This window comes from Melanostigma gelatinosum (assembly GCF_949748355.1).
Source record: "Melanostigma gelatinosum genome assembly, chromosome: 17".
Lineage (NCBI taxonomy): Eukaryota > Metazoa > Chordata > Actinopteri > Perciformes > Zoarcidae > Melanostigma > Melanostigma gelatinosum.
This window is the reverse complement of record NC_136650.1, coordinates 19,838,624-19,982,802: the sequence shown is the minus strand read 5'-3', so window position 1 is coordinate 19,982,802 and position 144,179 is coordinate 19,838,624. Positions and strand designations below refer to the sequence as shown.

Genomic DNA, 144,179 nt, shown 5'->3' with positions numbered 1-144,179 from the left:
ATGTCCAGCTATTCTCACCTTAAAAAGGCGCTCTTTATATTTGACACATCAAAGTTTAAACGTCATAAGGAGTACTATACTCTAGCTGTGAGTAATCCATCTTCTGCACCATGTCGGGATGTCTGTGGCTCTCAAGGAAGCCTTTCAAAGTCTCCAAAATATCCCTGATGATGTCATCGGAGGTTACTTTGTGATGACATCATCCGGGGTTGTCTCTGTTTTGGCTTTTACACGACATATTAATAACGTAATAACATAGAAATGTATGGTCTGAAGATGCTGTCATGGTGCATTATGGGGGATATAGGATCCAGACGTTTTGGAGTTCTACTGCTTTGATTTTGACAATTCCTTTCATTGGCAGCAGAGCTCTAGTAATGACAATGGCAGTCTTATAGGTCAGTCGGTCCCTCTCCTTGGTCGGGACTAAAATACCTTCTGTTTATATCTTCATACACAGCAGGTCTTCTTCATGAAGTCCTGTATTTTGCACAGCCATGTTTCTACAAGGCCAAGAACAGACAAACCAAACACTGGCTCTAGATAGTAGCACTCCGGATTTCGTGTTGGCCACGGTAGCTCTCCTACAGGCTCGGCACAGCTGGTGGATGTCAGTTGGTTGCAACCTCAGAGCGAGATGCCGCCAAATCCTACACACCGGCCCTTTAAGGCTGTGCTCAAAAGGCTGGGGTGCAATGAAGAATAATTGTATGAGTAAAAAAAGAGTTCTGCTTTAAGCCTGAATGGCATGTGGAAAACTGTTGCAGCCAAGATAAGCCTCAAATCGCACCTGGAGACAGAACCCTTAAAGCTACTGCATCTAACTCTTCACTTTTAGGCAGAAGGTGATGTGTGAATGTAGCTGGACTCCTCTCGGTCTAATTCCTGGCTCAACACTTGTCAGTCATCTCAAAGAGCGACCGGTATCTACCTTGAAACATCAACTACACTGAGGCATAAGTACGCAGCATCCATGGGGCTACAACAAGAGATGAAGCAACAAAACAAAGACAATATGAAAGAAACAGGCTGAATAAATCATCTGCAGGTTACTCAGCTTCACTGGACTGTTCTGTGCTCAGGTTGCTTTCCTCCAATGTTATTGGCTACTACTTCTCTGCACTGTCTCACTGATTTCATCCGTCACGACAATGTCAGTGGCTCGTGGCCAGCATTTGTCGAGTGTCTCGTAATCTGCGTGAGGAGAGAAGCCTCCACCGTACACATAAATGCATTGAAATGCCCACGGGAGTGCAAGAGGCTTCCTCTCACCCTCTGAGTTTCTTAGAGGATTCAAGTGGCGGCGACTGGCTGTTCCACTCCAGCACAGGCGGAGCAGAGTAGAGGGACGAGCACAGTGGGCTCATCCAGCCTCAAGTGGGCCAGTGTGAGTCGAGAGTGTGATTGGGGAGCTGTTGGGGGGGAAATGGAGGTAGACTGTGGCTGGAGAGAAGAGGATAGAGGTGTGAAGTGTTTCCTGTGGTATATTTACACGCATACTGTCCCGTTACGTATCTGGCATGGTGACTCGAGCAGCTCTTTCATAAATCTCTCTCCTTGTTGTTAAAATTCTTTCTGGTTGCCAATTCAAAGCAGAACAGCACGGAATGTGTTGTTGTTCGATGCACCTGCTCCACCAGCTCCAACCTGCACGCTGAACTCTCAAACATCCCGGCACAATGCACTGGCACTGAATGAACGTGTGAATGTAATATTTGATAGACGCCATCATCCAGCCAGAGAAAAGTCTGTATGACATCACTTTATATCACTGACTCTAGCCTTGATGTGCTACGTACTGTATTGAGTATGACTCGCATGACTTTTCATGAAGATAAAACTAACATGGACACCCGCTGCAAATGGGGTCTGCTTATTAATTATACACAAATATGAATGCAGTTTTACCTTGAAATATTGATGTGATCTTAGTACATGCATGCTAAGTAATAGAAGTATCTGAGACAAGATGTCAAGATGGTATTGAAGTTTAGTTTTCTAACTTGGATACTTCACTGTATCAAATATTGAAATTCGAGTACATTGAAGGACATTTCAATTCATGTCTCAAATATATGAAGAAAGAAGAAGAATGGATCATTCATAAATTACTTTTTGCATTTTAGGGCTTCATTTTGAAGTTTTACAACATTAAGATGGGTTATAATAACTTTGTATTTACTAGGTTAATAGTCTTTCGTCACGGAAATACACAAGGCGTTATTCTCAGTCAATCCCACATCAATTGTCCCGATGCTGTAAAATACTCACGAGTGCAAGAAATGTGTATTAATCCACAACTGAAAATAGTCGGAAATGCTTCCCTCCTGTTTTATGACACTTTCTATAAACTACAGTTCCCTGCTGTTTTAGAAGATGACTGAATCTGCTCCTTTTATTTGAATTGCTGAGCCTGCCCCTCTGCACTGTTGCTCTCTGTCTTTTTATTTTTGCATTTCATCAGAGTAAGTAAATATAGAATAACAGCATCGTTTGAGTTTCAACTCCAGGAGATATTTCCCAGCAACGGGAATCAAGTGGACTCTGCAATACAACGAACATTTACGTCATCCTTTGGCTGCTAGTTGCATTCTGATCCACTCCGGTTGCCGCAGGCTGTGAGTCAGCACGACACGGTAACCAGCTGCTAAACTGCTGCGTGTTCCTCCTTGCAGCTCAGGCACGAGACAGATTTTGCATTTCATCTAATTATTATGCTCATACACATATTCATCTCATTTCCCTCTCTGACATGCTCCCTTAAAGAACCGGCACTTACAGTTAAACTCCGGGGTATTTTATGTAATTTGCCAGTGTAAGAGTGCCGATGACCAATGCTACTCCATCACTATAACCTGCTGTTAATTCTCTCCTGCTGGACCCTGACAATCATCTTCTCTCTGCAGCTCTGCACTGTAATGCACTCCCACACGGTCTTATCACAGCCACTTTATTCCATCTGTAGAAAGAGTGGGAATGTGTGGTCTCCTGTATGAGTTATTGCCATGGAACAGCAGCATGAAATCGGCGTCGGCGGCCTGTGCACAGTGTGTGGTCTGCTGGAGTTTCTGATACACGAGTAGTGCCTCTGATACTAAATGCGGTACCACCGGAGGGTGGAAAGCAAATAGAGTGTGAGAGCACTGTGACAGTAGAATTACATAGGTTGGAAAACAAACAAATAAAGCAGAGGGATTACGGCTATAATTGTCACAGCATTACAATCACTCTGCATGCCGTTGCTCTGAGTGCATGTTGACATAGGTCGCTCCTAATTATATGATCATTAATTCATGATAAATGAAAGGAATATAATGTGCAGCTGAGTTATTATCATGAAACACGATATGTGATCGCTTCAACATTACGCACTCAGGTCTTCATTTCGTGCAAAGTAATCACGATATCATGATTTATGTAAATACGAAGCTGAATTAGTTTTTGAGTCATTGCATGTGCATCATACGAAATGGCGATATGCTGCAGAATGACTCGGCATGGAAAGCGATGTGAAGTGCACTGAACAAAAGGTGGAAAACAGGAAAGCCGTGTCTGTCCAGTGTGTTCTGCTTGGCGGGCTTCAGTTCTGAGAGGCCAAACAAGCCGTAACGTGGAGCCAAGACGCAACTGCCTGACTGTCAGTGACGGCTGCCCGGCTGCTGTGGGTCAACACAACGACAGGCCTGCTTGGGGACAAACATCCCGTGTCTTTGCAAAAAAAAATACCAGAGACATCAGTTTTGACATGACCTTCTGACTACTGCAAAAACACATCCCTGTTACATGCCTGCTGGCGGCAGGGCACGCCAGGCCAGGTGGTGTCAGTTTCTCTGCGGAGGTGACGAACAGCACGAGTGCCTGTTGCTTAGCAGCACTCGATGGCCATATTTCCAAGCTGGGCAATGAGCTTCATTAGGTGAGGCCTAGCAGGGGATATGGAGTGACACCCGGGACAGCTCAGAGTCCTGCCAGGAGCAGGCTGCAGGATGTGGATGCGACTTGACTGGAAATGTCTGAAGACATCGTAATGATTGCACGTCGGGAGGATTGTGATGACCATACTGGGCTTCAGCTGCTGTGAAATGCGTTCAGGGTAATGATGTCGACAGAGGTTTATTTGACCTTTTAAAGGAAGTGCAGGGAGATTATGCTTTGAAATTTATGACAGTTATCAACACCGAGCAGAGCTGATGCTGCTACGAAAATATGGACATGAGACACAAAATGAACAGAGCAATGGCGACACTGTTCATAAATAATAATAAAAAATGACATGCAGGAGGATAAAGCAACACATCCTGAAACTAGAAAAGTGCACTCGGTGGAATGCAGCTCTCTGCCAGGTGTGTTTCCCTCCCCTTCCAAACAAAGAATGTCCCTCCAGGCTCCCTTACAGTCAAGATGGCGGCAAAGATAAATATTCATTCCCTTATCGGGCCTAATTTTAGTGGATCATAATATGTCTGGTATGGAATTAATCTGCAGATGCTCCGGTTGAAAATGAGACCAAGCTTTTTCATGGATGTCAGGTTTTGGAGCCAAAATGTGGCCTGCAACAGACTAAGGTCTGTTTTTAGCCTCGCAGATTGCCGGCAATGCATTCAGCGACTGAAACAGCTGTTGATCACTTCCGCCCCGTCCGTCCGGTTAAGAGGAGTGCCGAGTCAGCAGTTAGTGACGGTATGAAACAGTATATTTAATTAAAAATTATTTTTTTCAAAAATGATGAATCACCGGAACCTCAAGAGGCCCTTGAGCATACAGTCATGAATGAGCACAGAAATATCAGACACACACACACACACACACGCACACACACACACACACACACACACACACACACACACACACACGCACGCACGCACGCACGCACACACACACACACACACACACACACTCCCCAGGCTTACATCTGGCAAAGATATTAGCCGATAATCAACACTGCAATGATGATTTCTTGTTTAAATGTTGCAATGATTACAAGCTCTTGGTATTCCATATCTGTGCACGAGATCTCAAGGAATGTCTAGTTCAACTCAATTTAGTTTCAAAGCAGCTGCAGTTGATATTTCTATGTGTAAGGGGTCAATATCACGTGACTCTGCAGATTCCCTCTGCTCTACAGAGCATCTTTCAGCTCATTAAAGAAAGCTCTCAAAGCCCACTGTATACGGTTCGTCATCTGCCCAGCACGAAACAGCAGACAGACACATTTGGCAACTGGACAGTGAACAGAGTGGAGCGTTTAGCAGCTAATGAGACACATATTTCCCTCGGGAGTTGGTGGAGAACAGAGTGAATATTGGACTTCATTAGGTGGCCTGACAAATCTCCAAATGACTGCTGATGTTGCTCCGTATGTGCTGGATACAACTCTGCTAACAACTTCAGCACACACTGAACATCATTTTTCAAATGATAATATTGACGAGTAAATGTAAATTCATTTCTGTATAATTAACACGAATGAAGAAAACATATTCATTTCTACTTTGAAAACGTTCTGTGAAGAGGAGTCACTCTTGTAATTACGGAATTTCAAATTGTGATCCCTCTCACTACTTGTTTCTAAAAACGGCAACTGCAGTATTTCAACGTTTTACGAAGTAATTATTTGTTACCCAACTGTGGTTGCTATAACCTAAAGAGTTGACGGCCAAAATGATAAAACACAAGTTGTGATGAACTGAAATGATCCTTTAAAGCTGCATTTTACAACTTTGCAAGTTGCAAAGGCAGCACAAAGTAACCCTTTGAAAGTTTGAACGCTCAGTAATCCTGTAAGCTCCAATACAGCACATTGCATTTTACCAACCAGGCTGGTCTGTGATCAGTGTGTTTATACCAAAGTATACATCTTTATAGCTTGATTAGACAGCTTTTTTCCCAAGAATATCACCTAATGTAGCCACTATTATCATGAGACAAACCCATTTGTCAAAAATCGAATAATTAATTCACACATCATACATTTTTGATCCCCCAAAGCAGGCTTTGGTTGCCTGCTTTGATGCTCGCGCGATGGCTTCAGCTGACGGCTCAACATCTCGTAGTAAAGTCCTCCAGTCGTGTTGATCACTTTAGTCACTCGCTCTGAGATCACTGGGTCGGACAGAGGACATCAAAAAACAGTCTTCAGAGGAGAGACTTCAAAGACAGCTCACAGCGCGCATTTAAAGAGGAGACAATTTGTGAGACATCCTTTCAAATGGAATATGGAATTATGATTTGCTGTGAAGGTTGCAGAAGTGCGAGTCACCTTTGTAAATACTCATCTCCCCCGCGGTGTTTTATCACTGGAATTGCTCCCAGACAGCGTTGTGCTGGGAAGTAAAAAAACCAGAAGACTGAAGAGCGGCGCTACAATGATAAGATGGTGGGTGAGTCGTTGATTCCTAGTTTTCAGGTGAGCGGTAGGCCTCTAAGTCCCCTTTGTGAAAGTGTTTGAAATATCAGATAAATAGAGAATTATAATGAAGTAGGCAGCAACAGTATGATTTACTTATTATATCTTATCACCATTGCCATCAAGACCAGAACTTTTTAAAAACCTGCTTCCCAAACGAGATGTATCGTGTCATTCATTCACAACAGGACAATAATCTGCCTGATGGAGGATGAAAGATTAAATTAGAACCCCTTCTGTCCGGTGATCCTGAACTAACCTCTCCTGATCCTGTGGAAAGTCAAATTTGCCAGTGCAGTAAGTAACATTACGCCACATACATTTGTCAAGTTTACCAAGCAGGGAACGATACATAATTCATCAAAACTTGAAGCTGAACACATGATCTCCGAAATTTGTTCCGAGGGAAAATCTCGGATGTCATTTTTGTTGTTGGGACTCTATGGATGTATTTTTCTTCCTTCAATTTAACTGCAATCCAAAAATCATGAATTATTCGCAGAAGTTCAGGCTGCAGTGAGAATGTCTGCATTGTTCTGCTCGTAATAATTCCGAGCATTCATAATGTCATGGTCATATTGGTTAGATCAAGTTCAGGCTGACCTGGATCAGACTCTATTCGCTAAAAACAATCTTTTATTGAATGTCATCAACTCTCACAACACAAATATTTTACATTATACTTGAGCAATGAAATCAAACAAGCAAAGTGCATGCCGACAAGCTCGATCAACATTTAATCATAGAGTATGTATTTCAAGTCGTGGCAAATCTACTGTTTCAATTGTCTCTGTTCATTAAACATGTAGATCTAACATTATTAAATATTGTTCAGGTTTAAAACCCTAACATTCTGACATTGAGCAGGTATGATGTTTACCATCTTCACCATCTTCCTTTTGCAAATTAGCATGTTAGCATAGCACTAAACAAGAACTACAGCTGGTGGGAATGCCATAGGTTTGCAGGCATTTGTTCAGAAACCAAACTCATTCTGCGGGGGGATGTGCATGTTCTCACAAAGGGTCATGGCAATCCGTCTCAACACTACAAAATATGGATCTCTAAATGAGGAGACTGACAGACCAACATTGCCAACCCTAAATACCACTCGTGTGACTAAAAAGAGCAGATATTCATTCTTAAATAGACGTAAAAAAATAACTGATGACATCACCAGTTCATCGGGTTTACCCAGGATGCAACTGATGCCCGTTAGGTCTCCCGTCTTGTTACTTTTGCGTACTACACACTGCTCTCTGTGGCTGTTTTTGGCTGATTCTCTCTCTGTCTGCCATCCCAGCTCCTTCTTATGTCTTTTCTCATTACCATACTTTGCCACGGCATCTCTTGCCTTGCGCGTACTGTGCGTCCCATATCTCACTGATGTGTGTCTGTTGGCTTCTGTTCTTTATAGCCGTGGGGAGTTGTTTGTTGCGCTTCCCCGCTGAATCTTGCACTGCTGCTCGGATTCATCACAATCACGAGAAGAGCCTGTTTCACAATATAAGAATACAACCATTCTTGGAATAAATGGATCTGCATCCTCAGATTCAAGTGTCATTGACAGAATTGCAGTCAGGATAGACATTACAGGACTGAGTCATGCGATGGATTACATACCCAGCATGCATTGGCCGTACCTCAAGATTTAAGGAATCTCAAATTCTCTGAAAAGCTACAGCCCCCATCTTCCTCAAGCAACACTGAGGATTACCAGCTTCTCTCTTCCGGCTGCTCAGCCTCTAGCTCAGACTCCCTTTTGTGTCTCCCTTTACCTTCTCTCTCCAAGAAAAAACATTAAGCTCTCCAGAGCAAACAGACAACTGAGGGACGACATATTTGAGGCTGCGCTGTTTTTATTCTAAGTGGACTCTGCAAGGGTACACACACATTCCTTAATCCAGCTGGTTTCACATTTTCCGCTTGGGACGCGCTACAACAAGATGACGCCACACGTACAGAATACCTTCCGGTTTTACCCGTTTAATTGCTGTTGCAGGCCGACACACACTTTCTAATGCAGTGACCTTGGAACTTCTCTAACGTCACTCCCCTACAGGAAACGTGTACATAAGAATGCAGGCAATGTGAGCTTTTTGATGTCGCCGTTTGGCAGTAGCTTCTAAAACCCTCTCATTGCATTCTGTCTTAATATGCATACGGGGAGTTTGTCTTGCATACCTAAACCGAATCATTTGTCCGTGCAAGCACAGGCATAAGAATGTGTTTTGAAATCTGGAAGGGGGTGTACAGCATATCGGTATGTTTATTAGTAACTAGTGCCAGAAAATCCCAAATTGAATGAATAAAGGGAAAAGCCCAGGTGGCGTTTTAGGAGAAATGGAGACATTTACCTGACATATGGTCTCTTACAGTTGTTGTGGTCTTCTGTAGCCTCAATAGCAAATGAGCATTGCAGAACGTACGAACTGCTCAGCACCAAGTTAGCAACTCGTGAACATTTTGGAGCATATAGAAAATTAGAGTAAATATTGGACTTACATTCAACAGGTGGACAGAATTACGACTCCAAGTTAATGCTAATGTTGCTACATGGCTGCTGGATGTGTAAAGAGGCAAATGTGTGCTAAAATGTTCGCCACAAAAACTTAATACGGTGATCATTTGTGTGACATTATGCCATGAAAAGTGTACTTTAACTGTTGTCAAACCATGACAACAATCATTCTATGACCAAGTACTTTCAGCAGATGAGTCAAAGCTTAGAGAACGCTACTATTCAACCATTTCTTGTTGTTTAGATATGAGGAGGTGTTGAAAATGTGCAGCCCATGTCATAGTGCGGCTGAAACATTTGAATATGAGTTAACGCGTCCTTGTCCCTGTATGACCGCAATGATGAGACTGTATTAACCAACACCAAGACACCCATGCAACCTTGAGACCCAAACTACTTGTGGAAAAATAGTTTTGACTTTGAAGTTCAGTGTTTAAAGCACAGTCAGTGTGTCTTCCTGCTTCCAGCAGCTAGCTGCCATTCGCAGCGCGGCATCTTCTGCTGCGCAGCACTTGTGCGGTCGGCATGCTGTCCAAAACCACACTCGGATTCTGAGAACATGAAAGTGTTTTTGAAAACCCCTTTATTCCTTTTTTCTTCTTCTATTGATTAAGTTAATTTGTCGAAAATCATCCCTGAGCCAGAGGATTGTTTCTCAATGAAGAGAAACTAGAGTTCGAGTCATGTTTGTGTTAAATAACTTGGTCATTGAGAGCAAAAAAAACCCAGACACTCATTTATGAATCATTGTTGGACGATGACTTTAAGGTGAATCTGCTCCTTGCATGTATTTCCTGTTCCTCCATGTGATCCTATCTGGATAAGAGCATCAGCCAAAACACTTAAAATGTAAATGTGATCTTTCTAAGCTGCTGGCAGGCATCTCCGATATCGGTGGAATTTAATGTTGGACTGTTTTTTTTTTTATCCCTTAACAATAGAATTAAGTCGTCCAGCAGCTTAAAGTCCATAACCATTATGGTACTATAACAAAATGGAATTGTGGGAAGACTCAGTGTTTCAAAAAGCACTGATAGCTGAAGGTTCCCTGGCTGCAGGTAACCATGGTGCTCCCACGACACATTAAGCTCTTGCCGGTGACGTAGTGGAGACACAGGCAGAGAGCTGAACAAGGTGTTCGCACCTCTGTGCACCCTGCTCTTTCTGACCTTCATTAAAATGCCATGGCCTAGGAGCAATTAATGGCAACAGGGCACCTGAAGTAATACGAGGCCGATTAACCTGCGGATCAAACAAGCGGAAAGCGTTGGTTTAAGCAACTGCTCGACACTTGTGGAGTTACTACCCGGGCTGTGTGCGGGTACTAATGAGTGACTACCTTGACGTGTGATGAATAATGGATGATATAGATTATACAACCAGCAACGGGTGAAAATAATTGAAAACCAAAGGGAGGTAGCCTGTCCTCCGCTGTATTCTCTGACAAAGTGATATTTTTAGAAGATCAAATGTTAAACAACGATGTTTCTAAACTCAAACATATGAAAAACAGACTTATTTCTGGTCTGGTCATCGACATTGTTTCCAGCCACGGAAGCTGTTTTCAGCTCCTGCCCAGCACTGAATGGCTGAAAGATGAACGTTACAGCTATAGCTGGAAGCATTCAGCTGCTATGGAGCCAGATGTCTTTGTCAGGGGGTATGTGAGCATCGACCAGGTGAACAGAAACAGGACTCAATATGAATGTTGCTTTGTTTCTGCTGTCACAGATTGCTGTTCGCCAATCAGGATACAGCAACATCAATGCAAATCATTTTTTTCCTTGTTAATAACACACAAGGATGCTTTTACTTTGATTGAGAAATACATCGTGGATTTCAGTTGCTTGAGGAATTAATGTGAAGTCACGAGGCAGCAGATGAGCAGCAGCTGGAATGTAGCTTCTGAACTCAGTGTAGGCTGTTGGTTAATTCATTAAGCCACTACATGACTGAGATGTTCTGTTTTTATTTTTACCCACAGGATAAATTAAGGATTTGTGATATAATAATATAACAATTGGAATTCGGCTGCCAGCTGTGTCAATTTAGAGGTTGAGCAACACTCACATTGTGGGTGTGGGCAGACATTCAAAATAAGTCATAGTAAAGTGTATCGGAGCCAAACAAAGGTTGAGTCATGCAGTTTATGATGAGAGCTGCCTTGGTATATTCATAAATATGTCAAACATCAGAGGCACTTTGGATATGACTGTGTAGAGTCACAGGGCGTGTGGTACAGTTATAGATTAAAGACTGCATTTAGAAAGAGGTTATGAATAGCTGTTTGATGTAGTTATATACATAACTGTTTATACATAGTTGTGTCTAATATTCTGCTCTGTGATCGGCAACAACAACTATCTTGATCCAAGTCACAATCCAAGTCACAGCAGCTCACAGGAAAGCCTTAAAGAATAAGTGCCTCAACACTCAATTCCTTGGTGGAACTGAGCCGAGCAAATTACTCTTTTGTGGGAGAGAAATAGCTGGATAAAGAGGGAGGGAGGGTTAGAGAGAGAGAGAGAGAGAGAGAGAGAGAGAGAGAGAGAGAGAGAGAGAGAGAGAGAGAGAGAGAGAGAGAGAGAGAGAGAGAGAGAGAGAGAGAGAGAGAGAGAGAGAGAGAGAGAGAGAGAGAGAGAGAGAGAGAGAGAGAGAGAGAGAGAGAGAGAGAGAGAGAGAGGATTGGTGAACTTTTCATCCAGCATGTCAAAGCACTTATCCTGTGAAATGTCTCTACAGCTTTTGGCTGGACTGGCACCACATTTTGATGGTTCCCTGATAATGTATACGAATGACTTGATTGCCATGGCATTTATTAGTTCATTCTTGTTCTCATCCTGGGCCGTCATGGAGTTAAAACCTCCAGTACTTTGGTTTACGACCTGCAACACCAATGACATTTCCATCAACCTCAGCTGAACTTGTTTAGTCAGCGAATGTTACTACGTCAACTAAACTAAGATGGAGAACATGGCAAACATACCTGCCACATTAGCACTGTCAGTATGAGCAAAGTAGCACGCTGAGCTCTGAGAACAGCCTCACAGAGCTGACCGTAGACTGTTGAGCTGCAGATTTGACGTCTTCCTACTCCCAAAATATTTTCATGAGGCACCTTTGTGTAGCTGTGTTATGACACGTCCCACTCTGGTTTGGTCAAACATGTAAAGAGTGAGTCAACAGATGTGCAGTGAAACAGAAAATATTTAAATTGAAACGTTCTGAGAGAGACACTGCTGTACTGAACTTACCTAAAATGCTGTTATTTTATTAAGTCTCCCTCTGGAAAAAGCCCAGTGTTTTATGATGAATCAGCGTTTACGATCTTCGGCATTTGCGTTCACGGGCTTCACAGCATCACGGCAGCCAGGGACTCCCTGTGTTTGTCTACTACGCTGAGTTGATGACTCAACTATACAGGTGTCTGTATAGTGGAGTCATCACATCCTTGCAGACGTTCTTTAGACTTGTTTAAAGTCACAGTTTCTGAGAATACAGGCGATGTGCATTTCTCCGCAGACTGAGCGTATTGATACTTTCACAGCATTTATACAGCACCTAGACCTGCTGTGTAATCAAAAAGACATGGACGTCTCAAAATGGGACTTTTAAACTCACTGAGGTGTACAGAAAATCTGACTTTCATTATTTATTTTGCTGTTTTATTATTATCCCACTTTTCAATGACGGGCTTATGGAGCAATGCTATTAATGATTTTTAGTTGCAATTGTTTTTTACAAAATGTGTTTGTTTATTAAAGCAATCAATTGTCACATTGTTTATTAAAACCCAACCTACTTAAATATTAAGATGCACTATAGGAGGCCAAGAAAGATTTATGCTGAACCGAAAATCTGTTGAGGAGACACTTTTAACAAATATTTATTGTGAGCTTTCCCAAATCCGATTTACAGCTTGGCAAATTCACATTTGAGGATTGTGGAGTGCTTCTCTGTTTCAAACATACTTTGTGCTTCTGGCTGATAAGACCGGTGTGTACGTTTTCAAAGATATCTTGTCTGCTGCAGCTGGCAGGAGAAGATTGAAAACATGTAAAATGTTCTCCTCCTTCAGGACGCCGGCATTGGAACACAACCCTCCAGTTTCTCGATATTATATAATATTTAAGTGGCCGGGCCTTCCTCCTGCTTTCATCATTCATTAAGGAGCGTGATTCTTTTCCCGCTGCACTACACACTGGGCTGAACACATGCGTTCACCTGTGCACACATGAGCACAAAAGCACACCTGTGCATGACACGGCTCTGAGCAAATATGTCTGTTCCCAAGACAACAGGAGATAATAGAGTCATTATAACAGGACAAAGAGATTACACAGTGCAGCGCTGCCGCAGAAAACCAAACCAAAGGAAATGCGAGTTATAGTCCGAGAGAGAAAACCAAATTGAACAACTTTCATGAACTCATCTCCCTCATTGTCTTCCATCAATCCATGATGGACATTATTTGATATGAAAATGTCACAGATGATTACTTGTACAAGTTAATATCTGCCTCTGCAGGTCATCTCACTGAGCCTTGTAAATCTGTGTTAATCATCCCGTATATATACATATTGCCTCGGGAATATAAGGACGCTAATGAATGTTGAAGCTGAAGCTGAAACTGACTTGACATCTCTGTGGGCGTGATTTTATTGCTTGTTTCTATCCTTTTAATATACCCCTTTCATGACTTCCCGTGTTAGCGTTGTCACTTGAAGATCCAGACTTTGGGCATCGCAATGCCATCAACTATCACTTAAATCTACACGCAGGCGCTCATCTGTCCAGTTCTAAACTTAAAAGAAGACGGCCAATCGAATAGAAAATGCATAGAAGCGTGGCGACCCTTCAGTTGGCAGCTGTTGAATTGGTATCCAATACCCTCCAGTGTGACTGCAGCAGTGAGAGGCTGCTGAGTGCGATAGTCGCACACAAACCTACGCAAACACAAATCGTCTTTAGTTGCTGCAATGTCTTTGAGTGTAAAACATGATGTTGAACGATTATCCACGGACAAGATGTGTGGTTATCTGTCTGCACAGACGAGTCGTAGCGCAGATCAAATGGAAGTTGTCATTTCTTCACAGCTGTGAGTCGTTACGTCCTAATTACTGCACAACAACACATTTAAGCAATCAGAATCAATATCAATTAATTTGCTAATTTTTAGAAAGGAGGGAAGGAGACAGACGGCTGGATAGAATACAAATCTGTCCTGAGATGTAATTAGAATTGACTAACATTTTTGGGATGGCACAATTATGTTTAGCTGCATTTCGCACATGTTTACTTTGACCGAAATAGATTTTTCCCAAAGACCAAAGTATATGCGGAGGTTCTGAAATATTTCTTCCTCCCGCATGAAATAGAACGAAGTCTGGAACACCAAAGAGGCAATTTCTATGATTTGCTATCATGATAATGCCACTATTACAGATTTGCGTCATATTTGGCTTATCTTTCTCAGTTCCACAGTGAGCATTACCATTCATACTGTCTGTGCTGTGAGCAGAGAGCAGCGAAGATTGTGAGTTTTAGATATTTTTAACAAGGCTGTTGAAGACTGTGTGTGTATGTGGAAATAATGTAGACGATGCTGCTGATTGTCAAAGGAATTGTATCAGCTCATCAGCGCACCAGTGACAGCGAGCTGCTGCTGACCTACAGCTGCTCGTTCAGCTCCCTGCAGACCTCAAGCTTCAAGGTCCCGACCAGTTATTCTACATGTTTTACTGCATTTGAATATACTTTGCTTATTTTTTAGTTTTCATTCTGGCAGCTCACTGGGTGAGACTGAAACTTACTTGACATATTGTACCTATAGTCCACCACACTGGTTTGTCATTTGGCTTTTTCTGGAGATTTCAACCAAGTCCTGAGGGAAGTATCTGTCTCGTTAGCTGCTGAATGCTCCACTATGTCCACCAGCTAGTCACTAACTTGTCAGCCATGCGGAACAGGAAGCATACAGAAGGTTTACTGGAGCGTGTTTGCTGAAAACAGCTGACTTGGAAAAGAGGTTGATGAGAGAGGAGTTTGCAGGTGAGAAAACCGAAGCAAAGAGCGAGAAAGGTTTTTTAGATCAGTGGGGAACTGAAGGCCAAAGACATCACAGTCATTTGACCCTAAGAAAAATACTAACAGTGAAGCTTTAACTTTGTGTTGAACTCTGACACTTTGTTCAATTTAAAGAAAATGAACTGATACATTTAGGATCAAACAAATACATATCAAGTGTTTAAATCTAGCTTTGTAACCGTGATAAAGAATTGCTTCTGACAGCACTGGTATGGAACATTTCTTTAAATTGTTCTGATAAAACCTCAGGCTGATAACACCCAAGAGTATAAGTACCCTTGTTGCTCGTACAAATAAGAGTCCTTTTTTTAAAGTGCATAACTAAACACATGCTCGAGTGGGTAGAGAGCCATATGGGAAAATGCAGAATCAATATTTGAGAGTGCAAAACTCAGAACTTGCTCAGGACATATCTAGAATAAATAAATACATAAACAATGACATACACCAAAAATATTATGCTACATTTGGAAAGGCAGTTGTTGAAGTGATACACATGCCAACTGATGGTGGGTGTTTCTTGGCCATGATTTTGATGTTTAATACTCACAGTTATGGGCTGTGGTAGAGGAGCGATAATCAATACGACACACTTTTTTTTCAGCACTGCATATTCAAGAGCAGTTGTCTCCATTCATACTGTAATCTCCTGCAAAGCAGATCAAATCGTTTATATTGCATTTCAAAATGAAATCTGATGTATCAACCCTATTGTTAGCCCCACAGCTTGGTTTTCAAAACTCTGTGTGTCTGTGAGTCAGCAGTTTGTGGTCAAAAGATAAAGTTTAATTCAGCTAAAAGCTTCATTGGCTCCCCCATGACTCCTGTCCAATCCCTCCTCCAAACTCTTCTACCTTCTGACTAATTGAACGCCCAACCCCCCATAATCTTTGAGCCCAAATTAGATGAATGAGCGGACACATTTCTGTGGCGTGCACCCATTCAATACCACTTTTGGCAGCGCTCGTAGACTCTTAGGGAGATTTCTTGCTTGGTCATGTTTGTAAACAAAAGCTGATCTGGGGCTTTTGGAGTCGCGGGTATAGTGCTTGTGATGCCACTGCTGATTCACAAGCACTTTTGCGAATCATCGTCCCGCATCACTAACGTCTGCTGTTTGTCTGCTCTCTTCTCAGGCTATGGGCATGCAGCGCCGGGGACCGACGCAGGGAAGGCCTTTTGCATGTTTTATGCCGTCCTGGGAATCCCTTTGACTCTTGTCATGTTCCAAAGTCTGGGCGAGAGGATGAACACTTTTGTCAAGTACCTCCTGAAGCGAATCAAGAAGTGCTGCGGCATGAGCATCACCGACGTATCCATGGAGAACATGGTGACTGTAGGATTCTTCTCCTGCATCGGCACGCTGTGCATCGGAGCCGCTGCCTTTTCCCATTACGAGGATTGGAGCTTCTTCCAGTCTTATTATTACTGCTTCATCACATTAACAACTATAGGCTTTGGGGACTTTGTGGCCCTTCAAAAGAACCGGGCCCTCCAGAAGAAGCCCCTGTATGTGGCCTTTAGCTTCATGTATATCCTGGTGGGCCTGACGGTCATCGGGGCCTTCCTCAACCTGGTGGTGCTCCGTTTCCTGACTATGAACAGTGAGGACGAGCGGCGGGATGCTGAGGAACGGGCCTCACTAGCAGGCAACCGGAATAGCATGATCATCCACATCCAGGACGAATCGCTGCAGCGGGGCCGCCGGCGGCGCGACCCGTACCGACCCGAAGTGACGGATTTGCAGTCAGTCTGCTCCTGTATGCACTACCACTCGCATGACTTCGGCAGCTCTGGGGGAGGGATGGGAGGCCTCGGCTGTGCCTTCTCCCATCAGAACTCATTCAGCTCACAGCTGAATCCCAATCAGTACTTTCATTCGGTTTCCTACAGGATCGAGGAGATCTCGCCCAGCACCTTGAAAAACAGCTTCTTCCCCTCGCCCATCAGCTCGGTGTCTCCGGGCCTCCACAGCTTCACAGACAATCACCAGCTCATGAAGAGAAGGAAATCCATCTGAAACCTAACACGCACAGGACAAATGAGGTTCCACGTTTTATACACAAGCTCAAACATTTCCAATGCTGCTCCTCACCAAATCTTATTTCAGCACTTTTTGTTTTTCTTCCTTCTTTTGGTTGTGTGTAACATAAAAAGTATTCTTCGGGAACGGATGAAGAACACTGTGCAGACCAGCGTGGACACAATGGGATGCAAAGCATGAAGCATGGATTTCTATTTTTTCAAGAGATTGCTCCATTTACAAACACAAAGAAGAAGACCTTCCTTATTTCAGATTTACAGTACAAAATTGGTATGTTAACTTTGGTTACATGCCAAATGATGCACACTTGGGGAAATGCTATTTTTCAAAAGGGAGTTAGCTTGTTTCACCTTAACTTGAAGTTATACTATCCCATTGCCTCACTGCAGACAGAGATTTTAAAATGACTTAAAGCATCAGGTATTGTTTTTTATAAGCAATCATATATTTCAATGGTTTCACCATGCATCAAGCCAAAATATTGTTGCCAATATTAGCATGTGCATTCGATGTCATTTACTGAGTGTGCCATGGTTTTTGTGAAATTCATTCGTCTGTTTATAGAACTGCTAAATGAAAGTGTCTGTTTGTCTTGAATTCCAAGGATCATGCTGCTGTTATTAATATGTGTCCGCATCAGGAATCAGATCTGGCCACAGAAGCTTTAATTTCACCTGCGGCCTTTTTCGTAATTAGATGTCAAACTGACCTGAAGGAAAAATCCAACATTCCCACTACACTTTTAAACAGATCTGTATTTCAGCACATGACATTCATATTGAATATCAACTATATTAAGTGCACTCATCAGTGCATTGATAATTTAGCAACAAATGTTTCTTCATTTACCGTCAGTCTCTTAAATGTCCAGATTCGAATGCAGCAAAGGTTGTATAACAAAATACAATCATTCAGCGATTTAGTATTCCACAAAGTTGGGGACACAAGAAACAGAATAAAGCAGTGGAGGCTGAGATATTCTGACTTTTAGTCGCCTGTAACGATTAAGCCCTAAAACCACTGGATCCCACATCGAAACCCCCACATTTCATTTCAATATTTTAATATTTTAGGCTTTCATTTCAATATTTTAATATTTTAGGCTTTCATTTAAATATTTTAAGTCTCAAGCTCAGGATGAGATAAACATGATGACCCCACTATGACATCATCATGGTTGTTGATTCAAACCATGACCCTCCCTCCAGAGGCACACACGCGTGTGCATAAATCAATGAGTATAGGCCTAAGGTAAGGCCTAGGTAAGCTGAACGCCATGTGTACAATTGGTGGAGGGCCCCTTTAAGGTGGCGTTGTGGCTCAGATCCTATGATCGGGAATGCTCTTCACAAACTAGGTGGCCCGGTAGCTCCACACATTCACTTTTGATTGGCTGCAAAAAGTTCTCAGGATCTTTTGAGAAGCATTCTTGGGCAAGTAGCTGGAGCCGATGAGTCCTGGTTGAGGAAAGTGAGTTTGCAGGTTCTTGGAAAATGATCAGATGAAGGGATGATATAAGACAGTGTAAGAGGATCAGAAGGCTTCAACCTGCAGTTACCAAAGTGCAATTAAGTGACTCCAGCTGAATTTATAAGCGGTGTCAATTTTAATCAAAGGACATGATTATGCTCCAAAGTCCTGTATAGTACGCAATGCATGCCTGTGGCAGCTGACCCTGGGTCTGTTGATGAAGCCTGCTCAGATCTAGCCCCGCAGCACGAAGAAGCAGAACGGTTCACAGTGATGGAAAAGCATGCAGATCTAACTGACGGCTCTTGAGGTTTTGATGCACTTTGGAGCCATCAGGGAAACACAAGCTGATAAACACATCAGCACGGACACAAGCAGAAATAGTGAGTGTGAGTTAATGTGAGGGGAAGATCACAGATATGAAAAAGACTTAATAACATCAGTATGATCCGTTCACTTTCTGTAAAATGTCAGAAGAAGGAAAGGGGATAGGGAAGATTTTTTTTATGTTTGAAAGATCTGATAAGTGCATGAACTTTGTATGATGAATTTGGAAATAATTTCAAAATAACTTCTAAAGTATTTTAATGGCAAATAGTCTTAAGAATGATTTACAATACAAGCTGTTTCTTTTGCCAAAGTCCTGCAGTTCTTAAAGGGATACACTTTATTGACTGAATTCATTTTTCATTCAAACAAACTGTACAATAATGTTTGTTCTCAGGTTTGAATGAATCACCTTTTTTTAATTTGCTCCTATAACAAACACAATCCCAGAAGTGCAAGTGCAACGGCCAACTACAATGTACATATCAAATCCTCATTTCTGAAAAGTATGTTCTCAGAAATGCAACTGAGATGCATCATCTCACTGAGGCCTGTTCTGCGTCTGATGCAGGTGTGTACACCAGGAGTCAGTTTGCATAAAAGATATAATTTGTGACAGGGCTGGACAATATTTGGGCAATTCCTGATATTTCTTTTGATGATAAGTCTTTTTATGAAGCCTAATGCTCATTTCCTGTCACAAATTATGCAAACTGTCAAAGACAAAATCACTATAACTGAGCTCTTAAATTAGGCAGGATTAAAGAGCTACACATGATTTCTAAAGGCTTTTTAAGCTGTAAATGTATATTTAAATATAAATTATTTGTAAAGACTGGAGTAAAGAGGAGCTTTATAAGGTTACACAGGGCTGGGAGCTATTCCCTCGGCAAGTTATACCCTTCAAAATCAATATTTCTGGAAATATACCAACCAACACCAAACGCCAAATTTCTGGACCTTGACTCTCAAGAAACGTAGCCATCAGTATTCTTTGCTGCCTAGTGTTTAACAGGCGTATATTAATGTTCTGGGTAGCTGAGCATGCCTCACAAGGTGAATGCCACTCTGTTTGGGTAAATGGTGACACGCCATGGATCCTATTCAGTCGTGACAAACATAACCAGGCGTGAAGTCCGAGATAAGCCCTAAAAGCATCGTTTCATGATTGGAACTATACCGGCTTATCTGAATATCCTGTACAATATGTTTATAACAACCTTTGGAATAAAAATGCCTTTTCATGGCTGAGATGCATATGTATTTTTACACATTAGCATACGTGCCTTGAAGAAACAGTAGTCAGTGTTTCTGTTGAAGTGGGGCACATTTAAATGTGGTGGATCTGTTTGTGCTTTAGCAAACCTGATGGAAGGTTATGGAGGTCTGAAGCGCGGATGTGGTTAATGTATAGACAGTTCTAAGTTCTGACAAACAAGTTCATATATAATAGATAATTCCAGTGTATCGCAAATTGTTGTTGTTGTTTCCATAGTTTTTGCCGACACTCCTATCAGTAATAGTAATATTATATTAGACAGTAATTGCTGAGATTTGGGAATGCCACAACATTGCTAAAAAGAAGCCACATGGTGCAAGAGACACAAGCGGGCAGATGATTAGACAGGTTTAAAGTTAATGCTGGCAATATTTCCTAGATCCTACAAACAAATATTGTCTGTTTAACCGAAACAATTTAAAACACATCCACACACATGATCTCACAGCCACAATTTTGCCGCTGTAAAAACTTGCTTGTCTCCTGTTTGAGTAACATTTGCTAAACACTTTTAGGAAAGCAATTTTAGGAAGTATCTTTGCCTATCTACCTGCTTTTTAAGCTGCATTGATTATTTTTGGCCATTTGGGTGGAGCAAAACTAGCTTCACACAAATAGTTGACATATTATCACCTTATAGAGTTTATATTTACATTGTATTAGCATGTATTAGCATGAGTCATGTATCTGGAGACCTGATGCGTGTTAGCCCAATATTCATTTTCTTTTAAGCTTTGTTTTGGTCTCTTCCAGTCCCCCCCCCCCCCCCCCCCAAAAAAAACATGGCTCGTTAGCTTAATAGTTGCGTTGCGATGTTCACTAGCTAGTCGCTAACTTTATCTGCCTGCTATCTAGCAGTGAGGGGTGGCATACAGTGAGATCTCAGCTATTACTTTGTTGAATATAATGTTGTCACAACCGTTACGAATAATGTCAAACGTGCAACAATAACTCCCAAATTGTGATAAACTGGAATTAACCTTTAAACGTATCCAATGTTGGTCGTGGTTGAGCAAACATCGACCTATAAGAAGTGTCACTGACGGTTTTCAGTGTCGTCTACCTTCCATTCAGTTCACAGCCAAACTTTTCCATGCAGCATTTTTGGGGAATGTATCAGCCATAATGGATCTTATTTTTTCTGAAAGGAAGCAGCAAACAAATGAACTCATTTAGCTTTTCATGAGCTGCAAGTCAGATCGTTTTTTCATACCCCCTCCCAAACGCGCTCATATTACTCAGAATTGTCTGCCGTCATGCTACATGTCATATTGATGGTCCTCGACTGAATGCTACTCTATAACACAGATGGCACGGGGACACAGCATCACGCAACATCTCTCTCAAGTGCAATGTTTTGCTTTCTCGAGCGTTTCCCTGCCACGTGGCATCAAACAACGCAAAGGTGTTAGTTTGAATCAGTTATTTGGTTGTTGTTTTTTTCCTTTCGGCATTTGGTACGTAGCTTTGCTTGGCTTCCTGGCGTCATTTACTGCATGTGGCAGTATGTGCAGGCCATTGCTCTGTCAACAGTGCCATGTTTTCCGACGGGGACAAAAGAGACACAAATTGCACTACTAACTGTGTAATACAATATAATAGAAAGGCTGTGTTCCATCACTTCTATTTGTGAAATATCCTTTGCAATAGGTTCTTCTGTAGGTCTGATGAACAAATAATACCATGTACCATATTCCTTACAGGAGATTATATCCCATCCATGTGGTTTTTGCGGTCATGTTGAACCGACCGACATCTTCTGTCACAATTTTGAAACTGATGTCTGTACAGTACACTCCAGTATGGGTCCCCTCTCTTCTCCACACTGAGAAGAGATTGTTGAGAATTGTGAAGAGTGAAATGAACATTTTACATAACATTTTACATTTGTATGTTTTCCTTTTTCTTTTCTTTTTTTGGTGCGCGTGTGCATGATTTGGTGTGGGTGACTTACTCGGTTACACAGCCTGAGTGAAGCCATAACACACTTGAATAAAAATGATGAGCCTCCTTCTGAAACCCTCTGTCTTGTTCTAACTGCCTAACATCTCCAACTGCTCGACTGAGAAGTTTAATTCGCACATGGCGTTTTACATTCTTCATTATGGCAATTATGGCAATATTTATTAACTAATATTATTAGACTAATATTATTCTCAAGATCACACCTTTTTGAAGTCATGGACTAGAGAAGTGTGGCCTTCGAGCATTTCAAGTGAGAGGAGCCTGGCCTCCAAGAGTATCTGCTGATAAATACAAAGAAACATTGTGAACTAAACTGAATAGTCTGAGTCTAAAATATTCAGACTTTCAGTCAATGATCTGATGAGAGAACAAAAATATGAGCTGCAGGAGAATAAAGAGATAATCCTCGATTAATCCTATCAACCCAATCACAATGCCTCTGTTTTTCTTTTTTTCACTTTTACTTTCTTTTCATAATTCTCAAAGTAAAAGGAATCATTTGACATTTTGGGAAATATGCTTATTTACTTGAGACCACACAGGTCTGTACGGGAAACAACTCCCAGTCGTCGGTTAGCCTAGCTTAGCATAAAGACTGGAACCAGGGGGAAACAGCGAGCATGGCTATGTCCAAAGTTAACATCGGCTTACAAAAACCTTTAAGGTTCACTTAATAACACATTTGTTAAACCTGTACAAAAATCGAAGTACAAAACACTGAAGGTAATAAAAACTTGTTATTTAGTTTTAGATGTGACCTTGCGTCAGACAGTGCCAGGCTAGCTGTTTCCCCTCGTATGCTAAGCTAACTTGCTGCTTCATACTGAACAGACCAACACATTCTCACTCCCAACCTGGTCCGTGGCCCGTTCTCATTACGTGAAACAAACAAACAACACTTTTAACCAGCAGGCTGGTGTTTGAACCCGGCATCTGATCCCAAAGAGTTGTGAAGTATTGTGTCTTCAGTACTTATGCTACGTTGTTTACGCTTGACTTCGTTCATGTACTTGTTTATTACCCAGTTTTTAGGTTTTCCTTGGCAGCAAAAGTATTTGGTAAGATTCAGGAAAAGATGTTGGTTTGGGTTGAATTGGGTATGTGTGTTACATTAAATAACTATGCGGTTACGTAACTGCTGTTAGTTTAGTACGGACATTATGCAACACAACTCATAAAATAAGTCAACATTGACTTGGTTTAACACAGGACATACAGAGCAGCCTCCTCGCTGAAAGTCTTGTTGTTTCTCACTCTTTAGTTGCTCTGACTGTCTAATAACGACGCAGACAGGTTTGAATTAGAGTCAGTTGAAAGCCTGGACAAAACCCCACGTCAGAGCAACATTATGGCGTAAAAATACTTTGTATCATGAATTCTGGACAAATTTGACTGATGAAGGATTTCTTCTGTCCAGTCGCCGCCTTCTTCCCACCAAGTGGCTCATGCAGTGCAGCTGGATGTTCAGTAGGTGGGAGAATGAGCAGGCAGCATCCCTTTTTATCTCTTCCCAAACCGCAGTAATTATATGTCAGCCGTGGACGTGAAGCAACAGGGCGACACAATAAGAACATGGCAGAGGGGCGGAAGGGCCATCTCTTGGCGTTAAGCCTGTAATTTTGCATCTTAAATGATCATGTAAGCGTAGCCAAGTTGTTCTGCAGCGGGACCATCTCCACCATACCAATGGTATGATGTAGCTTTGCAATAAGCAGGTGCTGAAATGCTGCTTTTCTGTTTTTTTCGGGCCCGAGGCGAGAGAATGAGACAACGGAGAGCAGGAGATTTTCAACGATGATTGAGTCTGTCTGCCTGATGACAAATGGATCTATTGTAGGAGGCACAACTGCCTGCTAATACGAGTCTCATCCATCGCAGGAAAGCTCTGCGACAGTCTGCCTCGGAATATAAAAATGAGGGTGACGTAGAAGCGATGAAGCCAAATTTAAAAATAAGCTGCTGTCTTGAAGTGATTAAGATCTGCAGATATTCCTGCAGGCAAGACACACCACCTCATTGTCTCTTCTAGCCTGTCTGAAGATGTTTATGCTGAAAACTATCACCAGAGCCGGGGCTTGGAAGAGAATTCGATCAAAGTTTAACTCCAGTGAATGCTGACAACATTACGGACATCTCTCTGATATTGAGTTTCAGCCCCTTTAGCCACTATATTCAGTCTCTCCAAAGGTTACAAATACATCTGTAGCACTTGTACTTCTCTTTATATCTCATTCATGTGCCTGGTTTTGATTTAATAGGGGAGGGCAGTAAGATATAAACGCTTTTATAACATATAAAATCATTATGTGATGACCACAAAAAAGTTTTTTCTCAGGTTGAAAAACCCCAGTATAATGGGATAATGTAGTACATATATATTCTATTTGATGAGAAGGATGTGTTCTGCTGATGTCCACCAGGTCCATGACAGCTGGCTTTGTTCTACACATGATGATGATGATGAGGCCACCAACCTCCCACGTTGATGCTGACATGTAAAGGAGGTCTGTGGCACCATCTAGTGGTGCGTGAACTGCAAAAATATCTGCTACAATTTACTTCTTCATAATCAACTGAGCAGCAACTTGTCATTATTTCACGTCGTTATAAAGTTGCTCTGTGGACGATGAAAACAAACCGGCCTTGCCATGAGTGTGCACGCAGGCTGTCACTAAGCTGTGGATAATTAGAGATCACTGTGCTGCACTGTGACCCTAATCTGCTTAATTACATTAAGGCATGCTAAGACCTTTACCAACTGCAGTGTCACTGTCTTTTGCTCATTTGGCACAAACAAACACACGGACAACAAGATCGTTCACCTTTGCTGAAAGATTCAACTCCTAAAAGGATTCAAGCGGGAGATGTCTGCCAAACCTGTGAGTATACAGTCGCACCTCACCAACACATGGTGATCTGGTTTGAAATGGTTTGTCACTGCCTGTTAGTTTGAGTGGCATCAGTGAAAGTGAGGGAACGTGCTTGTTATACAGTGTGCATACAGCAACCTCATCAGCTGTATCATTAGACAATACAAACACAATATGCCTTGTGCTTGGATCTGGTATTTCAGTTCTGTATTTATCTCAGTTCATCTAAAACAGATTTGCCCCTCTCTAAATTCTTTGGTTTGAATCCCTTGTAGGCCTGAAGGGGTAAAACCCCCGTAGTAGAAAAAGAAAGATGAGAGACAAGTTGGTAGGCTGGAGCTGGGCAAACGTCTCTTGACCGACCAGATTCATCTCATGACCATTTGTGGGTTCCGCAGCCCCAGGTTGGGAACCACTGTTCAAGAAAACAGCTGTAAAGCATCCAAAATAAATTTGTTAGCAATTTATTAACAGTTACATCGAAATAGCAGCTCTAGGGATGTTTCAGTAGCTGAAACTGTTACAATTCATAGAGTATGTCCTGTCAGGAGGTGGTACGGAAATGATTTATCTTTCCAACCATGTGGTGAACAAAGACTTCTAGGTACAAACGGAGGCCACATTATGGTTTCAGTGATATTGATATGATGTCTCTTTTGTTCAGGGGGCTCCCCAGCAGGAAGAAATGTTGACCATCCAAGTTAAAAATACCATGTTGCATCTGAATGGTCAAAATCTCAGACTGGCAGCTAAAAATGGCCTCAATTCGAAAGCACCTGGCCTCCATATGTCAGCAACACATGGGAAGGAGACAGTGGGTCAGCTTACGGCCTGCTCGCCGACCCAGGAGGGCACGGCACAGTTGGACTTGTTGCTGCTCAAGACCCCCAGGCCTGAGTCAGGGAGGGAGGCCGAGAGCCAGCCACTCAGACGCCCTCCGAAGCTCGCCCCGCTGGAGCTACCAGAGGAGGTGAGGGAGGCTCAGAGGCAAAAACTTAAGTCTATCCAGCAAGAGGCCAAGCCTACTTCCTGTAAGCTGGAAGTGATGGTGAATGAGATCCATACAAGGAAGGTAAAATCCTACGTGAGACAGAGACTGGTAAAAGCTGCAGGTTGCCCTCTTGCTTCCACTGAGCCACTCAAAGTCCAACAGCAACACACATCTTCAAGGCCCCAGCTGGCACGCTTCGTGCCCATAGAGCACAATGGAGACAAGCATCTGGGGGATGTGGTGTGTCGAGGTACCCCAGCTCCTCTGCGCTGCAAGCCTGCCCCTCCTTTGCTTTCCCAGCGAGTTAAAGCTCAAGCCGCACGTGGCCACGCAGAGGTGGCACGCGAAAACCCCCGCACCCCCCAGCAGGAAGAGGGGAGGCGGCGGCTGAGGCTGAGGGGAGCACAATGCCTAGAAGAGGATCAGTGCAATTCAAACACATCAACAGGGGGATTGTCTGCAGATAAAGGCAAGCTGGCCCAAGGTGTCCAAGGCAAAGGGCAGAGAGCAGAGAGGGCTCCGAGAGTCCAGCTGCATGCTGGAAAAGGCATCTAAGAGCCTCCTGCAGTCCTCCTGGGAGCATGGAAGTGTCTGGAAAGGCCATCAAGAGGATTGCAATCTGCAAGATGCACTCTGAATCGACAGACAGCCGAAGGTGGAAGCGGTGAACACCCGCTTGACGGTGTGAAGCCAAAAGCCCTTGATAACAAAGCATAACAGTGCAGTCCCTCTGGAACGTCTCCAACTGTAATCAAATTGGATCTTTCACTTTTGCAGCTCAGGACTTTATGAAATGATGTCATGCTTAGAGATGACCCACCAGAAACAGGCTTATATCCCAGTTTGGAAGCTGATTTATAGTCTACTAATTTACTCGGCAGATGAAAAAAACATGTAGGAATCAGAGAGTGCTGTATTACGCTGTGCCATTATAAAACTGCTGTACACACAACATCAGCAAATAACGCAGATTTTTGAACAGTTTAGTCTGTAATCTAGAGATGAATTATTTGCACTACCGTATATTGTACTTTCGAAAATTGTCCATACAGAGTATTGTCATGTAATCTGTGGGAACAGCAAAGTAGCAGAGCTGTGTTTTGCTGACATATCACTGGCACAAAGTCGATTTTGAAGTTCGTTAATGGTCCGGCTGACTTTCCCTTGTGTTCCCAAACATGTCTTAACATTTTATGAAAGTCTATGCAAGGCTGCTCTAAGTTATTCCCTAGATCAGAGTTAAATCATGATCTAGAAAACAGGTCATGATGAGTTCAATAACAGTAGTCAATGACCATCTTCACTTTTATCAGTTGTACATATGTATATATGTACATTTGAGCGCATAACCCTTCAATAATACAATTGTTTATGCTACCATTCACTTCTCTTGAGGAATCTATATGTAGTGTTCCTGATTGTCATGTTCAAAATATGAAATGCATCAGCAGTGGTTGCTGAATATCTTGCTTTAAAAAGAGCAGGAGCAGCCATGTGTTGTTGTTGTTTGATGCTCCTTCTCTCCCACAATGCTCTGCACTTAGGAAGATTTGACGAGTCAGCAAAGTCTCCCTTGACTGACGCTTGTTCTGACATTTGGTCAATAAGCAGGTAATGTCAACAACATAACTCAGCCTTAAGTAGGTGACACTGTTTTTGTCATTAAGCACTGCCTGCTTCATTCATCACTTATCTTTCTCTAATGTTTGCTCCAAACAAGTTTGAGAACTTTTATGGACCACTTTTATTTTAGTCTTGTTGCTCAGAGTAAATCTTCTTCTTTGGTTTCCCTCTACACTACCAACCTTCCCTGAGGAAGATGAGCATGTTGAAAGTGAGTTTCTCCTTTGTCTTTCACTCCGAGGCTTTACACCAGAACACCGGCGTTCCACATGTGCGGTGCTCAAGACAAAGCTGGCAAGATGTGTGCAGCCTTAATTCCACCAGGCTTTGCTTCACAGCTTACTGTTTGCAGGGTTTCCTTCATTGATTATTCTTCTTCAATTACACAGGCTGCTAAAACGCGCTCTGTCTGATCAGGGCCTTAGCGTTCATTTGGAGTCATGTTTCTGTTAATGTGGTCCCTACCAAATCCTGAGGGAACTCTACGTATCTTTAGATGCTAATTGTTCTACAATGTTCACCAGGTAGTTTCTAGCTCTTCTGTCTGCTGTGTAATGCTAAGCAGGTAGCTTACAGCGAGTTTATCACTTTAATATTTTAAAAAATGAAGACAGCTACCCGCTACAGCTGGAAACAAGGTTGAGGAGAGCATCAGGCTGATCCACAACAAGTAGCTGAACGATGCTACAATGCTCCGTAAAGCTGAGGGGAACTGCAAAGTTGGTGTGAATTCTCTCACAGTTTGTTGCGATTAGTGACACCTTTCATATTAAAATAATTCCACACCAATGTAGCATTGTGCTCCCATAATATTATCGGGTTCATGATGGACAGGAAGGATCAAAATCGATGAAGCAGAAGCAGGGATGTCTTATTTTCTATGCCACACTTTTATTCATTACCCATAATGACTTGGCCCTCACGTCCTCCAGGCCATGTACTGTCTCACCTGACATCCAATAACCATCCATTAGATGCCCTCAGGATCTCTTGCCAGTCTTGGTCACCTGACATGCACACCTGTTCCAACTTTCCCTCATTAGCGCTGCAGTTTACAACCAGCCCTTTTGCACACACTCGGTGAACCATCTGTCAATCAAACTCTTCAATAAGCCAATCTGGAGAATAATGAAAACATTGTTTCCATTGAGAAACGCCTTTCGTGTTGTTCCTTGCTCTTCTTTCAATAAAGAAATACTCTTCAGTGTGGATATAACTTATGTTATTGCAGCAACTACGCTAACCTGTAGCTGCCAGTAGCTCCTCAGAGGATGCAGAATGGTCTGTGCACTGACTTGCCGGACACATTTCCTGAAGCCTGACGATGAATTCTTTCTGTGATATGTGATGCCCCAATTCTCGCCTGATCTTGTGCCCCTGTGAATGTCCAGTGCAGTGTAAGGTAAGTTGACCCTTGCAGTTCAATTTCCCCATCAGGCAACATTTGGTCCATTGTTAAAACATAACTGACAGGGAGAAAATACCAGCAAGTTGAAGGTTGCCAATCGAAAGGCAACCTGACACATTTTTTAATCTGTCATTAAAACTCTGGTACTGGAAGAACAGCGCCCTCTTGCTGTCTGTATTGTAAAGCAGTGCCGCAGATTCCCCACCAAGTCGAGTGGGAGGCATCCAAAGCTAAACGCGGCATCTCCGGCATAGTTCAACTTTTAATTATTGTGGTTATTACTGTTGCATGGTGAAAGTGCTAATTTAAAATGCTGATGTAATTCACACATGAATGTTTTCACATATTTTTTCTGACGTGGGAGGTAGAAAGATGTCTTTCTCTACGACTACATGGTGCTCGCAGCTTCTCGTTCACCCTACAAGCCGGTCACTTCTTTAGCCCTCTCGCATAAGGCGACGGTTGCTTAGACTCACACCATCGCGCATGACGTGCATCTGCCCCAAATCGTCAGCCCACTTCACCCTGAGCCTATACATAGCCTGCCCTGCGCTCACTTTCCTTGGCTACAAAGGCGCTGTAAATAGGCCTGGATGTGATGGCTAACTTGTTTGTTGTCCATGAAATTCAAATATTGACACTGTTTTAGAGACTTTTGGTGCCTCACCAGCTCCACTGCAATTTGGATGCGTTTTCTAACAGCAAAAGCATGCAGTGACAGCTGTTTAAAGGGGATAGTTCAACAAAAAACTGCCAACACGAGACTTGTGATGCAGAGGACTTTAGAGAAGCACAGAATGTCTGCCAGACAGGCAGAGCTGCTGTGTTTCACTGCAGCTTCCTCTCCCGCCAGGGAGCATGACCGCACATGATAAGGACATCAGTGCATACTGAAATGTGAATTACAGGCATTCTCTAAATGTGCATGTCAAATCAAAGCGTAGAATTGCAGGTTGGCAAACAGTACTGACTTTTCTATCAAGGGGAATAAATAAGATATGTGACGATTCATCCACGAGTGTGTTTTCTTGCTGTAAATAAATGATCAGTTCTACAAAGTGGATGTTGTAGAATAAAAATGTCATCTTCTTTGAGGAAATTGGGATATTGCGGAAAAAGAATTGACACAAGAAAACAAATTTCAAAGTAAAATAAGTGCAACAAAACTACTGAAGCAAGTAAAGAAAGTAAATTAGACTATATATATATTTCATGTTTTACGCATGAAAATATATGAGAAAACAAGAAGGATCTGTTGTCTGGTGTGAACTGATCAAAACAGCACGACGTGAGTGATATAGATCACAGAGCTTTGAGTCAGAGCAAGGACAGACATTTAACACAAAGCTGTAAGCACAAGTGTTCTATAATCATTTCCTCAACTTAAATACAGCCCTGCTCCACAAGTGTGTGGCTGGTTGAAGCTGTTATGGGAAAATATGTCATGGTCTTATGCTTTAGGATTGAAGAATGTAAGTCTTTAAAAATGCAGGCACAAAACCTATTTGAGTAGATGATTCTATCAGTTTTGCATCCAGGTGTCTTGTTTTTGTTATCTGTTATCTTGTTATCTGTTTTCCTGTGCATTGTTTCTGTCTTCAAAGACGGCGACACACAGGTCTAGATTACGGTACTTCCTGCTGAGCATCAGCTGAAGAGCATGACCCTCTGTATGTATATGTGATGTGTGATGGTAAAACAGGCTTATTCAGAATCTGTATTTCTTGTATCTGAACTCTTTGATTGGGTCACAGTGACCCAATCAAAGGAAGCAGTATAAATGTCCATGTATCTGACTATGTTGTGAGAGCACCTCTAACAGATGACGGCGATGTGTCTGTGAGACTGTGCTCTCTTTGCTTGCAAGACATGCATCTGACTGTGTTATTCAGAGCACCTCCTGCAGATGACGTGATGTGTCTGTGGGACAGTGTTCTCTTTGCTTGCAAGCAAATAAATTGACTATTACAACCTTGATCGTTCATCCAGACTCTGTTTCATTTGACATTGATTTGATAACACTTTGACACTCTTCTCCCGACTTTTCATAGAAATATTCCACAACAATTTGGCGTTGTCGGCAGGATTCGCTGTCTGTCTGTCAGAGCTCCAGAGGGACTGACCGGAGGAGAGGCCTCTCCCAGGAATCCACAACTGTAGTTTCCTGTCTTATACCTCATTGGCCGAGAGAGAGAGAGCCGGCAGACCTGAGGGAGTTTCTGATTGACGGCACGCGAATCCAACGAAAAAGAATTAATTTCTACAATATCGGGTAAGAAAGTTAAAATTCCAATTGTAAAAGTAATGGTAAAATTATACTAAGGTCATATGATTTAACAGACACAGATGAATGGTCAAGTAGTCATTTTTTTATTTTTTATTATTTGGGTAACAATTGTTTTTGACGTTCGTGGTTTCGTTTTACGAATGTGGTTCATGTAAACTCCCTTTTTCATTTTCTGGCATATCACTATTTGCACGCTTTTACGTAGAAGACAGGATTGTGTTATACGGTGATCGTAGACACAGATCGCTTGACTACAGATATAGGTTTGTTGTAAGACCGTTGTTATGCGCTAAATACGTGAATTCTACTAAAGCAATTGATAGAATAAGATTCGTGCGCCAATACGTGAATTCTATACTGATAGAATAAGATCGTGATAAATAACTAACGTGAACTTCAAATAACATTTGAAATAAGAATCGTGGTTTTCCACAACATAACGTGAGTTTCAAATAGGTTTGAAATAAGAATCGTGATTTTCCACAACATAACGTGAGTTTCAAACAAGTTTGACATAAGAATCGTGATTTTCCACAACATAACGTGAGTTTCAAACGAGGTTTTTTGCAAAAAGTTTTCCTTCGAGAGAATAAACATACGCTGTATGGTGACGACTGTACTGTAAAGGTAACGTTAACGTATCCACGCCTGAAAGATGGGTGGTAAAGATAGTAAAAGCACAGCGCCCTCGGGCCCAATAATTGATATGATGCGACAGAAATATGGAAACTGGTGTTTAGAATGCCTCACGTACTGGTCAAAGGAGTTTGGTTTTCCTGAAAACGGCTGATTGAGCGCCGCGAAGCTCAAAATGTTAAGAGGGGATTTAGAAGGTAAATTGAAACAGATTAAATGTACGAAGAAAGACCGAGTCAAAGACTTAGAAATAAAAAGGTGAAGCAGATACAAATAAGTTGATGTCCAAGAGGAATGCAGGGGAGACACACACACACACACACACACACGCACACACACAGAGGCACGCACACACAGAAACACAGAGATCTAAGAATTGTATCTCTACATGAGACAACGTTGTCTAACATGTACTGCTGAACTTTCGGCAGCTGTTTTGTTTTGTTTGTTTTGTTGATTTTTAGTCCTTGGTCCTGGTCTGGGGATTCCGCTTCCTGCTGTATGCTCCCCAGCCACAAACAACTTGAACGACACCCACCACTCAACACGTCGAGGATGAAGAAGACGAACGAGACTCGTCAAAATCTACAGAAGGCTTTCCGCCATCCATAAGCCTGGAGAACATCACACAAGAGAGTTGTGTGACATGCAGCATGCTGAACATGAGGATCAGTTCAACAACGGACAACAGAGAAGTTTCGTCAGCACAGATGCAAGCATGCCCAGCTGATAATGTATCAGGGCATGAGAGGAAGCTGAAAGAGACTTTGAGACTTTGACACACACCAACTGAAGACTTTGTGTGCCATACATGTGGCAGCTTGAACATTGAGGAACAGATGCTCACGCTCCATGAACAAGGAGTGGTGGGAGGGCTCGACAATCAGCCATCAGGGGGGTGCAGCAGGGACCGGAGTGAGACCAGAGCTGGACCAACGACGCGCACACAAATACAACACAGAGGGTGAGTTAACTTTAGATTCTTTAGATGACAAACTTGTACATTTAATACACACATTAGATACTAGACAAACACCACTCACACCCACATATGTATTCGAATGAGATTGAAGAATTTAGATGATTTAGAGAAGTGGAAATGATATAATGGTATAATAAGAGTCTGTTGGACAAAAAAGTACTGCTGCTGTCTGTTTCTCTGTGTCCCACACAATCTGAGTTTGTAAAGGGGGAGGATTCCGGAGGATTCCACATGTTTCCACATGTTTCCACATGGTACAAGCCCAGGACTGGTGTGAAGGACATGTCTGACTGGCAGCAAGTCAGACTCAATTCACTGACTTCAGCAATATAGAGGATCCTGGTAATGTACAGTAACAAAGATGAAGAGCCCCTCTCGACACGTGTTTATGCCAACAAACACAAGAAAAGGAGAACGCACAACAAAGATGAAGAGCAACCACGACCAGCGCAACAACACGACTTTTGACTCAGACAATGACAACTCAACGACGCATAACTGTACCAGACGCACCGCAGTAAAAAAAAAAAACTTGAAACATGATCTCTCAGCTCTTCGCCAAACAGCTGACTATGTATTGTCGTGTGGCAACTAACGACCAACAACTTGACCTGTTTCCTATTACTGACTATGCGGACGACTTTGACAGCGACACTGATTCCTTTGATGATTTTGATGCGCAGGTCTAAAAAACAGTTTTTGATTTCTGTCTTTTTATTCTTTTGTGTTAATTGAATTATATTGCCTGCTACATTTATGGGATCTTTTATCTCACAAGAACTGTTTTTCTTCAGATATTTCAAGTGATGTATTTTCAAATCATACTTTTGGGTAATACTTCTGTTGTTATTGAAATTTCCTTATAACATATTTTACTATATTGTGTGATTACTATGTAATCAAAGAGTGGAATGTTATGGGAAAATATGTCATGGTCTTATGCTTTAGGATTGAAGAATGTAAGTCTTTAAAAATGCAGGCACAAAACCTATTTGAGTAGATGATTCTATCAGTTTTGCATCCAGGTGTCTTGTTTTTGTTATCTGTTATCTTGTTATCTGTTTTCCTGTGCATTGTTTCTGTCTTCAAAGACGGCGACACACAGGTCTAGATTACGGTACTTCCTGCTGAGCATCAGCTGAAGAGCATGACCCTCTGTATGTATATGTGATGTGTGATGGTAAAACAGGCTTATTCAGAATCTGTATTTCTTGTATCTGAACTCTTTGATTGGGTCACAGTGACCCAATCAAAGGAAGCAGTATAAATGTCCATGTATCTGACTATGTTGTGAGAGCACCTCTAACAGATGACGGCGATGTGTCTGTGAGACTGTGCTCTCTTTGCTTGCAAGACATGCATCTGACTGTGTTATTCAGAGCACCTCCTGCAGATGACGTGATGTGTCTGTGGGATAGTGTTCTCTTTGCTTGCAAGCAAATAAATTGACTATTACAACCTTGATCGTTCATCCAGACTCTGTTTCATTTGACATTGATTTGATAACACTTTGACACTCTTCTCCCGACTTTTCATAGAAATATTCCACAACAAAGCCAACGCGGCCCGGCCCACCACCACCAGCCCCAGGGCGGCTCCGCTGTGGCTATCACAGTGGCAAAGGCCGGAGGGTTGAGGCGGTTGCCAGAGGCAGTGCCTTTTCTTTGAGGGCAACACTTCAGATGGGCGCAGCCATAAAGGAGAGAAAATAAAAGGATAAAAATATCCAGAAAGTTGCGTCTATAATTGGCTGCGCCTCTCAGCCTTTTTTTTTTTTATGTGAGCACAGCCCAGTCAAGAACAGTGGAAGCCACTTCATCCCCCAGTGAAACCTTACACTTTCTCCCCTGTCACAGTTCCCTCCCACTCTGTCCACCCATCCACAAGGTTTCTGAAGCTCACCTCACTTTTTAACAACACTGTACCCTGGACTGTCACCCTGGATTAAATGGTAATCTCATTTTGATTTGTGGCGGAGTGGAGGTATCTCGGATTATTGTCACTTGATAATGATGCTGCCTCGGTGCTGATTCAGGGTGTGACTGCTGGAGGCAGAGTGAGAGACACACCTCAGAATTGCTGACGAACAAGTGACAGGCCAGGTAAGAAAACGGCATCATAAAATGACCCATCTGTCACCGCTATCTTCTTATAAAAACTTACTGTAAAACACTTGTGTTTATTCTTTATCAGTTTTGAATCCACATGCTGTTCAGGTGCACTGTCAGTGAACAGACTTTTTTTCCATTCTGCTTGGGTTGCACATGGAAAAAAACCACTGTTTCTGTTTTTGACATTGTGGGAATGACAAACGTGGTGCTTCTGTTATAGACATCTACATTGCAGTCCCAGGTCTACCATTGAGAGAGGAAGTGGAAACAGGCCTCGATGATACAGATACAGCTTGTAAGAAATCTGGCCTCAGGTTCAGATGTTGACAGAGGCGATCCAGCTTGTCTTTAGCTTTACCTCGGATACTCTATCTGCCTGTATTACTGCAGATTGATCCAGCACAGCACTGAGAGAGACATGCAGTGTATTTAAATGTGATCAGAGATGAAAGGGAGACAAATTCGAAAATGTTAGACTTGTGCAAAGTTGGGTAAAGAGGATTAGGGGGATGAATCTAAATGATGTTCAGCAGCTTTCGTTGGGCTGCTGAGATTCTTTTTTTTTTTTCACTGAAGTCTCGCTGGGCTGAATTTCTTAAATTTTAAAAGCTCACTAATTGGGGCAATTGGAGTGTTTCAGCTACAGCTTTCCTATTCTATTCATTAATAGCATCAGTAAAGTAGCAGAAATAGCCCAATTGAGAATCAGATAAGGAAACTTAAATCTGGAGGCCAAAGCACTTTGCTTTGCCGACAGTGAATAAAGCAGACTCCATTGGGTATATAGGCCACAGTCAACAGGTTGCTGTTTGAAAATTGACCATTTCCTGAATAATTATCTGCTCTAACTACTCCAACACACTACTTCATTGTAGGCCACTGTCCACTGACCTAAAAAGTCTAAAATATGCAACATATATATCTTTAAACCAGGAGAAATGCATCAGTTAATAACAATACAGTATAGTTGGAGCTTAAAACGTTTTAGCTGTAATTTATATGATATAATACAACCCCCCCCCCCCCCGATTAAAGGATCAGCTCAACATTTTGGAAAACTGAGTTATTAGCTGAGAAAAATTCAATGAAAAGATTGATACCTGTTATTGGTTAAATATAAAACTTCAGAATGAAGACGGTTAGCTTCGTGTAGACTTGAGGCAAGGGGAAACATCTAGCCTTGCTCTCGCATTTTCCTTACTTAAACACACCCAAGCTCAATTATTGACCCCTTGTTATTAATTGAATTATAATTGTTGTCATTATTATCTCTGCCAGGAAGATCATGCGATAGGTCGCGTGGTGTGTGTGCTTGTGTGCGTCCATGAATAAGTGTGCACCTCTGTGTCTGTCCAGCTCACATTCTGCTGCCGCAAAAAGCACAACATTTTGGGTGGCCAGTTATTGCTTAAAATAGACAATGTGTAAAAATGAGAACATGTAATTTCATGGGAGATGTTGTGGTGAACTTCTTTTCATGGTCGCAAGTAGAGTCACTTAGGAGTGTATTGAGAAAAAAATGGATACCTGATTCAAAGATGGTGCCTCATTCATTCCTTGGGAAGTTGCTCACTCGGCGCAAACAATCGATCTAACAATTGATCAAATCGAATCATGCGGCTCCTCTAGACTTCCCAAATGAGTAGTCACCTCTTTACAGCCGCTCCTTTTCCAATGATTGTTTTTTGGCCAGTGTGCGTCACGTGATGAGTGCAGGAGTTTGAATACCAGGTAGGGCCGCGATGCCAAAATCGCTTCACAGTCCAACTCCGCTCCTGGGGCCTTCACAGCTCTTGGCCAAGAAATAGTCTGGCACGCAATTCCCCATAAAACTGCAATTAGCTGTTTTTTCCCCTTCAGTTTTTTTTGCATATTAAGCAGACAATATAAAACATGTTCAGAGCCAGGCAAGCTGTTTGTCCCTGTTTCCAGTCTTTATGATAAGCTATGCTAACAGTCGTCTGGGTCCAGCTTCATATTAATGAACAGATACAAGAGTAGTATCGTTAAAGGACGGTAAAGCACTTCTCTCGTATTATTGCTTTACAAGTTGTGCATATCTCAGACTTTCCTCAACCTCCCCCAGTGACCCCCCCGCAATGAAACACTCTCCCAGTCAGGATGACTCCATGTTATGGCTACGGTCAGTCACACATCGGCCACAAAAGCAGGCGTCGCAACCACTGGTGTACAATAAGAATAGTTTTGTGTTTATATGACAGGTTTCTGTCAGTGCCACCCAGGCACAACAGCCTCATAAATGAATCCAACAGAGACTAATCGGCCCTTCGCAACATGCTGGTTGGTCAAAGCTGCACAGATTTCACTTTAGCAGCTCCAAATGACAACTAGAGATACCTGCGCGAATCTCACATTTTAAAACATCTGTGTGGTGAAATCATCCAGTGCAACATCAGCACACTCCTAACTTTGTTCTTTTACTGTTTTGTGAGTGGCGATTGTAAAAATAAATAAATAAATAAGTTCGAACAATCTTTGACAATTTGTCTCTGGATGGAGTGTTCTGTTGCTGCTGTAGAGGGATGTGTGTTTCAGTCGAAGGTTTCAATCATCACGTCTTGAGAGTGGGTTCTCTCTTGCAAGCTTCTATGCCAGAAAGAAATTGAAACAAGGGACAATATAAATACTGGACAATAGGCGGGATGAGATGAGATTTCTTCTTGTTGGAGCCCCAGATTTATACACATAAAGTGACAAATGCAATCTCAGATCAGCTTTCCACAAGTCCCTACTCAAAAGAGATGTGGCAGCAGCCATTGTAGGAGGCAATCTCTCTGCACTACAGGAAGTACATCACCCACTTTGGTTTCACTGTTGGAGAGAAATGATCACAAATCCTGTTTGTCAAGCAGGATTTCGATTTTAAAATATCTGAAAAGTCTCTTGTATATTTTCAAAATAACTGACTGCAGTACCTTTTAGAAGAATAGTGAATTGTTGATGTTTCCACTGATCTTTCCACAGACTGAACAGCTTGATGGTGGTAATAAGCTAAACGAAACAGAACCAAACCAAGGCAGAGATGGAATTACGACTGGGATTTAGGATCACCTTGAACTTGGTCATCCTGGCTTTGACTCTTTGCGGCGAGAGAGTAGAAGCTCAGAGGGCAGGTAAAACAATTAGATTGAATATTCCATTATAAAGCGCTCATGTTGACTGCATGTGACTAAATCCTCCTGTATGTTTTCATGGCAGGATGTAAAAATGTCCACTATGACTTGGCGTTTATCCTGGATACATCTTCCAGCGTTGGAAAGGAGAACTTTGAGAAAATCAGGCAATGGGTGGCCAACATTGTCGAGTCTTTCGATGTGGCACCAGACAAGACAAGAGTAGCTGTGGTTCGCTACAGTGACAGACCCACCACCGAGTTCACCTTGGGTAAACACAGAACCCTGGAGGATGTGAAACAAGCTGCCCGCAGCATACGCTACCTGGGGGGAAATACAATGACCGGGGATGCTATCGGCTACACCACCACCAACATCTTCACGGAGCGAAACGGAGCCAGGCCGACAGCCAGAGGCATTCAGAGGGTGGCCATCCTTCTCACAGATGGCCGAAGCCAGGATTATGTTCTGGAGCCCTCTAAGGCGGCTGCCAAAGCTGGCATCAGGATGTTTGCTGTGGGCATCGGGGAGGCGCTGAAGGTGGAGCTGGAAGAGATTGCGGCCGAGCCAAAGAATGCCCACGTCTTCCATGTGACAGACTTCAATGCCATTGACAAGATCAGAGGCAGGCTGAGGAGGAGGCTCTGCGAGAGTAAGTCAGCCAACACTTCACTCACACTGCATGCCACATGGCTTCTGTTTGAAGCTTCACTTTGAAGAGCCTGCTTCACCCTGAACGTGCACTTAATCAAATTGGACTCCTATTTTAACCTATAAGCGCTACATGGAGGAAAGACCCTAACCACAGAACCCCACCCCTAACCACAAAGAGCTCATGCATACAGTGTCATCATAGCTTCTCTCTAACTGAATATGAAGCGTGTGAGGGGGCTGTAGATGACAGTTTTCGAACCAAGACATTTCTGTGGGTTAGCTGCCTATTTGACTGCTGCTTTTGTGCAGAGGTGTTTAGCACTGGAAAGCCTGTCTTAAGCTAACCTCATTGTTTTTTCCTCTTAGTTTGCCGAGACAATCTTTCAACACATGCACACAGGCTTAGAAAGTATCTTACACAGCCAAATGAATGAGCTGAAATAAGCTCAAACATAGAGCTTCATGTTGTCCGGTAGCTGTGAGGAGAAGTGGAGAAATGTCTGTGCATGAATGTTTTCACGGAGAAGATGGATGCTTTGCACTCCAACACTTAAATTCCTGCCTAAAATTAGCCAGACAAGAAAGAAAAGGATTCCATAAGTCTTACCCACAAACTAAATACAAAAACGGAAAGACATGATTACATGGTTTAGTGCACAGATGAGCAAAGACAAACTCACAAATCTCACTTTTAATCTGGCTGTAAATTGTCATGTTTGGCAAGTCAGAACTAGAGATTATTCGAAAGGAAGTTTTGATGCAGACTCTGAAACTCCTTTATTCTTTTTTAAGGACATACCATCCTGCAGAGACACTCATTTTAAAGCCAATGGCCTCTGACTTTGCTCCTTGACTCCATAAATATTGAATCTGTCAAATAATAATGCAGGTTATATGATGAGGTTATATATTATAAAACATGCTGTGCTTGCACCTTCAGAGCTCTGTAGCACTAACCAAGGTCTACATTTACACAGACAGAAAGTTCCAATGTTTTCTTTCTCTAATCTCTAAAATCACCACAAGTGAGTCTCTAAGTATATCAGTGGTCAGCGCAACTGGCTCAGCGAGCAATCCGAGTTATTTTCACCCAGAAAATTATAGCTCCAATGTTTCATGTGGGTGCAGTGCAGCCGCTCCAAAGTCCATGTTGAATGTTTTCACCTTTTAATCCGTAGGTTTAAAAACGGACTCTACTTATTATGTTCTGCACTGGTTCATTAGAGCATGTGTGGCCTCGCTTTACCAACGCATTCGCTCACACACTTGAACTTACATGATCCCAGTGACAGAGAACTCTATTATCAAAGCTCCTGTCTAACACCTGCAGTGTGTTTAAAAGATACAGCAGCCATTATGATGACAGGTACCATGGGTAATAGTAAGAATAACAAATGTATCAGAGCCTAGCTGCAAAATAAAGTGGTGGTTGTTTGGTGTGAAATGCTCCAGCTTTTTGCTTGTGAATCTGTCTGAGACATCCGTTTCCAAAGGCAGGTTTTACATCGCTTCCATTCTCGCAGACGGATTCCTAAATTATAGCTCCAGGGCCACGAGTGCAGGGAGTAGCTCAGCTTCAGCATGCTGCGTCGCACGGCCGTGCAACAACACCGTCTTAAAAAAAGAGTGACGCACTTCCATTCATTCACAGAACGGTCATTTTTGGTAGACTTGCTGGCTTTATGAACAATAAAGACCAAGCATCTTTTCTGAGATCTTCAACTATCACTTTAAAAAGACTTAAAGACAGAAGAAAGAAAAAAAAGGCTCCTTTAATGTCACTGCTGGCAAACTGAAGACACAAACAACACACGCTATACATCTGGAATTAGAGATACATGTGAAATGGAGATAATTGTAGAATTACTAACGAGTATGCAAGTGCTGACAGTACATTAGCAGCTTGGATTTTCCTCTTAGGCATGGTCCGGGATTTGCATGGAACAGAAAAACAAGCCATGTCAACAGAGCTGTGCTCATGAAGAACACCGCAAAGGTTAAAAGCCACTCCGACAGGATGATTTTTATCGCTGTGATTTGAGAAAATTGCAGGGTTCGATAGTAGACGTTTGACAGATACTCGATCTTTTCGGGAAGTCGGAGCGTCTCACTGTGATATTTTCGGCCTCAGATAATATTTCGGGCTGACAGTCATGACACAGACAAATTGTTGGGCTGACATTATCGAATTAGAAGTTTCTCTGAACAGATTGATTACAAACTGATGACAGGATCCTGCTGTCATGCCTAATCAACAATGTGAAAGTGTATCTTCCTGTGTGGGATGGATGAGGAGGTTCTATTCAAATTCACCTTGTCAGTTGTAAAATGAATGCAGGGGACCAGATCAAAGTTATTTTAGAACAGACTGATGAGATTTGTCTTTCATTTGTGCAAATTCACCAATTAATTAGTGGGGATAGGACATTTTCCTCTGTTTCAGCCCTTCATTTAGATTGATAAATGGGATGTATTCTCAGATAAAAGCCTTACGTGATAAAAAGGGTAAAGCTGCAGATAGTTTCGTTGTTTTTTTTACCCGGATCTCTCACGACACTCAAATGAAATCGAAATGTTGTTCATTGTTCTCACGTTGTGCTCAAAATGGAAAATTGCATTCAAACGTGACTTGGGGTCAATGATCGTGCGAGAAGCTCTTTCGGTTAATGCTAAAAACATGCACGCTAACTTGCTCTCGATGACGATGCTAAAATGCTGATGTGGCAGGTGTAATGTTTACCATGTTCACCTTCTAAAATGTAGCATAATAGCATGCTAGCAGTTGGTTAGTGACACTAAACATAAGGTACAGCTGAGGCAGATGGAATGCCATTTGTTTTGCAGGTGTTTGGTCATAAAACAAAGAATTGGACAGTTAAATGTGAAACTGATTATCGTCCTAGATGAAAACAAATAGTTGTTGAAATGTATCCCGGGGGAGATATGGTTGTCTGTACCAAATTTCATGTCGATCCCTGCAATAGTTTCTATCTGGACCATAGTGGTGAAGCCACCAAATGACACTGCCATCCAGCCATGCTGCTAACGCGTCCAAGACGGCAGCAACCTCGACTCACCACCTCCGAGTGACAAAATATGTTTGTTGTTTTTGTGTCATTTAGTTGAACTGACCCGAATAAAGTGTCAATCTCTCCAATGTTTACATCTAATAAACTGAACAGGATCCACATATGCGCTCTTGAGCAGGGAAGCTGGCATCTTGACACAGATAGAAAATACCCCTCCTGCCAATAAAGACGTAAACTGAGTTGTTTTGCCTTTCTCAATGTCATCACCATGACTGAAATATGTGTGTGTGGAAATATAAAACTGTTGCTGCTCCCTGAGGCTATGGAGGTGCCTCATGCTCATGTAGAACCACACACTCCGCTCCCCAGACTTCAAACAGGAGAGATTAATGACAGTCTGTCTGCACTGGTGCTCTTCAGATCACATATCAGTCCAGAGACTGTGTTCCAATGAGATCACCATTTCCAAAAACAATCCAACAATTCACAGCTTTTTTTCCATCTGACCCCTCATAAGGTTTCAGAATGACAGAGTCACATGCCTAACCTGTGCTCCCAGAAGATCATTGCATCCTGATTTACAGCATGTCTCACTGAACTATTGCCCTCTCTCCTCAGATGTCTTGTGTCCGAACATGAAGATTCAACCTGATCGGTTTAAGCCCAACAGCACCAGTTATGGTCTTGAAGAGGTTCCAGGTATGTGCAAACTGCTGCTTTTATAACGCCGACATGCAGCGCTGGCAATACTTGTCCACCACAAAGTCAGCTCTGTGTTTTTCAAAGCATTTCCTACATTCTGCTTTGTTACATGAGGAGAAACGCAAAGATTTAGACAGTTTTCACTCACAATGTCCTCTATTTCGATCTGGTTGGAAATTGGTTTTATTCATGACTTGAAAAGTATTACTTTTCTGCAACATTCATTTTCTGTCTTGTTTTAAGCAGCCATTCTAAAAGCTCAACATACTGAAACGCTGGCAGACTTGAATTTACACACATTTTTCCCACTAGTCACAGCTTATTTTGCAAACTAATGCTGCTGTGTTGTAGATGTATTTTGTCTAAAGTAAACAGCAGCCATTTCCATGATATGAAAATCTATTTGTTGGCCTTTCAAAGTTGCTTGAACTGTTTAATCAATCACACCAAAAAGTTGGTCCCTAAGTCCCATTTTGGGAAATAGGCTTTTCCGCTTTCTTGCTGAGAAAAGCTCACTCATTAACAGAGAAATATCTTTTAATTTAAAGTTTGAAAAGTTTCGAAACATCCAGCTACTTGTCTCCCTCTGCTTCACATTTATTATGCAGACATGATCCTCTCAGCAAGAAAGCTAATAAGCGTATTTCCCAAAATGTCAAACTATTCCTTTTAGGAGGGAAAACTTGCAAACACACCTTGTTCCTTTAAATGCTGCTTTGATTTTCATGTTCAGCTGTAGAACTAGTCGTCTATCAAGTAAAGCGCATTACTAGTCCTCCACCATTTGATGTTTTGATTTCATAAATTCCAAACTGCTGTGGTAAAGGTTTCTGAGAACTCTTGCATATAGTGTTTTACCAGAAAGGTCGGATGTTGTTATAAGAGTGTCTTTTGGGGGATCTGAGTTCCTGTCTGCGTCTCCCACCCACATCCATCACGCGAAGAGAAAAAACAGATGCACTGGCGTGACTGTTAGGACTCCTGCTACGTTGAACATCATGGAAAGAGAGATGTCAGAGTAGTGTAAGCTGTGTTTTAAGGTTTGACTCTCAATTTGCAATTCGTCTGGCATTTACCTGATAATCTGTGAGAACTGATACGCCGTCTTTCATAGCAAATTGCTGACATTTAGTTGATGGACTCTCTTGTGCCAGTATTCAGTTATTTTCCCCAAAAAATATTAGTTTGTGTTTCTTAAGAAACGTAGTGTTGTCCGGCTATAAAGGTCCATACAACATTTAAACCTTCCCCTGTCAATACAACTTAGTGAAACCCGGACCGATGACATTTTTTGAAGCATCATTATATTGTGATGGAAGTGGGCATTCCTGTAACAAATACAATATAATAAGGAATAATGAACATTGATCCACAAATCGAACAATCCATCCATTTGGTTTACAGTGTTGTTGGGGTTGGATCCTATCCCAGCATGCACTGGGTGAGAGGCAGGGTCATAGGGCTGAAAACCAAAACAAGCACATTCATTCCTACAGCCTATTTGGTGTTTCTAATTATATCTAACATGAATATATTCATTTTGAGGGAGGAAACAAGAGCACTTGGAGGAAATCCATTGAGACATAATATGCAAACTCCACACAGACGTCAGTATTATTATGGCTTTTCCTCTAAACTGCACAGGAATTGGAACAAACTTTAGATAAATCACTGAAAACCACTGATGTTTCCTGACACAGATGTACCACTGTGTTGGATGTGCTGTAAGCACTCTAATTGGAATAAATCATTCGGGCTGTTTTGTTTGTCTTTCCGATCCAAGTCTTGTTCCACTGGGAAATTAGATGAGAAAACATTTTCTCACAACCAAACGCTAACATAAATATACTCCGCACTACACTGATTTATATTTATTTTACATTTAGCTACCAACACGACAAATGCAATGGTGCTGCCTAAGAGCCAATATCATCATTTTAAATCCTTAGCTGCTGTCATGGTGTAACTTAAGTGGATTTCTATATTATAATGGTTCTCACAGAGAACCACCACGAGAACATGAAGAGGCCACAGCAGGTCCCCAGCTAAAATATATTTCTTCAATTGACCATTGACAGTTGTGTCGTACTCGCATCTCAGAGCCTGAACCTGCGTTCGGCCTTCACCGCTGCTATCAAACGGCGGTCTGAGGTCTGAAGCTCCCTGACATCACAAAGATGTCCGGGGTTTTCCCAAAGTGCTGTAAGTCTGTAACTGTGGCCTCACTTAAAGACACAGCTACATTGTCAAACTTATTTGAGTAAAGTGCTTTTCTTTCAAATTGTGGGGAAGCACATAGAGAACCTGTCTACAGAGAAGAACAAGACAAACAGTGTTTTTCTTTACAACAAGCTGTAAGCTCCCACTTATAATTACCCAACAAATGTCCTCTACTCTGGTGCAGAGAGTACAACTCTCCGTGAGAAATGTCAAGACTATTTTGCCGCTGATTACGATTTGACAGCCAAGAGACCTGCGGTTTGAGTCAGCCCTGTGTTTATCATGGCCCCCTCAGGGTACCGAGCACACGCAGGAGGCTGCACAGCGTCTTTGCGGCTCATGTGCTCACTATCTACTGCACAACCGCTGCCATCTGCTCTGATCAAAAGAATGCCGTGTGTATGCGTTTGCCTTTTCCCAGTCAGTGAACTCATCTGGCTTTTCCCGCAGAACACCCCATTGGTCGTTTCTTTGGGCCGTCCAAAATAACTTTTGGGGTTGATTATATGCTATCCGCTGCCAGTCCAAATTACAGCTCTGTGCTGCGATGGCCCCGCGACAGCCGCAGAAACGGCGCGGTGAGCGAATGTGCACGACGCAAGCATGGTGACAAAGAGAGTCGAGGCTCACAGCTGCACGGCTTCCTCGAGCAAACCCGTCAGCGAGCGCTGATGAGCAGCAAAACATCCCTCAGTGTAGCGTCACTCAGGGAAGTGAAAAGGTCAAGTTGCTTGACCTTTTCACTTCCCAAATTATTACCACCGGTCACTGTAGAAATGCTAGACTCCTGCTCTGTTTCAACAAAATAAGCCAATCCCTTTCAAACCAGGTTTCTATCAGCAGATTTCAACAGACTTTCGTTTTAGCTGCGTGTGTTTAGCCTGAGATGTTTTTACAAGTGTAAGTGTGTCGATCGGTTTTAAACTTTGAAAAGCCCAAAGATCACACATACCATAAGAGAACATAGCTACAATAGGTCTGACACTTTCCGATTATGCTAGTTCTCCTTCGTGAGTTTATAGATTTACTCTTCAAACAGGTGATAGAAGAAGAAGAAACCATTTTTATTGTCATATACATTTTACACATACACGAAATTTGACTACTGCATTTGCATTTATTTTTTAATCTTGTTCCTGGTTAGACAAATAAAATGGGTAAACAGGTTGTCGTGCATTTGAGACAAAGCAGAGACAGCACCATCTACTCACCAGATGTGGAAGCTGTTAAAGATGCAAGTGTATTAAATGGCATCTAAAATGAATGGAGGTGTATGAAAAATGTCCCCCAAAAGAGGTTTTGTTCATGTAGGAAGCAGCAGAAAGTCTCCCTCCTGTGGTGAGTGCGTAATAATCTGCTATCTCTAACAGTTCATCCAAGACAGACAGAGTAGCTGTGACAGATGACCCAGTCAGTTACTCGGTCTGTTATGATGGCTGTTGTTTTTAAGGTTATTTTTTACTCTGTTGCTAATGACACATGGGCAGCCTGTGTTTCTTACCACCTGTTTGAAGGCTATTTCTAATGACCTCCACTAAGCTTTTGCCCGACTCTCACATTACCACCTTCATGTTCCCGTTTCCTCTTCTGAAGATTAGTGCGCTGGTGCTAATATTCCCAACGGAAACCTGACTTCTCATGGATTTTTTTTCGTGACTGAGGCCATGCGGGAATATGTTGAGGCCGTCCTCATCCTGTCTGCTCACTGGTGGCACAGTCTGCTCGTCGCACGACAACGTAACCACCAGCTTTCAGTGAGCTCTGCCGGACAAACTGGCAGCATTAGTGCTGTACAAGCTATCGTCCTGCTGGCATTGCCATAGCTACAGCGCTTGTTTGTTGTACAAGGGAGTGTCCTTTCCAAACCACCTAAATATGACCTGTGGTTACACCACTTCAAATCACACGCTGCAGGGCAACACACACTCTCGAGACTCGTACGCAGACCTTAACAGAGACGGCATCTAGTTTTTCCCTCTGGCAACAAATCAAACAAATGTTGAATTGCCAAGAAATGGCCCTATTGTCCAGTTATTCAGTGATACACAGTGGCTGCAGGGTGTGGTGGGACTGACCCAATTAAACCCCAGCACCCAAGAACTCTGACAAAGTCCTACCTCAAGACTTAAGAGCCCTGTGTGCTTATTTATTTGTGTGTGAGAGGCTGTCTTGAGTCCAACTGGGCTATTTTACTGTGTTGCTGCAGGGTTCAACCTCATGGAGCACTTCAACGTGAGAGATATTCTGGGAACCAGAGAGGACGTAGGCCAAAGTTCTTACGTTCGCCTTGGCACCATGCCCATTGTACAGCAAACAGAGTGAGTGACCACTCTGTTATGTTGCAAACAATAAGCTGTACATTGTCTTCTAAATATTTTTAAAGATGTGATTTAAAGTGATGGACTGAGAAACCTGTCGGGGAACACGAGGGTAGAAATGAGCCGTTAGGCCCCAACTGAAAATAAACGAAATATAAAAATACAAAATAATGTTTCGTGAGCTTTTGTCAGATGTATCAGCATGTGTTACAGTTAAAACTGTATAGAAATATTTCGTTCTTCATAAGAATAATGCCACGTCACTCTGCTTAGGAGAGAAGGAACAGTAATACAGACGAACAGGTTACTAGGTGAAACATAGACACTGTGTTTCATTATGAGTTTGTACATTAAAGTCTAAACTGTAACTCTGTGTCTCAGTAAAATAAAGCACCGTTTATACACGCAATAACAATGTGCTTTTGTTCTGCAGGGATGTGTTTCCTCAAGGGTTGCCAGATGAATATGCCTTTGTGACGACGTTCAAATTCAGGAAAACCTCAAGACGTGAAGATTGGTACCTCTGGCAGGTTTTTGACAAATATGGAATCCCACAGGTGGGTCAGCCGAATGTAAATAGTCGTAAATGTGACTGCAACTGCCTGTGTGGCTGGATTCAAGCAATTACAATGTCAACTCAGAATAGGCTCAGCTCACTGACTAATCCGATGCTTCTTAAAACATTGACATTAAAACATGAACACGTCGTATTAACTTCTGTCAAGACGGATTTACTCCGGCTTGATTTTTAACTTTCATATTTGACTCCACAGACAACAAGTTTTCTTTCTGTCCTACATTCAAAATGATAAATAGCAAAGTACTCACTATGCGGATATATTATAGTTGTGGGTTGTAATTATTGATGAATGAATGGATACAGTTTAATATTGCATCTGTTAACGGTGGGGCTAATTTTAATCACTTTATATGCTGCTGGGTAGCTTGTGAATTTCCCCATGGGAATCACTAAATACTTATCTTAAGCTATAATAATACACATAATCATCATAATGTATCGGTTTGGATTAAAAGCACAAAGCCGCAGAAAATGGAACTATTTAAACAAAGTACAAGTACCTCAAAATTGTAATCAGAACACTACTTGAGTACATGTCCTTCGTGGGTACATTCCATCCCTGAAGCGGTCGGCCTGTATCTTTCAGCTCCCGTCGTTAACATTGTCCTGCCTCTGTCCTGTCAGGTGTCCATCCGCCTGGACGGTGAGAACAAGGCGGTGGAGTACAATGCTGTCGGCCTGACCAAAGACGCCGTCAGAACTGTGTTCAAGAACCCTGAAGTTGACAACCTGTTTGACCGCAACTGGCACAAGATTGCCCTCAGCGTGGAGGCCAAGTCTGTGTCTCTGTACCTGGACTGCAAACACATCCAGACTCTGCCCATTGAAGACAGGGAGGACATTGATATCCAGGGGAAGACGGTGATCGGGAAGAGGCTGTATGACAGTGTGCCAATTGATGTGAGTCTTTGCCCCACATCTGTGCTTGTTTACTACGCTCCTATAGTGGAATAAAGCATTGTGAGAGGTTGTAATAGATTTTAAATTTCCCAATACCCTCCACGTTGATAATTTCATCAGTTGTCTGTCTGTTTCTGCGCAGTTTGACCTCCAGAGGATGATGATTTACTGCGATTCCAAGCATGCAGAGCTGGAAACCTGCTGTGATATACCCAATGGACCTGTGAGTATTTTCGGCAGTGTCTAAAAGTAGATGTAACTACAGGTTTAACAGAGTAAGCTGCCTTGTCTTTAGCTCAAGCTAGTTTCTAATTTAAAGCAGTTCGATTTTTAGCTGGAAAACAATTAGATAGGTTAACATGAACTTTCTGTTTCTGGCTTTGTTACTTTCTATAGCCGACATACAACCAGGCTCATTTTGCACAGCAACAAAATACTACTGTTGTATTTCACTGCTTTAAGTCTTTTTTTTGGTTTGACCATTACTTTTGCCATACGTTTAATCTTTTCAGTGCGCCAAGAAAGTTGTGACGGAGGCGCCCCCAATTGAAATCCCCGCTCCAACACCTACTACTGGGGAGCAACAAAGAGGCCCTCAAGTGAACTGTTCGTGCCCTGCAGGAGATACGGTAAAGCCAGCTGATTCTACCAGACTTCATCCCCGTCTATTCTTTTCACAGATGAGTGGGAATCCTTTCTTGAATGGCTTTCGAAAGACTTCTGTATTTTCCTTTCTCACAGGGAGAGATCGGTGCGCCCGGTGTGGCAGGTCCTAAGGGTGGAAAGGTCATCTACAGTTGCTTTTAAGTACTCGTTTGTGTGCAACAAAAGCTTACAGTTTTCATTACAGAGTGGTTTGTTTACTTTGTGAACTTACATTTTTAGGGTGACACTGGCCTTAAGGGCGCCATCGGAGCTCAAGGAATCAGAGGAGAAAAAGGAGAAACTGTATGAAAAATTAAAGTGTGCACATTTACAAGCGTGATTTTCCATTTAACGGAGAGATAATAGCGAATTGATTGATTTTCAGCACATCATGTTCAGTGTTGTAATGCCTTTCTGTAGATGCACTATGATACACATTTCATTTATTTCAGATTGCATGCCTTCCAGCTATTATCTCTGCTTTTCTTGCCGCCTCGAGAATAATTGATCCTTATCGATGAATTATTTGCAGGGCAAAGTAGTCTCTGTCGAAAGTGACAGAGCTGAGAAGGTAAGTACACCTGCTCTTCCTGATGCTGCATGTTTGTCTCCGTGCATATTTCATATGCATGTACATCTTGGACACAATTTTGTAATTTCTCCCTCTATTTTCTATTCTTTCTTTTTTCCTCTCTTTCATTTTATGTTTTTTTTTTCCATTTTGGTAGTTTATGTATATTTATATTACTTTGACTCTTTTTTTGTCAGGGAGTGTGTAGGAAAATGCTGAAACAGCTGTGATTGTCAGAATTAGAGGACAGGTTACCACAGAGGATATGTAGACGAGAGGGCAGGCCTACGCAGATGCCCACCAAGTCTGTTCAAATCACAGCCTCTGTGCTGCCTGCCACTGCCAGCTGGAAGTCTCACAGTATAATCTATTCCTTGAGACAAAATCCTGAGTCTGCATCATTCAAGCTGTCCAGAGAGGGACACTTAAAAATGGCCCCAAGAGGTCTGGAAGCTGAGACGTCTTCTCACTTGTGTTATCTACTTTGGTTGTGATAGTTGTAAAAATGCATCTGTAATCATTTTTAAATAATACAGGTTTATTTGTTGCTGCAATTTGTTGTCGCAAACTTTTCTAAAGCTGATGCGGAAACATGACGTAAGGCGACTCCAAGCGGCTGCGTCGGTCATCGAGTCGCATCGGGCGAAAGTGAATTCATGCGGCTTTGATTGCTTCTAATTGCATCTTTAGCCCACAATGGCGGGCAATTCCCCACGTAGCAGTGTTGTTGTTGATAATGTCTTCTTCGTCATATGGGCCTTTCTCCTAATCTCTGTGATGCATGAAATGACGTGTGTTAAAACGATAAAAGCTCCAAAAATAATTAAAGGGCGACCTTCTGCGACTTGTAAAGTGGTTTATGAAGCAGAGGGAAGTCTTGCGGTGGGCAAAACCTCGTGGTGCTGTGTAATTTAACTGCTATTACTTTTCACTCAGTCCAGCCTTCGAATTCCAAGGGAGTCCTTGGTGTAGCTTATGACATCAGTGTTCAAACCAAAAGTGCAACACTGTGAAGCCAATGGAAAGCCATCGCTCCTTGAGTCTTTGGTTGGCCGTGTGACCAGACCATAGTGGGTCTTGGTGAAGGTGACGACAGCTGTTAGCACATTCCGGCTCCCAAACATTGACTCAAAAGTTTCTCTGTGTATCGTGTCGTGTGTAACTCTTTGTGTTCTGTGTGATATTAACGCCTGTCTTTTGTCCAAATGTATGTATCACTGTTCAAAGAATGAAATCCATGAATTCCTCTCGAACTTTTGTTCTACATTAACCCTCCGACCATCATGCACTAAATCTCGTTCTGCGATGCCAGCAGGTTGATATTCTGACAGCACGCCATCGTCTCCTGTGTTACCGGCCATCCTGCATGCTCATGTTTGACAGAGCAAAGTAAACACTTGCCTTCTGTTCACAGGGTGATACAGGCAGGATAGGGTTGACAGGTGCTCCTGGACAAAAAGGAGAGAAGGTGTGGCACTTGTGAACCCGGACATGTGGCGGATTTCTTTAACATGTCGAATCGAAAAACGTTCACATGCTCTTCTGGTATTCATTTTGTGTTTCCCATCATCTGACAGGGACTTGGTGGTGTGCCAGGCATCGATGGCTTATCTGGAGACAACGGAGACAAAGTAAGGCATAAATGTTTTGATATTTCAGTCAAGGTTTGCAACACTTGTGCTAATATGTGTGTTTTCATCCATGTTTAGGGTGGAGCAGGACTGGCTGGTGGTCCAGGGCTGCCAGGTCAAGCTGGACAAAAGGTCTGTGAATGTGGTCTTCCCAGACACACTTGTTCTGTTTAATGGCCGTACATTCATTTTTCTGGACAATTACCTCTCAGCCCGTTATCGATTTCCTGTGAAAAAGGGGGCAGTTTGGTTGCCTTTCCCTTGCACGAAGCAGCAGCTGGGGAAAGAGCCAGGAGGGGGAGGAAGCAGGGTGTTGGCTCAGGTTCGGTCAGTGGACTGTGACAGGCTGCTAGAACCAGGACAGGAGGGACTGATTGCCCCCTTTGATACAATACAGAGAATACTCAATTAGTTAAATGCTGCCGTCCAAAAATATCCAAATGTGTATTAGAAGGTGAACACTCTAAAAGAAGCATTTTAGCATTTCTAATTTTCAAATATGGTGTCTAATCTGCAGCAGGCTTTATGTGACATGTTTATCCAAGGGGATAAGGGAATGTCACTGTTAGAAAGAGGGCCAAGTCTAAAAAACTCCCGCTAACAGAATGTTACTCAATTTATTTTAGGGAATTCAGGGGGATGAAGGAATTTCTGGCACCCCAGGTCCAAAAGGTGTCACTGTGAGTATGATCTGAATGCACTTCACCGAGTGAAGATCTGATGTTGATAAATTATCAAATGAATTATATTATAATGTTGCTGCATTTTGCTGTAGGGTGAATCAGGTGGAAAAGGAGAAAAAGGAACTTCGGGAGCCTGGGTAAGTAATTCTGCACTACGTTCTTTGATATAAATAAATCAAAAGTGATAGATCCACATATACTGCAGCAGATAGGGGTTCAGCGTCAAAAGCACTTGAAAAAAATAGTAGTTGCTGGGTTACACATTTATTTTTACTGTCCATGTTTCACCAGCATGTCCCAGGAGTTGAACCATGTATGTTAGCTTGAACCTGTGCAGAATAGAGTTCAAACTGCAAAGAGCCCTGACCACAGAGTTAACTTCTGACAGAGGCAAGTCTTCTCAGAGGAACAGAGAGCTGAGGGGAGTAATCGTGCAAACAGATGTGGCTTCCTTGATTCACTCTCCACACTTCCTGTCTGGGATCCTGTGGGGGCGTTTGGCTATCGTCCAGCTCATTCAGGCCGACTGAAGCTTTGTTGATGTCTGAAGTTTCCTCCGAGCTGCTAACACCTCCCCTCTTTAGCCATCGCGATGGCGTTAGAATGCAAGTCAGACTTCTAACAAATCCGTGAAAGGTTCTTTCCCAGCATCACAATGATCTCCAACGGAAGTCAAGTTTTCAAGATGTTTTTGCGATCAATATTTCAGTGGCACTAGGCTACAAGTAACATATTGAGTAAAAGGATATGAGAAACAGTTGATTTGCTTTTGTGTCGTGCTGAGATGTCAACTTTAACAAGGGGCCTGTATAAAGCAGTACACATGGAATAATGACTTTGCCATATGACATGAGGATGTGCAGCAAGTTCATACTGAAGCTCCATTCGAACATGCTGATGATGTTTAGAGCCGTCTGTCAGCCAGTCAGTCAGTCAGTCAGTCAGTCAGTCAGTCAGCCAGTCAGTCAGTCAGTCAGTCAGTCAGTCAGTCAGTCAGTCAGTCAGTCAGTCAGTCAGCCAGTCAGTCAGTCAGTCAGTCAGTCAGTCAGTCAGTCAGTAAGCAATTTCCTGAAGTTGAAGACTGGAAAAGTACTTGTCTCAGTAAAGCGATTGAGGGAATAGGTGGTTTCGAGGAGGCACCTGGGGTTGAAGTCATGGTAATGTTTGATGACTGAAACCACAGCGCTTCTTCTGGACGGTTCTGTATGCTGGCCCGTCGGTCCACCGCTGTGGACCAGATGGAAATATCTTAACTGAATGGATTACCGTGGAACTCGGTACGGATGTAATGGTGCCCCTTTGTGGTGGTGACTTTGGTGATCTGCTAACTTGCAACACCAGGAGGTCAAGGTTTTCACATATCCACTGGAACTGATACTCAGGCAGCAACCCCAAAGTCTGAAAAGTGAAGCCAATGCGAAAGTAAATTCAACTTGCATTGTCTCTTCCGGCCAATAAGGGGCGGCTCCTCTGGTTGCAAAAAGAAGCCAGATTGCGTAGAAGTCTATGAGAAAATGACTCTACTTCTGTCTTGATTTATTACCTCAGTAAACATTGTAAACATGAGTTTATGGTCTCAATCTCCAGTTTCAAGTCTTCTTCAATACAGCATGATGTTCATTTAAATTGTGGTAAATGCTAACGCTAATTACCATAGTAAATTATGGTCCCATTCAGACAATGAAGCAGGGTATGCTTTGTATGCTTTAGGGTGCGGCTACCTTTTGATTGACAGGTTGGTGCCACGGCGATGTCTGAGTGGGTTTTAGTCTGCGTGTTTGAATTCCAGCGTTTCAGAGTGCGTTTTCAGTTCATAGAAGTTCATTGTAGCCGTTTTGGGGGCCTAAATATTCCTTGTTCAGCATTAGTTTGTAGCTTTGATTGAAATATGTCAACATCTACCCGATCATCAAATTTTGGTATAGCCATTCATGTCTACCTTAGGATGAATTCTAAAAACTGCCCCCTCACTGCACATACTAATTATGCTTTTTTTTTTGGAAACAAAATATAACATAAATCACTTCCTGAGTTGACTGTTTTTCACAACAGTTAGCAGTACTTTATCAATGCTTTCCTCTACTCTTTCATTTAAGGGTGAGGCAGGTCTCGATGGATTTCCTGGCAAACCTGGTGCTCCTGGGAAAGATGTAAGTCCTCTATTTAAGATCCTGCAGTTACGAACAGACCACAGATATTAATCTGCGACATATTTGGGGAGTCATTAATGAAGCTTTTGTCTGAAATTGATCAGGGTTTGAGAGGACTGGTTGGTACACCCGGGCCCAGCGGAAATAATGGCATCAAGGTATGTTCCCCCTCCTGTGCTATATGCAAAAAAATGTTCCCTTGATTAGAAACAATTCAAGGTGGATATTGTCGTAAGCGTGTTATTAAGCTGCGCTGATGTAAATCATTTCAAGGAGGTATCATCAGTTTGTCAAGCGACTGTCTGTTCTCTCCAGACATTCTGCCGTCTCCTCTGTGAGTTCATTTGTCTCTAATTACTGACTTTGATGAATCTTCCAGTGGAGCACACATGCTTATACCACACCCATATGCGCGCACACGGACGCATACACACGCATACACACATATGCGCAGCAAATTCCCATGGCTCTTTAACCACAAGTTTCACTTTCCTTTAGGCCTACAATAAGTACACACGTGTCATCTCATAAATTATGGTCGCTGCCGTATCATTACCATATTGCCCAAGGTGCCTTATCCTGAAAGTCTCTTGATTCTAATAACGGGGATTTCATCTTTCTTGTGTGAACTACGTCACAGGGGGAGAGAGGCCTTCGCGGATTACCTGGGGATGTGGTAAGTACCAAAAATAGGCCAAAAGGATAAAGAATTACAGGCTTGTTCAGCGATGAAGAACATAATGGAGGGATGGAGTTCGAAAGACAAAGGGCACATGATTATTACTTAAGTGTAACCAGGTAATCATGGGCGAGATGGACCTGCTGACCTTGTTCTGTAACTGTAAACACATCTAGAGGGAGCAGCACTGACAGACCTGATAAGTTGATTGACAGGCAGCGACTGTATTTTGATATTGGATCAGTCATTTATGTCATTATCAAGCAAATATGGCAGAAATATGCTGGTCCCAGCTTCTTAAGGATGCTTTTCTTGGATGAATGATATTAAACATAATCACTCGGATAAAACAAACAATTTGAATACTTCTTCTGAAAAGAGATGGGCCGTTTCCTCCTTTTTTATTTACTATTTTCTGATATTGCACAGATTAAAAGCGATCCATCAAAAGATATTGAGCAGATTATTTGATGATGAAAAACAATCATAAATTGCAGCCCTATGAAACACAGAGAAAATTACCTTATCTCCATGAAGCCACAGAGGATTTATTTTAAATACCGTTTGTGTGAGACAAGGGTTGCCAGTTTACTGTCTATGGCCTCAATGTTTCACAACGATTGTTCCGTGGTAGCACAGTCGATCTGTCGATGATTTGATTAAAAAACTATTGTTTGTTTATCTTATCTTTTAATTTCAGTTTCAAAAAGAAGGTCTACGGGGTGACAAGGTGAGTAATCGTTCAATGATCTAATTATTTATCATGTTCTTCAACAGGAATGTAAAGCTTCAAAGACAACTAAATACACCACCATGAACACAAATGAACACACTGCCATTGTGTACCATGTTGTGAAGGATTTGTTCTCTGAAAATCAACCATACGGTGTAAACTGTAACTTTAATCTCAAATAGCAATAGAAGTTATATCATGTAATATGTCTGTTGTGTTTGACCTGTTTCAGGGAGACGGTGGATCTTCTGGGCCTCCAGGGCCCGAGGGCCCCCAGGGGCCTCAAGTAAGGATCATGATTTATTACTTCCTCTTTCCTGCACTTTAGTTTTTGGTATTTAGTTGCGGTGGAAAAGTCACCTGTTCAGTTGTACTGCTGAGCAGTTCACGAAAATGCCAGTTGTGCTGTATGAATGGTATCTGATCATTATCTGATCATTTTGTTCTTCAGGGTCCTCCGGGTCGACAGGGACTTCCTGGGGAACCTGGAGAGTTCGGCCAGAGGGTAAGAATCTCATTTTTATGGAAGACTATCATTTGTTCTCCACATTTCTTCATTACTTCAGTACTTGGTACGTGAAGATGCTCAACAAAGTACATGATGTTTAAGCACCTGCACATGTGTTGCTTCTGGCTTCAGAGGACTGAGTTCATCTCTTTATTTCTCAGAAGCAAAACTGCTCTGGAGGAAGACTGAATCGTATTGGTTGAGTTATATCACAGGGCAAAAGGAGTGCGAGTGGCAATCCATCCTTCTTCCTTTTTATTTTTGCACCGTGCATTTAGAATTCAAGCTAATTACGGCAAATCTGAACTTTGACGAAACCATTAACTTGAACCATGAACTTTGCCAGACTCCTTTAGGGACTTTCCTCCGTGATGTGACTCCGTGATGTGACTCAGTCTGCATACAAATCACGCCCAGTCTCTAGGATGGCAGACAGAAGCAGACAGAATCTGTCAGAAAAACTGACAAGAGGCTCAATTCCTTGCAAGAAAGTTCCCTACCCTACATTTAAAGTAGCTTCCTCCTCTTTTATCTCCTGCCTTTTTCTATGGCCAAATATTTCTCTGGCAAATACATTTTCCCTTGATTATGATGTAAAATGACACACAAATGATTTGTTTCATTGTTTTATGATCACTTAAACGCTCATGCAACCTTTTATCCTAAAATTAAATGTATGTAAGACTGAATTATTACATTCCAAGACAACATACGTTTTTAAAGAAGCATGTTTACCAACATAATAAATAAACGTTATGAATAAATGTCTTTAACATACAGACATTCAGTTGGATAAAGATATTTGTGTGGTTTAAAACTTAAAAAGAGACGTATCCCCGATCTTTCAGTAACCTTAAAGGTGTCTAATAGGTGCCTAAACTGAACCACAACCAGGACTCACTGTCTCTGAGAGCAATAATGTTTCCCATCAAACTATGATTAAACAAGCACAGTATATACACACCATTTAATGGAGATGGGTTTACATCAAAAGTGAATTTATTTGTAATCTTGAGAAAATTTAAACCATTTTCTTGCAATACAATGACTGCTGTTGTGATCACAAGAAACCAAACCTCATGAAGTTTAACAAAACAACAATCCTGTGATAAGGAGATAAACCAAAATGATTGAAATGTTGTCATGCATTGCGTCTTAAGATCATGTCCCTTTTCCTGCTTTAGTCCACCGAGTTTCGACTAAAATTAGATTATTTTGCCTCCAGAGAAGCTCTTGTTACTCTAATCTACAGTAATTGGATGTTTACACTGCTCCCATAACTGTATTTATCATATTCCAATGGGATTATTTAGAATATAGAAAACTGATGTTTATTCCTCAGCTTATACTGTAGCTGCAGTGTTTGTATACCTACAAAAAGTGTCTCTCTCATATTGCTCTACACTGTCTCAGTGCACGTTGTTCCATTCACACGGCAGTGTGTAATTCAAACAGACACACTGGTTCTACATGATTTGTTCTTCCAACACAGTAACAGAGATAGTGACCTCCACTCCCCGTCTCCTCTGGAGCAATTCACTCGTCATTAGCAATATGTTGAAATCAACATTTGCAGCTGCTCAGCTGGGCAGCGGAGACGTTGTTGTACCTCGTCTGAAGATGCACCTGTAGAGAGTGTGAGTGGGGGTGAAGGTAGGCTGAGAGCTGTGACACTAGGGTGGTCTCCACTCCTGCCAGCACTGATAGACTTTGCTGTGTGGTTGAGTTGCTACAGATTGAGCCACTTTCACCTCCACTCTAGCAAAGCTCTCATCAGTCGTGTGTCACCGCTGCTGAGGCCTTTTATATTCAAATCTATCCTGATACGACAGCTGAGGGCAGCCTGAGTTGGAATGTGAATGTGAATGTGAAACAGTATCAAGAAAAGAATATTAAAGTACTGTGGACATTCGTGTGGAAATGTGACAGGAATGCAAGTGAAAAACTTCCACAGACAGAATTCGTTCAAATAACTTTGTTGTCCATTTCAACTACATTGTTAAAAGAAAATTACCATCAACTATATATTTCTGATTATTTAGAGTCAGTAGTGCGCAGCGATTACATGCTCAGTTTTGTCTGCTAATAATTTCTATGTTTAAATTAACATACACATCTTCACCAATTTGACAACATCTGCAGCATTTGGACAAAACGCTGCAAATAGAGAGACAAACTCGGAAAAGGGAAACTGTTTCCAGGGGACACTAAAAAGCGGTGCACACGTCTGAAATTAAGACAAGGCTATTTACAGCGATTTGAATTTCCAGCTAAAAAACGAACAGCAGATGTCTACACAAATCTAAGAATCATGACATCACGATGTTAAAACAAAGCAAAACAAAGTAATCACATTACATGCCAGACACGTGTGTCGCTTTTTAGTGTCCCCTGGAAACAAGCGAGTCTGTATTTGTTGGTGTAACGCGCTCTGTATTCGCAGCGGTTTTCTCTAAACGCTGAGCATGTGTTGTCATGTTGGTGAAGATGTTTTGTAGATGTGCTCGTGTTTTGTCCGTTTGTTTGCGTTTTCTGAATTTGCAGTGCATTGAGTGCTACCGTGTTAGCCGTTAGCTTCATCAGGCGACTCTGTTTCTCCATTATGACTGAATTAAACTGCTACCCCACTTTAGTATGAGTAATAACTTCATCTATATGAATATATATTCTTTTATTTTTGTCAACAGCTCGGGGAAAAAAATCTGTTTTGTATGGCATCATTAAAATGAATCCAGATATGTCAATCTAGTGTTCATTAATATTGTCTAGTTATTGTGTTTTGACTTAGCTTATAAACTCAACACAGTGTTAACTACACTTCAAACACAATAACCGTCTTATCGTTTGTCTCTAACGCTCCCATGCATTTTCTGTGTACCAGCTTTGAGGTCTGAATGCTGTTTCAAAGCGCTCGCTTTCCTGCCAAACGCTGTTGGTGAAAGCCTGAGTCTCAGTAGAGTAATGTTGGGTTTTACAAATACAGCAATTGGCCAAACACAATGAAACTATGGGAGGGTTTTTTAAGACCCTTTTATTGCTAAACCTCCCAACATGGAACACAAAAAATACTTTGATCATGACCCCAGCGTGCACAGTCTTATTGGCCCTGGAAACCGCTCATGTTTTGCATTGAATGTCTTTTCATTTCGTTTTTAATATAATTGAAATGTCTTTCAGGGAAAGAGAGGTGAAAGTGGATTGCCTGGAGTGGATGGCCTTCCTGGATCCCCTGTAAGGACAATTTCATTTTCATGACAAGCAAAATGTACATATGTGTCAGACCTTAAGGACAATTGAGGAGATTTAATTTGGCATTTTAATTGTGTAGGCTGCTCAATATTTGATGCGATCCAGAATTGTCTCTCTCCAAGGTGTCGTCACTGTTTGTTTTGACAGCTGGAGGAAAAACAAGATCGATCTAAACCAACATTTTACGTCAATTACTTTGCCAAACTTCTCCCTGGAGCGAAATAAAAATCCAGCACACCTGTCTTCAAGTGCTATTCAAGGTTGAAAGAGCTGTAAACAGTGCTGCAATATCCCCCTCTAGTGGCTGCTCACTGGCACTGATGCACACTGTCTCTTGAAAGTACATATGAGTAGACTTCATGGGGGAAATATTACTATTTACTTTCAACATACATCCAAATATATTGCTTGAAAAAAATATAGATACCTTTAAAAGCCCACATTATGTTGGTATTCATGAGATGATCATCAAGTGATCAACATTTTCTCTGATGTTATCTTTCATTGTGCAGGGTCCTCAGGGTCTATCTGGACCACCAGGAAACCAAGGACACACTGGACCTCCTGTAAGTCACCAGACACACAAATCCGGACAGAATAATTCTTAAAAATGATCATTTGTTTTGGCAAGAAATGAATGAACAGCCTGTTATTTCTTTATGAAGGGTCTACCTGGTGAAATTGGATTTTCAGGCAAACATGGAGAGTCTGGAAAGCCTGTGAGTCGGCCTTTTAATCTCAAATAAAACCACATGTTGTTGATGGTGTTTTCAGTCATAGGTGTTCAAACTCTGTTGTCCTTTCTCTGTTCACGTCACTAAATGTCGACCTCTCGTCACTTGATCTTCAAAGGGTCTTCCTGGGAAAGACGGTCTGGACGGTCTTCCTGGAAATGACGGTGCTTTGGTCAGTGTATTTAGAATCATCTTTCTTTTCTTTTCCTTTGATTTTTGCAGTGACAAAACCTACCGTGACACTTTAAAGCTGTGCCAAACAAAACTCTTACGTGAACAATGGCTCACATGCTATTTGTGATATGAAAGGAGTCTCTTTTAGGGTCAAAACCACAGAGAATTATCACCCAAATCTGCAGCTCTGTATGCTCTATGGTGCGTATTCGTGTCTTTTAGCTCATTGTTTTGGTTTACTCATTGAAATGTTGTTTCCAGCTTCAGCAGGCAAGCCAATATTGCTCCGTGTGTCTCTTAGATTTATAAATAGGAAACTGTTTGCTAACATGTTAGCCACGTCAACTTTGCAAGGCCAGGATATGTCAGATGTGTGTCGTTCAGCTTGTTGTGAAGTTCTGCTCACAAGGAAACAAAACAAAGATGAACACTGCTTTCTGTTCAGCCGCTGTGAGCACTGCACGGCTGTTGACTTTGAGGCTTGTGACTTCCAAGTCTCTAAGCTACAAGTCATAAGATGCAAATATGGCAAATAGCTGCATTACTTATACAATTTGCTGGGTATTTGAGTCGCACATATACTCAGACATAGACTGCAGAAGGTTGAAGAAACACAATTTGTAAGCAAAGACAATTTTCCTGGGAAATTCCATGAAAAAGAAGGAACTAAGTGTGTTTCCAGGCCTCTGAATCACTGCCAACATCTGCTTTTTCAGAGATTCACGTATGAATCAAGAAAGACAAAACGGCATTTCAGTCTGATTATCAGGCTACAACAACTAACAGTAATGAGCAAACAATGAAAACAGCTTGTGGGATATTCAATTGACACAATGACATTAACACAATGGCTAAACTGGGTTCTGGTGGGTTTACCTTTACTACACACAGTACGCTTGTAGCAAACGCAGGTTTTTTTAAACGGCAACATTTTGACATCTAAATGTAAATCTTGTGTCTCTGAAGGGGCCCAGGGGAGAGCGCGGAACAGATGGTTTTGTGGGCAAGCCCGGACCTAAGGTACTACTGTGACTTCATTATAAACCCAGAAACACAGCGGACATATGCAGCTCATGATACAGCGTGTGTGTTTTCCAGATGCAAATCTGACATTTTAACGGCCGCGTGTCTTCTCCCCAGGGGGACGATGGGCCTCCCGGACCAAGAGGACCTCCAGGGGATAGAGTGAGCTCACAGCTGTTGACTTTTTTGCTTTGATATTTTGTAATGATACATAGTTCATCATGTCACATGTCTTTGTTTTTTTTGTACAGGGAGCAGCTGGTGCCCCTGGTCAAACAGGTGGTGATGGAGTTCGAGGAGATAGGGGTGTTCCGGTAGGTGTGGCTTTGCTTTTTATCAAGCAACACGATGTTCATTCACGCAGTGTTTCACAAGATCTTCCCATGTTGTTGGTTTAGGGTTGACTTGTGTAATATCTACAAATTGCTTTGGGATTTTATCGTGCAACAGAAATCATTTCAGAAATGCCACTTTCAGACTCACTGCTCTTGAGTTCCTACTTCCAATGAGTCAAGTTCCCGTATTCCTGCATTAATGTGCAAATCGGTTCTGTGATCTGGAGAAATGTATCATCAATAATCTTGATCTTCGGCTTGTCTTCCGTAGGGAGAAAGAGGACAGGATGGAACACTTGGACCAAAAGGTGAAAAGGGAGACAAGGTAAATAAGGAACCAGTGTCACATGATGTAGAAGGTCAAAACAGACTCCTTGCTGTGTATCGCACCGTTTTACAGCAGTTACCCTGTAGTACTAGTGCTGATGAGGTCATTAAGCACACAATGTGACCGTATTGTCTCTTGCTTCAGGGTGAAGCGGGAGGCAGGGGAATACCTGGCATTCCAGGAAATGTAAGTAATATTTTAGCTTTTGCTACCTTGCACTTTAACACACTGTAAAATCACAATCCTGATATAAATAGGATTCAAGACAGGAAGTAACGGACACTGCTTCAGCAAGTTTTTATCGACTGTCTGGTTTTTCTTCACAGGTGGCAAATGTCATCCCTGAGCCTGGTGAGCCTGTGAGTCGACTTATTTTATTACACACACCAAACCCTCTTGTAAGATTATTGCAGTTTTAGTCGACAGTTCAAAAGTAGATATGTTTGAGGCACCTAAAGGTTTACGAGTCAAAATATCTCTTCTTCCTCGTCTCGTCCTCTAGGGGGAACCTGGAGCGAAGGGAGAGAAGGGGGATCAAGGGAAACCAGGAGAGATTGTGAGTTGTTTCCTCTTTTGCTGTCTTGTCTTCTTTCTCTTTAAATGAACAAAACGACTTTTTGCAATGTGCAAACGTGTCCACTAGATGTCAGTAGAGATTAGGTATGGCGAGCTATAATATGGAGCCTTAACTGTGCCAATTAAATAAAACTATAAGAGACGGTAATGCACTGGCCTGACTATCCGCTGCAGTTTGTAGATGTACAGAATATTCGGTGGAGCAGAAGAGCATGCATAATATGTTGCTGTGTTCACGTTGAAGCATCACAGAATGCAACATTTAACACACACACTTGCAAATGCCCGTATCTACTTCCATTACCTCTGACTATTCAGGTGATGAAGTTTTGTCTGTAATCTTCACTACACAACCCCTCATTCATTTCATATCGAGAAACGTGACGTGATCATTTTGACAAGAATACGTGGAGGTGAAATCTCATTGGCACCTATTCTTACACCACTACTGTGTAAATCATGTGCCTTCTCCTGAAGGGTCAAAGAGGGTTACCTGGTGAACAAGGCTTTAAGGGACCACCTGGACTAGCGGTAAGATGCTCGGAAACTTGTGCCTCCTATAGTCAGTGTATTGATTCGTATTGTCTTTTTTAAGCAGTTTGCCATTTTTATTCCAGGGTCCAAAAGGTGACATCGGCCTAACGGGAGAGACGGGACGTGTTGGAGACCCTGTACGTTGTCTGTTTCAATGCCTGACACCTTTTCTCACCAAATGGGAAGATGTACTGTAGTGTAATGGCTGATGTGTTTCTCCCAGGGCCCACCTGGCATTGGTGGTCCTCAAGGTGCTCGCGGACTACCAGGGAGTGTGGTAAGTCTATTCTAAAGTTCTGGAGAGGAATTTAAAGTGGAAGTCATTGATGCCTGCTTGTGTTTTCTGTGACTAGACGATGAGATATGATCAGTAGCCACAAATCACTTCAGCATGGAACGATACCAGTTGTGTTTCTTCCAGGGCATACCAGGGATCATTGGGCCTCCCGGGCCAGGCGGACAGAGAGGAGACAAGGTCAGTCTTCTGTTTTTAAAAGCTGTCGGTACATTTGGTAAGAGGTTCTTTGAAACTATGTTCAGAGTGAGTTTGCGGAGCGAAAATAAGTCTGCAGAGAGGAGAGTGTGACCCTGTGTGTCCTCCGTTGTTGTTTCAGCAGCTTTTGAGTTCATTTTAATCTTGAAGCAGCAGCGGCTTCACGTAGCTGCACTCCCGACTGTCCCTCGTGGCCTGTTCATTGTCTTTGTTCGCGCTCTTTGTTTCATTTCTTTGACTTATTCCACAAGTTACTGATTTGAAAAAAAAGAACAAAAGTGTGATTTGATTCTGTTCCCATCACGCCATTGCTGTTCAGTTCACTGTACGGGGGGGGGGGGGGGGGGGGGAGGACCAGGGGCTGGTGTTTCACCGATTCCTATACCAGTGATACATATCTGTTTTTCTGTACAGTGCTGTGATTATCAATAACACGACTTCAATCACAATACAAGTATTACACAGAGAATAACATTTGCCATTAAAAGTAGAAACTAGCAGAACACAGTAAAGGTTTCACCTGCAGCTGTAGCTGCTGAAGCCTTGAGAGACAATTAAGTTCATTCTTCGTTCTTCGTTGTAACATTTATTTTAGGGTGAAGCAGGTAAAGCAGGACAATTGGGTCCCACAGGCCCACCCGGAGATGGCGGTTTGACTGGACCCCCCGGACCTCCAGGAAAGGGGAAAAATGGACAAAATGTAAGAAAAAATTGTATTTATGACTTCAGTTTATACTTCTAACATTCCAGAATAATGTTTGGACTACTTTTTTAATGGATATAAAAGGCATGTGTTCAGACACTTAAAGGGAAAGAGCCAACAAATATCAGTGAAATAGATTCAACCAAGACCTGGATACATAACTTCAGATGTTGTTTCCACTCTGGTTCCTCAAAATCTTTCCGTCCAGTAAAACTCCGTTAACATCTCACTGCTCCCTTTTATTTCCCTGTAAGCAGCTTTAAGGCTGGAAAACAGTCCTTAACACATTCTAGAAGTCTTGTGTGTTGTTTTGTCCACATTTCCTGATATATTTAGTGTCTTTGGAAACATTTGCATCTCCACTAGTACTTCAAATACATCTTTATGGAATACAAAGTGTGTAAGGACCAGCAAGTCAGCGGTAGAGTGTGATTATGAATCACAGGGAATTGTTCTGATAGAAATGCATGTTTGTCAGTTCACTTTCAACAGAAACCTCATGAATGTGCCTGTGAGCAGTCTGTTGTGTTCCACGTGTGTTCTGCCTGTAATGCACGTTGAACCACAGCGCAATACGAGCGGCTGTAAGGCAGGAAAACGTGCGCCTGAGTCGGCACATTCTGCGCTGCAGCTCAACACGTTCCTTCATCATTTTTCACCCCAGACATGTGGCCGTCCTGCTGACGAGGCAGGAGCACACAGAGGAAAACATTGTTAAGACATATAAAGCATGAAAGCAGCACAGGAGCACAGCAGCTCTGTTTCTTTTTACAGCTGCCAGGTGTGGCCCCGAGGCCCCGAGGCCTCGCTACACTTATGTGCATGAAGAACAGCAACTTTCACCTCTCAATTACTTATTCAAAAGATAACCGCTGTCTTTGAGTGGCGAGCAATTTGATTGATGTCATTTGTGATATTACAGGGGGATCTGGGACCACAAGGAATTCAAGGAGCCCTGGGGCCAAAGGTAACTCTGAAGTTTGCAAGAAATGTTTTTGTGAGGATTTTTTTTTTTTTTTAAATCAAATGTTGAAAGCAGCAAAAGCAATTTCTATGTCCACTGCACTGTGACCACTGCTGTGATAATGACCGGCTGTCTGCCTTGAAGAGCGAGATGTCAGGGCCACAGACCGGGAGAGGCCGGACGGGGGCGTTTGCTGGATTTATGGTGTCAAGTCGCTCACCCTCATCACCGACGCTGCTTTGTCTTCTGAGCACCAGAATGTCAACTGCTGATTGTATTTTTCTCATATTTCTTCCATCACAGATTAAAAACAGGGCGGCATGTCTGGGATCAGAAGGCATCGCTGAATGTGACACTTTCTTGCCAAGCGAGGCTCTTAGCCAAACTGCTGAGCTGACATTATCTAAAGGGGTGAAGTCAACTTATTTCATTTTTGTTCTCAGGGCCAAACCGGGTCGCGAGGAGAACCAGGGTCACCCGGGGACAGGGGTCCTGCAGGAGAAGGCAAAGTGGGACAACCGGTACGAGCAGCGATGCAAACCAGTGCCATGTCATTTCCTCCAGGGCATTTATTTTAGATTTGGAAATGTGACATGTTTCTTTTCTTTTTTCTTTTGTAGGGGTCTCCAGGAAATAATGGGGACCTTGGAGCTACGGTAAATATTTTCTAAAGATTCATATTGAACAATGTTTGTATAAAAGCTGTTTCTCTAATATCTGTTTATCTGGGTTCCAGGGCATTAAGGGTCTGCCAGGAGTCACCGGTCCTGAGGGCCCAGCAGGACATAATGTGAGTCCATCAATAAATAAATGAACGAATGAATAAATGGATACATCATTTTATACAGTTGCATTACTATGAGATCCATGCTTCCATAGCTATGGACACCCAAAGCGGCCACATATATCTCATAGCTGGCTCTGATCTGTCTGCCTTGATAGTCGGACAGAAAACTTTGTCATGAAAAGTGACATTATGAAAGATCATGAGCAGAGTTTTAACTTGATTGGAATGTTTTTTAGGGTTCTAAAATCATCAGAGAATGTCATTTTTTTTGCCTTCGCACCAAATACAGGGTTTACCAGGAAGGCCGGGAGACAAGGGATCGCCCGGAGATCCTGTAAGTACAGAAATTGGCGGCGAACAATCAGTATTATCTGAGGTACTGGTTGTAATGAATGTTCTTCAGGCTGCTGAAAATGACCCATCTACATTTCCCGGTTTTAACATCTGGCCCAATTGAATCAGGAATTGAACCGCTCCGGACTAACTCTTTTATTCTCTCAGGGAAAGGCAGCAGACCTCTCCGACCTAAATCTGAAGGTAAGCAGCATTTCCGTCCCTCTTCAGTGAGAAAAGTCTTTATGTTTGGACCCTGAGAGGGATCGCTTCATCACAAACATGTCTCTGCCATCTTATAGGATGTTTGCTCAGACTGCCCCGCAGGTCCACCTGGACTACCCGGTCTCCCAGGAGTCCCAGGGGACAAAGGACACCTTGGACCTCCGGGGAAAAACGGTCAAGATGGTTACCAAGTAGGACACAGTCATTCATATTCAATATGACCTCACCTCTCCTGTAATGTAAAGACGAGGCTCATCTTTAAAGGAGTATTATAAAGTGTGTGTCTCCACCACATTAGTCCTAAGTGAGGCATGAGGTCCGTGCTGCACGTTTGTCATCATCAGCCACAGATGGAGAGCCTCCGTCTGCATCATTAGCTGGCCGTCCTCTGGGGGCAGCAGTGGACGATTGGAACCCGGTGCCGGTGCTCGGTCCTGTCTGCCCGGACAGAGACTGATGCTCTGCTGTGTGTATTACAGGGCTCCCCGGGAACAGCCGGAGCTCAAGGGCCCTCTGGAGCCGACGGAGGAAAGGCAAGTGTGCGCACTAACTGCACCCGTATCGCTCCCAAAGGGCCAAATGCTAATTGGTTGCCTTTGTCAACATTTTTGTTGAATTAACCTCACAAGGTTTTAGGTTAGCGCCCCAAAAAAAAAGGAATTGAATTGTGTTTCTGAAACAACATAGCTGTTACGACATTCTCCTCATTTGTAATAACTTAAATATCTTAGTTTTGCAGATGCATGCTTACCTCTTGAAATGTGACATTTCTTCTGGTCTTTCTTTCTTTCTCACCACAGGGTATTAAAGGTGATCGAGGACCCCCAGGAGGCCCTGGAGAGAAAGGAGAAAGGGTATATTTGTCGTTACTCAGTCTCACTCATATCCTCCACTCTCTCCTTGTTTATTCATAAAATGTTCAGAGAAATATTGTCTGGTATGAATCGCATAATTATATTTGCATTTTTTTTCTGCATTGACAGGGTCACCCAGGACCCCCTGGTCATCCAGGTACCGCTGGCTTGATGGGCACACCTGTAAGTTATTGTTTGGGGCTCATTTCTTTCCACTGTATGCACTCGAAATGCTCTAATTCAGCTTTTTGTAAACAGGCCCATTTGTACTGTATTTTGTCCCTCACTTTCTATTTCGGTTGACCTCCACTGACCCCGACTCTTTCCTCTTCAGGGCAACGATGGACAGCCTGGCCCCGTCGGCCCCCCGGGGTCCCATGGAGAAAAGGTCAGGCTGCACTCCATGTACCTTTCCCCTCAGAAACGTATGACCCATGTGCCATTACTGTACAAACCTCTTCCCTCTACCATATAGGTCAGCCAGCCCGTGTGGCCATTTGTCATGTATTTTTCCTTCGTGACCCTGACCTGCTTGTGTTTGTTTGTTTTCTAGGGCAAAGAGGGTCTCAAAGGAATCCAGGGACCACCGGGTCTTCCCGGCTTGATCGTAAGAAAAATGGATGTGCAGCCTCATGAATATGCACACAGTTCCTGCAGTGTGGCGTAAATAGTCTGAGTTGTAAACGCAATCGTAGGTGTTAACAGTTGCAGAAGGTAAATGAAAGATTTCATTGATCTGCAGGGTCAGCCTGGGAAACTGGGAAAAGACGGCAGACCAGGTGAACCAGGAGAGCCTGTAAGTAGACGAGGATGTCCGTCAGTGATCCGAAGAGTAGATGAAGCTTGAGCTACAACACATCTTCTGTTTTTAGAAAAATGTGAGAGTAAAACATGGCCAGACAATGATGCTGTAACCATTTTTGTTTTCATCTCAGGGCAAGCAAGGTGAGCTTGGACCACAAGGGAACTCGGGGCTGAGGGGACTCCCGGTAAGTAACCACCAGTAAACGGATCTGATGAAGCAGGCTGGCACAGCAAATGGCTGTGACTGATTCGCTGCCGTCTCTTTTCCTATGCAGGGCTTTAAGGGCCACCGAGGAGAACCTGGAGCTCCAGGACCTACGGTTCGTACTTTACGTGCATTTGAACGGGTCCATTTGCAAAAACCACAATGTTTATCTTCTGAAACGGAGACTTTACCTTTATTCATCTTTGGCACTATTTTCCTGCCTAATGAGCATCACCACACGTAGATATACATTAAATAGTGCAAGCTTTTTTTCGGTGTGGTGTTTGACTCATGTTCATAAGACTTGAAGCTACTTGCTCTCTTTACCTCGTCAAAGTAAATCTCACATATTGGTGCATAGAAAATCCAATTTTTGCAATGCCAATGATTAATAAAAAAACAATACTTTTTCAAGGGCAAAACGCAGCAAAACTGTTTTCTATTTACTTTTTCTTTGACGAGGCCAAGCACTGAAAGCTTCTACTTTTTGCGACAGCAGTGTTGAATTTAAACATTTCCACCCTGACAATGTGAGCTAAAAAGGTTGAGAGAATGTGAGTCTGTATGGAGAAGCAGAACACCTTCCCCTGCTGCAGTTTAGTGTACGTTAGGCGACAGTGTCTTTGCTCTATTTTGATGAGACCTGCAGTCTCCCAGACAACAAGTCCATGGTGCTGCATGCTGGGACAGTTATTGGGATCGTGCTCGACTCTCTACAGGTCCAATGCAGTCAGACGTCCTCTATGGAGGTTTGGCAAATAAACGTTGTCACAAAATGTATCACACAATTGGAATTATCTCAATTATTTTCATCAAATGACAGTATTAAAGTAAAAAGAAGAAGAAAAGGAGACTTGGATTCGAAAACTGGCACCTTCACGAAAGAACATAAGAACATAAAAGTATGGGAAGTATAGTATAAATGATGCATTTAGAAAGATAACTGCCTTTGCTCAAGAGCCATAACTGGAACTATTACCTGCCGTTGGAATAGCTCACAGTCAGCGTTTGGCATGCCGCACTGCGATTTCAAGATACGTCTGACACTTATTTTTTATTTTTTGTGAAACAACCTTCTCCGAAAGAACCACCGCACCGGCTGCTTTGTCTCCCACTCGGCAACACACCCACAGGAGAGGTTCTGCCACAGCACCGTGACCAATAGCATGGCTCATTACGGACAACTGTGACTGAGCCACAGCGTGGCGGGCAGCCTCTCAGCGCTGCAGCCACACGGACATCAGACAACTTATCAGAGGAGCCGTAAAGTGTTTACATAGACGCACTGACAATTGCCCTTCGCTGCTCATAATTACTGTCACTAAATGTCAGTCGTAGGGAAAGGATGGTCACTACTATCCAGGAAATTGAAAGTTGACATACTGTTTAGAGATTTAGCGCTGCACCGCAGTACAATGTAGAGGTGTCATGGATTCTTATGACTAACTCTGTAGGTCTCAAGTCTGCCCTGTCTGTTATGTATTGTTGTATATGAAGCAATTACTACAATTACAGAAACACTTGTTGGCAAATAAAATCTTAAATCTGCAGGCTCCCTCCAACCATCCTTGTAAAATCCTGTCTCCATAACATCATCTTCCATTAGCTTCAGTGATTGTGGTGCGAATACAATTACAGAACAGTTTCCATGAAACTCTACGTTGCATACTGTTTGTAGTGTATCATGTCTAAGTTAAGTGAGTCACCTCTTGGCTGAATTCAACTTTTTCAGAACATGACAATACAATGACGATATAAAAACAAACCTGTCAAACTTGGTTTCTGATCCAAGAGAATTTTCTGAACTGAACTGAACTGTACCTTAACTTTGCCTCGAGGTTTCTCTTATTTCGTCCATTTTCTTTTCTTCTGTGCCAAACAGGGAGAAGATGGAAAGCCTGGCTCATCGGGGCGTGATGGCAAACCTGGAAAAGAGGTATGTTCAACATTACACATTTGTGAATTATTGGTGAGTGTTCGTGCGTACGTTTGGTTTCAGAGGTAGGAAGACACCATGAAGTATCTAATGAACAAGTGAAATTAATTCATCTGCACTCCATAATAATGGGATAATTAAATATATATTATTATTAACATCCCTATTGTAGCTCTGCTCACAATGTCTTTTGTTTCCTTCATACATACCTGATACTTTCTGAGAGCACTGGGCTGCATACACGTCACAATTGTGAATTTCTGATTTTCAATCTGCAGTTCCCTCAATCTTTATCTCAAACACAAACACACGCACACACACACGCATGCACGCACGCACACACACACAAGGAAAAAAATAGGTGCAATACAGTGACTGCATTCAGTATACTACAATACAGAAAACTAACTTTAAAATATAGCTTTCACTTATGCATTTTCATTATAAAAGTAATACACATGCCCCCACAGAAGATGTTTGTCTTCCCTATTAAAATCATATCTGCCATTCCTTTCTGTGCAGCATCCCTTACTGGCTGCGTCACAATGACAATAATTGTTGTTGCTGCCTGGAACCAATCGATTGATTCAGGGAATGCAAACAAAACTCCTGAGATTAAAAAACGGTTTTGGACAGAATGCAAAGTTTCCAGCAGAACACAGAATATTTAATCAGGTCTCTATAATACCAGAGCTTCAATAGCAGCAGAGTACGTTTATGAACCATAGCAGCTTTATCTCCTTTGACACAGTTTCATGCAGTTCATCTTCACCAAATGACAAACTGAAATCCATTTCATGCACACAGTCAAAGGCTGCAGCACTTTTATTCCCCCATTTGTCTAGAAGCAGGATGTAACACTTCACACACACACACACACACACACACACACACACACACACACACACACACACACACACACACACACACACACTCACAGAAATAACTTTTTAACTCATCCTCTGGCTGTGAGGCTGTGAGGCTTGGAGATGGATTATTCTCACAGTATGTCTTCTAAAGTAGAATCTTTTCCTCACACTCCTTCCACAAAAAAAGGAAGGACTTCAGATTGACCTCACTGCTACAGTCGAGGCTGTTTTCCAATAAGATTAAAGTGATCAAGCCTGCAGTTTTTTCTCCGCATGCCCTACAGATGATACATGGGTCTGTTCCCTCTTTTTCAGCATGTGAAAGCCAGAATATAACGGGTCTATTATTTTGTCATGGCAGGGCTCTACGGGACCTCCAGGCAGAGAAGGGCTTAGTGGACCAAGAGGAGTGTCGGTGAGTCGTTTTCAATCACTTGCAGCGCCGTCTGACGCAAACAGAAGGACGAAGCAGCCGGTGCCAAGCAGACAGATAGATATGGACATGAAGTGACACTCAAGTCCTTCCTCTCGCTGTCCTCCAACATCAATTTTCTCACCCTGTGCCCCCCCCCCCTTGCATCCCAGGGCAAGCCAGGTGAACCAGGGCCATCGGGAAAAGCAGGTCTCCCTGGAACTCCAGTGAGTTATCTATTTTTTATCTTTAAAACAACAATTGGATGACTAACTGTGCAAACAAACAATAGTGACACCGAAACGCTTCACCACAACACTCAGTACAAACAACATTCTTTGTTACACAGAGTGAACGCATGAAAGGAGAAGGGCAGGTAGTAGTATAGATAAGAGGAATTAGGAAGAAAGGAGCATTTCCATTGCTACGTGTGCAAGCAGGGGTGTAAATGAAGGCGAGAGGAGGATGTGAAGTATTTCTGGAAGAGACGATCTGTCAGATTATGATGGAAGATTTGAGTAAATTTTGCCCCGACCAGGGTGGGAACATCTATTTCCCCTAGATGAGTTTAAGGTAGTTGACATATCAGAGCACAGATTGCAATTAAATTTATAGAAAAATCAACCAAATCCAAGGGTAAATATTTCCAAATATCAATATATAAAAACAGAGAGTGGCCATTGCACAGCAGATTTAGCAAATTCTCTCCCAGTGTTGGTATAATATGAGAGCAAGGCAATCTGTATTTTGCTTGAGAAAATAGTTCAATATTCATACCAGAGTTTCATTTTATTGATAAATGTAACGTTGAGCTTAATTATCATCCCAACTCTGTATATGTGACATCAGTTGCTAAAGCGGAACTCTACTACTGAACATGTAAAACATATTATTCAAAGCCTTTTGTGGTTTGGTTTTGACGAGGAAGAATAATGGAAGGAATTAATTGATTTCTGCTGCATTGAGTTTGATCCAATTTCAACGGTCTGCAATGCTGAATCCTTATAGTAGTTTTAGACAGAGGAGGAGACATGTATTAAAGCCAAAAACAAACTCTGTAACAACTAACAAGTGAGGCCCATCACTTGCAATGGTTACAGCTACAGTCTAAGGTAGAGATGGACCGATCGAAACCAGCCAGAGCCTTTAACAGGGCGACGAATGGAAGAAACCTCAGGAGGAGCAATTCAAGAAGGGATCCTCTCCCAGGACGGACAGACGTGTTGTGTACAGAATACACGGACAAAGTAAAATCACAGTATAGACAATCCATATGACAAAATGAAATGTTCAATGTGAACATATACAACAACAAAAAACTACAGTTTTTATTTCTGAATCTAAAAAAAGTTATTCTGGAGGTCTCAGGAAAAAGAAAATATTTGTCACAGATATGAAATGTAGACAGAGATAGTGAGACCTGTGAGTGAGGAGAATTCTTAATTTGATGTGTTGCTGTCATTCGCAACAAAATGTGTTCTGGACAGAAATAGATGGAGCTGCACACTGGTCCGTGGGCTGGAGGACGGTTTCTTGGGAGAAGGAGTAACCGTTGTTAACGCGAGGGCAGACGATATGCAGCCAGCTATCAGAGAGGAGTGGATGATAGCAGTCAGCAGGGGGAGCAGATCACCAGAAATAGCCTGGAGGAGGGAGGAGGGAGGAGGGAGGAGCCAGATGCAGGAAGGGTTGGGAGAGGAGGTAGAGAGTGATTTCAGTGCATGGTGAAGCTATTCAGAGTCAGGATCTGACATTTCCAAAAAATGTTATCAGATGGACAAATTTACCACACAGAGAGAGAGGATGATGCAGTGAGTGGAAAAAGGCAGAGGAGATAGTGTATATATTCAACAATAATAAGAAAAGGGGAGATGAAAAAGAGAAAGTGAAACATTCTCCCAATTCAGCAAGCATTAATAAACTCCTTCCAACCAATTAAAGTCAATTTTATATGTAAAGCAGCCCAATATCACAAATTTGCCTTCGGGGGCTTTACAATCTGTACAGCTGTATGTCACCATCTGTCCTTTATGACCCCCCCCCCCCCTTCGGATAAGGAAACACTCTCTAAACAAACCCGTTAACAGAGGGACAAATGGAAGAAACCTCAGGATTAGCAACTGAAGAGGGATCTGATGGGAGTATAAGGTTAAAGGAGATCAGACAGATAGGGAGTGGCGTGTTCATTTACAATATTGTAGGACATCACAATCACCTTAAAGTCTAATCTGACGTGGACCGGTGACATGAAGGGAAGCTAAAACTGTTGTAATATTGCCAAACGTTCTAGTTGTATTAGGCTAACTCTGTTTTAGTTCAAATCGCTCTGTGGCTGCCATAACCTGCTGTTCTTCAAGCCTACATGTGCCCTGTAAATATGGATATTAAACTCTCCAAGCTGGCATGTCTCACCACAAGATTGGTTGATGAGACTTTTATCCAGGCCACTGCTGCATGTTGATAAGAAGCTAAATATTAATCCTCGCTGAATCCACAGCAATGAGGGAGGCTTTTAGAGTACAAGTACAGTGTGCCATGTGTGTGCCATGTGATGAGCGGCCATGTCTCTGCTGTCGCACAGGGTCTTAGAGGAGACAAGGGAGAGGCCGGCAACCCAGGATTACCAGGCTTCAGTGGGCCTAAAGGCCCCGCGGTGAGTGGTAGATTTGTAACATTTTCATTCCAAGATTATTTGCAGCTCACAAATATGAGCAGCTGTGGGTAATGTTGACTTTTATCTTGATTTCCAGGGTCCACCTGGTCCAATCGGTCCAGAAGGTAAACAGGTAAGGACCTCATCGAACCAATGTCGATAAACTATGATATAATACATACTGATTTTTTGCTGACATCCACTGTTTTTGGTGTTTTTTGTAGGGGATGCCAGGCAGGGTTGGTGATCGAGGCCTCAAAGGAGAGAAGGCGAGTACTAGATCCAAAATCTGACCAATAATGTGTTCATAATAGATACAGATCTGTCGCCTGAGAGATGCAAATTGGAGGTTCTTCAAGTCTGAAAATGTACAATTGCTGTCATCTGATCCAGGGAGATTCAGGTGTGAAGGGAGATAAAGGACAATCAGGAGATCCAGGTATGCCTGGAAACCCTGGACCCTCTGGTAGAAAGGGCCACACAGGGATGATGGGCATGTCTGGACCACCGGGAGAATTAGGAGGTCCGGGGCCACAAGGAACTTCAGGAAATCCCGGTATTCCAGGCCAAAGAGTGAGTCCTGAAAGCTTTATTGTTGATGCCACAAAAATATTCACAGATTAATTAAATGTAGGCATGAATAATTGAGTTCATGATTATCATATTTCATGTCTCAGGGAGAGTCGGTATCACTGGAGCAGATGAGACGACTCATCCAGGAGGAGCTGGCGAAACAATTAGATGGTGAGGAGGCGATTTCTTTTTGTCTGTCTCCTCTCCATGTCGACAGGCCTGCAAAGTACAGGCCTGATCTAAAACAGTATGGCGTGTTGAGCCATTTTTAAACCCATGAAATACAGATTTTAATACACTTGTAAAGAAATGTCAACATTAAGACCGGTTTAAGTGTGCAGTTCCTCTTTAACAATAAAATCATGAAAGTTAAAATGGATCTAAATTCATGAAATAACTTTGCTTTTGTGTCCAGCCAAAATGGCTTACCTGATGGCTCAGATCCAGCCAGCCCACGTGAAGAGTACCGCTGGCCGTCCAGGAGCTCCAGGCCCTTCAGGTAAGGACGGCAGTTCTGGACGACCCGGCCCCCCTGGAGAGTCTGGTATGCCCGGACAAAATGGCGGAGAAGGATCCAGGGGACCCATGGGCCCTAAAGGTATACAGAGACTTTTGGCAGTGTTATTATGTCCTCTGCGTGTCCTTTTTTAATGTTGTTTTGTTCCTTTACTATTTCCACAGTGTTTACTACTTTCCAATTCTCAGATTGGTCCAACTTGATGTCTCCAAGACAATTTTGTCAATGAAATCACTTTCTGTATTGGCAGTGAAACATACCATTTACTTCATATAAGGCCGACTAAGAAAGATCTACATCAGATCAAAAGAACATTCAGATCAGAACAGATCAGACGGAAAGAACATTCGTATCTGACGGATGTTTGAGATCAATTCTGAAGGAACAGTTCTACGTTTTGTCAAAAACTCTAATTTGTCCAGAGAGTTAGACGTCTGTACACTAAATGTGCCAGACTTTCCTCGGCCTGCCACAGTGATTTATTTGAATCCTGTTGTCACTGTGAGGTTGCCAGACACCCAGCAGAGACTCCAGGAAGAGGCTGTGCCCGGCAAAGAAATGGTCCGAGACATAATCCCCGTAACATACAACATATTTCTGTTACACTGCAGTTTTTGTATTAAGCCAACAAGCCCTGTTTGTATTGCATCAATTCCATGTAAAATGCATGGAGTCAAGCTGATTGAACTCAACTGGTATCATTCAAGTCATTTTCACAGACTTGACAACACTTCACCAGAGCAACAGAAGATAATTTACAACAGAGTTCAGAGATGCTATCCTACACTGGTAGATTTTGGCTCTGATAAAATCAGTGGAGTGCCTCTTCAAGATCACTTTTCACTCTAAGATAGCTGAGAAAAGCTGAGCAGAGGCAGCTACAAGGGCTTGGTACACACACACACACACACACACACACACACACACACGCTAAGAACATGCCTGATATTCCAGTCCATCCATGTGTCATGAATGTCAACACACAGTAATGCTCAAGGTTGTTAAAATTGGTTGACCGATGAATATAACGACTAATGTGTCTCCTGTTTTCTTAATTTCCAGGTGACAAAGGAACAAGAGGAGAAAAGGGAGAACCTGGTGTTGGCGACAGAGGAGAGCAAGGACCCTCTGGCCCGATAGGTAACAACCAGTCTCTTACTTACTGTATTCCTTCTTCTTAGGTTGCTTTCACCAGATTTGGAGCCTCAAATTGTCCTTCTTCCTACTATAGGTCCAGCTGGTCTGCCTGGTTATGGTAAAGACGGAGGCCCAGGGCAAGCTGGAGCCCAGGGAGAGCCAGGAAACCCCGGCCCCCACGGTCAATCTGGACCTCCGGGTCCTACTGGCCAGTGTGACCCCACCCAGTGTGCCTACTACGCCAGCCTGGCACAAAGACCCCACACCAACAATGTCAAGGGGACTTAAGAGAGAAGGGACACAAAGAGCTTGAAGTCCAGCTGTATTCATGAACTTGGTCTGAATCAAGAACTTTTCTTTTTTTAAGATAACCTCAGTATGGAGCGCTGAAGCAACACGTGCTGCCGGTCAGATTCTTTGTTTTGTTTATTTTTGGTAAGAAGCTTGGGAAGGATGGGGGTTAAGCATCGAGGGACCTTTTTCAGATTAAATATGGGGTAGAGAGGGCAGCTAAACAGTTTGTTTTTTTCCTCACTTGCATGCTTCCTGTAAAATATATAGGGAGATAAGGACGATGCAATTCCCTCCTCTTAAACCTCCATCGGTAGGGAAGTCTGATATTGTACCTTTACATCAGTAATTATCTCATAAATTCAGCTTGGCGTTTTGGAATATGTCTGCACCACAGGCTTTTTGTTGTTGTTGCCAAACACCATTTTGCACCATTCACAGCCCACACTGTTCTATGTCAAGCAATAGATGTCAGTCACTGCTCACTAACTTCTTCTCTTGCTTAGGATCCTCTGCGAGATAATGTCTCAGTCAGGGGAATTATCTGTTTGATGGGAATTGGGGAGGACAGACAGTGTGAGGGACAATCTCAATTCTGCGTAGGAGGAGTGTTAATGAGTGAGTGTGGAGAGCGACGAATGACCACTTTCCTGCACTTATTGCCTCTAAGCTGGTTGTTTCAGATGTTATTGGCATCCCAAAACAGGCGTGAAAAATAAAATCCCCCCTTAAAAAAATTGGAATTTTGTTCAATTTCTAAACCCGCCTGATTTATTTCGACATAAACAAAACACGATTTTATTCTGGGAATGAACCAGAGGCAGAAGATATTACCTCTCTGTCACAACTCATAAATTAGAGCCAGCCTTGGCAATGCTGTTTCAAGCTTTTGGAGAGATTCCGAGACTTTCATTCCAAAATTCAGTTTATTTGCCTGAGAAAATGCAACACAGACATGACGTTGTATAATTTACAGGTGGCTATCTTATTTTACATTGAAAGTCATTTGAATGTGCTTGAAAATCTGTCCGAAACAGTAATAACATGACGTGTACGCTTAATTCATATATGCCATGATTTGTGCCAAGCTAACCCTCAGGATGATCATCGAACCTGAGTTGTAAAGATAGAAGTCGAGACAGGAAGAAATGTGATTGTTAGATTTGTGCTTTTGTGTTTCATGAAGTGGCTCTGGTCATTATCTTTGTGGGGTATGCAAAGACTTGAGCAGTAAACAGCTTTGAGGAGGTGGTTTAATTGCAGCCTTTTGTTTTCCTTTCGCTTTCTCTTAATGTGTCACTTCCTTTCTGCTCGGTGAGGCCGAGTGCCTACGCTGTGGCAGCGTCCGGGCAGCTCAGCCCTGCTCTGAAAAGACATCGCTTTTCTTATTTGTCCCCGAGAAACTAAAATTGGAGAGTTGCTTCCTTGCATCCTGATGACCAGACAATCGTGGTAACCATTTGAAAGATGTGTTGCCTTTATGTGGCCCCTCATGGACCAATTACACCTCTCCCAAAACCTCAGAGGTGCTGGTCATCTTGAACTTATTTAACAACCTCCACTAAAGGTATCACATTTGTCTTCCTTTCACAAACGTGAAGAAACGCATCAATACACACTACAGCAAAAGGGATGTGGGAAGCAATTTTCAAGAAGAGAAGATAGAAATGTTATGAGAGCTTGCCGGGACAAACAAATTCATCACGATATGGATCAGTCATACTCGTCATCTTTTGCTCAGGTTACCTAATGGAAGTGCATTCATGAATAAAGTCAAGTGGCTCTGACACAACTTAGTTTTGAAGATGTTGGCGAAGCTGAATGGAGTTTTTTGTTTGACCGGTATTTCTTGGCTGCTCTGGAGGCAGGAGCCATTTAATTTGCAGAGTTAAAGCAACAATATGTAATATTTTAAAAGAAGAAATAGGACATTTTTCAAATGAAAAGTTTAATTCATAAGCACCCTTGCTGAATTCAGTACAATCAGAGGTTTTGTTGCTGCAGCCTCACTTTGTCTGGTATGACCATTAGTTTATGGTGGCTGGTGTTGAGGAATGTTTGCAAAAGGTTGACTTTAAAGGTGCAATATACGGAATTCAGAACATTGATATAGCGGCAAACATCTATTTTCTATGTAAAGATATAGTGGAGTAATGTTTACCGGAGCAGAGTATGAAGTTGTATTCCCTCCGTGTGTTGTAAGCTGAGTTTTTCCGAATAAATGGAAATGACTGAGGTTAAGCATTCAGCATGTTGGATGTACTAGCTTGCACTTTACCTAAAAATGCTTTCAGTGCATAGGTCCCACTGGCTAGCTCAAGGCCACCGCTGCACTGCACTCATACAGCAGTGACAGCTGGCAGTGTCGTAGCAGAGGCGTAGCACCCGCCCCCAGGTTGCCCCTCAGGGAAACACTGTTCACAGCACTTGCTGTTGTTTTCACTGATGCCACCGTTAGCTGCGAGCTACCGGCTCAGCCTCCCCCATATCGATGGCCATTGAGAGGCAATAGACATGCTCCCAATCTCGTATATGGCACATTTAACAATAAACATTATCCTGTGGGCTGTGGGCTGTACTCAAACTATAGTTATTGAATGCTATTTTTTTAAGAAAGTTGGCTATGTAGTGGTATATGCGAAAGGCAATCTGTTGTCTCAAAGTAAAAACCAAACAAATGGAAATGGCTGAGGTTAAGTATTCAGCATGTTGGATATACTAGCTTGCACTTTACCTAAAAATGGTTTAAAATGACTTGTCAAGCTCGGCTAACAAGCTGTTGTTCCAAAACCAAACGACACAGTTACAGTCGCTCTGAGATTTAACTCAACCAATTAAATTGTTCTTGCCTTCAAATCAGCTCTGCCTTTGAGAAATCATCATATTTGAGCAAATATTTGTAGCTGCATCACATTATGTCTCCTTTCATCAAATTAGTAAAGAGGAGCTTGAAATGCAATGAAGTTCAAATTTACAGTCAGTTCAGAATACAATTTGGCCCTAAATGTGTGGAATAAATGACCTGTTCTTTCAATGGTATCATACAATTTAAGATGTCTGTTTGCTGCTCCATTGTCAATGGTTTATTGTTGAACAATTGAACCATATCAGTAATGCCCTTAGTGTTAATGGTTGTAACAGCCACCAACATACTTTGTGTTATCGTGTGTGGTAAGTTGCTGCGCACAGATCAAAAATGTTGTAATGCACACAAGCAAACACCTTTCATTATTCAAATAGCTGTTTTTGCTAACTTGTTTTAAGTCATACTACTAAATTATTCATGATTTGAACCATTACATATGCGATTTAAGTAACCCATTAACTAAAATGTATTGTTCTGTTTTCCCCCATTTTTCTTCATCATGAATTGATGCTAAGAGATTTTAAAATAGTAACATATTGTAAGTATTGCAAAGACACATGTACTGTACTGTATAATAAAGACTGGAAAGGATTCATTTTATAATACACATTTTGATTTGTTTTTTTAATAGGTAATGTCCGTCTCACATTACTTTAAAAATACTGCTCAGTTCCGTGCCCATACATCAAAATCCATCATGTTTAACATCTGTAAGCTCAATATGTAAACCAATCACCCGGCTTTTGCTGAATCAAATCGTATGACCCTTGCGTACCCTTTCACTTGTGCACACAACTTAAAATCCACTGGCTCTAAACCGCGACACAATCTGTTAAATCAAAGGGATGTCCTCGGGACGGCCGCTACGCTAACTCTCCCCAGCAGCTTGGTAAAGGTCATGTTTGATCTGTGACTGTATTTGTGCTGTGCAGACAGAGGTAGGGCGGATGTTCTTTGTAACCAGACAACAGTGATTTGCCCTCCTGAGTACAGATTATATCCATAACAACCCAGGGACCTTGTTTTCAATATAAAACCATTTTACTGGAGAGGGGCTGTCATCTGTCAACCTACCAATCGAGGTAATTGTATCGTTCTGAAATGAGAGTTTTTGTCACTTATATATCTTTGAATCGTTATAGCTCCAGCGGCTCCAAGATAGATATTACGCTCCATTAAATGTGAAACTTAATACAGTAATGTGCAACACTTCCAAAACACATCACTTTATTCCATTTTTTTAATCAAATATGACAAAATCAGACAAGACAAATGTGCGATCCAAGATGATAAAGGCTCACACTGTTGGAGATGTAACCTCATGTCTGCACTTGTAGTGAATTGTAGACGTTAACATTTTTTAAGTTTTGTCTTGGCAGCAAAGCCTCAAAACATAATTCATCTTTACCAAGTTCGGTTTCTAACTGGCTCATGACTGCGGAGGAGAATCAGTGGTTCAGAATGGCACATCATATGCTGTGGGCTTTACTTGTGGCTAAAAGAGAAGAAGCAATGTTTTCAGGGAGCTTATTCAAAGAATGAAAAAGTACATGCATCAGAGAAACCAGAGAGATGTACTTTTAAATTACTTCACAACTGCTGAACCCTTATCGTCAGAAAAACTAAAATGAGCAGGTTGTAACCGCTCAGATTTGTATGGCACAAGTCATAGGCATGCGCGCCTGTCGTCGGCTGGAAGAAGTGGCTTTGGCATCAGTAGCAGCTATCTTTGAACATCAGATAAGCTCTCACTAAAATCACATACAAGTTAAAATGTCTATACAGTATTCTACAATCGTGCCTTGTCTCTGTTTCCCTTTGCGTCTCTTAGATCCGTGGTTCAGATGGAGACATTTGAGGACTCCCAAAGATCATGTGGTCCAGAGTTCTGAGAAGCTCTGGAACCTGGTCACTGCGCGATGCAATCTGGAGTGTATTAGTGAGCTCTGGTGTGTCATTGGTTTTTGTAGCTGGCAGACTTCTTTCCACTGAGCATATAGAGAGGCGGAAGTCTGCCGATACAGGTCGATGGATCACAAAGGCCGGTCTGCCCTAAAGGTCCCCGTGGACCAGCTGCTCCAGGGACACCAGGGCTTCCTGCCTCACCACGTTGTCCATTTTTGCCATCCTTGCCAATGCCAGCAGCACCTGCCGCACCTGAGATGGAGGTTCAAAACATGCGTTTTACTTTTTGTTAACATAATATACTTTGCTTTCTTCGAACACTGTACGATGACTTTTTGTTAAACTTTTTTTGACATGCTTTACTCTGACTTTTCTTTTTCTTTTTTCAACATACTATACTATGACTTTTTTATACTTTTTATTGGAGATGCTACACTGAATTTCTTTCACTTTTTTGACACTATCAAATGTTACTTTTTGTGTTTGTGTATGTTAATATACTATAACGCTTTTTTGAAATACCATACTATCACGTTTTTTTACACTTTTTTCGACATAATATAATATTACTTTTTTCACATTTGTCAACATATTTTACAATGACTGTTTTCGACATACTATATTATGTTATTTACTCACATTATTGACTTTTTTTAATGCCTTTTTATTACGACATACTATACTGTGACTTTTTGCCACTTTTTCAACATACTATACTATTAGATTTTTGAGATACTATGTTCTGACGTTTTTTTCACATTTGTGACATACTATACCATTTTTTCAATCTTTTTTTCGACATGTTATACCATTACATACTATACTATGACTTTCTTAAAACTTTTTTCAACATAGGATGCTATGACCAGTTACAATTGTTCATAAAGAGGAACATTCTAAGCAGTGCAGCAAAATTGTTGGCTTACCTGGTGCACCTGGTGCGCCTGGGCTTCCTTTGATTCCTAAACCGTCCTCTCCCTTGTCTCCCTTATCTCCCTTTACCCCAGCATCACCTGCAGAACAGAAGAGCGCGTTAAGGACACACAAGTTAACGCTGAGATCAAATGGAGAGGCATACTGTTGTCACAGTTATGGGAATGTAATCAGGACACTTAATGACCCCACTCTAATTCAGCCTTGTTTAGGGAATCGGTGAATGTATAATGTTATGCATGGGCCAATCCCTTCTCTCCACAGAGTGCGATGCATAACTTCCTTCAGTGTGCTGTGGCAGTGTGACGACAAAGTCTTACTGTCTTCTTTTGTTTCATCTGAAGGCTTTACTTAATTTGCTGTCACTACATCCACCATATGAGTTCTGGATGCCCACCAGGAAAATAAAGGAATCGCATAAAGCAGCTATACCACCACTGATCTAAGGCAGTGCTGGTGACCGATTAAGGCTTGACTGAAGATCTCTGAAGGCAGCAGCTTTGGTTATCTTCGGACTTTCTTTTTTTTGGAGTTCAGCATTAGTAATTAGTTCAGAGAATGGATTTAAAAAGCTCACTAACCTTTTTTGCCTGATGCGCCTGGAAGTCCATAAAACCCTGGATGGCCTTTGACACCGTTCAGGCCTGGAGCCCCTGCTGCTCCTGCAACTCCTGCTGGTCCAGCGGGACCAGTAAGTCCTGCCGGTCCAGGAGTACCGGGGGAACCAATGGCTGCCGGCTTCTTCATAAACTCTTTCATAAACTCTGCTATTTGTTCTACAAGGACAAAGAACAGATCAGCTTAAAACAGGAAGTAGCCATGATTAGTTGTATCCTGGGTTAATTATAAGTGCAGATATGGATGTGATGATGTCAAATTAAAGTCAACAAACTGCACCTTGAACGACGGCTGAGCACATGTCCCGAAGCTTCTCGTCATTCACTTTTGGGCCCTGTGAATGAATGAATTACCATGAACACTGCAAAGTGACTGCTGGTTGCTGCATTAGCAGAATACACAAACTGAATCACGATTGCTTAAAAGCAAGATGTGAACGAAATCTTCAATTGAAGAAGTCACACAGGGGCCCAAGTTTGGAACTTGTATTTTTCATTTGACCGTCTTTAATGTTTACCATGTTCACCATCTTAGTTTCGCTTTTCATGGTGAATGGACTTGCATTTATGTAGCGACTTTCTAGCCTTCGGACCACTAACTCAAAAGTACATGTCATCATTCACCTATTCACACACATGGCAGGAGCTACCATGCAAGGTGCCACCTGCCAAACAGGACTAAACCAATTCACACCAATTCATAGACCGACGCCTCGGGAGCCATGTGTCTTGCCCAAGAAAACATTGACACGGACTGGAGGAGCCTGGGATTGAACCCCTCCCTTCCTCTGAGCCCCAGCATTTTAGCATGCTAACATTTGCTAATTAGCACAAATTACATCTGAAGCTGAAGGAATTATCATTAGTTTTGATGGTATTTGGTCTTAAACCAACAACATACAGTACATTGGCAATGGTAACACTTACAGGTAGACCTCTGGGGCCTGTTGCTCCAGGAAGGCCTGGTTCACCGTCCAGCCCTCGAGTTCCCATTGGACCAGCCGAACCCCCGTGGCCTGTTTGGCCTGGTCTGCCCTCATCTCCTGTAGCTCCTCGTATGCCCTTCTCACCACGCTTGGAAAAAAAAAAAAAAGTCATTACCATCCCCTTCTGACAAGACTACAAACCGGTATGTCCATTCATTTTTGAACTGCTACTTTTGAATTCCTTGTGTATTTTACATGTGTGGCAGTTAGAGTAATATGTAATGGCAGGTGTTACAGCAGAGTGGGGGGATTATCAATTCCTATGTGATCTTAAGGCAGTAGCTACTTAAGTTTGTTGAAGTTTGGGAACAGAAGTGTTGTTTGAGAGCTGCAGTGCAGACTTTAATACCTCTCCTTTGACTCCAGTAACACCAGGCGGGCCCTGAAAACACACAAGGATTAGTTGACGTCTTTCAAATCTACTCAGACAGGTTATGGCATTTTCAACAGCCATGAGTTATCAAGAAGCATTTAGCTTTACATACCTGGTCTCCCTTGACCCCTGAATGTCCTGCTATACCTGTGTCCCCCTGTACGCAAAAGTAACAGGGCAAGTATGTTACTGTCTCACCAGTGAACTGGCTGTAAAAGTGTCAATACCATAAACATTTGAAACAAATACTGAGATTAGAATAGTTCTTACCAGACTCCCTTTTGGTCCCATTGGTCCCATAGGCCCCTAAACAACACATGGGAAATTTTATTTGAGGTTCGTCAAAGGATGTAAAGATTGTTATCATTATGGATGTTGAACGTAACGGTGGTGAAATGAGATTTGTCTAACCTGATCCCCTTTGTACCCAGGATGACCCTTCAGTCCTTTGGCACCAGCATAACCTTTATCTCCTTTGTCACCCTGGAAATAAAGCATTTTATACACATGTATTCCATACATTCTTACGTTTCATATTTTGTAATTCTTTTTTTTATAAATTCTCGTCATCATTCGCATGAACTGCTTTGTAAAGCATGTTGGCTATTACATGTGCTCTTTTAATGTGGTTTCTTATGGTTTAATCATCAAAGTATGAGTTTACGGAACTTTATATCAATAATCGGTAAGTCTCACATGGATGCCTGGAGGACCAGCAGCCCCCAATGGCCCCTGTTTTCCCGTTGCACCCTGGAAATTAATTAAAGATAGAGTTAACACAACATATGACACATGGCATTACATATCAATTTAGTCATATTAATGTACCTGAAACCTTTAAGTAAAAGTAAAATCCATTAAACACCCACAAATCTATAGATGTGTAACCTTGAAATGGCCCAAACACAACTAAAAAGTAAATATATACTCACGGTTCCTCCTTTATCTCCTTGTTCCCCATCTTCTCCATCTTTTCCAGGCACACCCTATATGAACACAGATATTGGGTTTGATAATCTGAGGCACATGCATCAAACGAACAGATATACTGAGTTATAGAGGAGGCTTTATGGGAGAATCTCACGGTCTTTCCGGGAAGTCCAACTGGCCCGATGGGTCCCTCACCACCGGTATCGCCCTAAATCCAAAACAGGGATTGTGTCAGTCTTCAAATTTAGATTTCTATTCGTTCAGCCTGGTTAAGTAAGTTCTGTTGAAGTATAATAGTGCATCCACATGTTATTGCGGCACCATTTGGACATGTTTATGCGGCACCATTTGGACATGCCTCATTAAATAGGAAATGATTCCAATTACCTTTGGACCAGTGGCGCCAACAAGTCCCTGCTTTCCTGGCAGCCCCTGGGAACAACAACACATCATATGAAAACAGAAAATAATTTGTTATTAAAGAACTTAGAATGTATTCACAAAAAGGGTCAATGAAGTAGCATTAAATATATATAACATGTTTTAAATGACCTTTAAACAAGACAACATGTCTACAGCCATGTTAGTGGCTCTGAGTCTTTACTTATGTTGAGTTAATGATTGATGATTTACTACAAAAAAAGAGCCCAGTGTGAAGTTTGGCAGTTTCACCATTCAAGATAACCTGTTTGCTTTCACCTCTCACACTCACAGGTAAAGGTAGATGATCTCTTGGCATTGAATCTTCCTTCCTGCTGGTTGTTTGACTTTAATGTTTGATTGATCTTGACTTAAACAAATATATTCAACTTAAAAATGACCAATATTAGAAATAACTGACTATAAAAACCCAATGAATGAAAATGTGTCATTATATGTCAGAAAAGTCAAAGTATCGTAAATTGATCAAAATGCTGCAAAAAGTTGTAGTAGGCCTATAGTATGTTGAAAAAAATCTGAAAACGTCATACTATAGTTTGTTAAAAAATCCATAAAAAGTTATAGTACTATATGTCCAAAGAAGTCATAGTATAGTATATAAAAAAGCCATAAAATGTCATACCCATAGTATGTATAAAAAATGTCATTGTATAGTATGTTGAAAAAAACATTGAAAGTCACAGTACTATATGTTGAAAACAGTTGTAGTATAAAATATTCAATAAAAAGCCGTAAAAAGGTCATAGCATAGCAGGTCGGAAATATTTCGCACTATAGTAAGTTGAAAAGAAGTAATGAAATGAATGAAAATAAAGATGGACTTACTGGAATACCCACAATCCCCCTGAGACCAACACCTCCAGCAGTACCAGACTCTCCCTGTTGAATAGAAGATTATGCAAACACATATTATAATGAATCAAATTGTATCAAAAGCTTCACATCTAAAAAAAAAAAGAATGGAACTTGGGGGAAAAACTCAATATGTGGATATTTTTGATAAAAAAGATAAGTAGAGTCATTGAAAAATATTTGCTTTTAAAAAAGAGAAGTCACCTTAGCTCCATCAGATCCAGAGAGTCCATCTAAGCCATCTTTACCAGGCTTTCCCTGTAATGTCACAAACACAGTTATAACCCAGTCACATTGTGTGCTAAGGAATACAAATGTCCTCTAATCCCTTCTGCGTACTCACAGCGTCTCCTTTTCCCCCTGAAGCACCGTGCTCTCCTTGAGGTCCCATAGCTCCCTGATTTAAATAAAACAGTCTTAGATAATGCTTTTGCAAAATAATCCAGAAGTTGAATTGTAGAACTCACCTCGTCACCCTTGGGCCCCTCCAAACCTTGACGTCCACGGGTTCCCTCCACACCCTGAGAGAAGATATGCGACGTGCATCTGAGAGTTAGTTTTCAACTCCATGCCGTCCTAGTGCTCATAGAGCAAACGTTAAAGACCAGAGGACATGACGCTGATCAAACTAAGAGTGCTTACAGGAGCTCCAGGTGGGCCGGTCGGTCCAGGGACACCATTGAAACCAGGAGGACCCTGGGAACAGAGGAGGAAACAAATGTTTGTATCACATGCCAGTAAACGTTACCTTTATTTGTTGTAAGCATGCCTTGGAAGCAAAAAATGTGATGAAACTTTGCTGCAACTTACTCGGTCTCCCTTTTCTCCCAGGGTTCCAGGGAATCCAATGGGCCCTCTTTGCCCCTGAAATGACAAAACAGCACTTTCAATTATATATATATATATATATATATATATATATATATATATATATATATATATATATATATATATATATATATATATATTTATATATTAGTGGTGGGCAACGATTAAAGTATTTAATCGGGATTAATCGCAAAAAGTCCATCCGATTAATCGCGATTAAATCGCATTGTTATGGCAAAGTTCAACAATGAATTCAAAAGTAGTGTATTGCGCACTTTTATTTTAAAAGTACTGCTATATGAACAAAAGGGCAATAACATTTGGTTAACGAGATGCAGGCAGCATGTTTCATACTTAATGTGAATATAATTCACACTTTGTTTGCATCTTATTCTGAAAACAGGATGTTCGTCTGAAGAAACCGGATGTTGTCTCACGTTAATCTTTCCGCTAACTTTCAGAGTCCTTCCTTCGCTCCCGATCTGTGACCTTTAAATGCGTTTACCATGAATTTCAGCATATAGGTGCACTAAAATGACTGACTATAGGATGGTTTCTGGCTTTTATCCCACTGTTGTTGTCATCCTCTTGTTGTTATGTAGATGTATTGTCTTTCAATTAAAAAAGAAAAAAAAAATGTTGGTTTTTTTTACATGTTTTATATGTTTATGTTTAAAAAATGCGAAATTAACGCGTTAACCTGCCCAGCACTAATATATATATATATGTATATCACTTCCTCTCATTGAATCACATACAGTTCTATCATAACAAACTATGTCTGATGAATAAGTTCCCTCACATCATCTCCCATGCGTCCTGGTGACCCCTGAGGACCTTGCTTTCCAATGTCTCCCTGTGGTAAACAAGAACATATGAATCAATTAGCGAGAACATAGATAATCACATTAAGCTGTCGACAAGCTGCAATCAAATCATGTGCGTGCAATTTGTTCTCCATTTCTTTCCACACATATAACCTTTCACTGGAAATGGGAATTCACTCAGTAGTTTGTTAGTCTAGACTCTAGAGGAACCTTGTCAAGTGCCATGAATAAGGGAGGGATATCGAGACAAAAAACTTCATTGTTGAACAGATATTTTTCGGTTCCCATTCTCTCACATACCTTATCTCCTGCCACTCCATCTTTTCCAGGTTCCCCAGCCAAACCTGCATGTCCCTGAAGGCAACAAAACAATTTTAAACTTAAAATTTCAACTTTATAAACAAATTTCTTAGATTTAATCTCCTCACTATAGGTTAAGCGTATTCATTTTTTTCATGTAAAGGTCTAATTATGTCACAGAGTTTCCTCTCCTCGTGAAGTGAATGTATAGCCTAAATTATGAAAACACATTTTCCAAAACAATTTTTGGATTTCCTACCTAATTTCCTCGAACTAGACTAATACAGCCTCACTTTTGTGGGGCTGTACAGCTGTGTTTTTAAATACATGCTAAAGTCAGCATGCTAAAATGTCAAACCGACAATGTTAACATGGCTGAAGGAAATTACTTCAATTTTGCAGGTATTTGGTCATGAACTAAAGTATTGGACAAAGTGAGATGTTTGACCTGATAATGTGTTCAATGAAAAGTTAAGGGTTCAAGAAATGTACTACAATTTATCTGCAGGGAACCATGAATGGCTCTCATTCATGGTCTCATGACAATCCATTTATTGAAATATTTCAGTGCGAAAAATATTGTAAATTTTGAATTTCGAATATATATATAAAATTTTGAACGTGTTAACACATTTTGCATCATGCAGTGAAATACAGAATCAGAACTTTGTTGTTAAATTCACATATTCTTTTTTCGCATGATGTCCATGTTTGCTTCGTAATTTTTGTCCACATGTTTTCCTGTTACTTTGAATTCAAATGCTGTAAATCATCTGATCTGACTCTTGTGAATCCCACAGAGGGAACAGTTCCTGTTTTTATTGGCATTTGTTACCTTCATCCCTGGTAGCCCATTCATTCCCTGTCGGCCAGCAGGGCAGGCAGCAGGACACTACGAACGAGAGATGGGACAGACAAAACAGACTCAACCATCATAGCTGCTGCAGAGCCTCTTAACTTTAATGACTCCATTTGATTAGAAATATACTGCCACCAATCCAAATGCCATGCATCCAGGAAAGTAACTTCGGAGTGTGAAAGACAGAAAAGCACTCACAGGTTCCCCACTTCCCTCATTGCTGGCACCAGACGGTCCCTAAAACACAGCAGAGTGAGATCTAAAACAGCGGCGGAGGGTTTAGATGTCCTCACAAATCCACCAGCAGAAAATCCCAAGAGAGGAAATGTCAAAAGAGAGCGTGCGATGACACGATGCACTCATGATTTCACATCGAATCTGAGCGCAAGAAGAAATGTACCAGTGTCCAAATAGAGATGACAAATTAGCATGGGGTTACACCTGTTCAGCAGTTGGTCAACATGCAGCATGTAGCTGAGATTGAGCTCAAATGAATAGGCTTGCAGATACTGATGGTTTATTTTTCTTAACTTTTGCATGGCTGTCAATCAGCTGTCTTGTTTTAGATTTGACCAGATATCGTCTACGAGGAGCCTCCAATGACACTGGACTCAATTAGCATTTTGGCATGAAAAGTGTCCAATTCAAACACAGTGGCATCAGGTAATATTAACAATCAGCAGCTACATATCATGCAAATATGCTCTCAGATATTAACTGTCTAAAATTAAATGAATTACAAATGATTTAGACCAACACATTGTAATATGTGTATTGAATGAAATGCATGAAAAATACACTTGTTGGTGTAAATAAAAATGGGTCAGTTCTGGTCCTTACCACAGGCCCTGGTGGACCAGGAGGACCAGGAAGTCCTGAGGTGCCGCCTACCCCTCTAGGTCCAGGATGACCCTGCAACAGAAAATATGTTCATAACATTTAATATCAAACATTCAAAAGCAATCTTTGATATATAACCATAACTTCAACATATTAAACTGTTTTATAGCGCTATAAAACTCGTCTACAGCTATTTTATGTGAAACAACACAATACTATAATGTAAAAATACTCGATTATAAGTAAGTGGTATCACTGAATGCACTGAAGTATTATCAGCCAAATTTACCTAAAGTATCCACAGAAAAAGTATTCTCATGTGACAGACTAATATAACATAATGACATCAGATTGTTAATACTGATGCAGGAGAGTGGAAGCAGCATTTTACTGATGTTAGTGGCTGCAGTTAGTTTTAATTGCTTAACTTCGGTATTTTAGTGGTTCCCAACCAAATAGAGTGGGAACTACCAATTGAATCTTTAATGATGTATCATATTTTATTAGCATATCTTATTTTGTAGATGGAAAATCTTAACGGAAGTAGAAACTTTAAATTATATATATTGGAGGAAAGAAAAACATTTCCCTGTGAAATGTAGTGAAGTATATAAAGTATAGCATCAAATGGAAATACTTCAGTAAAGTACAATAACTTTACACAAGTACCTGAGTAAATCCACCACTGACTATTTTAACATTGCTTTCATATCAAAATGTTTTCAAACGTATGTGTTTTTCTGACCTCAGGCCCGATGTTTCCTTCGTCCCCTGGGACTCCTGATTTCCCTGGTGGTCCCTGTGAGAGACAGTTAATTAATACAGCAGCATATAAGCTGGTAAATTATGTCTGCGCATTTCAACAAAGTTTCACAATAAAACAGAAGATGTTGCAAACACATACAGGGGGTCCTTCACTTTCTGGGCCCTGTGAAACAATAGACATAAGCTGTGTATTAGTATGAGTATTCGTGTCTTACAGTGCCGTTTCCATGCATGTTGCTTTAATGAGAGATGTTTCCACTTACAGGAGGACCTGAGGGTCCAGGAAAGCCAGGAAGTCCCTGCAGTCAGGAGGTAAACACAACGATATTATTTTACTGTATGACATACTATGACATTTTTAAAACATACTATAATAGGACTTATGCCTTTTTACGTGGTACTATACTCTGAGTTTTTATGACAAAGTATTCTATGACCTTGTAATGACGTACTTTATGTATATTTTATTGAATACATACCATACTGTGAATTTTTATGACATATCATTACTTTTGTAATGCTATTAATATGACATACTTTACTATACTACTTTAGTTTTTAATGCCATTTGTATAACATTAAATACATTTATACATGTAATCGTCCCTTTTTATGCCATTTCATGTCATTTTAGTGACAGATGATACACATTATATTTATACAATTACTTTATTATTACTTTTTATGACATACTACATGATGCATTTTTATGACATGCTAATATGACTTTTAATGATATATGTTATGACACAGTATATTGTGACTTTTTATGACATTTTACTACATACTATACTATGGCATTTTTGATTTTATCATTTATCATTTATGATTTCTACAGGTTTTTTTTATAGCTATGTCTGTGTAGAATTACAATTAGTTTAATTGAATGATTTTGGAATTACATAAATGGTTACTCACTCTCTCCCCTACAGACCCTCTGGGACCCATTGGACCAGAAGAACCCTGCCGACAGTAAACAAACCATTACACACAGACAGCACTGGCATATATTAGAAAGATTGTGTGTCAGTGGATGAGGTGATTTTTCCTACACCAGATCCTTGAAGGCCAGGCAGGCCTCTCTGTCCTGGAAGACCGATCTCACCCTGCTCTGCTTTGGTGCCCTGGGAAACAGACACAACTAGAATAAAACAGCTTTATCGTCTTGCTGCATCTCTCTAAGACAACTAGAGGCAGTGACAATTCAACATTTAATCAATAACAGGTAGACCGCTCTTGCTGTTCAACGACAACTCAAGCTTCTGTAAGGCTATGCAGATAAGTGGGTTGGAACAGAAAAGGGCAGAGACAAATGGCAGAGACACCAGTAAACACTTAGGTCCTTGGTGCCATCTCGGCCATCTCTACAATTCATGATCGTATGTAATGCCAAGTCATTGGACAGATCAGTTTTAAGAGTCTTTCAATGCTTGATAACAGAAGTAAAGTGAAGCACATCCCTGAGGTATCACACAGAAAGAGGGAGACTGGATCCACAGTCAGAACATTATTTAACATTTCATACTCACAGGAGAGCCTGGACTGCCAGTAGAACCTGGAAGACCCTGGAGAGATGAATAAAACAACATCGTGAAAGAAAGCAGGGTCATACAAGGAAAGCACTTGCTTTGTGTTCGTAGAAGTGATTCAGACAATCAAGGGACTCCAGGAGAAAACACTTACATCCCTTCCATCCCTGCCGTTTTCTCCTGGGGACCCTCTGGGGCCCTCTGGGCCAGGGACTCCTGGGGGGCCTTGGATTGATTTGTCAGGCTGAGAGTAAAGACAACCAGTCAGCAAATGACAGTGAAATGATTGAATAAAAACTATAAATATAGCTTTTAATGATACACGTACACCTTCAGGGACTGGACTCATCAAATCATTCATCCGCAATAGTAAGTTAAATTACATTACACCAAATGCTTATTATATATTCTGCTTTTAAATGAATACAACAGAAACATTTAACAAATGCTTGCTCTAAGCAGGTCCATTTAATTTGGTATCTTTATGTTAATGTAACTTTGTTAAAGTGCATGTGTCTTTTTACAGCCTTTCTAATTTGGTACATTTCAGATACAATTTATATATATATATATATAAATATATATATATATATATATATATATATATATATATATATATATATATATATATATATATATATATATATATATATATATATATATATATATATAAATATATATATATATATATCTGTGCTCTAAAACAGAAACCAAGCAAAACAACCACCATCAATTAGGCTCAGAACAAAGGAATGAGGCAATTAGGCAACCGAAGCACTGAAGTAGATTATTGGCTTAAAATGACAAAGCAAACAGGAAGTAGAGTAGGTAGAATAAATACCTCAGCATTGGCATACATCTGAAGAAGCAAGAGAAATCAGATAAAGGGAGAGTTAGTGAAAGTAGTCACACCACCATCACCAAACGTGTCAGCAGAAGCCTGTTCATGTTCTTAGTAGTGAGTATATCATGCTGTCATTTGAATACACAGCCCATAGTACCAACACTCCCCACGTACAGAACCACCTCACAGCTTGATGCAGGAATGTTAGCCTGAAACTTAAAAGAGTGCACCAGGCCAGGAAATATTTCTGTCTACAGTGGAAAGGTATATTTGCATTTTGACATACCGTATAAAAACGCTTTCACTTTCATTTTCACTATAGGCTACAAGTATTTCTCTCAGGCCTAAATCTCATTCAATGTGCTGAAGCCACATGGACACATGGCGCATTGGAATATAGAACTATATCAAGTCAATTTGGGTGTCATAACTTATTACGGGATTTTATCTGACATTGAACATCCATATTTGTTTGCCTTTCGGGTACTACCATACCACTAAGTGTCAAGTTGACCGTCATAAAAACTTTATAGATTATATAGAACTTTTTTGTTGACATGAAAGATATCAACATCTTTAATGCTGAAGCTGGAGAACCACATTTGTTCTGGCTAAATAACAGAAACCCCGAGAAAAAATGTTAAAACAAAAGATAAAACTAACTTATGAAGCCTGTTTGTCATCTTACTACATTAAAAAGTGCATGCTAAGGTACGCTATCTTTGTTAGCTACTTAAGCTGACTGACTCTAAGCTGAGGGTAGACCTACTGACCCTCCATCATAGCAAAATGGTAAAAAAAAGAAAAAAGCAGAAAATTCAGCAGAAGTTTTTTCTTAGAGTTCACTCTGTTTGGTGTTGCTAGGTTGCTCCACCCTCGTTCCTTGGCAACTTGGGTGGAGAACATCACTTTTAACGGTCTTAAACAGCAGGCGGCAGGTGTTATATTGCATTCCTGTCAGCTGATAATCAAGCAGCAGCAGGTAGTGTGCCTGTATTTGGAAAGTTATTTCAGGCAGGGCAACATATGTAACCTGTTAAAGCATTTTCTTTGACAGATGGGTACCACATTTTACATACCCATCACAACACTTTTCTTTCATCTTGTCCCACTTTTCCGTGAAAGCAAAGTCAGTCGTATCGGTAATTGGAAACTTTTTCAGCCAACTATCGTTAACGCAAGTGGCGCATGCTGTATTCTTTGCTGACTTCATATGAAATGGTAACCACAAAGATCTTACACTATGCACACAATGCATTTTGGGTTTCTGATCTCACATTTTTTTATTTGATCGAACTTCCTCTTTGTTGTTAAAGTTAGCTAAGGAGCCGAGCATTTGTGGTTTGGCTCCATGCATTGCGGTTTAACACAGCCAAGGAAATCATGTCAGCCTTCCCCTTAACAGCTCTGCCTCCAAGAAATGTTTGTGGAGCTACAACTGTTGTCCAACTTCCAAATTGTTTTGGATAAACTGCAACCTCTGGATGTACGAAAGGAAACTGCTTGTCAGTACGTTTGAAACTTCTGCAATTCCATATCTCAACATTTCTGCCCTTGTTTTCTCTCAGCATGCTGGAATCCCTATCAACCTGAATTAAAACCACAAACCACAGCAGATGCTGCGCAGATCCAAGTCCTTGTTACTGTACCTCGGTGGCAGGCAGCTCGTTGCAGCTCTCTCTCTGGGCCCTCTTCGGGTCACAGTGAATCAACATCCACTGGAGTTCAAACTGAAAAGAGATGTCAATGTTACCGCAAATACAATACTTTGCATTCATTTTCAGACACTGGCAAAATCATGTTGAACTGCTTCTTCATGGCGCAATTGTTTCTTTGTAGTTTTGAATCAGTTCCCTCCATGGGTTGTTGAGCTGGATGTTCCATCAATGCTACTTTGTGCAGGGATTAAGTTTTTCTTTTTTTTCCACTGGAACCCAGCTGAGCAGCTTTGCTGTGACAGCAGCACTTAAGAACTATAGCAGAGCTCAGCACACATATAAACCTGAATGTGTTTGTTCACAGAGAGCACCATTTCACTGATGGAGCCCGTAAGTGGAGTCAGTGAACATTATTAAATGCAGCGGGCAATTCTCCATCCTCGCTTACCACTACGGAGGCGTCGGGATCAGCATCCAGCCTGCCAATAAGTGTGTCTCCCTCTGTGTTGATGGGGCCTTTGCCCTTGATGGGTCTCTGATCCACAGGCTGGCAGTCCACGTACAGAGTGACCTGGTCGCGCTCCACGCCGATCATCACTTTGTGCCATTTGGTGTTGAAGAGCACAGAAAGGCCGGGGAAGGTGACGGTCTGCAGGTTGCCATCAGCGCCCATCAGGAAGTACTCCAGAGACTGCTGGTCCCCATTGAGCCTCAGTCCGGCTTGTTTGTAGCCGTCTTCGTCCACTATTTGCCAGACGTTCCACACCTTGCTCACTGTGTTTTTGATCATACGGAAGGTCACCATGACGGAGTACTCGTCGGGGAAGCCGCGAGGAAAGTTCAGCCTCAAAGAGAAATTGAGCACAGGGGTTGAAATTAGCTGAGGTATCATGGTAGAACTTGGCTTTTATTGAATGACACTCAAAGGAAAAACTCAATTACATCCATCACCAAGCTTGGTTATAATGCTCAAAATATATGGTATGTTCAAGTTAACTCATGATCACAAAATAAACACCACTCAGCAAAACCACCATCGAATCAAGCAGAATATGTGGATAGAAATAACTTGAAAGCCTCACCATCACTGTCTTTGAGAGTCAGATACAAATAAATTAAACGTACAAGCTTCAAAGAAATAAGGCGTGCATAAATCACTGCTGGTTAGCATCCACAGTCTGATGCTTTCTGTGTTTTAACATGCCAGATTCTCAGGAGGTGGTGCCTTCATAGATGGGCGCTGCAACCGGACCTTTACCGTCTTGTAAACGATCAAGGTGCGGTAATAAAAAAAGAGTTTCCTGTTAGCCAATAAAGCAAATTAAGACCACTCTCTAGCTTTGCCTGAGGTGAGAAAGTCTAAAGTTTGTGCTGCTTTTGTCCTGCAGAAAAGAGGGGAGGGAGTGCAGCATGAAGCCTGCTGGCAGGGACAGACTTCAAAGCACAGTCTGTGCCACGGGACTAGTTGGGGAAATAAACATGTATTTACATTCAGTGCGACAGGCCAGAGTGGCGTAGGTAGGCGCAGGGTGCCAGCAAGTTACATAACAGCTTAAGGAAAGCTGGCCTGCAGGAAAAGATTCGCCAAAACAGACTGCAGCAGGCACACTGGGAAGCAGGAGACATCTTTATGAACAGTGAAGCCATTAACCTGCACACTCGAAAATAAGGTTTTGTAAAATAATGCCTTGAACACCATGCCCTTCACTTGCCAAATGAAGTGCAAAAAAGGTATCTATTTAGAAACTGCAGTTGCAACACAGTGCTGCATTATAGATCGGGCAAAGTGGGAAGTTGCCCCAGAACTAAGGACCTAAAAGGAAACCCCCCAGTTCAGTATTTGTCTTTCGGACGGGGGTTACTGGATTGATTGAATAGTAGCGGAACGCTACCAATTTTACACAGAATTACTCCCTTTGTCTCTCTGGGAAGCTTTCCAACGTCTGTAAGAAATAACCCCGGTGATGTCATCTCTACAAATTTTCAATTTTGACAGTCTGTCTTACAAACCAGTGGTGTAAGATGTAAAGAAAAAGACCTGGGCATTTACCTGTCACTGAGGGTCGAATGAGAGATACTATGGGACAATGTAGGGTCCAACATTTTAAGAGCTTGACTCAGACTAAAGGTTGCTGCTTCGAATTTTTTGACCAAATATGTCTTTTACAATAAAGTTCCCGAACTATATGGAAGTGCAAAACGAAATACCTGGGACATTTATTATAACGCATTATTTCCAGATTCTGTGTTTTTCAATCTCGATTGATACTCAGGATAGCATATCTCAGCCTCTGCTGGTGTTGGTCTCAATAGGGGCCCACATCAGAGTTTTGCCTCAGGGTCCCCAAGCGGGGTAATCCGGCCATGTTGTTTCAACTAACCTTGAATTAAAAACTAGCAAAAATCTTAACAGGAAGCCAGTGCTGTCTTTGTTCAGTCCAAACATTTAAATGAGTATGTACAGCAGATACATCACTACCAAAAGACATGTATGCCTCTTTACTGTACATTTCCTGTAGATATAAAGGGCTTCAAGTAGGGTTCAAAACATGCTTTTCCGATCTGTCACTCACTCACACACATAAACAAAAATGCCTCTCTGCCTTTTTGTCTGCCAAATAGGTTCAGACATGTTTTTCTCGACCAATTATATGCTGCTTGCGATTCAGTAACACCTGTGGAGGACCTGTAATAATGAAACACCTGCATCAGGAGGACCACTGCTGCTCCTCAACATGTGTGTTTTTATCTGTTTTCCTTTAAACCCTCTTTACTGTACGTACATGGTTGGAATTTGGAAGTTGGCCTCCTTGTCAAGGCGGTAGGCTACCTGAAGGGTAGTGGAGCCGTCCACCTTCCTCACACCTTTCAGAGGGATCACATCCAGCTGGAACTGTGTGATCAGATCAAAACCTACAAAGGATAACATATGTCAGAAATAAAGTGTGTCATTTGACTTCCTTCTGTTCCTCTTACAGTCAGTAGAAGTAAAACAAGATGATAATGAATCACATGTGAAATAAAGAACTTTTCTACACGCGTTACCTTTTCAAACCACAGAGCAGCATGAGCACAGATGTGTTTGAAACAGGGCAGTGGTGAGCAATTACAATCTTGCTGAGTTCGGATTGTTCCAACGCAAATTCTGTAAAGCTCAAGTGGAACATTTTATTTGCCTCATTTAAAATCCAGCGGTGTTTTGAGGCATTAGGCGGCCCACCCTGTTTAACTAATTAAAACTCACCACCGTCCTTTGGATAGTCTATTTTACTTTCTCATGGATTTTCGAGGCGTAAAGGCTTGTGGCTTTAAACAGCTTCAGCCGCTGCATTAACTTGTGTTTACCTGGAAGGTCATCTTGTCCATTTCTCATTGGTGGGCAGACGTTATCGCCATCCAATCGGTTGAGGTCAAGTTCTGATAGGACAAAAAAAACCAACAATCATTTAGTTATCCAGCTCTAAGCTGAATTTAATGAATGCAGTTTAATTCAGTTGGCTTTGCCAGGAGACAAATACAAGTGAAAAGCAACGTCTTTGACGTCAGAGGGGATTAACATCATAATGCACTGTGATGCATCTTTAATGTCGGTTTCTCTTACAACTACATTTACAGTATTTCACACAGATCAACATAGTGTTTGTCATTTATAATGCAGACAACCTTTGCGATCCAAATATGTCCCCGGAGATGGAAACATAATGTTGATAAATATGGCAGCTGGTGATGCATGACTGTGGCCACAGCCATATCTCATCAGAAACATTTGAGAAGGTCAATATGGCAGATCAGCAACTTTTCTTTTTGTTTATGTGTGTGATTCATCAAGATGGAAGTCTCCTTTGGTGGAAACTGAAACCTGCAATCCATCAAACTGCCATTACATCTGAGCTTTTATCATGAAATCTATATTTTCAGGTATTTTGTTTTGTTAATCTACAAAGTAAAATACTGGCCTAGTTTTTCAATGTGAATAATAAACTGCTAAAACATCTTTTTAATTGTCGGTCCACATTTGGCAGATCCAAAGACACGTTTTTGGGTTAGGGTTAGGGTTAGGGTTAGGTTAATAAACACCCTTATTACATACAGCGGAAAATCAATTCCTTGGATGAGAAGAGGGGGCTATATGAGTCACTACACTGCAGTTAGGAGGGGGGGGGGGGGGGGGAGTCTCTCAAAAAACTCCATGAAACGAGGATGGTGACAGCCGGAGGGCCTCCACCTGAGTCAGCTCATTTACAGAGAGCAGAGTGAACACAACACATCTGGAAGCCGTTCCCAGATCCCACATAACTGCTGAGAAATGAGATAAAGTGGTGAGACGGTATTTATAATCCCATATTTACTACCACTAAACACTTATCTGACGGCATGTGGGCCTCAAGTTGTTAAAGTTACTGCCTGCCGCAGCATTACGCTCAGAAAGCAAGTTATTAGTGCAATGAGCGGGAGATGAACCACAATTAAGATGTCACACGCAGTTGCGTGTGTGTGCACCGTAGTAATGAGGGCGAGTTTCAAAAAGCAGTGTACCTACTGTATCTGGCACTCACTGTGCGTCAATTTACTGTGTGCCCAAACAACTGCAGAGAATGGACTTGTTATGATTATCAGAGGGGACATTTAATCAGATTTAATCCTACAACACAGACCAGCACAGTGTGCCTGCTATTTCTGGCCTTTGCTTTGTGAATTGTGATAAAGAGAATGACCTGGCAACAGTCAACATGCTGCCAATAACATTACCTGAGTCCTCTTTGTCTGTGTTTACAGGACAAACTGTTTCAAAGTATTATTGGCATGCATGCAGTACACGTGATGTGGATTTTGTGATGCGTGTAAATGATTGTGCGAGGAGTTGTGGGTGACTTACGTCCAAATGCTGGAGCGAGGAGGAGGGACAGCAGAGCCACACAGACAGGTGAGCAGGCCGACATCGGCGGATGCCGCGATTGCTTTCTGTTCAGGAATGATGGAGAAAATCAGTATTCAGTCAGGCTTCTAATTCTCTTTGACAGTTTATTTGTGTCTGAATCAATACAACACTTCACATGAAGCACTTTGCCGGTGTCCTCTGTGCTCTTCCCGAGCACATAAATAGAAAATAAATAGTTGACACAGCTTCAGCAAATAGTGTTTTGCTTTCCAGTGAAGATAAAAAATATAATGGGATCAGACACTAAATACATTGTGGAGAAATTCAAGCCGTTTATTGGAATTCTTATATCAGTTTGCTAAACTGGTCATCTTAAAGTATTAAAGCTGCTATATATTTTGTATTATTACAATGGATGAAATAACATGTGAAATAACATTCAATGACATGTGAAAGGTGTTGCTTATAGTGATGAACCGACGGACAATCATTGCCCGACTGTTGAGTTGGGATAGATTTTTCAAAAATGTGGTTATGAATAACATTTAGAATTCTTCCATTGCTAAAGCATTCATATGCTACAACTGTGATTTCTTGCCTCCGCCCATTCAGGTCTAACTTAACCAATCAGATCATTTCACTATTACATACTGGAGGATGATAGACGGCAGAGAAAGTCCTGCAGGGGATTTTCCACCGATGTTACACCTCTAAGCGGTGGAGAGTTTTGTCCACACTTTCACTCGCATTAGCACACTCTCCCTAAAGCGATCGCAACACACACATAAGTGTGTGTCCAGAGTTGTGACAGCTGTCCATAGCAATCCTAAATCCATCATCAACATGACTGACGGTGACATGAGGACTCTTTTCCGAAAGCAAAGGTTGTAACTCATCAATCTGAGAAAACAAATGAGGTAGGGGTGGTGTTACCGAGAGTGTAACCCATCTCCGGTGTGTGAACTCTCCCGCAAATGTGTGTGTTTGGTTGAGGAGTTTGTGTGTGTGTGTGTGTGTATGTGTCAGAGTGCACTGTCAGAGAAATGACTGATGGCCAAGCAACCAAGGTCTGGGCTCTAACATTCTGCCCTTCACGTTAAAGGAGCATCTTCAGAGCCCCAGTGGGATTGGCTGTCTGCCTTCCACGCAGATCCATCTACAGTCTAGACAGGTGCAACTACGTCACTGATGAAATGTGACGAGAGGGAAGCTTTCAATGTTTCACCCTTCAAATGTTTCAACTCAGAGTTATTTAGGAATAGTTTGACATTTTTGGGGAAATACACTTGTTTGCTTTTTTAATGAAAGTTATATGAGAAGATTAATGGGCCTCAAAAGTTAAATATAAAGAAGTAGCCAGGAGACAGTTAGCTTAGTTTAGCAGAAGTTAAACCACCTGTAAAGCCACAAATTGTTGTTGTTTTTCTCTTAAGCTTCTGTACGTATTAAACCAATAAGAGTTAAACATGCTATTTAGCGAGTTTCAAAGGCACTGATTGGTATGTTTTTTTACTCAGCAGTTAGCTTCCTTTACACTAAGCTAAGCTAACCATTTCCTGGGGCCAGTTCGAGATATTCTAGACTGCTCTGTAGCTCAAGGTCAGTCTTAATTATGCTCTTGGATTAGCAAGTTTGAAGTTAGCCACACTACCCTAACTCTAAGCAAAGTAGCGATGAGTGATGACCAGTGGAAGAGGAAAACATGGCTCAGAATTTTTGGTTTGCTAGCTTGTGCAGCAAGTGTTGGGAAAGGCAAACACTTTCTGGAACTGAGTGGTTTGAAGCAGTTACAGACATGTTTTTTTAGTTTGAAAAAGTTATAATTAATCCAGAATTTATCCTTTTTTTTTATCATAGCCAAAGTCACCGTTTACCGAAGTGAAAGCCCTTTCCCTAAAGGATCTCGTCAAATAATCGTACAATAAGCTTCACACTTCTTATAATATTAAGTAACACTTGTAGTTCTGTGTAACAGCTGGAAAAGGAAAGAGTGGAAAGAAAAAATGGAATCAAAATCCACAAAAGCATTGCTTGTTCCTTTGATACACACTTCAAGGCTAATAGAGCGACAAGCTTTCAAAAACAATTGCTGCTTGAAATGTGTTGCTTAGCAGGCAAAGCGATCGTCAAGGGGAGGTTTTCGCTGTAAGTAATGACATGAAAGCCTTTTGAGGATTGAAGGATTTAGAGATTTGACAGCTGTCTTAATGTAGGCTTTAGGCTTTAAGCTTTAAGCGTGACATTTTTACTGTGCCACCACACTAACACAAAATGCTGTCAAACATGCACCTATATGACATTTGCTGTATTTGTAAATGTGTCTAATCTGCATCCTGCAAGATCAAAGGTTGTGTTTAAGAGTTTTGGTTTCACACAGTTGTGGTTTATGTGCTGCCAGAGTTCAAAAGTGAAGAAAATCCCCAAAACATATTCCAGTAAATATCAGTCAAAGTCAATTAGGTAATGACATGTCATCTTCTTCAATACCGCACATTCATCAACATTTGATTGGACTTCCCCTACGCTGCCACCCATGCTGCGTTGTTCCTCAGGTGCTCCCGGAATCCTGAGAGCAAGCCGGCACTCCTGGCATGATTTCTGCGCTCTCATTTGTCTTAATTACCCCCAAAATGGATTGCTGTTGAGAATAAAGCAATCGGCTGTACAATTGCGTTGTCGGTTGCAGAAAATGTGCAGACTAAGACTTTGAGCAATATATGTGTGAAAAATGTCTTCCCTGGTGATGATGTTGTCGGCGTTGATGAAATGTAAATTCAGTCATTCAAGCTATTTCGAAGTGAATTGAAACACTGAAGAGCTGAAGACCCTTTTACTTGGTTGAAATGTTACACAGAGGAGGTTTATGTGCTGCATGTGTTCCTTTTTAGGTCAGATTCAAATGCAAATGCGCAATGTTTTTCAATCAATGCCAAACCACACATCTTAACTTTTCCAGTTGTCAGGAGGGAAAATGTGGATGCATCCTCAATCTAAATTAAGATTAGAAACAGATAACTAGTCTGAAATGGGTCTTCCTTATCATGTAAATTGCACAAAGAGCTCAAAGACATATATTCAACATGTGATATTTACCTCTTCAAACCAGAGCTGGGGAAGGCCATGTTTCACTCCCCTCCTTGATGGGAAGACAGTCGGGCTCAGCAACGAGGAACAGTGGTGAGATGCAGGAGCAGAAGGAGCCACGGACATGAAATCCCAGGAGTCTGTTCTACCTGCGCATGTTAAGGGCTGACGGAGAGAATTGGCGCAGGGGAAGCTCAAGCATTTTCTGAGGACACATAAAAGTTAGTTCAATGGGTTCCCATTGGCCAGGAGTTCTTCAGGAGGTGGTGGCTACATTTTATTACACACACTTAAAAAAGATGGAGAAGCCCACGGGCCTCTATGTGTAACCCCCCCTCCCTGCTTCTTTTCTTTACGGTGCCTCCTAATGACACGTATGCCTGTATGCAATTCTCTTAATAATTATCGTCAAGATAGGGAAGAAGCAGCCAACGCGTGATGAAATGTGGATTTCATAATCGTGTGTACTCATCAGTACAGGTGAAGAATGCATGTTAGCCTGCAGTGTCGACGTGAGGAAAGCCTTGTTATTAACAGAAGGGCCTCAGGGAGACATGCTGGTTGTATCCTGCGTGTTATTCTATGGTGTTTGATCTTGATTCTTGCTGCACTTTAGAAGATCTGAGAGCCCAAAAAGGAGCCGGGACGGGCTGATTTATTGCGGGAATATCACATTAACCCAAATAGGAAAATACACTGTGGCATTCTTCATTGCTACGACTTTATTTAACTTTGACATTTCTTACAGGTGACTGTCTCATCCCAAAAAGATTTCTCAGCTCTGAGGTTTTTGAGCTGACAGGAACCAATTCGCCTGTGGGTACGGAACTCTCTGAAGCAAATATCATTTGTGCTTTAAAAGCATGAATGCATTACAGATTTTTGTAACACCTGCTTTAAAGGAAAGGCAATTGTAATCTGAAAAAAAGTGATAACCACTGCTGTCCAAGAGCATAAAGACCACTTTGACTTGGACCAACTTTTATGAGGGTGCATGCCACAGCGAAAAACTTAAGTATTTCTCCAATGTCTTCATTCCAAAAACTGTTTTCCTGTCTGTATATCTTGAATAATTGGCTTATTGATCCTGGCAGTTTGGATCAATAACCTCACAGTCATCTGATACTCGTAGTAAGTATGAAACATTTGTTACAGTATCATATTGCATTAATTGATTGTTTTCGTAGCTCCACCACGATGGTCGTCTGAGAGAGCTGTAAGGGAAACATGATACAGTGACTGGGCCGCCTCAGAGAGATCATGTGTCCGGTCCAAATAATTGAGAGCTCATGCTCTCCATGAGAGAGCAGGCACATACAGTGCGGGCAGAGGAAAAGAGATGTGATTATCCACGTGGCAGGCCCCATGACTATCACACTGCCGACCTGGAGTCGCATACGCTAAAGGCCCTCCAGTCAGAAGACAGGCTTGATTCTGCTGTGGAAATGTAAAAACAAGAGTGTTATGGTTACAAAGCCACAATATCAAGCTGTGGTCCACTTTAGGGGATGTGGATGTGATACCTTTGCACCTGGTAAAAGGTCATAAGTGCATTTCCTTGTTTACACAAGCATCTAAGAGCAAAAACCAGAGCAAAAGTACAGTGCAGAAACAAACTAATAGAAATACAATAAGTACAAAAAACTAATACGAATACAATAAATGCTAATACAATACAATAAGTGCTAAGTGGAAGGCTCTGGGTAGTACTTCTTGAAGAGGTGAGTTTTCAGCCTGCGCCGAAAGATGGGCAGCGACTCTGCTGTCCTGACATCAGTGGGGAGTTCATTCCACCACTGTGGGGCCAGGACAGAAAAAAGCTGTGACCGGGTCGATCGGCCACAGGGACCTCTGGGGGACGGGGCAACTAATCTCCTCGAGGCAGCAGAGCGAAGTGGTCGGGCGGGGGTGTCGGGCTTGACCATGGTCTGGAGATAGGAAGGAGCTGTTCCTTTCACTGCCCTGTAGGCTAGCACCAGAGTCTTAAACTGGATGCGAGCTCTTACAGGTAGCCAGAGTAGAGAACGGAGAAGAGAAGTTGTGTGGGAGAACTTGGGGCGATTGAACACCAGACGAGTTGCAGCTTTCTGGACAAGCTCCAGAGGTCTGATGGCCGACGCCGGTCAGATGGACAGGTCTCGGTGCGGGCAACCCTTCCCCGGGAGGAACAGTAGCTCGGTTTTGTCCAGGTTCAGCTTCAGGTGGTGTGTCGCCATCCATTTCGAGATGTCAGCCAAGCACGCAGCGATGCGTGCCTCCACTTGAGTGTCACTGGAGGGAAATGACAAGATCAGCTGGGTGTCGTCGGCATAACCATGGTAAGAGTAGTTATGCGAGCGAATAACAGAACCCAGAGATGTTGTGTGGAGGGAGAAGACAAGGGGGCCCAGAACTGAACCTTGTGGAACCCCCGTCAGCATGCGTGGTTCTGACACGGCCCCCCTCCGTGTCACCTGGTAGGATCGACCTGTCAGGTATGATGCAAACAAGGAGAGTGCCGAGCCTCGGACGCCCATCCCCTCGAGGGTGGAGAGGAGGATCTGGTGGTTCACCGTGTCAAATGCCACACACAGGTCCAGGAGAATCAGGACAGAGGAGAGAAAGTTCGCAATCAAACCATTCAGTGCCCTCCATGGAAGCAACTGCATTCATTTCCTCAGGGTTTTCTGGTATTTGTCACCCGGCTATATACTACATTACTTTGTCATAGTTGACTAAATTAACTTGGAGGTTGGTGTGCTTGATCATCCACTCTTTCCATTACATCACCGAAAGGCACTTTTCGGCCAAATCAAATTAAAAGCAAAATTCCACTATAATCGAGTATAACCGCAGCAATCACTGTTATCCTCTGTGGTCTTCCTTCAGTAAACCAGAAATAATCATATATTGGACTGTTTACAAATGAGAGTCCTTGATGTGTAACCTTTCTGGAATTCCCAGACTATGGTAATCTGGGCTCTGACAACGGTCGAAAAAAAAGAAAAAAAAGAAAGAAAAAAAAATCAATAGCGCTTCTCTCTTAATCAAGAGTGCTTGGAGCTTATGGCAGAACGCCATGAGAGAAAAGCAGCAATTGACTTTGGGTTTTTATTTTTTTTAAAGAGGAAGGTGAAGCTGGGAATAGAAGAGGGGAAACAGCCATGCTGCATGGCTTCACTTTGGGCATAAGAGACACAAAACACCCAAAGAATACAATAGAGAAAAGTAATTTCCGATTGTTGACAACTGTCAAACACACAGTTACATAATCCTCCCCTCCCCCTTATCTTAAAGTTGTTTAACCAGGACAGATGGCATTTTCATTGCAGTACCTGATTATCCGGAACAAACAAGAAAGCGCTGGTTAGTGGTCGTCTGTCCTTTGTAACTTTGCTCACATGCGGTTTTCTCCAGGAATAATAAAATCAGATACCAGTTTCACTCCTTAGATCCTTGAAATGGGGAAACAAAAAGGGATTCTTTAAATTAAAGTTTCGTTTTTTACAGTTTCCGCGAGCGCTTGACTTACACACAGTGTTTATAATACTCTGTTGGCATGTAATTCACTTTCTCTAGAGCTCTTTTGTGCACATTTACCTTTAAATGTCTGCAAGAAAATAAATGGTTGACTTCATCCTATATTACTACAAATACATTTTCACCATGGGCAACATACCAGCAGATTTCACTGCACTTTTGGCGTGGTCAAATTAACCTGCCAAAGGGCCATTGGGTGAAAAGGCCCCTATTAATTAACTCCCTGTCTTCCCTGTGCAACCTGTACAATTTATATACTGGAATACTACCTGGCCCCAGATTTACAGTTTGGTGTATTGATTCAACACTATTATTTAACAATATGCAACAAATAAGCACATTGTGAGTTCATGATCTCAGTCTTGAAACTAGATTTGACACGGACACCATTTTTTAAAGACACGGAGTCGGGATGAACCAGGGCCCACATTGAAGCTGCAACACTCAATGATTGTATTTCGATGATGGAATTGTCAGCTGACTCTGTCCCTTCGGCTTTACAGATCGCTTTAACTTCTTTCAGCTGATTGTTTTGGTGTTATGGCTGGCAACTTTACTGTTCAGGTTCAGTCTCTCTGCTCTCATTGTTTCTGGCAGCTAGTTTCTGCGAAAAAGCTCAGAGAAACCCAGTATACCAACTACCCAGCACCGAAACACCTTATCTGGTAAACATAATAGCTGCTAAACAGCTAAAGAACATTTCACGGGCCGTTGCCCCTCCCACTTTACACCCCTGGCCTGATCCCATCAGATGGCTTAACATTTGTTCAAACCAGTTTACACACAGAAGTCTGGAGCTTTTAGGGTCGCTGGAGCGCTGCTACAGTTGCCCACTTCGGATTGAAAGCTTCACTGGTAGGCCATTGATTCTATATTAGTCATTTTGTAGATATTTACATTTAGTGTAACTTGCAAAATCTAACTTTTCAGATGGAATTCCAATGTTCCATCGTTGTCATAATAATTGTATATCAGCTACTACACTTTGAAGCTGGGAACTCAGACATGAGCTTGTTTTCTGTTGGTCATCGATAAACCAATTATAAAAAAACATGATAAAAAGGGGTCACATGTTATTTAGTTGCTTACTAATATATATTGATTTCTTCTCTGCAGAGAAAGTTGAATTTACTTCTGCTAACCTGCCAAGCATGACACCCGCATGCTTCATATCAAAGCATGTTAATTCCTGACAGCACGGTTCACTTCAGCTTTTAAAGGGGCAGACTGTGACGTCAGCTCGCCCGCTGGACGCATGCTATAGTGCAGTAACAGGACACACACACACACACGCACGCACACACACACGCACACACACACACACACCGACTGGCTGCTGAGTATTAATATTCCCTTTATGAAACTACCCTACGCATTGTCTGCAAAACGCAGGGGCAGACCGGGGGGATAAACACAAAGGCAGATTCCGCGACAGACGCTGCCGCACTTTCCCAAATTGAAATCCCCGTCAGACGTTGAGAGAGAGAGAGAGAGAGAGAGAGAGAGAGAGAGAGAGAGAGAGAGAGAGAGAGAGAGAGAGAGAGGAAGGGGGAGGAAGCGAGAGGGGACTGCAGAACATACAGGCTCTGGATGAATAACCATGGCAACAGCAGCAGCAGCAGTGGAAGCGGTGATATAAACATTGCAAACCGCGCGCATCCCTCCGCAAACAGCGGATCACTCAGTCAAGGCTGGACCCGAAACCCTCTGCGGATATTACGCTTCATCACTGCTAAGGTGAGGCTGTTTCATCTACATGTGCCACCCTCCTCCTGCCTTAGCGGGGTGGCTGTTGTCTGAATGTGTGTGGAACATGAGAGGAGCTCGTTGTTTTGCATTACAGAAGAGAAAGCTGCTATATGCTGCTGGTTGGTTGGAGTGCTGACAGGCTGAATGGGGATGGATTTCTTTATACTTTATACTTCTATATGGCAGCTTAAGGGTCTTTGTCTGACACATTGAAGGCTGTGTCCTTGAATACATCTAAATAACACTACACACTGATCAGTAAATAGAGCAAAAAGGACTATTTAAATCAAAGTAGCCTTTCAAAATAAAGGTATAAATAAAAAAAATACTTATTCAAGCATCCTCGTGTTCAGAATGATCTAACTGAATGCAGTATTGTTGAATTCAGATTGACAAACTACGCTGGCAAACGTGTGCTTTTTCAGTTCTGCATCTTTATGGCAAGCGAGGACGTTTGTCAATGCTGCTGCACAGTACAGGACGTGCCGTTTATTATCAGCAGTTCACAGATGCTGGAGTCTGAAATGGTCCCACACGCTGTCTGAAATGAACAAAGCAAGGCTGCCACTTCAACATGAAACAATGCAGAGGTGTCCCAGCACGCTGCCAACACACGAGTAGAAGTAAACAACGACGGGTTGAAAAGATCACAGTTAATAAGGTTGTTGTTACCGTAATAAAGATTGACTCCAGGCCCTTGCGTTACTGATGTACACAAGACCATGTACAAGTGCTAGACTGGGTCATTTCAAAGCAGTTAACCAAAGTACTGTCCCCCTTCTTACTTTTTCACATTTCTATAACAAACGCATACATATAGTGACCAGCACTTGGTTATCAAATAGAAATAGGAAGACTGCTTATGGTCTGAAGTGCAGATTGCATGCTTCACAGCTCCCCAAACACTGCAAAGGACTTCTACGATAGTGGATGTAGGATTTCCAGTCGGTTACTTTATCTACCCCTCTTCTTTTTTTTCGCAGAACAGCTCTTTGAACAGAATCTCATTTGGAGATAGCAAGAATGCCGGTCACATCCTCTCAAAGTCGTACTCTGACTCATTTAACTTGATAATTCCACTTGGTTTCTTGTTGGTCTGCCTTTGCGGGGCTTTGGCTTTGTCATTTTGAAAACAAAGAGTCTAACACAGCATCACGGAGGGTTTAAGCAAATGCTGGATTATTCTCTCACATGATTGCTGGCTCAGTGGTTTCCTGCAGGGCACTCCACATCTCCAGTGTGCAGATTGCTATTCCTTAAAAAAAAACAAGACAGTTATAAAACATTGTTACAGTAACTTTGGTTTGTTAATATCCTCAAAACACTTCAAAACATGGACAGAAATTCAACACGCATTCATTATTTGTATTTCATTGCTAAGGAGGCGCTAGAACCCATTGGCTCTCTGTCACATGTGCCTTTATTTGGTGATAGCCCCGTTTCTGTCATTGTGCTCTGCAGAGAGAGTTAGACGTTAATGAATGGAACAATGCCGGAGATTAATTTCCGGCCCTTTGAGCTGTGCACACATACAGCAGCTCACAGTCAAGGCACACAATGACTGTGTTACAATCACACTCCTACGTAGCCTGCAAAATCTGCTCATTCCACATTCAGTCACTATGAATATGTTGCCGCTATATTTTCCCCAAATTGAGATTGGAGATGTCAGTCAGCGTTCCCAACTGAGCCGACACCACCAGGTGTGGGGGGAAGAGGAGGGCAGTTTAAGGGCAGCCAGGAGTTTTACTTTTTCTAAAAGGATGAAGACTTACTGCAAACTCCAGCTCTCCAAGTAAGCCAGCATGTGCATATGTGTGCATGTTTGTGACCCGCATAATCAGACAGCAGATGGCCGTTTTGTAATGATTTAGTGTTTAATGATTTGCTGCAAGGAGAAAATCAGAACGAAAGAGTTTGTGAAAATGCAAAAGCAGCAACGTCTGCGAATTGGCTGAGCTACGGGTCGTCTGTGTGGGTTACGGCAGCATTGTCCAGCTAACTGAGCACAACATGCATTTTAACTGGGATTTGTAAAACAATAGAAAGTAACGGCCCCAAGAAATCCCTAGTTATAGGTAAACCATTGGTATTGTAGGACAATGACGTATTGATCAATTGATTGATTAAAAGTGCTAACAGGCACATGTTTAGTATGTTTTCTGTTCAACTCCCCATTGCTCAGCAGTCTATCATGCCAACTACAAACTGAGAAAATGAGTCAACCAGCTAAAATGTCAGAAACAGGCCAGTAACCGCTATTTTGAAATAGACGATAGACTTAAAAGGGTGCTAGATTCAATATCCAGTGGATTAATATAGCATCAAACAACCATGGTAAAGATAAAGTGGAGTAATGTCTACCCGAGCAGCCCCACTGCCCACAGCCGCCAGTCTTCCTCATGCTCATATGGCTGTTGTCAGCATTGACAGCGTCGTCGCGGACGCGCCGCACCCACCCTCTGATTCCTCCCTCAGTTAAACATCGTGTCTACACTGATAGCGCTGTGAGCATCGTTAGCTGCAGGCTGTCGGCTCAGCAGTCGTCATGTTGAGAGGCAACAGAAATGGACCCAATCTCATATTCAACACCTTTATAGTTCATTTAAAGTCTTTAAGATTTCAGATGAAGAACTTATTTACCTGTAGTTTGGGGCGGCATCGTCAAGTGGAGTTTAATACTACAGGTTCCAGAATTCTGGGAGCAGCAAAACACTGATTGAACAGCTACTTTGTCAGATAAGAGCAACGGATGTATGTGTTTACAGTGCAGCCAAACGAACAGTTACAGGTACGCATGTCATTTCAACCCAAGGGAAAGGCCACTATAGCAATGATACGACTCTAGAGAACGGTACACATTGAAATATTGCTTCATCCATAAAAAGTAGTATACATTTAAAAAGAAGGAAACAGAAAAAGAAGGAAATAAAAACAATCTTTTTGGATTCATAGCTGTTTCTCAAAAAAATTAACAATTTATTATAAAATCAACAACTAACTAAACACTCTATTTGCCATTTAATTGATTGTTTTTTCCAAGAAATATCCAACATTAGAAGGACATTAACAAGAAACAACATGTAATTTCATATTGTATGGCTTTATACTATAGAGTCTATAGTATAGACCAACATCAAAGGTCTAAGTTTCAAAGCCCTGCAAAATCCTGATGGGGAAAAATTGGGACCTGGATGAAACAGTCTAAAAATAGGCCTGATGGTATCAGCCCGAAAAAAGGTTTTCATTCGTAAAACGCAGCCTGTAAAATGCTGCCGATAATCTAGATTATTTTTCTCTGTCAAATGTAATGAACCGACAAAGAATTTCTCACTAACAAGTGTTGTTTGAGTAACCCCAATCCTAGAAAAGGAGTAATTCAATTAAATATTACTGTGCATCTTTAGAAGGAGAGCATTATCTGAGGGGGTGAGTGCTACAGTCAGGCCTTAAATAGAGAGGAACAAATTCAGTTTTGGTCTTTTTATGGGATTTATTGACAACATGAAAATGCCCTTTAAAGACATTGTCTTTTGCTACAGTTGACAAGTTTTGTCATCATCATGATCATCATTGTCGTGAATGGAAACAATAAATCCTACGTAGATGTACGACAGCTTGTACGCTTGTACGACATTTGAACTTATTGATGTGTACAGTTCATCAAACAGTGTGCTCGAGCCTTTTACTGAAAGTATATTAAGTTGCAACTCCCCTGACTGTGAGCCTCCACTTGATCAAATACACAGTGTTCATTCTCCTCCTTACTGCCTACCGAACGCATCACAGGAGAAGCTAGCAGCTCGTTTTTTTTCTTTTAACCTCCGAGACAGCAGATAACAGATAAGACGTTGGATTGCAACCCAGAGCATTAGGGAAGCAGTGACGCAGCTTTGGCTCGCTTAATCAACGCTGAAGTAATCACAAGCTGTACATACTCCAGTGTCTCACAGTCTCACATCAAATCACTTGCAATTGGCTCACGGCATTATGGCGACGGCCGTCATCTCCGGTCACCCTGACACACAGAAAGCGAACACTCTTGAGCTGCAAGTGTGTCAATGTGACCAGACATGCAGACAAGAAGAGGCAAAACAAAGTTGTAATTTCTCGTCTCTTCAGGCTGTTTGTAGCAGTGGCTCGCTAACGTGCTACGTTGGAGTAGGTAACCGTTTCTCAAGACTGCTTCACTGCTTGTTTTTTTTTCTTCATGCGTCACCTTTTAATTCTCCTCTACACCGCTGGTTTTGGAAGGCAGATGAAGATGTACTGGCCCTTGTTGGCAAGATTCTCATCACACATCTTGGGTCATCAAGGTGGAGGAGAGTGTTTCACTGCCAACTGAGAGGACACCTTTGACGCACAAATTAAATTCTGGTGCTGGAAAGACACACTGGAATACATTTCTCTGAGGCTGCTGAGCTGATGACTGGTCGCAATGCACAAGTGAAGTTGCACTTCAAAAAAGTGTTTCACAGCAAGAGGAAACACTTCCTCTATACGGCACACATGGTGGGGATTGTGTTTCAACGAGCGGTTATTTGAGACACTTCCCTGTGAAGCGTGTCAGTGTTTCATCTTCTTTTGTTTGGCGACAGCTCAGTCTGTACTGCGTCTCAGTTTCCACTGTACCTTCTCTGAACGCTGCAGAGTCCACGTCTTTGTTGTCACCGAATGTGGACGGGTCATGTTTGGACGTGCTGTGGATTCACTGAGCCGCTGATGGAAAAACATCGCTCACTTGGGTGTTAATTGCCTGGGATATGTTGATCAGGTTCTTTAAGACACATGCATGTTCAATGGTGGGATGCATTCGAGGTATAGGGTAGTCACCTGCAGTTATCTCAATGAGCTAAATAATTAAACTTTTACTTTTATTCAGGCCTGCATATCTTAGGCCCTGAAATGAATAGTCATTTCAGTCATTGCTAACTGAATGAAACTCTGAGCTGAACCCTTCATCATGAGGGCTAATAAGAACTGTATGTGTGTCTTCTTCAGCTCTTTAGTTCGTTGTCATGTGTTTAGATGTCGGTACCTGTATAACAGGAGTTTCCTTGAACAAGATCAAGGGCTTCAGTGCTGTGTGATCACATGACGGCTTTTCGGTTAAACCCAACTGAAAGCACACAACAAGTAAATATACCAGGAATGGGCAGAAGACTTTGTATTTGACAAATCATTCTTTTTTATGTGTAAATGGGAACCTGAACCAGAAATTGTGTGCGCATGAGCCACAGACAATGCTCCGGTATACATTAGGCCTTTGAATAAAGACATTCAAAACATATTAACGAATAGTTTAAATGTACAAGCAGATTACACATCATCGGCACTTTTGCAGGTATTCGATATCTGATAAAAGGGAAACATATTGAAGCAGCAGAACTATTCAGTGCACAGTCATAATCCTAATTATACAGGTAATAAACAATGTAGCTAAGGGCTGACATTGACAGTAATAACAGCTGACCTGAGAGCATCTCTTATAAGGACAGACACACCAAAGAGAGCAGCTGCACCTGCATTTACTCGTCGAAATGAACATCACCCTGTGATTTAATTATTTCAAACATTTCACGGTGCTGGTGATACTATTCAGAAGGTGTCTGTCTTGAGGGTGTAGAGTCCGTTCTTCACACTGGACTGTGTGAGTCACATCACCTCAGCAAACAGAAAGGAACACTGTGAGCTCGTTTTAGAGATGTCATCATGTGTCTCATCTTCTATGTAGGTTTCTGTCTTATGCTTATTGTGTTTCTTCTCTTTTGACAGGTGATGAGTGGGATTATATCATGTCTGAAGTACAGGGAACACTGGAGTTTTCTGTAGAGTTGCACAAGTTTCACAATGTGGATCTCTTTCAAAGGGGGTAAGCAATTGTATTTGATTTTTTTTCCAGTCATGATATTTGTTTATTAAATTACCCGGATTCTCTGCTGCCAACTCGGCAAACTCACAGAGCGTATTAGTGCTGAATGGTGACAAAGGACACCTTTTATACATCCATCTGTTTTTTAAACATGTTTTCTTCTTTTAATTTGTTCTACTTGAATTGTTGCTCCCACAGCCATGAGTGGAAGGCATTACAAAAAATATTTCTTGAATTCATACAAAACGCTGGGTTAATACTGATGAAAATATGCCACATCTTGAAATGATACAATATAATTTATTCAGTAAATTAAAGTGGTGTACCAGTCTACCAAAGTCTACTCTGTAAAATTGTCTCACTCCACTGAAAAAAGAAAAAAAACGAATTAAACAACTTCTATCCGAGCTGGATGTTGTCAGACATGTCTGAGAAGTACCCATAATCCCCTGCAAATGTATGTCAGGACATCATGGGGTTTAATGAGATGTGGGTTTACAAATCAGCATGGGTTGAATGTGCCTGTCATTAACATGCAGACAACAGATTGACCTACTGTCAAAGGCAAAACACAGTATATTTGGTCAAAATTGAGTTGCGACAACAATCATCTTTATTGGAATCTACCTGACCATTTAAAAATAGTATACCATAAAAATGTATGATTTCTGTAAAAATGGCATGTAGCATACATTCTGCATGAACAGACAACTGTAGCTAAAGCTAGCAGGGGGAATGTGAGATAGACTATAGTGTTCGCTGAAGCTAAATGACTTGCTAAATGTTTCTTAGCTGTTATCTGTAATAAATAGAAATAGCAAATTGTATAAAATCAGATCTTGGTAATTCAGTTTGTTTGTCAACCATTTGTTTGTTACTCCACATGAGACAGCAGCTACATTTAATCATGATAGAGAAATGAAAAAAAACAATCGTAGACGACACCAAGAAAAACAGAGACAGCCTACATTTAATCTCTATAAAATATATACATGTCTGTATTTTATAAACGAATTATCTAAAGGAACACACTCTGTTAGATACTGTGTGTTCTGTGTTTTCTTCACACAACCTGAACATCATTGGAGCATCTGCATTTTCCTCACAATGCAGGTTTTAATTATTATTTGGGGTAAAATAATCTGCTGAGTACTCACCTGAGGACGGTAACACAATAAAACACATTCAAATGACAGAAACAACAACAAATCCAAATATAATGAGCTCTACCAATGAGAATATGAATAATACGTGTAAATAGGCAATGTTTCAGTTGAGTTTTTTCTAATGTTCTCTGACTATAAAAAAGGGCAATGTTTATCCTGCTGATGCTTCTGCAGGAAGATTAAAACCTCTCATCGGATGCCAGCTTCATCAAAATGATTTTCCAAAAGGGATGGACTAAAGATTAATCATGTAATCCCTTCAGCTGAGTGCACCAATAGCTTTGTTTTTACCAGTTGCCGTACCATTAAGTACACCAGAAAAATATTTATGATGTCCCCATATATGTAGTATGTCGACTGCAGTATGCCAAAAATACCTGTATGTCCCACTGCATCCGTTCCCATTTTACGGTATGTAAGCCAGCATACTGTTCTGGCTCCTCCGACCCACAATCCTCTGTGCAGCTGACATATGATCAACAGGGTCAAAGGTTTAAGGTGCAATCTTATCAAAAAGTAGTTTGTCTTCACAGAATACTGCATGCAACAGTATTTACCATCTCAGCTGTATGCAGCTTCAGTGAAAGCATGGGATTTGGGAAACAGAACCGTGAACGCTAGAAAGAATCGGATCCCTTTGTAAAGATGAAGCACTGCGGAATAAGAATGGTTGAGTGACCTGTGCATCAATGTCATGACTGAAATCAATACAAATTCCTGAAGCAGACTGGGGCACCATGCAGCTGTACACTTTGATGGGCCCAGTTGGTCACTGATTGCATTGAAATAACTCATTTAATTTGATTCAAAAGAAGCCAATGACACTTTTACCGTAGTTTTCACGAATGGAGGCACAGTTCGAGACTTTGATTGCTTCAGATACTTGAAGTACGAAACCAGCTGCATTTTCTTATTCTATTTAACTTTATTTTGCAAACAAAATGTAAAGGTTTGATTGTCCTCCACATCTATATATATATATATATATATATATATATATATATATATATATATATATATATATATATATATATATATATATATATATATATAAATATATGAATACCAAGAGTATCTGAGATCTGTCTGAGATCTGTTTCTTCTAAAGTAAATAATACAGTAGTTAATTGAAAATTCAACATTGAGCACACAAGTCTAAACCTCCGCTGTAAGCGGTAGCGGATTAGTTTCTGACCAGTTGCTGGCCACTGAGTTGACCTACTTCGTTCCATAAACACACCTTATTTATTTATTTATTCATCAACCTTCAAAACCTTTCCCGTGCTCCTCTCTGTCAAGCTTCCATCTTCAGGGGCGCTGTCGCTAACACGGCGATGTGATGACTCACAGCCGCGCTCCGGTCTGGGACTGCCAATGTGTCCCCGGAGAGCTGAGATGTGCTTTTACACAAAGCTGCTTTGACTTAAACTGCCAAAGGGACCTTTTCAAAGACATGTTTGCCTTCGCTGCCTGGTGTGACATGTAAATAATCCTTATATAAGCCGGTGGGACCGTTCTATTCTGTTTTTCACTTCATTGCTCTGTGCTGATATTTGTTTGTCTTATGAATAGAATTACTTTTCAAGCTGTCATAACATAATTTCCTGGTATCAACACATTTTTATCTTATCTTTAAGTGTTTACTGGTACTGTATAATTCTAACAACATCTGATACAATACCTTACAGCTTTTAAATAGAGGTACATTATTGTCTTTTCCATTATTAATAACCAGAATGCACCTTTTCACATGTTCAACAAGAAAAGCATATCTGAAAACAGCAGGCTTTAAGTTTAAATGTGTAATATTCTAAGAATACCAGTTCAACATTTTCTAAGTCAAGCCTCCGACCGTGAGAATGACTTTACTGGAACACCAGCCCACTGGCACACATTCACTTCATCAGTGAGAAATTCCCAGCCACAGCAGGTGACTCATCTTCAACCTGAAATGTACAATATCTGTTAAACAGCATTGAGTGTAAATACCCTGGTATTAGAAAACTGGACTCTTTTCCCTTTCTCTTGCTGTAAGACATGATGGAGAACACTGTTTATACTCACATTGTATATTTTCTTGATACCTCCAGGCCATGTGGAGACATCAGTATGTGCATTTATTTCGTGCAGTTTTATGCTGACTGTTGTGTTTGTATCCTCTCCCACAGGTTCTACCAGGTACGTGCCGGGCTGAAGGTCTCACCTCGAGTGCCCCACAGGTTGATAGTGACAACACAAGACAACACAGGTACTGTGAGGGGAAGTGACGTTTACATCACACACACGACATTTCTAGGTATCACATCGATTTTACCAGTCAGTCTACACGATCCTTATTCTCGTCTGCAGATACGATCTCAATTTGTCATGTTAGTTTTCAGTCATCAAACTTTGCCTCCCTGTTTGTATTTTGTTTTCCTGCCTTTGTGGACATTTGTATCCTGTTGCAGTCGTTTTGCATCTTTTTGTGGTTGTTTATTGTCTTTTTGCAGTCATTTTGAGTCACATAGTAGTTGTTTTGAATTTTTTGATTGACTTTCCAACAAGAAGTGTTAAGTGTCACCTGATCTGAGACTCTGATCCAGGGCCCCATGACCACTCGGGGCCCTGGACCTGTGCCCTGTCGGCCCATTCAGTCATTTGTTTATGTAAACAGTTGTGTATAAGTCATAAAGGCAAAATAGCTTGACTTAGCTTGACTTAAAAGTGAAGATCCTGTTTGAACTGGCTGTGTTTCAGCCACAGTGATCCATATCCGAAGGGGACTGAGTGTGAGAAAATCTCACCTGACCACAGTTTCTGTCTGCATTATTACACACATATAGTGTTGTCTATGCTTGTCTTTGAAGTGTGTGTGAAAATATTGACATTTTCCACCTTCTCTGGATTGTAGTAATCTCACAGATTCGTGCCTTCATATCTTGGCTGTGTTTTTTAGATCTCTGGATTCAAAATAACTTAAGGCTTCTCTTAAAATAGGGCAATCCACAGATGCCAGAGGAAAATAAAACAACCACATATTTCAACATCTGCTTCTTGAGCCCAATGAATTTACCTTGAAATGCACCAACTCATATTTATTTTGGGTAAAAGTCCAGAATAAAGAAATAACCGAATCGATTTTTTTCCAATTAACTGTGAGCAATTGTCTCAGCTGCTAACGCTCTTCACCAGAGAGTGGTGTCTATGGCTCTACCTTGTCTCAGTGTTTTAACATTTGGCTGTCTTTGGGTTAAGGCTGACTCACGCTGCAGAACATATTGCGTCTCTCATATCTTCCAAAACCAAATGTTGGAAAGAATTGAATTGAATTTCAGGTTTTAAACCCAGAGTTCATAAGTATAGTGTGATCTTTATTTATTTCCTGTGCTGTCTCAACATATTTGCAGTTTGTAAATCAAATAAAACTCGATTGGAATGTCTGTGCTAAAGTAGGAAGATTTTCCTTTTGTCTTTCAATGAGGGATTTAAGACGTATTAAGAAAATGACAGAAGAGGCTAAAAGCAGGGTGTTTTCAGTGCAACATAAAACACAATAGAACGGCTCATCTTAAAATGCCGTTCTTCCAAGAAAATGAATAACATAATACGTACATTTGTGGCAATAATATTTACATGTACCGGTAACCAAATCTCATTTGCAAAATCCTCCGTCAAAGGTTTGTTTCTTAAAATACTGTACATAACCAGCGACAAAACATGCAACGAACAAGATGAATGGGAATACAAACAGCACTTCACTGAATGCTCTCTCCATTTGACATTAATTCATAAATACAATTACTTGCGGAGGGTTTCCATCATGAAAGATTCCTCACATGTTGTGTCCTCTTTTGTATTCATAGGTTGTGACGCAGTGCTTCTGAACGTACCCACGCGTTAAAATCTGGATCTCTGGCAATGCAGAAAGCCGTTTCACTGGCAATACTGATTTGCAGTAATAACGGCTATTTTCTCCAGAAACACAGTGACAGGAATTTCCATTGCCTCATTCGTTAATGGATGGAGAGAAATCCTAAATCGACCAAATATTAATAGATTACAATGGGCATGATATAAATAGCAGTTCTGCAAGCCCGCTCTCGGGAGTCTATTTTTAGCGTCTATGTCCTGAAGGTGCAGACTAACATGATTTCAGGTGAGGAATAGAACAGAGAGCATCGTCCAGCTGGAAGAGGCTTCGGTAAAACTGTTCAGTTTTCTTACTGTGCATTGCATCAATACATTAACAGACAAACCGGTTTCAGTTAACGTAATGTACTCTATTTATTGATTTTAGCTGTTTTTTTTTAACTGTCCAGCCTAATGTGAAGGAAACTAACCTTGAGACCAAAACGGAGCTAATAGGAGAATAAATATTGGACTCATCAGGAGGCCCGATACATGACTGGGCAGAAACTAATCTACTTTATCTTTTGTTGCCATGTGAAAAAAGGAACAGTTTACTAAAACGTTCCCCATAAAGATGATAATATTCCAGTGGCAATGCACCAGCCAGCTCTCCGGCCGGCAAGAGGAAATACATTCATCATACACAGACGCAGGAAATCATCATTCACTGTGTTCTCTGTAAAAGTGTATGCTTGACATTTCAATTGTCTTTGCCCCTCAGACAGATGCATTGTGAGAAGGATCCTGCCACACACTCAACTGAAGCATTTAATGACTGTGATTCACGCACAGAAACACGGCCAACAGGGAGAATTGGGTTGTTGTTTCAGGTGACTCTTACGCACAGACTAAGAGATTAAGATACTTCCTCATATTAGTATCATGAAGAGCAATCCTGCGTTGAGAGTTTTGTGTTTTTAGGTTTATAGGAGAGGGAGTGACGAGCAGACACACAGCAGATGTAGAGCACCACAGGCTGTAAGCTTATTGTTTTCTGCACAGACTCACTGTGGCTAATGCTTGAGGGAGTTTCAGCCGGTTTAAATGTGTGGCATCTGACAACTTCCCAAAACCTCAGAAGTGTGTGGGTTTGATGTGTTGTTTTTGGTCTAATTCACTGTAAACATGAATGGAATTACTCAAATGAATTCTAAATACATTGATATCCAATGAGAACAAGAAGAGCGTGGACATAATATTAAACATTGCAAATATGTCCATGGCACTAGAAGATGCACTAATTATACATTATGATGCTGCATACTGTGTGTGTAGACCCAGTAAATGTTATGTTACTCAGATGATATTTGTCACATGGGGTTGACTTCCTGTTGCCAAGAGGTGACGCTCTGACTGTGAGTCACTGTGGGCATGTACGGTAGATGTTCTCGGCTCTCGGCTCTTATCAAGCACAAGACATTTGGGGCAGATTGGACAAATGTAAAGTCGAGTTACAACATCTTTCTGTTTCATGGACAATCACACATCTGCCATTAAACTTGCAATTGAGACCATGAACTCATGTTTAAAATGTTAGCTGAGGTAATACATCAAGTGGGGTCATTTTCTCATACTTTGTTGGCGACCAGAGGAGTTGCCCTCTGCTGACTATTAGAGAGAAGAACAATTGAAGGCACCTTACTCATTGGCTTCACTTTTCAGGAGTATGGGCATGTTAGAAAATGCCTCCCAAATGTAACACATCTTCACAAAATGTAAAGGTGGGGGCTTTTACTTTGAAAATCTGTTAGGAGGGCCATACACAAGGCCAAGACCCATATCAGGTATATATATATTTCGGCACTTCTGAAGTGTGTGCTCGGTGTTGTTATTTTTGTAGCACCCATAGCCCCTCACACATGCATTTGAGATACTTCCTTCAGTTTCTACAGGGTTCCGTACTGTTTCAGGCCTTTCAGGTAATTCAATGAAACATCAAATTACCACATTTCCATCTCAACTAAATTCTAACATTGTAATATTTCCAAAAGTAGACCTCAAGTATGGCTGTTGTATTGGACTGCCTTCATAGCTGAGGTGCTGCTCCAGCATTGCTATCAATGTCAAAGCCGAGATCTCAGCACTGCAGCTTTCTCATCGGGGTCTTATCACTTCTACACACTCTGCACATGATTTAACGTTTAATCGATCTCATAAAACAAACTGGCATCCAAAGGAAGTACAGTGTGTGTGTGTGTGAGTGTGTGAAAGTAGCAAGGGCAAAAGCAGAAGCTACACTTTTTTGATTTGGTCACTTTGGCCACACTGAAGGGCCACCCAGCACAGGAGCACCTGGGGGGAAATCACTGGAAGTCCTTCACTGGTCAATTATTGATGTTAATTCCTGCGCAGTTCACTGTTCTCTAATCCACCAAACTTGTGTGTCTGTAGACAGCGGGCGGGAAAGCCAAACACACACAAGGAAGACATGTGAAAAACAATAACATCAAAGTCACATTCCTCATACCCAGAGGGCTGCCGCTGTCTCTGTCACACATTCGCCATGTCACGCCTCCACACATCCATCATCCTGGCTGGGGCTGCAAGTAGTAGCAGCATTATCTGGAGGAGGCCTGCAGAGAGAGGGAGAGTAAGACCCGAGACTGAAAAAGAGCACAACCTCAGCAGGGGAGTTCAAAGACTCGTCACTGCTCGCAGCTGGACAGCAGGAGAGCCAGGCTGCAACGCGGGAGATGTTGGCAATCGTAACACACATATCTGATTCCCCCTGCTTCCAGTCTTTATGCTCAGCTCAGTTAACAGGACACTGGCTGTGGCTTTTTATTTAACGGACACATATAGAGACTGGTATCCACCACCTCATCTACTCCCAGCAAGCACCATGCACAAGCAGATAGGTGTGTCATAGGTTCGATGTATCATTGTTCAATGTGTAGAGCGTGTATGTGTGCATGTTTGAGCACCAACTTTCTTGTTTGCGCGGCCATTCAGTATACAAACAGTGATAACTTGTTCTATGTACATGGTGCTATGGTGTCTAGATGGTTCAGTACCTTGAGGGTGCAGGGACATTGAATCTGAGTGAGAAGTATTGTGAGCTACGACTGAAATACTAAAACACATATTCACAAATCTTTGCACATTTCCAGATCTGAATATACACACTCAGATCCCTCACCAATCACAGTAAACATTTGCAAAATGTCAGGTCACTCATTCGCAAGCCTCATTATGCAATCTGGGTACATATTCACGAATCTGAGCACACACTGCATCTATCAGGGGAAGCGTTTGCCAAACGAAAGGCCTACATTTATTTCGGTTTATGAAAAGCAGTGTATTCCCTTTTTTAACGTTTTAATGTCAGTGAAATCATTTCTCATACAGTTTTGCATGTTGCATAGTATGAATGAGTGAAACCTAAATAGAGAAATGAAATAGAGAAATGAGTTAGGGTAGGAAGATACATAAAGAATAATCATGTTTGTTTTGTATTGTAAAATCTGAGTCAAGTGATACTGTTGGAGCAACAGACTGATTGCTGTTTGTGTTAATTGTGCATGATGGTGTGCCCCTCATCAGGAGAATGCAGCTTCAGCTCTGCGGGGGTTTACGACGGCACCGCGTTCAGCCGGATATTTCAGATCCTTTACAGGAATGAGGAGATTACGGTGAATGACTGTATGATCTTCAAAGTCCATCTGCTATTAGACGGAGAACGGGTGAGTCATGCTGGTGACATTTTCTGTACACACACACACACACACACACACACACACACACACACACACACACACACACTTCCTGTTGAGAAAGATGGAATGGAGAATGGCATTTTGCTGCTAGCATTTTATCAGTAGCTGTAAAATGCATAACAGATAATTACAGTAAAAACAGCTGTATGATAGTTGAATTAAATGCCCATTAATTAATGGGCTTTATCATCCACTGTTGGTCTCCACTACCATCTGGCACAAACAACAGAGATTTAAGCATGTTAATTAAAGCAGAAATCTAACATAACTTTGTAATGAAGAAGTCATATCATGCTGAATAATGGAAGAGTAATAATGCTCTGTCATTGGCTAAAAGTGGCGTGAAATGTCAGCAAGTGACTGCTTTTGATCAGTAGTCTTCCATTGTTGCCAGCTTGCTGAATCTCTTGTACATTGCTGTGTATTTAGCAGAACAGACACACATCTATTTTACACGATACAGCTGTTGACGAAGGCGGCTTAATAACGCTTGAGGTCACGTTCATGTGCGTATAAATATATAAATATAAATACATGTAACTACAGTGATTGTGTTCAATAAGAGTGATGTTTCCTCGGCATGGTTTTTAATATTTTAGAAGTCTGGAAAATATAGGATTACCGGGTAAAAAAAAAGTTCTTGTCTCTCCTCTGTCCCGTTAATCATCTTGCAGCCCCTCTGATTTATCTTTCAAGCTTCAGTCTGGGGTTCAGAGTCTGACCCCCAGACAGAAGCTCCTCCCTTAGGAAAGGGCAGAAACTGTATCAAATAGAGGCACAAGAAAGGTGATGATCAGTTGGTGAGCCTTTCACACCAGTGAAGCCCTCCGGCCTTGAAGGGAAGAAATATGAATAACTAACATGGTGGGTGTAAAGGCCCTAATGACTGGACCTGCCCAGCCTTTCTCTGGCGTATCCAGTTGCGGTTTTTATTTTTATTTTAAACCAGAGATATCAGTGGTTTTGGAAAAATGGTAAAACGATTGGCTTGAGTTTTTACCCTCTTAATACAAAATAGTGTTTAAGGCCCCAAGAGGGATACGTCTGGCCCCGACAACCAAAAATACATTGTATTACTTCTCTAAAGCTACAAAGTTCAGATAAAGTTCATCTTCTTTTTGAAACGAATTCAGCCCGAACCATTCCAGACACAGAAACAGTATGAGGATTATTGAGGTCAACAACTTGCCTCTTGGAAATAATGTGCTTTAATTGTAAATTGCCTTTGCCCCAGACTGGTCCCATGTTCCGTTGAAATGATCAGGCGTGTAAACCTGCCAGACAGTTATTGATGTACTGTCCTTTACGCTTTCACCATGGGCGCGACCCCGAAAAGCCACTCTGCCTGTTTTATGTTGTTGGGAGCCACCGCAGCTCAAATTGATCAGCTGTGACAGTCTGGAGGCCGGGATGTGAAGGGAGTTAAGATGGCCCCGCAGCTCGAAGCTAATCATCCATATGATAGCCGTGGCTCAAACCATGACATTACCCTGCACCGTCGCTCAGCTGCTCTCTGACATGTCTACAGTGTGCACGCCTCGATTACTGTGGCAAGATCCCCGCTCCGGTCAGAATGTGAATAGTCTGTCTCACATGACTGCCCAATCCTAATTTTAGAAGATTTCATTAAACATAGACTTCCACGTGGAGGTGTGGAGACGGCGGAGCTTTAAGGCATATCAGATTTCAGCTGGAAGCTCTCCCGAAGGCTCGCGGCTCATTAACCTTCCGGAGGTTATCTGCCGCTCACAGCTGCAGATAGCACAGACAAAAATAGCCCCTCATTTCCCCTGTGTACACCCGCATGTACACTTGATTAATCAGAGCATCGATAAAGGAAGAGACGGCAAAGAATCCTGTGTTTGCTGTGCAGTGTGCGTGTACAAACGCGAGGAAGAACTGTGCTGTTATTATAATTAGCGACGCAGTTGTTCAATCTTCAAAAGACTCCATTCATGGCACCGCCTTTGTAGTTTGCTCATACCCTTTATGTTTCTACTTTGTTTTTCAAATTCAAATAGGTGCTCTGTATTTCCATAAACCGTGGTATTCTATGGCTCTTTGATCATGAGAGCGATTCAATTCTGTTCAACTTACATCAGGTTGAAGATCACACAGAGAACATAAAACGTCATTAAAAAGAACTAAATCAGCATTGCAAACAAGGCCGGTCACGTTCGGTTCTAAGCCACAGAGCACTATTCATACTGTGTATAGTGGAAATGTCCATCATATCCACAAATCAACAACAAAAAAACCCCGCCTAGCTTGAATGACAATCCGAATCTGACCTTCCTCTATTATGTAATCATACTTTGTGTCACTGTTTCCCATGCCATTAAGCATTTTGCAGATTTCTTGAGCGGAAAGGATCTCTTCCCTTTCCACCTCAATTTGTTGTCTCACAAATAACGAATGTATAAACTTGCATTCAAGCTAAAACGGGACACCTTTGTAACAGTGCTTGTCTCGTGTTCATGAGGTTACTTGACAATTTAAGTATGTTTCCATGTGGTATTTTCATGATTTTGTCACCCCCCCCCCCCCCCCTCCATGTCACCTTGTTCCAATAATGTTCATGCATGTACCAATGTTTTGCAGGTGGAGGAAGCCTTAAGTGAGGTGGACTTTCAGCTGAAGCTGGACCTTCATTTCACCGACAATGAGCAACAGTAGGTTTTTAAGCAATTTGGAAATATGTGTTTGTGTTTAAAAGGGCGAGAAATAGGGAGAGAAAACTATACCTTCCCCTTCTGCAGCTTTTATACAAGAGTGAGAATGCAAACTAGGCACGAATAAGGGCTATTATGTCTTTTGGCTCATATCCATCTCTTTAAGCACCCGATCACAACTTCTGTGCTAGCAATACACGATTACTGTGATGTATCGTCTTGGGACAAATAGAAGAATAAATGGTAAGTTTGTTGAAGCATATGGCAAAAGGCACTCTTTTTGTTGGGCCTTTTCATTGGCCTGCAGCTGCATATTAGTGTTAAGTATTGTCTAAGTTTTTCGTGTTTGAACTGTTAATTCAGCGTTTTTGTCATAGTTGTGTGAGTGTAGTACTTGTCAACGCTACACAGGACAGGAGTTATAGAGCCCCTTGTGTTATAGCATTAACACTCGCTGCTTATTTTGGAGTCTGTATGACTGTAGAATGTCTACTCGGTCTCCATTACAATTCCAGTCAAGATTCAGACTCTTTCTCTCTGACTCTTTCTTTTATAGCTGCAGAGTCAATATAGGCTACAGGTCCTTAATACTAATGTTAGAGTATTGGTGAGCAGCATACCTCATTCTAAGAGTCTGGCAAAAGGCAAAAAGCTATATATATAATATAGAACCATTCACTTTTAGTATATGCAATAAAATCAGCACCTGCATTGCATTGTAATATAGAGTACCTGCTTTTTATTTTGTTATATTTGTCTTTACATATTGGCTAGTTTTACCAACTAATATTTAGTTGCTGCGTATTGTCAGACGTGTTGGACTGGAGGGGGCACTAAAGATGGGGAAAATACCAAAAACAAGAATTCTGCAGATTACCCATTTTAATTGTATGTAAAAAACATGAGTCATTTGTGTGCGAGCGTAACACGTGTCCCTCTCTTCCCATTCCTCAGGCTTGCAGAGATAGCGACTGTCCCCTTGATCAGCAGTCGGACCCTCAGCCTCCACTTCCACCCACGGAGAGGCCTCCACCACCACGTCCCTGTCATGTTCGACTACTTCCACTTGTCCGTCATTTCTGTCTCCATACATGCTTCACTGGTTGCCTTACATCAGCCGCTAATCAGGTAGAGTTCACAGGGGCAAACATTTGCATTTAATGGTCTTTGAATTCACACAGAGCAGAAAGACCCTTCTGGTATCTGATCTCAGGATCTCAAACCGTCAAATCCTGTCCTCCTAAGTCATTGTTGACAGTAACAGATTTAACACTTTAAATTTGTTGTTATCTTTGAGTTCTCAATTTCAGACAGAGGTAGGTAAAAGCAGCTTTTCATTTCTAGACATCTGTCCATTTTGACAGCTGAAATGGCTTGCTGAGTTTATCAACTCTAGTTAGCAAGCTAATAAAGTTAGCGTTAGCTCCATGAGTTAAAGAAGACGACTCTTTGGCTGGATTCTTTTATGTTTCCAGCTGACTCATTTTCATTCTGACCTCAACCTGTTTGCTGCTCAGTTGACTTCCTTGTTACATTTGTTCACTTTTAACATTACAAGAGAAAAGGCTTTTGGGATGAGGACTAATTCGTGTGTTGCTTGTGTAACATTGCTGAAGTTGTTGGAAAGAGTTGATGAACAACGTTAATTTAAAGTCTGATAGAAACCAGGTCTGTCTCAAACACAGTGTAATATTACTAAAATATTAAGTGTTATTAGTTCATGTGTAATCTTGGAAAACAAAAAGTTGATTTAAAATGTAAACTAGCAGTATCCTAGTTAGTTAATGACGAGCATGTTGGCCTTGGAAGTAATGCTCGGTTAAGTTGTAAGTTACCCAGACATCCTAATAATAGCCGCTTGTGTTAGAGCAGATAGATGCTGTTGAACCCAATCCGAACACTTTTACACAATAACTTTTGGTAAAGCTAAAACCTTCCAAACTGTTTAAAGGCCTTCAACTAATAAAGACATCTAAAGCTTGACAGGCCTGCCATGCATAGCTGCTAAGCAATGATTGGACAACTGCATCATTTCAGTGAATGGTCAATGGGAAATAAGTCTTTCTTGTCGATATAATATTGAATTGTAGAGCTGGTCACACTGGGAAAATAGAATTCTAGAGTGAATCCTATAATTGCAACTGTATCCATAATTTCAACAGAAGAACTCCAGTGAATGAACCGCTATAAAATATTTTTCCTCTTCCCTCTTTGTTTTGGCATTCACAAGTGGATCCATTAGCTGCTTGAACGAATAGATTTCCAAACACGTATCTGATGAATTCAGCCGCCAATATCATGAACTCAGTGTCAAGCCATGCATTACATAGATTACTGCAGCACCTGATTGATTGGAGCAGTAGCAGCCCCCGTCTCTCAGCTCATCTGTATTCACACACACACACACACTCATGGTTTGTCCCTGCATGTGTCCTGCCTGTTCTCTCTGCAGCTTTGCACGTACAGGGAAGGGCTCTTGGCTGGGGAAGGGCTCGCCAGAGAGCCCGAGCGACCCATCTGCCATGTCGGTAGAGAACCTTGTGTTCGGAGCTGGCTACTGCAAGCCTGTCATCTCTGAGGTACGTTGACCTTTAGCGGTTCAGCTGCGTTCAAATAGAAAGTCACAGACAGTCAAAGCCCGTTCTGTCTCACAAAGATGAAAACAGCCCGATAATGAGCCAGTCTCTGTTCTGCTGGTTGTTCCCTTTTTTTTTGTTTGTGAGCAAGTAGCTGAATGTCAAGCGATGACGTAATCATACCATAATGACGTGATCTCGGTTTAGAGACAGAAGCCGATGGATTTAGGGGTGATTTGTTCTGGCATGTCACCCAGAAGCAGCAGGATTCAGCCCACGAACTGAGCGGGGAGTCATTCTGATCTGGATTACTAATCCGGAACCTGTCTGTCCCCCCAGATTCTGTCATTTGTTGGGGCTTCGTGCAGCCTTAAGGCTGAAAGACCAGAGGGCAACGCAGGGATTATTACTGCGCTGCACCGTGGCTTTTAATAACATCTGATTAACCCACCTGCCTATGCAGGCTCCAGGCTTAGCATCTGGAAGTGTTAGCACCTCTCACTAGAAATGCCTTTGTGCCCATTTACAGTTCAGCTTCACAATTGCATCAGGACATACCTGATCACGGAATTACTGTTATCATCATCATTAATCATGATTATACAGTATATGGAACTAAATTGTTTCATGACCCTTTAAGCACCTGCACATACAGTTATATTAAGCTGCACTAACCGTGTCTGTATGCTGAATATGAAGGCAGAGCCAGACATGGTATTATCTCAAAATATCAAACTATTCCTCTACAGTAAACTGCTTACTTACTTCCATAGAAGTGCTATCAGATGTTGAACTGCGACTTCAGAACTGCTCTCTGTAGTAACTCTTTTTTAACACAGTTTTCTGGGATAGTTTGACTTAGCTATCCACAGTTTGTTCTATTTGTTTTTGCAGCTATGAGCAGCTCCTTCACTCCAGATCTGCATTGCGTTGCAGGAAAATATGGCATGTCCCAAACCCATACTGCACCCCAATTATAATCAAGTTTCGAATGCTTTATGTAATTTGTTCTCACAGAAAAATTGATGTGTAATTTAGCAGAATTTTAATTTAATTGTCTTTACGTTGTCATTATCTCTAGTTCTCTCTTATGTTTGCCAATTATTCCAAGTCGTGTACAGTTGTAAAACAGTCGGTTCCATTTTTTCTGTCCTTCTATAACATGCATCTCTCAGGTCCCTGTGTCTACACTGTAAATCCTAATGAGCGCCCCTCCCCCCTCCCCAACACACCTCCTGGTTTTTACTCCCACCCCTAGCTGGGAACTTTAATAAGCTCTGCGTTTAGCCAAGCAGGGGGGCTTCGTTTGATCACAGTAATGAGTTCTGCTTGCAAGCGCCACGTACTTCATAGCTGCAGGTGAAACCTTCACAGCAGGCCGCCTCCTCCTTCACCTTTATTTATTTAGGTTTCAGCACTTTCCCCCTTAACACCGCAGCATTTCCCTTAAGTGTTGTGTTATTATTTCTGAAAAACAAAATCACATGTTGTAGATATCCATTGACATATGCTGTTACATCTCTAAAGGAAGGACAACGGAAATATCTTAAGAGAAACAACTGTTAGAAGTGAGACGGCTGAGAATCTTGGGTGTTGTTCGTGTAAATAAATCATGTTTCTAAAGATAAACACAAATCATGTCAAACATATATTGTCCTTTGAGAAGCTCTTGTCTACCTGTATGAAACGCCTTTGACAGCAGCAGTGATTCAACACATTGATACTGGTGTCTCTGCGTCTAAACACACTGATGGCGAATTGGAAACGTTGCATCAACAGCAGCAAACAAAAGCAGAAATTCTCATGTCAGGTGACATACAACTAAAGCACATCCGAGACATTTACAGCGCACACAGAAACTATGATTTCAGGATAATTACTAGTTTGATACTGAAAAATAGATATTTTTCACTGCCCTTCGCTCGCAGACTGATCCAGGCAGGCCTCTATAAAGGGTAAAAAGAATTATGAAAGTAAACATACAGATGTTCCTTCCTGGTTCGGCTGTACTGCACTGCTGCAATTACAGAGCGCACACAGGTATGATGATAGGGCCGGAGACTTTACTCGCCAGGGGCAAATTGCAGTACATCCCCAGTTACTCAGGCTTCACATGCCTTTCAAAGCTCTGAGCCGCACTGGCGCGGCTGAGAGTTACAGGTATATGTTCATTCCTCACAGCCATGAGGAGATGTCGCCTTGGAGCAGACTGTGCCAGGTCAGGGACCAGCGGACAAGGGCAGTCACTGGTCACATCCAAGGCACCCTGGCTCCACACTATGACGCCTGATGTGTGCAATGATAGCTGTTTGGGTAGCAGACCATTAGATCTTTTGGAAGATAAATAAGAGATATGATTATAGTATCAAGGCCTTGGTGATTTGCAGCTGTTTGGACCAGTGTTACACTCAATGCATATGTTGAAATTCACCTAATACTTCTACTGCGCTGCTAGAGAGCCATCTACTGGAAACACGGTCCTTATTACAGCTCATATCAGCACTCAATAGCAGGGGGGTTGTACTTGAGCTACAGAATTATTTTTCTTGTCTTTTTCATTAAATGTTACTCATCAAGCTGCTTGCTTCCTTCAGTTGTGTACCTCACTTGGCCTTGTTGAATGTTTTATTGTCTGGTTTTCAGTTTTTTATATGCATCATTTTACATTCGCTAGGCTATGTGTTTCTTTTATATCAAGCCCTGGACGAACATTGGCGCCTTGAATTCTGTGTCAACTTCCTATACTTGATCTTTTGAAGGTTATAACACGGATGCGTTACATCCTCAAGGCCACATGAAGGTATTGATCTGCTTTTATAGCTCGCAGCGAGCTGTGTTTAGGGTCCGTTTGCCCCTAACATTGTATTTGATCTTCCAAGTAATTCCCATTGAGAAACACGCTCCTTTTATCACAAGGTCAGAGACAAGCCTGTGCAACTGTTGCAGCCGTATACTTGAACTATAAATGTCAAGTATGTGTACATGTCTATTATTAAGGCAGGCTGTTTTCTGAGAGCTTTCTGTGACTAGTGACCTACATAGCATCTGACATTTCCTCTGTGTCTCCTTCTCTGCAGGGGAGCTTTTATTTGCCCAGTGAAAACAGCCTGCAGAGAGCTCATACGTGGCACCGGCGGCTCTGTCGCCTCCTGCTGGTCGCACACAAGGGCCTGCACACTTACCACTCCGCACTGATGAAGGAAATCCCACAGCTGCAGCAGACTCCACTCAACTCAGGTGACCATATGCAAAGCTCAGTATTCAAACTTTTATTTCTGGTCTTCAAATTGAGAGAAGAAGATACGGTCTATTGGGAATCATTGGGGAGCAGGATAGTTTTCATCATCAAACAACCCTTTTCTTTCTCCTTGATGTTCACATTTCATTCAGGACACGGTGAGAAACAGTGGTGGAAGAAATATTCACATTGTTTTCCAAGTTAAAGTGCGAAAACAAGAGCGATAATCCAGCTAAATACACTTTAAGTATCAAATGAATAAGTAGTCACTTTTTCTATTGACTCTTTTCAGAGTAGTATCACCTATTAAATAATATTAATAATAATTATTACTACTGACTAAGCAACATTTTAATGTTGTTACTTGTGTTGTACTTGAAGGTTGGTAGTGTAAGTCGGAAGAATGGAGCAGCATGCAGGCGTGGATATTCCAGAGAAACTAAATTTATTAAGACCGGCATGAAAAGGGGAAAGCTAAACCACTTCATTAGGTTTATCACTTAGCGTCCTCTGCAGACAATTTATGAGAACAACCCTCCCAGTATACCAAACACATGGCCTTTTCCTGCCGAGGGAAAAACAGACCAACCAGTCTGCCGGCTTTCAAAAGCTTTTCTACCTCGTCAGCTGCTCTCTGTGGCTCATCAGCGTTGATCTCTGGAATAAATGCCACTTCAACCGCGGGTGGCATCAATTTCCCTTCATATGGAGTCAATTACTCAAATGCACTTTGACAAACCATATGAATCAAATGTGACTTCAGGCAAATTTAAACCATTTTTTGAATAAAATATATGATTTTCTGGTATTAAATCTGTAGTGACCCTGTTTTACCGTTCGGTACGCACTGTGTGAAATCCGTTGCACTAAACTCTGCAAATAACTTTCCAAAACAACTTTTCTTCCCACAGAGGTGCTACCTGTTGATGAAACTCTAAATCATCTCACGACAGAGTTACAGGTATATGTTCATTCCACACGTTAAAGAACCACGTTTACATTATCCTGTAATGGAGTCACTCTGATTATGCTTCTGTCTCTATTGTTACTTTCACATTGTTATGATGTTTGTTGTTTGTTGTTATTTCAGATTTAGGGGTATAAAACAATCACTATTTTGTCCTTCCTGCTCTACCAAAAGAGTTCATTATATGCACATACACATGTAATGGCTTAATCTAGATGTTTGGGGCTGAAGGATTACAAAAAGAAGTAATGCTGCATTTGTTTTGTTTTTATATGCTGTGGTGGATTTCAACTTACGGTATTAGTTCAAGGCGATGGATATAAATACAATATTTTATTTGGTGACTAAAATTCTCAAAGTCCTGTTAAGTCGTGAAGGGGATCATTGAGACACCTGACTTTCAAGTGTTAAAACAAGTCTCTGAATATATTGTGATGTTTATTTGTGGACGGATACGACGGCCCAGCTGCTACAACCAGCCTTTCACACAGAGAACAGCATCGGTTGATTGATTGATTTACTACAATGATCCAAAGACACACAGGTCAGGCAGAAACACATTGTCGGTAAATGTAAATGTCAGCAGGAAAACCGAGGATCCTAGAATAGAATGCTGTATTTTAGGAAGACTGACTCAGTTTGATATTATAGGGATCTTTCTTTTTTCTAACCCCTCTCTGTCCCCATCAGCTACAGGAAGGCCATGAGAGGGTAGCGGAGCAGATCAGCAGGGACGTGAGCCAGCTCTGCTCCCAGCTGGCTGCTCTGTGGAGCCACTTCCTGGAGGCCGCTATTCTCAACCCCCACATCCTCTCCTATCTTGCCCAGGAGCACCACACACTCAGGGTGAGAGTGGCACTCCATCAAAGGCATATATAATGCTCAAACGCCAGCATTTCCTGTGTGTTCTCTGAGCCACAGGCCAGATAGTCTCCATATCCGAGTGCACCAATGACGATATGTGCTGATATCTTTAAATTGAGCTATTTATATCCTCAGCACCCAAACCAGAATACAAAAATATTTACAGAACAATCAAAATGGTTTCATAACCATTGACATGTTAGCTCTGTGAGCGTCTCCTTCAGGCATGTCGTGACCAATTTTCTTGAAAGGTTTTACAAGCTATTGAATAGAATTCTCTCTTACCACACTTAGATGATGTAAAAATAGTAAAAATGAAAATGTAATCAGCTGTAATGAGGATGAAACCTCCATGTTTGATCAGGAAATAGTTCAATTTATGAATTAAACTAATCAAACTCTGGACAGGGGATTAACAAAATAACAAAATGCCATTCTAGACGGTAGTTCAAACCCAGCTGAGCAAGTTAATGTAATTTCCAGTGCAATTTCTGTCCAATCACTGGGCTGTTGAATATGAATAATGTACTTCACAGTGGAGTAGCTCTCAAGGCCCTTTTATGTGGCATTGTTTGGTCTCAGTTGTCTGAAAATAATGAACATGTTTGCTTTGGTATTTCATTACCCCAAGGGGATACTTTCATGCCTCCACCTACCAGTGGAGTTTGGATTTCAATTAACACTTGTTCTGTAATTATTGTGGGGTGAAAATACACCAGAAATAGTGTTCCTGGTGATTTGCCTGTCACAGTGGCTGACTTTCAAGGATGAAGCATTTCTAATTGGAGTTGGAGAAGGAGAACGCTTTTTGGATCAAGCTTGCGTCACAGACTGGAAGCAGTGATATGATTCTCTCTCTCTCTTTGTGAGCAGACCTTGAATGATTGACTCATTTCGACTGACTGATGAAAACTGTTTTGTCTGTTTCTTCAAACACCAGGTCAGGAGGTTCTCAGAGGCATACTTCTTCACCGAACACTCCAAAGAGATATCTTTGACTTTTCAAGAGGAACTGTAAGTATTAGCCTTCTCAGGGAAAGAAGAGGTTTATTCTATGAATGGAGAGAAGTGTATGATATTATTCTGCTGATTCAGAATCAACAGACATGGCCAGATAGCTGCAGAAGTGCGGAGCTCAGACTACCTGACCAAGATGCCTCCTTTACCTGTTGAGTGCCTGGATATCGATGGAGACTGGAACAGCCTGCCCATCATCTTTGAGGACAGATATGTGGAGTCTCCTCAAACAGGTAATATAAAAAAGTGGCTGAAAATATTCAGTTGTATACACCAAATCGCAAAAGGTTTACTGCAATGCCCTTGTTTTTCCAGAGTGGCTATCACATGTGCCAACCACTGATGGCCAGAACAACTCAGATACCACCACCTCTCATGTCAATGGGATTTTTGAAAGCAACCAGGGAGCCAGATCACCAGCAGTACACCAGGATCCATTGGACAGTGATGATTGCATGGACCTACCTACATACGTCTCACTCATGGCAGAGCAGAGTAAGACCAGCACCAATATCAGAAGTACCCAGAACCTCATTCGTACCGAGGACATTGCTGAGCCCTCTCGAGCAGCGGCAGAGCACTTGAAGGAACCAGAAGAAAAACAAGGCCAGGATAAAGAGAGCTGTAATCCAGGCCTGGGGTACATCACAGATACGCCTTCTGATGTGGATCCATATAGAGAAGAAGCAGTCCTGGTTCTCTCCTCAAACCACAATCCCCTCACTGACTCCAATAACAGCAGTGATGAGTCTCCTGCTCATCGTGCAACGGAAAATACCATCCTACTCTGTGATGCCACAAATGACGGCAATGCAACAGAGAGTGAAAATAATGAAGAGGAGTCTGATATTGCGATGCCATTAAATCACTCCATGGATGATGAGATTGAGGATTTTCCTCTCATCACTGCCTATGCGCATCCAGTTATACCTCCTTTTCCCGGTGATCTCAGAAAAGAGGTGACTCAACGCGGATGCCTGATCGGCTCCAAGATCATGAAGCGCTCGTCCTCAGTTATTTCGGACTCAGGTATTGAGAGCGAGCCCAGCTCGGTGGCCTGGCCCCTGGAGGCCGCACTGCGAGGCCGACCTCCTCTAGACTTCTCCAGCGAACGGGAGATCCCACAGCAAATAGTGTGTCGCCACCCGGTCCACCGCAGCTCTCTGGAAGGCCTGCAGAGCAACGGCAGTGGAGGCATACAGGCCTCACTCACTTCTATCAGCTCCCTGCCCTACGAGGAGGACCAGCAGCAGAGGAAGCTCAGTAAACTGACTAAGTCAGTTTCGGCACCACAGATAAGCAGCCCTGAAGACACTGAGGAGGACCATGTGCTCCTCAACCAGGAAACAGATACTAAGAGTTTAGCGCAAAACCAGGATTCATTGAAGATCAACGGTTCTTCTTTGAGCAGCAACCTGGATTCGGAGCAATCCGAATCCTCTTTGTTAGATCCGACTTCAACGTCAAATCTTGGCCATATCCTCAAAGAGAATATTAGCTCTGAAAAGTCAAACACGCCACAGAACCTGTCAAAGACATACAGAACCAAGTCAGCGTTAAGTGGTGTGTCTGAAGTGCTGCTTTTACAAGAGTCTGAAAAGAGCCCTCATGTGAAGGAAAGCACTGTTATTGGCAGCCAGGGGGAGAATATGAACCATCAAACACACATCAGTGGAGTAAGCACCTCAGAGGAGGATGTGCATCTCGTTGAAACAGAAGCAGTGCCCTGCAGCTGTGGGAACAACCCATGTGTGCATAAAAGTGCAGAGGCACAGGAGAGAATTAACACTGTAGGTCATTGCCAAAGTTTCCTTCAGACTGAAGTGCTTAGTGTTGAGGACCAGAAGTGTCTGGATCCCTCCCGATCACCTCTAGGGCTTCAACACACCAATGACCTCCCCAGCAGTACCATCACACAGAGGCCGAGTGATCTTACAGGGCTGATTGCCAACGATATTGCATCACCCGTTGACCTCAGTGGGATGTCAGCCAGTGAGAAAGAGCCTTTGGACTGCCAAAGTAAGCCCTCTAAGATCCCCAATTCAGGGCTGGCCTTCGTGAATAAGAAGATGGTGGAGGTGGTGAACATGTCAGTGTCCTGTGCCCCGACCTGCCTGCCATTTTCTTCAGCGCTAAGAGACTCTCCATCCATCGGTGGAATGTCCGCTCGCCAGACTAGCTCACCTATCACCCATCAGCCCCTGGGCTCCTTTGGTATCATCTCCTCGTCTTCGCTCAATCCCTTGAACATGGACGACGAGACCAACGAACGAATGCTAAAGTGAGTTTATGTTGGAGCTAATCTTAGTGTTAGCAAAGGACAAATTGTGCTGTAAATGTGTGTTAAACCCCAATTCAAATTACACAGCATGTTATTTTATGCTTACCACACAAGACTCCCTTGTAAATCAAATGTCCTCTGGTCCCTTGAAAAAAGTGAAGAAATGTATTGTCTCCCTTTTGTGTGTGCATGAACAGGCACAACTACATCTCTGTGACACCGACTAACAACCAGACAGCAGCCTACTACAAAACAAAAAAATAATCACACACTGTAAACCACATTAGCTTCCCGCTAATGTATCTGCTTATCTACACGGACACGTGTCTTTTGTTACACCTGAGGTGGCTGCTAGGCTACCAGTCAAACATCTGCGAGGGTTAAAGTGCTAATGTTAGCAGACTAGATAGCAAACAAATTATAATTCTGCAAGCGCTTTCAACATCTTCAAGTTACTTGCACATGTCAAGATTGGTTGGTTTGGACCAATTGAGTTATTAGCTTTATAAGCTATATTTACTCGTGCAAGTTTATTTACATTAAGTGTCCTTGTCCACTCAGCTTTCAATCAAACACTTCCACTGGCCCGTCCACTTAAAATGTGCAGGCTAAAGGAGCATTTTGTTTGGACTTTCCATAATACAAAAATTTGAACCCAAAATTTGGAAAAAGCCCCTTTTTAGTCAGATTTATGATTGCAAAAAAGGCTGGCTCCTGTACTTTCAGCTGGACATGAAGGCTGCATTAGTTATTTGTGTTCAGGCAGGTGAGAATAATGCCTTTCTTTGTGTGTATAAGTAAATAATGTATCAGCAAATGCAGGCCATCTCCCAAGAAAAACTTTGTAGGATTGAGATCATAATCCACACCAACTACAGGAAACAAGGCCAAAAGACAAGGTTGTATGGGTATGTGGAGACGGCTGTTGACATCTGGCGCGGTAGCTGGCAGTTACTCATGCTTGGAAAGCCAGGCATAACAAAATGAAGTGAGGGCAAATACAAAGCGAGGAAGTCAAGACGAGGTGGAATGCCTCCTGATGCATTAAATCACATCAAAGGGTGCAGAGAAATCCATCATGATTAGCTGAAAGTACAGGAGCTGGAATCGGATTTGTTTTGACTCCTCCACAGCTGAAATATGTAACCTGGCGGGATGAAAGAGTAATACAATTTAGAGCAGCTACTTGTAAATCTGTGGGACTTAAAAGATTTGCTCGGAAGTGGGCAATGTCAACTGATATTATACAAAAATGCGAAGCAGGCTGTCCAAGATATTTCAGACAAAAGGCAGAGAACTGTCAGAGTGATTCTCTTTTAGTTTTATAGAAGCTTACTCTAGAAAATAAAATCTTAGATTTAGATAGCATACACATTACTGGAAAGGTCTTTGTCAAGTTATTGCTAATATATCAAATACAATGTCTTGTTTTGATTCGATTTTTTCAAATGTCATTTTCTTTTTCTCCAGTTTCTACAAAGCCAAAGACGAGCTGCTCAAAGAGTTGAGCTTTCAAGCCAGCCTTTACAGCGACCTCTCTCTCCTGGCATCAGACCTGCACTATTTCCCCCCCGAGGAGGATGACGAGGAGTTTGATGACGGCATACACCTTGTGGTGTGTGTCCACGGGCTTGATGGTAAGTCCTCATACAGCTGGAGGTTATGGTTCACCGCTGTCCAATTCTACAGCAAGCAAGTAATAGCTGTTAAACGGACACATCTCCCGCATACTGTACATCCTGTTTCTGCCCTATTAGCATTGTAAATGTAATATAGTCTCTGACAGTGTGTCCTACAAAATATCACTTCACACTATGTAGTCTGTGAATACTAATTCCAGGTGTCACTTAAATGATTAATGTGCCAGAAACAGTGAGTATAATTGTTCCTCTTTGCTTCCAGGAAACAGCGCAGACCTTCGGCTGGTGAAGACGTTTATTGAGTTGGGACTGCCAGGATCCAGACTGGACTTCCTCATGTCTGAAAGGAACCAGGTACATTTGTAGATGGGAGCCAATCGCTAAAACGTACAGTCACATTTTGTGAAAGTGCGTGAAGGCACTTTGTAGAGCGCTGACGACCGTGCTTTTCCCTGCCGTTTCCCTGCAGACCGACACGTTTGCAGATTTCGACACCATGACGGACAGGTTGCTGGATGAGATCATTCAGCATGTCCAGCTGTACAACCTCACCATAGGCCGGATAAGGTCAGTCGCTCAACTTTAAGCATTCTGTTTGGACAGTAGATGGCAGCAGAGACTGCACATCGATATTTGGAATGCTTTACTCATGTACATTACAGTTTCAGGATAATATATTGACTGTACGAGTCCAAAATGGATAAGTAGCACAAAATGGATAAAAGGCTCTTATCATACGGTGCCAATAACTTCCTGACTTTCCCATGATGGACTGTACTCCCTTATGCAGCAGTGTGTCGCCTTGTCCCCATCAAATGAAGCTATTCATCTTCCCGCCTAATTGCCCTCAATGTGGCAATTCGTCTTTTTTAGAGAGATTCTCCCCAAGTTTGTTAACTTTCTTTGTTGTGTATTTATTCTCTCGAGAGAAAGTATCAAAGACAAAAGCAATCGACTGCCACAACAGCATCTGGTTCCTTCCACATTACTTCTATATTTAGTTTGGTAAAAGATAGATGAGAAGGAGCCCACATGGCGATGAGGGATTTTGGGTAAAGCTGTAACAGTACAGTAATTAAACTAAGTGACAGACATATAGCTCCGTGGATCTGCTGGGAAGACTGTTCATTTGTGTGGCACGTCCTCTATGTTAGTATCATTAAGTTGTCATTGCCTTTGAGAATGTTTAAACAAGTTAATGAATTTTCTGTAATTACCAATGTTGTAGCTGAAATCTCCAAACATCCTCAGCTGGAACTAGTTCCTACATACAGAATGGTCTATAATAAGATATCGCACAGTGTCGTAGGTCAGCAGTGTTGGAGGCACTGTTTTTCCAGCCACCCACTCAAGTTGCAAGTTCATCTCCCTGAAAGTTGTTTGCCTTCGACCAACAGCTTCATCGGCCACTCTCTGGGGAACATCATCATCCGCTCCGTGCTGACGAGGCCCCGCTTCCGCTGCTATTTGCCCAAACTGCACACTTTCCTCTCGCTGTCCGGCCCACACTTGGGAACGCTGTACAACAACAGCACACTGGTCAGCACAGGTGAGGCCACCGCGCCGCAGTGGGAAAGAAAAAAGACGCAGATGTGCCGTGTTTACAATGCTGTACAGCCATGCATTTCGATGTTTTGTGCTCCTCAGCAGCATCTTTTATCCAAGAATATCATCCATACTGTGCTGCTACTGTGCAGGGGGTTTAAAAAGCAGGGGTCCCGGTTGTCTTTGTGTGTGTGTGCTGCTTAGGTCTGTGGTTAATGCAGAAGCTGAAGAAATCAGGATCCTTGCTGCAGCTCACCTTCAGAGACCACGTTGATCCACGGAAAACATTCCTCTATCTCCTGAGTCAGAAACAAGGTACCGTCTGAAAGCGGATGCATTTGAAACACAGACAGTATATTGACTGCCTCACTTTACAGACTATTACTTGAAAGACAGTCGATTGAAATATTCATGAAAATGTTGTCGTCTTGTCTTTTTTGTCAAATTTCTGTACGCGTCAGCTCACTAACACTCAAACCCCTGCCAGCGAGCTGCGAGAGGCCTGTGAGAGGCCTCCCCACTGTTTGAGTAGAACAAAGCAGTCGTTTGTCACACAGGCTTGAAGAAGATAAGCCTGAAAACACTATTTTACCCCTCCAGAGCTGTGGCAGGCTGACAAAATGATCCAAACCCTGTCATTGGAAACCCACCAGCGCACTCTCTTAAAAGCACACTGACAGGAGACTAAAGAAAAAACACAGTTTTATCGTATCAAGCCTGTCATTTTGTGATTGTACTTTGTGTTTTACAACCAATTCACTCTTTTCCTCTCTCTCTCTCTCTCTCTCTCTCGAACACCCACATGGACATACACTGTGGTGTCTCATTTACTCGTTTGTTTCGTGTCCCTTTAGGGCTCCAGTTCTTCAAGAACGTGGTGTTGGTGGCGTCTCCACAGGACCGATATGTTCCTTTCCACTCTGCCAGAATAGAGATGTGCAAAACCGCTCTCAAAGACAGGACCACAGGTTAGAGGTGCATGTATTAATGCAACTGGACTCTCTTCTCTTTCAATATTTACAATATATTCTGATATTTCAGAACAACAATCAAATTTTTCTCTTGTCTGAGAATATTGAGTACCAATATGTTAAAATTGTATCTGTAAAGTTCACTCTCTGAAACTGACTGGTATTATGTAAAGTGACACTCTGTCATTTTTGAAAGAAGAAATAAGACCTCCTTCCTCTTTCAAATTACAAGTTAAATTCATAATTAATAAAATGCACCCTTGCACAATTGATAACCTCATTTTTTCATTTGGCTGTCAGTTGTAGGCTTAACTTAAAGTGCATCATGGCTCCTACACCTGCACAACACTTCTTCACTACAGCCATGAAGACGGTTGGGTACACCAAACGTCTTTATGCCCTTCTGAAAACAAAAAATATATATTTTCCCAGGGTTCTATGAACTACAGCCAGCAGCTGGTTGGCTTAGCTTGGTTTAAAGATTAGAAGCAGGGGGATTTGGATGCAAAATTGTTTGAAGTCGTAGGACTAACCGTATCTTTCCTAATTTTTGCACTGAAGGGCCCGTTTACACTGAGATGATCAGCAATCTTTTGCAGCCACTTATGGAGGCTAAAGAGTGCCGGCTGATCCGCCAGAATGTGTTCCACGCTCTGCCCAACACAGCCAACACCTTGATTGGGCGCGCGGCCCACATTGCTGTCTTGGACTCTGAGCTTTTCCTGGAGAAGTTCTTCCTAGTGGCCGGGCTCAACTACTTCAAGTAAAGGTGCTAGTACTGCAAGCTTACAGGAAAGAACCTTTCAGTGGCTGATGGAGCTGAATTGGAGGATAAGGTCCTACCTTCACTTTGTACAATATCTTAAATGTATATAATGGTATCCAAGTGGCAAGGCCTGTTGATCCCCTTTGCTAGCAGCTGTTGTAAAAAAGACCAGTGTATTGTGACTGAAATACGAACTCAGAAGTCTGAGTTTGACATGTAGCCATGCAAAACAAAACATCTGACATCACAGGATTAATTGTAGATGTTTTATGGCCTTATTAATAACCAGAGTCAGCCAAAACAGATACTAATTGTGGTCCAAAGCATTTAACTACTTTCCCTTTATAGTTGGTTTCAAGGCTTCCGAATGGCTGGTTGATTGAATTCTTCCTTACACCTGATGTGAACAGTCTTAAACTGTACTTGGAGCCGAGGCAATAGATGGGTAGCATTTATCCCCTTGATTGTATATGAAGTATTTTGTTGTACAATTATGTTCCTTTCTACAAAAATTAATATATTGTTTATAATTATTTATTTTGTATGTATGTATCTACAGTGTAAGTAGTCCATCTAAATGTGATCTTTTGTGTGTCGCTATCATCAAATCTATCATATGAAAGTATACAATGGAGGCAAAAGTGTTACTCCATGTAACCCCAATAATTCAGTACAGTGGATATCTGTTTTTTTACACACGTACATCAGTTTGATCGTACTCATTGATCCTGATTAGCTAAGTATGTGGTTTCAGCAAAACTGAGCAACACAGTATCTTTGATACCAGATGGCTCTGGCTGCTGTGTTAGCCTTCACTTCTTAATGATTGTTTGCACTAATTGATTGAATAAGTTCATGAAAATGAGCATTTGCCAAGTCCCGCCCTCTTTACTCCTTAGCCCTCCGCACGTTAATGCTGCCATGCCTGTCAAGCTTACCAGACCAGTAATACAGAAGATTAGCACTCAAAAGTCATAGTCATTTTTGGAACAATAAGTCATTGGCAAAAGCAGACAAAAGCAGACAAAAGCGAGTTATTCCAAATTGGTTCTGTTGTTTTAAATGACAACTTGTGCTGGTAGATTATAACAGCTATAGCTAGCTAGCTATTGTTAGCTACATGAGTTGGTGGAACACACTTTTTCAGGCTGACTACACTAAATTACAGAAAGGATGTAGGATCAGACAGTAATTTCGTTCTAAATTATTCGATACATATTTGTATTTTCAAGCAGTATTTTAACCTTAACATTAAAAACAAAAAGGCTTGTAGGATGAGAACTGAGTTTTGCAAATGTACCACATTGGCTTAGTGGTCTCTTTCTCCAGTAAAGAGCTTCTAACGTTAGCCGCAACTCTGATAGCATTCAGGACCAGCTTCACAAAAAAGAGAAATACTAAGCAGAGCGTTTTCAATGTAAGCTGTAACCCACGTAATGCAACCTAGTTAGGTACCGATGTGCTCCTCAACTTTGGAATAATGCTTGGTTAGCCGATACCACTGGAGGTAGAAAGCTAGTTAGCTGGACATGCTAATATTTGCGGATCATATTTAACACTCTCTCTTTGAATACTGCCATAATAATTATAACTTTATTTCTATAGCACCTTTAAAAACAGAGTTTACAAAGTGCTTTGACAGACAAAGCACCAATGACGAACCATGTACGTCGATCCAACATGTGTTGACATCCACAGCTTGACGGTCTTATTGTTTAGTTACAATGGCTATTTAAGGGTTGGGTTTAGCAAACGGTCAATTTTCTTGATAAACTAACTGACAGTATTGAAGCAAATACCACTTTAACACATTTAAGTAAGATGATTTCCATTTAGTTTTTTAAATCATGTGACAGGGAGACAGGCTTACTGATATAATTAGCAGCAAATCTACTGTACATAAAATGTGAAACTAATTATCCATGAGTATACAGTACAATATCACGGTCTAATGACCATCTCTTTCCTAATGAGCCTTTTAAAATTGAAGATTAGAATTGTCTACACGAGGATAGATTTCATAAGGCACTCATTATTTTTTTTAAATGGCTTAAATCAGGGTGTCATTGCTTTTGTTTTCTTGAAAACTGGATGCCTGTGCGTAATACGGACCCACTGCCAAGATTCTCCCTCACGCACTCATGTTCTATAAACCAACTTCAATATGATGCACGATGAAAGCAGGGAGGCTCTGTCGTAGCAGACACCGTCTCGTGTTCCCGCAACACATCCGATGCCATATCTTGATCATCTCATCAGCTATCAGGCAAATGTGTGATTATTTTTCTCCTCAACATTTGCTGTCACATTCAAGCGTGACACGAGAGTTGTGTTATTCCAGCAAACTGGGTGAGGACTTTTTCCCTAATCACTGAGCTGTCCATCAAATGTTGTTTACATTTAGACATCAGAAAAACTGGCATCATAGTGCTGCCACAGACTCTCATATCCAGCGATGGTAGCGCATCTGCTGCGTTTGTAGTTATGTACATACAGAGAGCTATATTTAACCTTTGCACTGGTTTGATGGCAAGTGCACTTTATTGACAACCTTGAATCA

At 41.8% G+C, this 144,179-nt stretch overlaps 4 protein-coding genes across 6 annotated transcripts in view; 3 read left to right on the top strand and 1 right to left on the bottom strand.

The window, feature by feature from the left end:
* Nucleotides 1-17,034, top strand: part of kcnk9 (potassium channel, subfamily K, member 9) — a gene marked incomplete at both ends in the record, with an annotated part of 26,595 nt that extends 9,561 nt beyond the window's left edge. The window contains one exon of the mRNA XM_079287643.1: nt 16,151-17,034. Within this exon, the coding sequence (XP_079143769.1) occupies nt 16,151-17,034 (884 nt within the window). The remainder of the gene's footprint in view (nt 1-16,150) is intronic.
* Nucleotides 17,035-34,858: 17,824 nt separating this feature from the next.
* Nucleotides 34,859-80,324, top strand: col22a1 (collagen, type XXII, alpha 1). 2 transcript variants are annotated; one of them, XM_079288320.1, is made up of 65 exons: nt 34,859-34,998; nt 37,993-38,141; nt 38,227-38,793; nt 42,443-42,523; nt 46,953-47,064; nt 47,498-47,621; nt 48,269-48,544; nt 48,687-48,767; nt 49,057-49,173; nt 49,286-49,330; nt 49,430-49,492; nt 49,722-49,760; nt 51,175-51,228; nt 51,338-51,391; nt 51,470-51,523; nt 52,018-52,071; nt 52,167-52,211; nt 54,171-54,224; nt 54,329-54,382; nt 54,865-54,900; nt 55,604-55,633; nt 55,869-55,922; nt 56,088-56,141; nt 59,322-59,375; nt 59,906-59,959; nt 60,059-60,112; nt 60,246-60,299; nt 61,268-61,321; nt 61,442-61,486; nt 61,576-61,638; nt 61,931-61,984; nt 62,132-62,173; nt 62,314-62,346; nt 62,490-62,543; nt 63,041-63,094; nt 63,181-63,234; nt 63,321-63,374; nt 63,519-63,572; nt 64,186-64,290; nt 65,216-65,260; nt 65,701-65,778; nt 65,878-65,913; nt 65,994-66,047; nt 66,334-66,378; nt 66,546-66,581; nt 66,680-66,793; nt 67,082-67,135; nt 67,403-67,456; nt 67,586-67,639; nt 67,791-67,844; nt 68,010-68,063; nt 68,199-68,252; nt 68,392-68,445; nt 68,536-68,580; nt 70,348-70,401; nt 71,632-71,685; nt 71,856-71,909; nt 74,264-74,335; nt 74,433-74,468; nt 74,560-74,604; nt 74,729-74,908; nt 75,013-75,079; nt 75,324-75,506; nt 76,488-76,565; nt 76,657-80,324. In XM_079288320.1, exons 2-65 carry the CDS (start codon nt 38,051-38,053, stop codon nt 76,848-76,850), a joined length of 4,869 nt encoding a protein of 1,622 aa, XP_079144446.1. In that variant the 5' UTR covers nt 34,859-34,998; nt 37,993-38,050; the 3' UTR covers nt 76,851-80,324. The 2 variants fall into 2 exon arrangements, with proteins under 2 accessions (XP_079144446.1, XP_079144447.1); XM_079288321.1 differs by lacking the exons at nt 49,286-49,330; nt 49,430-49,492; nt 49,722-49,760; nt 51,175-51,228.
* Nucleotides 80,325-80,387: 63 nt separating this feature from the next.
* On the bottom strand, nt 80,388-103,317 carry col9a1c (collagen, type IX, alpha 1c). Of its 2 annotated transcripts, XM_079288499.1 has the most exons (38): nt 103,179-103,317; nt 100,083-100,168; nt 98,552-98,623; nt 97,990-98,119; nt 95,655-96,051; nt 95,198-95,278; nt 93,546-93,563; nt 92,859-92,948; nt 92,705-92,740; nt 92,228-92,299; nt 92,094-92,138; nt 91,439-91,474; nt 91,315-91,338; nt 91,156-91,209; nt 90,411-90,482; nt 89,769-89,807; nt 89,547-89,603; nt 88,712-88,765; nt 88,387-88,440; nt 87,567-87,620; nt 87,399-87,452; nt 87,224-87,277; nt 87,100-87,153; nt 86,961-87,014; nt 86,730-86,783; nt 85,851-85,895; nt 85,618-85,671; nt 85,466-85,519; nt 85,230-85,283; nt 84,945-85,016; nt 84,804-84,839; nt 84,646-84,690; nt 84,510-84,542; nt 84,102-84,248; nt 83,455-83,509; nt 83,139-83,333; nt 82,551-82,637; nt 80,388-81,876 (listed from the first exon to the last, which is right to left on the bottom strand). In XM_079288499.1, the coding sequence occupies exons 1-38, from the start codon at nt 103,205-103,207 to the stop codon at nt 81,674-81,676; spliced, it is 2,850 nt and encodes a 949-aa protein (XP_079144625.1). In that variant the 5' UTR covers nt 103,208-103,317; the 3' UTR covers nt 80,388-81,673. The 2 variants fall into 2 exon arrangements, with proteins under 2 accessions (XP_079144625.1, XP_079144626.1); XM_079288500.1 differs by lacking the exon at nt 93,546-93,563.
* Nucleotides 103,318-114,232: 10,915 nt separating this feature from the next.
* Nucleotides 114,233-141,620, top strand: fam135b (family with sequence similarity 135 member B; the record flags this gene model as incomplete). Its single annotated transcript, XM_079287422.1, has 19 exons — nt 114,233-114,309; nt 117,644-117,723; nt 122,910-123,049; nt 125,684-125,754; nt 126,709-126,882; nt 128,207-128,333; nt 131,408-131,567; nt 132,480-132,529; nt 133,226-133,381; nt 134,340-134,413; nt 134,495-134,649; nt 134,732-136,697; nt 138,168-138,334; nt 138,600-138,691; nt 138,807-138,904; nt 139,735-139,886; nt 140,087-140,197; nt 140,737-140,850; nt 141,415-141,620. 19 exons carry the CDS (start codon nt 114,233-114,235, stop codon nt 141,618-141,620), a joined length of 4,170 nt encoding a protein of 1,389 aa, XP_079143548.1.
* Nucleotides 141,621-144,179: the final 2,559 nt, after the last annotated feature.

Bases quoted from the DNA above. Each gene is read 5' to 3' on its own strand.
- col22a1 (XM_079288320.1), top strand. From the start codon at position 38,051: ATGGAATTACGACTGGGATTTAGGATCACCTTGAACTTGGTCATCCTG. The intron at 47,065-47,497 runs GTGAGTGACCAC...TTTGTTCTGCAG, and splicing joins CCCATTGTACAGCAAACAGA to GGATGTGTTTCCTCAAGGGT. The intron at 64,291-65,215 runs GTAAGAAAAAAT...GTGATATTACAG, and splicing joins AGGGGAAAAATGGACAAAAT to GGGGATCTGGGACCACAAGG.
- col9a1c (XM_079288499.1), bottom strand. From the start codon at position 103,207: ATGGCCTTCCCCAGCTCTGGTTTGAAGAG. The intron at 91,475-92,093 runs GTGAGTAACCAT...TCCTGACTGCAG, and splicing joins GAGGGTCTGTAGGGGAGAGA to GGACTTCCTGGCTTTCCTGG. The intron at 90,483-91,155 runs GTCAGAAAAACA...TTTCTGTTGCAG, and splicing joins AAGGAAACATCGGGCCTGAG to GGTCATCCTGGACCTAGAGG.